The sequence below is a fragment of the Neovison vison genome, chromosome 14 (assembly GCF_020171115.1).
Source record: "Neovison vison isolate M4711 chromosome 14, ASM_NN_V1, whole genome shotgun sequence".
Taxonomy (NCBI): domain Eukaryota; kingdom Metazoa; phylum Chordata; class Mammalia; order Carnivora; family Mustelidae; genus Neogale; species Neogale vison.
This window is the reverse complement of record NC_058104.1, coordinates 8,810,158-8,917,702: the sequence shown is the minus strand read 5'-3', so window position 1 is coordinate 8,917,702 and position 107,545 is coordinate 8,810,158. Positions and strand designations below refer to the sequence as shown.

Genomic DNA, 107,545 nt, shown 5'->3' with positions numbered 1-107,545 from the left:
TAAAGGCATAAGAGGAATTTTCTGAGGATCCTGGCAATGTCTATTTTTTGGCCCGAGTGATGATTACACAGGTGTGTTATCTTTTATTTCGTTGAGCACTTATGATTTATTATTTCCATGCATGTGATAGTTCAACTTTTTTAAAAGGTGGAAAGTTTTGGCTGCTACACCAAAGGAGTCTGGCTCTTTCTTTCTCACAGTGAAAGGTTACTCTGGAAATGAAATCAACTTTCCCTGGACCAGATTGTTAAGGAATTGGGGCTTCCCTGCCAAATTCCTTCATACTTTTAAAATAAAGACCAATCTTGCCAGATCAACCACTTAAATGGAACCAGAAATCCTATTTTCATGTGAAAGCCCCTACTGCTTAACTACCAACAACCCATCCAACTGTTTTAAACGTGAGTTGAAACAGTCCACACGAAATACATCTGTAGCTACAGTAAGCCCCAGAACTTCAGTGTTGACTTATGGACAAACAGGGAAATGCCTTCTCTCAGAGATATCCTTTTCTTTTCTTAAGATTTTATTTACTTATCTGACAGAGAACGACACAATGAGAGAGGGAACACAAGCAGGGGGAGTGGGAGAGGGAGAAGCAGGCTCCCTGCTGAGCAGGGAGCCAATGCAGGGCTCCATCCCAGGACCCTGGATCACGACCTGAGCAGACGCTTAATGACTGAACCACCCAGGCACCCCTCTCAGAGATATTCTTAGCTTCTTGCCATACCCATATTTCCAAAAGACACAGCCAATTACCCACTCTCTTTCCAGACAGGGATTTTTTTTTTTTTCCCTCTGAATCTCTGCCTCTCCCCCACCTTTCCTAAAAAGCAGGACTGGACACCAAAGATTTCAATCTCTTTCTTTTACACTGGGACAGAGAGGAAACACCTTTGAAGGGTGAGGAGAGTGGAGAACCATGGGAATTGCCTTTTTTCCCCCCCTCCATAGGGATTTTCTTTGAACAATCTCTTAGGGATTTGTGTTTTGGATTCCCTAATAGGACCTAATACCCAACCACTCAACCTCGTCCTAAGGACGATGTCCCACCCTGCAGTGACCGCCCTTGGAGTTCCACAGGGACACAGGTAAGGACACTGAGAGCTTCCCTCAGTCCCCTCACCCAGATTAAAGCATTAATCAAGCCAAATCTTAGGCCGCACAGTGAGAGAACACAAGAGTCAATGATGAGAGGCAGCAGAGGCAAGCGTGGTACTCCCCCAAGCCAGAAAGACCAACCCCTCAGTCAGAATCTTGTACCCCGTGAAGGGATCTGTGACAGCCTAGACTTTCTGTCAAATGTCCAGTATAAACCACGGACCCATGTGTAGCATAAAACAATAAAATAAAAGCATAAAATAATAGACCATCCTAACGTTAAGGGTTAACTCTGGCAACTTTCCAAGAAAGGGTGTGGAAACTGGTATGTGGCATATATGTACGTTCTGCCTCATATTACAAACTCTTCCAGGTCTTTCTAAGTCCTAAGTTTCTAATCCACCTTTCTAAGTCCTAGCCCCGCCACCCCACCCCTCTCAACCCCTGGAATCCTTGAGTCTCACTTTCTGTCCTTTGGAACCAATACAGCTCCTATAAGCAGGCAGATTCCATTCTGGGGTGCCAAGAACCCTCCCCCCCACACTCCAGGCCTTTGCATGAAGTCTGGCTTACACATCAGAGGTCTCGCTTTTTTCACAACTGTTTTAGATAATGATCCACCATATCCAAAAGCCAACAGTGAGAGACTTTACCTTTTGTCATTCACTTTAAATTTTCACAAAACATATTTGGTGTTCATCGTAGTTGTTTTATTGATATATTGTGACTCTACTTTACCTTTTGTCATTCACTTTAAATTTTCACAAAACATATTTGGTGTTCATCGTAGTTGTTTTATTGATATATTGTGACTCTAAAATGGGAGGACTTTGGTATGACAAATCCCCACTGTAGGAAAAGGGTATCTATCTGAGAGCGTCCGAGTGGATTATTCCAGAGGACAATGATTAGCAAGAATAGTAGATACAAAGGGAGCTACCACTCTTAGGGCTGAGTTCCAGACTTTTTGGAGAGGACTCAAGTCATGGCCTGCTGAATGGCAGAGAAGTCACTGTGTTGTCACAGCAGCAGAACTTGCTGTAAACCTACCTTCTGGAACCTGCTGGAAATCAGTGCTTGAAAGGGTTAGTGAGAGATGTTCAAGGGGGATACCAGGTAATGCAGAAAACTGCACCCTGCTGAGCCCAGTCACATAGGAATACAGGAAACCCACAGCGCACTCATCTAAGCAATTTCCATCTCCCTCAGCTCCCTGGATGTGTGAGAAGCCACACCCTCCCAGATCGCCCGTTACAGCTTTGTCCCATTTTAGATTTCCTCTTTGGCCACTTGACAATCCTGAAGCTGCAACTTTTACAGTGCCCACTTCTACAAGCAAATGTCAGGTCTTTTTCAGTAGTACTGCTACAACCATTTGTGTATAAGTTTTATGTTTTCAATTCTCCTGATTTATGAATTTTAGAAGTGATTTCCATTTCTGCGAAAAGGCCTTTGGGATTTTGATAAGGATTGCATTGAATCTGTAAATCACTTTGTAGTATGACAGATGTAATATTGTCATCCTAACAATATTAAGTCTTCCAGACCATGAATTTGGATGTATTTCCATTTATTTAGATCTTCCTTAATTTCTTTCAGCAGTTTTTTTTTGTGTGTGTGGTTTTCAGGGTACAAGTATCACACCTCTTTGGTTAACTTTATTTCTAAGTACTTTATTCTTTTTATGCATTCTAAATGGAATTGTTTTTAAAGGTCATTCTTAGATTGCTAATTGTTCATGAATATAAATGCAACTGGTTTTTGTGTGTTTTGTATCCTGCAACTTTGCTGAATTGGTTTATTAGTGCTAATATTGTTTTTGTGGATTCTCTGGAATTTCTCTCTTTCTCTCTCTCTCTATACACACACATGCACACACACACAATCATGTCATCTGCAAATAAACATAGTTTTACTTCTTCATTTCCAATTTAGATGTGTTTTGTTTTTCTTGCTTAGTTGCTCTGGCTAGAACTTCTAATATAATACTGAATAGGTAAAATTAGGCATCATTTTCCTGTTTTAGCATGAAAGAATGTTGGATTTTATCAAGTGACTTTTTTGAATCAATTGAGGTGATTGTGTGGGGATTTTTTTTTCCTTCTCTCTATTACTGTGATGTATTATATCGCTTGACTTCTATAAGCTGAACCGTCTTTGCTTTCCTGGGATAAATCCCCCTTTGCTGTGTGCATAATCTTTTCAATATATTTAGTTCACTAATACTTTAAGATTTTTGCATCTGTGTCCATAAAGAATATTAGTCTGCAGTTTCCCTTCCTTGCAATGTATTTTTCTGACCTTGGTATAAGGACTAATAGAATAAATTAGGAAGTGTTCCTTCCTTTCCAATTTTTTGAAAGAGTTTGAGAAGAATTGGTTCTTTAAATGTTTTGTAGAACTTTTCACTGATAACATCAGTAAAGCCATCTGGGCTTGGACTTTTCCTTTTGGGGATGACTTTGATTACTGATTCAATATCCTAACTTGTTACAGGTCTATTCAGATTTTTTATTTCCTCTTGAGTCAATTTTGGTACATTGTGTGTACCAAATTTAGGAATTTGTCCATTTCATCTAGATTATTTAAGTTATTGGCATGCAACTGTTCAGAATATTCTTTTGATCTTTTTTTTCCTGTAAGGTCAGTAGTAATGTTATCACTTTCTAATTTGAGGCTTCTTTCTTTTTTTTCATAGTCTGGCTAAAGATTTGTCAATTTTGTTGATCTTTTCAAGGAACCAATTTTGGCTTAATGGATTTTCTCTATTATTTTTTTAAGATTTATTTATTTATTTGACAGAGAGAGAGAGAGAGATCACAAGTAGGCAGAGAGGCAGGCAGAGAGAGGGGGAAGCAGGCTCCCCGCCAAGCATAAAGCCTGATGTAGAGCTCGATCCCAGGACCCTGAGATCAGGACCTGAGCCAAAGGCAGAGGCCCAACTCACTGAGCCACCCAGGTGCCCCTCTCTATTATTTTTGTATTCTCTACTTTGGTTATCTCTACTCTAATCTTTATTATTTCCTTCCTTCTTCTCTTTTTAGGTTTAGTTTTCTCTTTTTCTAGTGTGTGTGTGTGTGGGGGGAGGTGCTTTATAAGCCTGACACTAAAGGACAAAATCATAAAAAACCTGACAGCTTAATTACAAGAAAAAAATGTAACTTGTATACATCAAAAAACATACAAGTAAATTAAAAGACAAAAAGCAAACTGGAGAAATATTTAAAACCTGTGTTGGACAAAGGTTAACATTCTAAGAGTTCCTCCAAACAGTACAATGAACATTCTAGCAGAAAAGTAGGCAATAGACAGGCCTAACTAAGAAAAAGAATAAAAGAAAAATGATCCTTATGGTTATTAAACATATACTTAAATTCTCAACCATAATTGTAAATAAAGATAAGAAAAGATATAATATTTCTCTATTAATTTTCTTATTGGGATGAAATTCATGTAACACCAAAATTAATCATTTCTTTTTAAAGATTTTATTTATTTATTTGACAGAGAGAAATCACAAGTAGACGGAGAGGCAGGCAGAGAGAGAGGAGGAAGCAGGCTCCCCGCTGAGCAGAGAGCCCGATGCGGGACTCGATCCCATGATCCAGGGATCACGACCCGAGCCAAAGGCAGTGGCTTAACCCACTGAGCCACCCAGGCACCCCCAAAATTAATCATTTTAAAGTAAGGGATTCTGTGGCATTTAGTATATTCACAGTGTTATAGAACTACCACATCTCTCTAGTTCCAAAAATTTTCATCACCCCAAAAGGAAACCTAGTACCCATTAAGCAGTTACTCCTTACTCCCCCTCCCCTCAGCTACTAGCACCATTGATACTTTTTTTTTCCATCAAAGAGGAAATGAAACAGTGATAATTCATCTATCTGTCCATCAGAATCACCTGGGAAGCCTCAAAAATTTCAATGCCCAAGGTCACATCCCAGACCAATTAAATCAGAATCTTTGGGAGTGGGACCAGTGTGTATCAGTAATTTTTAAGGTTTTCCACATGATTCCAATGTACAGCCAAGGTTGAGCATTACTAATTTAAAAGAATGATCATATCCAACATGAATTCTAGTGACAGTGTATCCTAGCATAGAGTACTCTGTAATTTGTGCAACTTTTTGAAAGAACTGTCTGGCAATAATAATAGCTCACATTTATTGAGCTCTTATCATGTCCAGACTCTAGGCTAGGTGTGTTATTAGTTCTTTTAATCCTCCCAGTGGCCCTACGGAGCAGTGTGCTCACACCCTCATTTACAGATGCACGAACAGAGACACAGAGAAACTAAATGATGTAACTAAATTACATAGCAAATAGTGTTTTGGTTTTTTTAGAGATTTTCTTTATTTATTTGACAGAGAGAGAAAGAGATCACAAGTAGGCAGAGAGGCAGGCAGAGAGAGAGGAGGAAGCAGGCTCCCTGCTGAGCAGAGAACCCGATGTGGGGCTCGATCCCAGGACCCTGAGATCATGACCTGAGCTGAAGGTAGAGGCTTAACCCACTGAGCCACACAGGTGCCCCACAAACAAGTGTTTTTAATCCACGGTTTAGCTACTACTCTACACTGTAGACTGCCATCCTTCATTTTATTTTTATGTTTTTTGAAGATTTATTTATTTATTTGAGAGAGACAGAGAGAGAGAGAGAGCGCATGCAAGAGAGGGGCAAAGGGCAAAGGGAAAGGGGGAAACCGACTCCCTGCTCAGGACCCTGAGATCATGACCTGAGTGAAAGGCGGACGCATAACCGACTGAGCCACCGAGGCACCCCAAATGCCATTCTTTAAAATGCTCCTTCTAGAAAGTTATCCCCAGGAAATCATCCTGGATGTACACAAGAATTTTCAGTGCGTGTTGTTTAAAAATGAAAACTGAAAACAATTTGAGTACCCAGGTATACAAAACAAAATTATTAAAATTACATAAATTATATGATTGAAAATGAGGTAGCTGTTTTAAAGCTTTTATTTATTTGTCAGAAAGAGAGAGAGAACAAGCAGGGGGAGCAGGAGGGAGAAGCAGGCCCCCTGATGAGCAAGGAGCCCGATGTGGGACTTGATTCCAGGACCCTGAGATCATGACCCGAGCCCAAGGCAGATGCTTAACTGACTGAACCACCCAGGCATCCCAGAAGTAGCTATTTTAAATGGGTTGTTGAATATATGTGCGTACACAGTTGAAGGATTCCAAATGCCGATAGTATTTCTGAATGATAGACTGAATGAAAACTATCATTTTCTTCTTTTTGCATATGTGTATTTCCTAATTTTTCTATAATGTTTATGTATTTTTTTGGTTTTTAAAGTAAGTTTAGGGCGCCTGGGTGGTTCAGTTGGTTGAGTGACTGCTTTTGGCTTGGGTCATGGTGCTGGAGTCCCAGGATCGAATCCCGCATCAGGCTCCCAGCTCCATGGGGAGTCTGCTTCTCCCTCTGACCTTCTCCCTTCTCATGCTCTCTCTCAATGTCTCTCTCTCAAATAAATTAAAAAAAAAACCTTTAAAAAAAGAAAAACAAAATAAGTTTAAAGGGGCACCTGACTGGCTCATTTGGTGGACTGTGGGACTCTTGATCTCAGGGTTGTGAGTTCAAGCCCCATGTTTGGTAAAGAGATTACTTAAAAATAAAATCTTTTAAAAAATAAAATAAGTTTGAAATGTGAACTGTCTTCATCAACAAACCTCCCCTATCCCTTGGCCCTTTGGGGATACAGTATGATCTAGAAACCTCACACAAAACCTATAATGCTCTCATCATCCCCTTCCCATTTCTGAAACTTTTGGGTTCCAGACTATACTATCCCAAGCTGTCTCTAGTCCAGATAACAAGAGAATCAGATGTCATTATTTTTCTTAACTCCCAAACTCAATTTGTTTCATTACCCCCTTATACCTCCTAAGCCTCCATGTCTTCAAAACAAACATCAAATCCACCCTCTAGTGATACAAGTTCGAACAAGCTAAATGTGACTGTGGACTTAAAGAGAAAAGCATAGAAATAAAACCTACCCCCCCCTTCTCAAATATTTTTTTTTCCTTTCTTGTTTTTGGTGGCGGTGGTGCAGGAGGAGGAGCTTCTCCTTTTACTTTATCTTTTTTCTCCTTTTCCCTGAAAAGAAATAGATGATGTACCAGCACCACTTCCCTCCCCACAAACACCATCCTGGATTCAGGTCACCCTTACTGTTACCATCAGTTACTCACTACACAGCTCGTAGAACTTGCTTCACCTGTTTCATCTGTAACTAAATTAATCATATCTACCTTATTTGCATTGCAAAGTAGTTGTGTTGATAAATATAACCGTAAATGTTCCGAAGACATAAAATACACTTTATAAATTCTGAAGGAGGCGATTTTTTTTCCTCTCTAATTTCTTCTTTTGTTCTGCCTCCTTTGCTCGTTATTAGATTTTCTTCCTTTTCTGCTCCTTCTCCTTCCCATTTTCTCCCTCCTCACCTCTGTTCATTTGTTCATTCTGCAAACACGGATCCCTGGTTGGATCAGGCACACAGCTAGGGTTCTTTGAAGAGCTCACAGCTAACGTGGGGAACCTGTCTCATACACCAGTAGCTGCAGTATGATGTCTAATACCAGACAGAACAGCACAAAGGATCCTGCGACAAAATCTGGGCACAGGGAGTCTTCCCAGAGGAACTGGTGGTTTGAAGAGGGCCTTGAAGGATGAAATAGTTCACAGATAGGCAGAGGAAGGAGGGAAGAGCATCCCAAATAGAAGGGCCACGTGCACTGAGAAAAACACGGGTAATCCCAGACAGGCAGAGGCAGAAGATGGAAGGTTACAGCCGCATCCGGGATGCTTTTAAACCTGAGAGTTTGAACCTGACAACCCAGCTCAGGGGTTCCTGGTTTTGTTGGGCTGGCAGGATCATTAAGCAGTCTGCCCACCTAGGTGGGGGGGGGAGGGTGAGCAGGTACCAGCTGTGCAGATGGAATTAGCAAGGTCTCATCCCAAGCACTTCCTAACCCTCACTTCCTCCCCCTTTGCTTCTCTCTTCCTTCTTTTTCTCCCTTCCCTCTCCTCCATTCCTCCTCCTGCCCTCTCCTTTCCCTCTGGCCATTTGCCACTCTCAGCTCCTGGTGCATTTGGAACCAGAAAGTTCAATGATAGCGTAGGAATTCTGCGAAAGTGCATGGGTGCCCACGTGGTGGGGGCAAAAGGTGGTGTGGGAGGTGAGTGGGGATCCCCACTGAGGAGGCTCTTGGTCATTTGCTTAACTGTAACACACCCGGTTGGGGGGAAAATGAAATACAGCACAAGGAAACAAAAGTGAGAGCGACAGGCACAGGATTTGTGGCAGGGGGTTTCCAATCAAAGAGGCAAGAGGGGATCCATGTCCATGTTTCTATTCTTTGATGCAAATAAAGTGGGTCTGAAGCATAGACAGTGAGAGAGGGAAATCTCCTTCCCTCCTAGCAGGGTCTGGAGCAGTCTGCCGGAGTAACTCAGGGCCATAGCTTCCCACCAACCCCAAGACCTCCCACAGTCAGGTGGGACCACTTATAACAACCAGGGGCCTGGTGCAACATGGAAACATGGAAACATGGGGCCCCTGGTTCAAAGATTATTACAAATTTCAAAATGGGGACAGCAGAGCATTAAACGCAGCACAGGCCCTTCTGAGCATGGGGCTCTGTGTGGCTGTGCAGAAGTCAGCCCTGACGGAAGGCAATGGTAATACGGACAGGACTGACCCAGTACACAGGAACTGACCCAGGCAGCACAAGAAATGAGGAAGTTGGGTTCCCACAGTGAGGTCTGTGAACTATCTGAAGTATTTAACATATTTAGTAGAAGAGGATACTGAGGGTATCCAATATCCAATGGATAGTGAAAGTAGAAAGGAAGATTTTAATAAATTTGAAACAAAAATGGGGAAACGGTTACATCATAAATGCAACGTTATAAAAAGAGACTAAAAAGGATGTGGTCGGGTGTGGACTAAAAGCATCGTCTTTTGAGATGAAACTGCTGACTTTAGTTTTATCCTCACATGGTAGAGAACAGAGACCAGAAGGAAGCTTCTCCTGTCTCTTCTTACTAATCCCACTCTCGTGACCTAATTACCTCCCAAAGGCCCAACCTACTCCCATCACACTTGGGGTTAGGATTTCAACATATGAATGTGGATGCGGGGAGACAAATATTCAGTCCAGAACAAAGGGGGTCATTGGTGATAAAAAGATGAAGAATCATGAAATAAAATTAAGTCGTAGGTTCACCTTACAATCTAGTCAACTTGGGAGGACTTCCCGCCGCCCCCCTCCCCCCGAGAGAGACAGAGACAGAGACAGAGTGTGCAGATAGCAAGGAGAGGGGGACGAAGGGAGGAGCAGACCCCCAACTGAGCAGGGAGCCTGGCCTCGAGACTCCATCCCAGGACTCTGGGATCATGACCTGAGCTGAAGGCAGACCCTTAACTGACTGAGCCACCCAGGCACCCTTGGGAGGATGTTTTGGGGGGAAAAGCCAAAGTCAGAAAAGAGTCCCATGTCCAACCAAGGAAAGTTCTCCTAGATGGGCCCAACCCCTTCTGTCTCTGAGTTGACTTGGAATTTGGTTAGACCCCTACACTTCAGGGGCGCCTGGGTGGCTCAGTGGGTTAAGCCGCTGCCTTCGGCTCAGGTCATGATCTCAGGGTCCTGGGATCGAGTCCCGCATCGGGCTCTCTGCTCGGCAGGGAGCCTGCTTCCCTCTCTTTCTCTCTGCCTGCCTCTCCATCTACTTGTGATTTCTCTCTGTCAAATAAATAAATAAATAAAATCTTTAAAAAAAAAAAAAAAGACCCCTACACTTCAGCATATACCCCCTGGGTCCACATTACCATCCCGTGCCTATCTTAGCTCCTTCCTGGTCTCCCACACTTCCTCTCTTCACACTATCTGCCAAGACTTGCCCAGGTCATACTTCTTTTGGCAGTGGCTACACTGTCATTTGAGGAAAGCAAAGGGTCACCACATTTGGCTGCCTTACCTCTCATGGGTGGCTTTATGGAAAGGGAGGTGGGGATGAAGAGGAGGGAGGGCTAGCTGGAAAAAAAGATAATATTGGATTTGTGGGCCTGGATTCTATTTGATTTTGTTTTGCCAAATTTTGAGAAAATATGGCCCTAGCTTATGATCTTGGTTTGCAAGGCAAGGGCTAAATTCTAACAGCCCTGAACTGAGGTTTTAGGGGCTTAAGAGAATATAAGGATGAGTCGATATTTTCTTTTTTTTTTTTTTTAAAGATTTTATTTATTTATTTGAGAGAGAGAGAGACAGTGAGAGAGAGCACGAGCGAGGAGAAGGTCAGAGAGCAAAGCAGACTCCCCATGGAGCTGGGAGCCTGATGCGGGACTCCATCCCGGGACTCCAGGATCACGCCCTGAGCCGAAGGCAGTCGTCCAACCAACTGAGCCACCCAGGCGTCCCAGAGTCGATATTTTCAAATACAAGTCATACAGGGTTATCACTCCACAAAACAAGAAACTGTTATTTAACAAGTTCACAGTGGTGTCAACAGGACTCCTGGCGATCAGGCCCTATGGGATCATGTGCACTAGCAGCTCTGAGAATCTACACATCTCATCTCACTATTAGGATCCTTTCAGTACAAATGCCTGCCCCAACCAGTAAACACTCATCCTCTAATGAAAGCATAAGAACCTCTTCTTACTTTAGCTCCCAGTCAACCTTTTCACTTGTTGCTGACTGGCTGCCCCTGGGCCTATGCCACTCCTCTGAGGCCACGTTGCCCGCGCTACCCTGCTGCCCTCCCAGCTCCACTTCCTTGACCAGGAATGGGACTCAAGCTAATAACTGGTCAGGACCTTTCCAATCTCATCACAAGTTGTTCCTGCTATCTGCCAGCTGACATATCCCCCTCCCTCATTTCTAAACAATGTCACCTCCTGGCTTTCCAATTTCTTACCTGTCCTAACACTCAGCAATCTGAAAATCCATGTAGGTGAATCTTTCAACACCATACAGCTTTTCATTTCTGTGAGCGGCTCTCCACTGTTATCCACTGCCTTTCAGTCACTCATTCTGGGCTGACCATTTCATGCCTGGGCCTCTGTCCTCAAACTCCAAATATGCCATCTGTTCCTCTCTCTCAGGCAGTGACTGTGGTTCCCATTGCTGAAAAAATTTCAGACTCCTCCACCTCCATTTTCTATCTAGCTATCAAAATCTGTGTCCATGCCTATCAGCTACCATGGATGAACCATCTATATTTGTATCTAAAGACAATCCTTCACTAAATCCCATCCTTCCTCAGCTTCACAAAGCTATTGCCCCAGAACTTCTCCTTACTCTCTCTTATATCACTATATACATCCTCTTTTCTGAGTTATTCCTATTGGTGTACATCTATTCTCTCATTTTGATATTCTCTCATTTTGATAAAACCCTCCTACCTTGACCTCACTGATGACGGAGGTCTGTTCTGATCATTGATGTATCTGGCCCTTCTACCCAACGACTGCCCCATTTCTTGGATCCCTTTGTAGTTAAAACTCTTTTAACAGTATATGACTTTACTCAATGTCGTTGATTTCTCCACTCCTGGTCTCTCTTAATCTTGATATAACCAGACTTTGCTCTGACCATTCCACTGAAACTGCCCTTCTTGAAGTTATCAATGAGTTTTATAGCACATAATCCAACAATCAATCACCTACTGAAGGTTCTCAGCACCCATCAGCAGTGTTTGCACCAGCTGGATACTCCCTCCTCCCTGATACATGCTCTTTACTTGTTTTTCAGGACACCTCACTTTCCTGGTTTCCTCTGACCTCACTGATTGTTTCTTCTGACTTCTTCACTGATTCCTCCTCTTCTCACAACCTCTTGATGTTGACATGCCCCAGGGATCAGACCCTGATTCTCTTTTCTATTGACACTCACGCCCTTGTTGAGCTCATCCAGTCTTGTGGCTTTAAGGACTATCTATCTACCAACAGCTCCCAAATTTATATTTCTAGCACAGAACTCTTTCTTGAATTCTAGATTCACATCTATCTACTCAAAATCTCCACTTGCAATACATCGCAGATAGATGTGGCAAAAATGAACTTTATTTCCACCACCTCCAAATGCCCTCTAAATAAACTACTCGATCCTTGGCTTTTCCCATCTAATGGATTATAATGCCATCCTTTCAGTGGCTCGGGTCGAAAACAAAATCATTCTTATTGCTTTGTTTTTTTCTCACATCCTACATTTAGTGCATCAGGAAATCCTATTGTTTTTACCTTCAAAATGTGCTTATAATCTGACTACCTCTCAGTACCTCCACTACCACTACCCTGGTCTATGTCACCATAATCTCTTACCTAACTGGTCTTCTTGCTTCCACACTTACGTTCCTACAGTCTTTTCTCAACATAACAGTGAGAATGATCCTTTTAATAGTAAGATTATGTTATTCCTGTTTAAACTCCCTAGTGACTTCCTAGTTCACCCAGTATAGATTCTCAACAGAAGCAATATCCTCTCCAGGGGGATAAAAGTTGTTTCTTAGGGGTCGGGGATAAAAAAAAAATTCTTGGATATTACAATGGTTTGTGGCCCTCTGAAGGCCACAGCACATAGACAAATATAAGTCTATCTATGATATGAAAATTTTATGAGAGGGCACCAATTAGGAAATGAAAGACTCTCCAAAGGAGAATAATGGGGGGAAAAGGTTGGCAACAACTAACTCAGAGGAAAAAACAAATTCCCACACAACAGTACATCATCTGGCATCCATTACCTCCCTGAACTTTTCTCCTACTACTCTCCCCTTGATCATTCAGTTTCAGTCACACTGGCATTTTTGCTGATTCTCAAGTCTATCAGTCACACACATTCCTACACGCACACACTGAGCCTTTGTGATAGTTACCTCTGCCGTGGATACTCTCTCCCAGGTCTCCTCCAGGTTGACCCCCTCACCTCCTTCCAGACTTTGCCTGAGTCTTCTCAAAGTCTCCTCAGAGAGACCTACCATGACCACCCTATTTAATACTATAGCATGTCCCCTCTTCTCCCCATACTCCCCATACTCTCCCCATACTCCCCATTTACTTTGATGATTTTTTCCCCCATACCACTTACCATCTTCTAACATACTTCTTAATTTTCCTCTTATATGTACTGCTTGTTTTCTGTCTCCACTAGAGTATAAGCTCCATGAGGGTAGAGACATTTGTTCTACCCACTACCTCTAGAACAGTGGCTGGCATAGAGTCACAGCTTTCAATAATGAATGAATTAATCCTTTCTGGCCTTAGAGGAAAAACTTAAATCCTAGAAGGAATTATAATTTCAGCAGAGTGTGAATCTATAACTGGAAAAAAATGTATGAGGCCAGGGCTGAGGATATGACTCACGACCACATTATTAATTCTGTCTGGGACCCCCCTCCTTAAGGATATAAAAATAACTAGAAACTCAAGCATGTTAAAGCTGTATCTGGAGACCTGCCCAGGCGGAGAGGGACTTTTTGCCTAGGCTTCACATTCACAAAAGCCTCAAATGTAGATTTTGAACATTCCCTCTAAAGGGGTTTGGTTATTTATTCAGTCAGAGACAGGCCCACAAGGAAGAAAGGAGACTTTTCAGATTACAATTTAGCTGGTGTCTCATTATAGCCTTCTGCCTCACAGATTAACTTTGTAAACCTGGCAATTACTGCAGAACTGTCAAAATCATAAGGCTTTGTAATATCTCTCTGTTAAAAGCATTTATCTGTTAAATGTAACCATTTCAATCATGCCACAATTTTGGAACACTGTTTTTGCTTCTCTTTGGTTTTTCGCATACTATTAAATTTGAATGGAAGCAGCCTGAGATTTGAGAGAGCCTGCATATGTTAGATGGGCTTTGTCGCCTCTTGGCCACAGAGAACCAAGGAAGTGGACTCTCCAACATTATATGGGCTCCCAGTACTCACAAGCCGCCCGGCTCCAGACACTCAAATGCCTCCTCCCCTTCTGGCCCACCAGTGTTTCCCCCAAGATTGTACTTACAAAGCACATTCCTTCCCCTTTGCTCAGTTATCCCATAATACCCCTGGGTGGAGGCAGGGGAAAACCAGTGGGAAAGGTTTTCCTCTCCCACAACTGCAGGCCCAGGTATGAAAGCTGCCACAGAGACCATCACAGCAAAGGGGCACCCACCCTCTTTGGGTTTTGTGGCTGTGATGGTTCACTTTATGTGCTAATTTGGCTAGGCTACGGGACCCAGTGGTTTGGTCAAACAATAGTCTAAATTATATACAACCATCAACAGACTTCCCAACCCCCACTCTGCCTTTCCTGGCTTGTAACCCTGACACATCCATTCAAACAGCACTTTTTGAAGGCTGTGGAGTAATAGTCATTATCTTTGGGAATAAAATGTTGGAAACATCACAGCCCTGACCCCTGCCCAGCTTGTAAGTGAGCCAGGCAGGCAATCAATGAGTAGCAGTGAGATGCAGTAAGTGTTACACGAGAGATACGAGCCCCTTCGATCCAAGTGGGACAAAGTACGTATGTTGGGAGGGGCAAAGTTGGGGGAAAATAAAGGAATATGTAGTTAATGGGCACTTCCCAAAGTCCCAACCTCCAAATATCATCAAAGTAGGGATCAGGGTCAATATATGAATTTGGAGGTGGGGGACACAAGCATAATTCAGACTCTGAACTCTTTGTATCTCTTTCTTTCTTATCCCCCTCGCAATCCCAGAAGTAACCATTACTTCAATTTTTAAAAACCATTCCCTTGACCTTTATCATTTTGAGACAGAAAGGAAGATAGATAATATCTCCAAATCCAAGAAGAGTGTCTGGTACACAGAAGATGCTCAGTAAACACTGGTTGAATGAAAGAATGAGAAACTTAACTCTCTACATGAATATAATTTATAAAAATGAAATACTTCTGATGATGGCTGATGAGCATTGTCCTGTGAAGTGCTCCTCTGTGTCAAGTAAAATAAAAACATGGAATTTCTAAGGTAAAATTAAATGTAACTTTTAAAAAAGTAATAATAGGGGCTCCTGGGTGGCTCAGTGGGTTAAAGCCTCTGCCTTCGGCTCAGGTCATGATCCCAGGGTCCTGGGATGGAGCCCCGCATCGGGCTCTCTGCTCAGCGGGAAGCCTGCTTCCCCCTCTCTCTGCCTGCCTCTCTGCCTGCTTGTGATCTCTGTCTGTCAAATAAATAAATAAAATCTTAAAAAAAAAAAGGTAATAATAACTGTAGTTGGCTGATGGAACAATGGGAAAAGCATCAGACTCGGTGCCAGCAAACTTGGACTGGAATCTGGCTCTGCCACTTGCTAGCTAGTGTGCCTGTGAGCAGGGCTCAACCTCTCTTATTTTTTTTTTTTTTTAAAGATTTTATTTATTTATTTGACAGAGAGAAATCACAAGTAAGCAGAGAGGCAGGCAGAGAGAGGAGGAAGCAGGCTCCCCGCGGAGCAGAGAGCCCAATGCGGGTCTCGATCCCAGGACCCTGGGATCATGACCTGAGCCAAAGACAGAGGCTTTAACCCACTGAGCCACCCAGGCGCCCCTCTCAACCTCTCTTAAATTTGCACTTCCTCATCTGCAAAATGGGGACACTATCACCGTGTGGTTAATGAGAGGGATAGGTGAGTGTTGGGATGAAAAATGCTCCGGAGAGTAAGTTAAAGTAAATGATGCTGTGAAGTGTCACCAATATTTAAGGTCAACGGGTGGCCTTTGCAAATTAAGCATCTCCACATAACTTTGTTTCTATAGCCTCCTCCCAATTTAAATCTTATGTTATAAACATACCTTATTTGGGGCATCTGGGTGGTTCAATTGGTTAGGCATCTGACTCTTGATTTCAGCTCAGATCATTATCTCAGGGTTGTGGGATTGAGCCCCACGAGGGGTTCTGTGCTGAGTGTGGAGCCTCTCTGGGATTCTCTCTCCCTCCCTCTCTGCTCTTCCTCCTCCACTCACGCGTGCACACTCTCTCTCTCTAAAAAATAAATAAATAAGTAAATAAACTTTTTTTTTTAAAGGCATCCATTTTCTCTAATGAACCTTCTCAAGCAACAGTACTTAGTTTTATTTGAGGCATAACTCGCATGCAGTAATATTCACCGTTCTAAAGTGTGCAGTTCAGTGGTTTTACTCCATTTACAGCCTGTGTAACCATCATCACTCTATCACCCCAAAACTTTTGGTGATTTTCATCACCAATTAGGAGTCGCTCCCCCTTTCCCCCTCCCCTCAGCTCCTGGCAACCTCCAATCTGCTTCTTGTTTCTGTGGATTTGCCTAGTCTAGACATCTCGCATAAACAGATTCATACTGCGTGGCCTCCGGTATCTGACTGCTTTCACTTAGCGTAATGTTTTCAAGGTTTATCCATGTTGCAGGACTTATCAGCACGGCATTCTTTTTTACAGCTGGATGAGAATCCATTGTACGGACATGCTGTGTTTTATTTACCTGTTTTTGAGTTTATGGATATTTGGGGGGGTTCACATCCTTGGGCTACTAGGACTAACGCTGCTATGAACATTTGTGTGCAAGTGTTTTGCGTGGACGTGTTTCCAGTTCTCTCGGGAATCCCTCCAGGAGTGGAGCTGCTCTAGTTCAACTTTCTCTCCCAGGAAACGCTGATGGGTTTTCCGCAGCAGCTGCCCCGTTTCACAGCCCCGTCAGCAGTGCACGAAGACGCCAATTTCTCCACACCTTCGCCAAGAAGGGTTTATTATTTCTAGAATCACCCTTCATTTGACCTCACCAACACTTTCTCAGTGACAATGGTATTGCGGGTCTGGAAACCACTTAAATTAAAAAAAAAAAAAAAGATTTCGAGGTGACACTCAGGTATTAATAAAACGACTTCAGGGTACGGTTCCTAATCTTTCCTGGGAGAGAACAGTCAGCTTCGCGGCTGCCTCGCCGGAGGGGAGGAGGCGGGGCGTCCACTCACCGTCACCCTGTGTCCATCAGAATCCCAGAATCCCGGGAGGAAAAGCTATTTTAGGAACAAATCCCTTAGGCATTTGTCTTGAGGGAATAGTTCCCTGGGGTAGAAATAAAAGTAGACTTTGACTAGCTCTTCACGTGCATTTCACGTCATTTCACTTTATACTCGACTGGTAAGCTCACGCATGAGCAGTTTCGCCGAAAGGGAACGTCGGCCCCTCTGTGCGCAGGCGCACACCCTCAGGCCGCCCTCCTCCCTCCGGCCCCGCCCCCCCAGGCTCCACCCTCCCGCCGACACGCCCCCTCCCCTTGAGCACCGGGTCTGAGGGACGGGGAGAGGGCTGTGAAGGAGGGCCTACGACCAATCCGCTTGCGTCTTCGGGAGGCGGCGCTCCGCACTGGCAGATTAAGGCTGATGATGTACTCATGGTCCAATCCGAATTCCGGGGGCGGGGCTAAAGGCAAGAGACGTAGGGCTGGAGGGGACCGCCTGGTGGAAGCACGTGACCTGGGTCTGGAGCCGGAAGCTACCTATCTGATAGGGAGCGCCCCCAGCACCTAAAGCTGCGATGGTGAGTGAGGACGCATGCGCGGGAGTAAGCGCTAGGGGTTCTGCATCCCTGTTCCCCAATCTCTTTGGTTCCCCCGACTTGGGCCTGTACTCAGCCCTTACCTCCTATCCACCCCGGGACGCAGAGAGAATAGGGAGGGAGGGGAGGCGACGTAGAGGGCTGAAGAGGGATCTGTGCGAGGGTGTATGGGCGCCGGGGAGTAGTCTGCGGGGGTGGGGCAGGCCACCCGGGGAATTGGGAGATGGGGCGGGTGGGAGGGAAGGGAACAGCGGAGCTGCGGAGGCCAAGGGAGCCTAGGGTCAGAGGGTGAGAAAGTGGGAAGCTCAGCAAGATGAGTGTTGAAGGCTTTGTAGAGGAGAGGGTCTGGAAGGGCCGTAGCTGGGGAAAGAGAAGGTTTGGGGGGCCTTGTCAAGCGAGACTTGGGTTTGCAAGTGAAGACCATCTAGGGCCATCCCGGCATCCTTTTCACTAATTGCATCTTTACCAACTAGACTTCTGCACTGACCCAGGGGCTGGAGCGAATCCCAGATCAGATTGGCTACCTGGTACTGAGTGAAGGCGCGGTGCTGGCGGTGCGTTCTGGGCAAGGGAGGGGGTCCATCAAGGATACATGGCCCTGTGATCTCTTTTAACATTGCCGGGTTTAGCCTGAGTTCTCTATTCTAGGTCATAGCTATCATGCTTGGCAGAGAGCCAGCTTTCAGTAACTAATCAAATCGCTGGAATCATACTCGAGTAACATCTGAATTGAGAGGTTTAATGACTTTAACAGAGTCAGACAAGAAGTTACAGGATTGTTGATAACTGATATTATCCAAATTCTCTCGAATAGGTCTCTATTTGTTATTTATCTAAGAGGCTATGAATTTTGTTTCATTGTACAATACAGTGTTGAGCTTTCTAGAAGTTTTTAATGGAGCTGGAGAGACAAGGCTTAAGATAAAAGTTGAAAGCAATGCAAGTCGTAAAGACTAGTGAAGGAGACCAGAAAATGAAGGATTCAGCCTTTGTGTTGTAACTTAAATTATAACAAGGAGACTCTTGGAGGAGGTAAGAATTCATCTGGGCTATCGATGGTTGTGAACAGGCAGAAAAGGAGAGTACTCAGAGTTGGAATGGTGGGAAAATTGAAAAGATTTGGAAAGGTTTAGAAGAGGGTATGGTAAGGAAAGGTCTCATTGTGGAGGACTTTCAAAGCTTGGTTGACACATTTAGGTTAATCTTGAGGGTAATGGGAGCTTTGAAAGGTTTTGAACAGAAATGTGAGCTAAAGAAAGAATTGAGCAAGATTGTTCTATCAGGTGTGAAGGTAGAAAGGGTGGGGATTCAGAAGTAGGGGGAGCTGCTGCAAAAATCTAGGTATGAGGCAGGTCTGGTGGCAGCGAGGAGGAACAAGGAGAGAAGAAATTTTTATTTTAAAGATTTTTTTTTTAATGTATTTATTTGACAGAAATCACAAGTAGGCAGAGAGGCAGGCAGAGAAAGAGAGGGAAGCAGGCTCCCCGCCGAGCAGAGAGCCCGATGCGGGACTCGATCCCAGGACCCTGAGACCATGACCCAAGCCGAAGGCAGCGGCTTAACCCACTGAGCCACCCAGGCGCCCCGAGAGGAAATTTTTAGTATATGTGCTGCCGAAGCGAGCACCCGAGAGGAAATTTTTAAAAGAAGAGTCAGTATATCTTGATAATGACTAGAGACAGGTAGTTGGAGGAGATACTTCTCCATCTAGTAAGACTTTGAACCCAAGCCTAGAATGATGGTGCCTTCACAAACAGGAAATTAAGAAAGAAGTTGACTAGGGAGGGGTGAGGTAAGGAGATTTTGATGACTTTAGACATTTTGATGCAGTATGTATTGCCAGGAGCTGTTCTGAGCATCTCACCAATAATATCTCAGTATGATCCTCACAACAAGCCTATGGATAGGAACTTGTCCCAATTTACAGATGAGAAGACGGAGGTACAGAATGTCCCAGAGAGCAGAGGGGACTGAATGTGACCTAGTTGCGAGGTCCTTGTTGAGGAGGTTGGGAGAGGAAACTCCTGAGACAATCACCAAAAGAGGAAGCCTAGGCCACAGTCACATCATTACCCAAGGGTCAGGTACTACGGAAGGGCTCACGGACAAAGAAAATGTTCGTTTATGTTTCAGAATGTGCCGGCAGGGCAACAAGTAAACAGGAAAAGAGGGGGCCTTGAACCTGTCAGTGCTGGGTGGGCACAGATGTTTGAGAATGGTTTTATCAAGTGGGGAGAAGGGGAGAAATCACGTTTCAGCGATTAAGAAAGAATGGTCAGTAAAGAAACAAACGAAGGTCACTACTCACTGGGAGAAGGCCCATACTGTAAGGATGAGAAATAAGATGGCACCAGGAGGGGCAACAGTATCATAAGAGAGTTTCAGGTTTGTTTTTCCAAAAACAGGGGTGATCTTAGGGGTACTGGAAAATGGAGAGGGAGAGGTTACAAATGCTAGAGGCCAAGGTGACTGTTCCTGGAATTCTTTCCCAATTCTGTTCCCTAATTTCTGCCATCCTTCCTCCTCCCTCTGCATGCAGTCATCTGGGGATCTAGAGAATGACGAGCAGGCAGCCAGTGCCATTTCTGAGCTGGTCAGCACAGCCTGTGGTTTCCGGCTGCACCACAGCACAAACATACCCTTCAAGCGCCTGTCAGGTGAGCCTCAGCCCCTGCCCCTGGTGGTGGTGGTGGTGGGGGTTGTTCCCAGAGGCTTCTCTTCTCAGGGGGAAAAAAAAAAAAAAGTCCATCTCCTAACCTCCCACCATCCCCCCTGGGGTCCCTGGTCCCTTTGGGATTCACCCCTGCATCTGAACGATGAGAAAGCACGAGAAGGAAGGGCACATAATGGAGCCCTCGTACCTTGAACCACTGAATGCCTTTGGCTTCTGATCCCACCAGTTCGTGTGACCCTATGGAGGCCATTGTACCCCACTAACTCTGTGCTCCCTTCCCTCTCCCGGGTGGGGGAAGGTGTGCCTCCTCTCCAGTGGTCTTTGGAGAACACACGCTGCTGGTGACCGTGTCGGGACAGAGGGTATTTGTGGTGAAGAGGCAGAACCGAGGCCGGGAGCCTGTTGACGTCTGAGCCTGCCAGAGGGCCAGGGGCTGAGGTGGATTGGGTCCACGGGCCTCTGTGATGAGGAAGACGCAGACCTCCTCCAGCTCTTTCTTGGCTTGCTGCTAGAACTAAGGCTTTCTGCTCACCCACCTCCCCACCCCTATCTGGAAGGGCAGCGGCCTGGGGACTTTGCACTGTGTCAAGGAGAGTGAGGGCAAGGGGTTCTGCCTCTTCCCTCCCTCCCTCCTAATAAACATAAGTCTGATATTCCCAGCCCAGGGATGTGTGTATGAGAGAGTGTGAACCTGCCGGGGGACGGGGGTGGGGAGGGGCGAGGTTATACCCCAAATCTGTCTTCTAGGGAGACAGTTGTGTATGTGGGCCCCGAAGGTGAGGCAAGACACCTTGGCCTGTAAACTGGCAATCAGGGGATAAAATGGTAGGAGGGGAGCCGAGGGGAGCTGTTTGGTGTGCCCCCTGTAGGGAACCCCTCTGAGCCCCTGGGTTCTCTGCTCCTGCCACCAAGAGACAAACGGAAGTCATTCTCCCTCCTGAACAGGCATTTAATAGTCTTATTTCAGTTGGAAGCAGTAGTTGGAGAATAAGTTACAGGAACAGACAAATCCAAAAAAAAAAAAAGAAAGAAAGAAAAGATAACCCCACACAACTTAAAGTGCTTCAGGCTGCAAACGTAAACATGAGGGGCAGGAGGAGGCCACCTGGCTATCTCCCCTTTCCCCTGAGACAGGAGGGTCATTGTCGAGGTCCCTTTACCATCACCACCCTCTAACCTCAGCCCTGCGGGTGGGTGGGAGGGAGGGAATGTCAGAGGCAGGAGAGACAACTTAATAGGAACAAGGAATACACTTTGTAAACTTAGAACCGGGGTGTGGGGCGGGGGGCAGGGAGCTCTTGGAGCCCCTGCCGTGGCCTCGGGGTGGGGCCAGCCCCCCCCAGGGAGTCGGGGAAATACTGTTGGCTTAGTGCTGTAGCCATACCCGCCCATTTCACAGCTTCTTCCCTGTCCCTCATCAGCAGACACAGACAGGCGGCCCTGTTGGGTCTCCTCATCCACGGTGGGAGGCATCCCAGGGGAGGCACAGTCTGGAGTGAGGACCCCCTCCGGGGGCTTGCGGTTTCTGGGAGTGTTAAGAGGGAGGAGCGCCTGCCCGGTGCTACTTGACAGGTTCCACCACCAGGACCTTGCACTCACGCTTGGCAATCTTGTCCAGAGAAAGCACAGCCTTGTCCGGGGGCAGGTAGAGGGGGCGGCCCACAGGGGAGGCCACAGGAGGCGTGATGGCTCTGCGCTCCATCACGCTGCCCGACCTGGGGGAAGGCAGAGGCTGTGGGGCTCCGGTCAGACCCCAGGACCCCTTCCTGCTCCTGCTCCTACCCCAGCCTCTCCCGAGGCCCGTGGCACCCCTCCCACGCTTCCATACCTCATGAGGTGGCTGCGGGAGGGCTGTTGGTGAGAGAAAGACTGGGAGCGGCCCAGGCTGGCCTGGTGTCTCTCCACCAGGTCCCGGACAGCAGGACTGCTGGGGCTGCTCTTCCGAGACAGGGGCCGGGCCTCGGGCGGAGGGTGGGACACACTGGCGGTGAACTGCAGCTTCAGTTTCATGTGCTGGCTCAGCTGGCGCGGGGAGACACAAGTCAGCGCCCCAGCTCAGCCTCCCGGCCCCCGCCTGCCTTTCCAATCAAGTTCCCCACCTGCCCTGCCGGCGGGGGACTGCAAGTCCACCTTCCCTCTGTCCCCACTGTTCCCTACCACCCGAGGCAGGTGGCTCGGACTCCTCCCACCCCGACATTCTGCATAACCCATCTCGCAGTCCAGCCCCCACCCCCGGTCCACCTCGAAGAGCCCCGTCCTCAGAGCCTGGAAGGCCACACTGAAGGTGAGCGCGCTGCCCTTGCGGGAAAAGCCCAGGTTGTTGAGGGGCGTGTGGCAGACAATGGAGTCCAGGGCTGCCTGCATGGCCCGGCGCTCCTCCTCACACAGCTGCTTTCCTGGAAGGGGAGAGACACAGAAACAGCCACCAGTAAACTCATCTGTACGGTCGCAAAGGGCTTTCGCGAGCACAGTCTCATTTGACCCTCAGACTCGCTCTGTGGCCTAAACTGGGTATGTCACTTTTTGCTGACGTTTATAAATAATAACCGCTAATACTTACGGTGTGCTGAGGTCTGTTCTAACCATGTCACTTACGTTTAACCATTAAATCACCGTAACAACCCCATGAGATACTATTTCCCCCATTTGATTTAATTTTAATTTTTTTAAATTTTCATTTATTTCTTTGACACACAGAGAGAGAGCACAAGCCGGGGAGCGGTAGGCGGAGAGAGAGGGAGAAGCCGGCTCCTGGCTGAGCGAGGAGCCGGATGCGGAACTCGATCCCAGGACCCTGAGATCATGACCTGAGCAAAGGCAGACACAACCGGCTGAGCCATCCAGGGGCCCTATTTCCCCCATTTTAGAGAAGAGGAACCTGAGTGAGGCTCAGAGAGATTAAGTAACCTACTTAAGGTCACCCAGCTAGTATATGGGAGAGGCAGAAATCAAAGATACCAGGAAGCCCAGATCCAGGGTCAATGTCCTTAAAATCACTGGTCCACTGCTTCTCTAAGCTTTCCATCGCTGACACTATGGAGACCACCCAGGTACAGAGGTGAACTTGCCTGCCATAAGCCACCCACCTCCATGACTTCCTTTCCCTTCCTCTTTTGGGACAAGGTCCCGGAGTCTGACAGCCCACCTACCAGCCTGTGCATGCTCCGGGGTCCACACAAGCCTCACAGCAAGGAAGTCTTGGAGATTGTTGAGCAGTGTGTAGGTGACCGTGAACCGCTCGTAGGTCCGAACAGGGGACTCACAAGAGGCCGTCATCACAAAGCATGGCCGGTCCAGGCGGATGCTGGGCAGGCTAGAAGCAGTGAGAAAGGGAAGCCGGGCGTGTGGGAAGGCACGTGTTCCAAACAGGTGAACGGGATGGTAACAGCAGGGAGTCCAGCAAACTCACCGGTAGTGGGTGTAGATGCTCTGGGTGAAGGGCAGCTTTGGGGTAGACCACTGAACCACAGCAATCAGGGGAACTTCTAGGCCCTGGGGGAGAGACCAAAGGAAACATCATGTGTATCCGAGGTCCCCTTCCGTCTTTTGTCACCCCCTGGCCTTTCCCTCCCACTGCTTTTTCTTTTCTTTTTTAAGATTTCATTTATTTGACAGAGAGAGATCACAAGTAGGCAGAGAGTCAGGCAGAGAGAGAGAGGGAAACAGGCTCCCTGCTGAGCAGACAGCCCGATGGTGGGGCTCGATCCCAGGACCCTGAGATCATGACCTGAGCCGAAGGCAGAGGCTTGACCCACTGAGCCACCCAGGCGCCCCTCCACTGCTTTTTCTTAATCTTGCTCCTTGAACATACCAGCCTCTTATGCTCACCTCCTTGGCCCCTTGAGGGGGTTGCTCACCCCCTCTCAGCTGAAACAGGAAGTTGTGTTCCTCCAGGGCACTAAGCGGGCAGGGGAAGCAGCCAGAGGTACCAGGGAGCCGGCAGAAGGAGCCCATGGAGACTTCCCCAGATTGGTGACTAGTTCAGCAGAAAGAGGGACAGAGCTTGATCCTTTCATGCCAGAGCTCTTGGCCCTGCCCCAGTCCCTACTTTGCAGCCCAGCCCCCCTCCTCAGGACCTCACCAGACATTGTCCACCAGCAGCACAGAGCCGTCGGGCATGACAGGTAGATAACTAGCATTGAAGTTTGGGAGAATACGGATATCCCAGATGGAAATTTCCTCCTGGGAGGAGCTGTTCAGCACTGTTGGAGGAAACCAGCTCAGCTCAGCTAAGAGTACCGGGACCCCTCAAGTCCTGACTTTACTCCTCCAAAATGGACCGATCCCCACCAGGATGCCCAGAGTAACTGCCACCCAGTCAATGCCCTTGCTGCTACCAAAGACCTGAGCCATAGATCTGCTCACCCTTGAGCACGGTCAAGTGTTTTCCAGCCACAGTGAACTGGCGGCATTTCAGAACCGGAGGGGGCAGCAGAGTCAGCAGGGTGCTCACTGCAAGAGAGGGCCCAGGCAAGAACCGATGAGCTGGGCAGAGACCTCACCTCCAACCCACAGCCCTAATCTTCCTCTGCTCCCGGCATCAGGCACTTGCCAGTATCACCCCTCCACTCTGTCCCCCAGATTCCGGACTCTAGCGTTTCCTCTCTGCATTCTCCCCACCTTGGGCCTTGAAAGCGCTCTGCTCGCCCCGGAAGGTCTCCCCAGGAGATCGGGTCTGCAGCAAGCGCAAGTAGCCTTGATCTCTGACCTCTGGCGCCTCAACCTCCCGTTTCCACACAGTCACTACAATCTGAGCACAGGGGACACAGGAGCTCGGTCAAGAGGAGAGACAGCTAGCCCAGCCTTTGAAAGGGAGTTGAATTAGGACAACAGCCCCACCCCTTGCCTGTCTTACCTTGGCCTTAGGTGTCCCTGGGGGCAGTCTATCCAGTGAAACGGTGAGTGGGAAGATGACCTCATCTGTGGACACAATTGGTTCCTCCACAGGCAGCTGGGGTTTGTGAAAGGGGTTAAGAGGGCAGGAGAGTCAAAGAGGCAGCCTGCGCCGTTCCCTTTAAGATGTGATGTTCTCGGTTCTTCTTGGCCTCTGCTCTCCTCCGTCACCTGCCTCCTTCAGGCCCCCAGCGTCCATCCCCTCCTGTCTCTGGAGCCTAGCAAACCGCCCCTCCGCCCTGTGCCGAGTCACCCCAAGCTCCTCACCGTGGTCGCTCCCCCTGAGGTAGCAGGGCCCGGGCCGTGGGTGAGGAGGGGGCTGCAGCCTCGAAACAGCGCCCCACCGCCAGGATCCCCGCCCCCTGGGGGTTCGGGATCCTGGTCTGCGGAGCCACCGCCCCCGGGCGCCCCACCTCCCGCGCTGACCGAGGCCAGGGCGGCCAGGGCCGTTGCCAGTTCTGCCCAGGCCCCTCGGGAGCCCAAGCCCGCGCCGCCCCCGGCGCCGGACCCCGCGCCCCCCCGGCAGCGCAGCACCAGCAGGAAGCGGACAGTCTCCCCCAGGTAGAGATGGTTGCGCCGGGGCAGCGCCCGGTACCGGCCCGGGTCCCCCGCCAGCTCCGCGCGCGGCGGCAGTGGCACCGCCGGGAAATACATGGAGTAGTCACACTGGGACTCCATGGGGCGGCTAGGACGGCGCGGGCGGGGGGCGAGGGGGCCGCTGGGGCGGGGCCCGGGAGTCCCGACACCCGACCGGTGCTGCGCGCGCCGGGGCCCGGAGCCGGGGCAACGAACCCGGAACCGAGACCCCGCAGGGCCGGAACCGGGCTGCTGGGCCGATTGACTGGCGAGAAACCGGAAGCGGAAAGGAAGGGGCGTGGTCTCTGAGGCCCCGGAATTTGTGGGTGACCTGCCCGCTGGGGAGAGAGGCGGGGTCCGGCTGGGGATAGGCTGCGGTAAGAAGGGTTTAGGAGAGACCACGAGACAGATTTCTTAGAGAAGAACTGTTAAAAGAACCCCCTCCAACTCCGCTTCTCCCAGGAAGATGCTCCATTCTCTCCCCTTTCCGCCCTGTATGAAGCAAGTCAGAGGCTCAAATTATTTATTCATTCAACAAACATTTCACAGTGAAATGAGCATAGTCCAGAACCAAATAGCTTATAGAGAAATGGATGCATTTTTTTTCCTGGCTTACTCCATGATTTGCTCCTCCGGAGGATCTTTGAGAGTGCTCTCAGGACCTGCCAGGGGGTTGGAAAAGGGAAGGGACAAAACGGGCAGGGGGCTGAATGCCTGAATGCCTTGGCACAGGCTGGAAGACTTGGTGCCCACGTCCGTGCAAGGTTTCATTCAACCTCTAGGGCACTAACATGCTTTCAGGGGGGAGCAGAAATGGCATCTGGCTGCCCCATATTCAATTATGTGTGCCCTCGTGGCTTCACTGCTCATCAGCCTAAGACTGGTCTGATGCCTGGGGGGAGAGTATCCTTGGAGTTTTAAGGGGCAGAGAGACTGTTGGGGGAAACTGCTTGGCATCTAGCTTATCCTTGTACTGTAGCTCAGGGGTAGCCAGGCGCTCACACTCCTCCTGGTCTGCAGCGCTGAGTCCACTCCGAAGTACATAGCCCAAAACCTTACCTGACCCAAACTGGAAAGGACGGAACCGTTGGTCAGTGATATATTTGGGGTCTAAAGCCTCGCCCCCCTGTAGACAATGTTTAGCCAGGGCCTCTCGGCGAGCCCGGAGCTCTGCCACAGCACTCTCCAGCCGGCTCTGGCCGTATTGATTTATCCGTGCCCACAGGCTGTGGTTGAAGTGAACGTAGAGAGCCCAGTCCAAGTGGTTCCAGGCTCGGGCCCGTGCAGTCAGCTGCCTATCCTCAGCGGTCAGTCCACCATTGCTAACAGCGCCTCTGCCCTGCTCACCTCCAGCCTGCGCGTTGTGCATGAAGCCCACCACGTCATCTAGACCCCAGCACAGGGCATCTGCCAGCAGAACCAACGACTCATCAAAGTACTCGGCCACCAAGACCAGATCAAAGACAGAGTCCAGCCAGGCCAGACTCCACTGGAGCAAGGATGAAGATCTCAAATCTAAAGAGGCAGGGCTGGATGTCTGGCCGTGACCACCGGCCACTGTGGGAGCAGAATGGAAGACACCTTTGGGATCCAGAGGGTGGTGGGCTCGGGGCCCGGTGCCAGAAGGCAAAACATTCAGCTGTGGGAGGTTGGGGTCTCTAGGCGCATGAGGATTCCCTCTCTCGGTCTTTATCTCGGAGGGGAAGGGGAGTCCAAAGTCAAACCAGAGCAAGTTGCGGGCATAGTGGTCCCCACGGGCCCCAGGTCGGTAGAAGGCTCGAGGATTGGCCAGGAAGGCGGCCAAAGATGGTGCCTTGCGGAAGGCCGATGAAGTGGATTTATAGTAGGAGAAAGCAGAGCGGGCCAGAGCTGCTGGGTCTCGGACAATGGAAAAGAAGAAGCTGTCAGAAGGCATGACCCGAAGGACCTGCAGAGGAGAGAAAACAGGCTTAGTGAGAAAGAACTGGGCCAGGAGGAAACTAAGAGCAAGCCCATTGCCAGGGGATCCCCTAGATGCCTCAAACCTCCTCCTCGAAACTTCTGGGCTCTGCTGGAAACCCCCAGCTTCCTACACAAACATACTTGGGCCAGTTACTTAACATCTCTGAGACTCAATTTGCTGATCTGAAAAATGGGGACAACCATACCTTCCCACTGATTATGAAGGTACACGAGATAAAGGGTATGAAGGGACCTGGAACACGGGAAGCTACTTAAGAACATTAATTTCTTTGGGCCTCTATGTATGGCTTTGGTCACTAAAATCTCTAAGAATCAAACTTCGTCTTCACTTGTCCAACAAAAACCTATTAGGTGCCTACCCTGGGGCTCTTGGTCGTAGCTTCAAGAAAGGAACTGGTCTCTGGCCGCCTCCAGGTAGGGGTGTGGGGTGGGGGAGTGGTCACTGGCAACAAAGAGGGAGGAGAGGGGCCAACCATAATGCTTTCTCAAGTATAAGCATCAGGAAGGCAGGCCAAGCCCAGGATGGCGAAAGGACAGGATACTTCAAGGGCTCCTAGGCATCTTGGAAAGTAAAGGACACCCCCGGATGGGGTACTGGGGAGCTATGGACGCTTGGTAGGGGGATACCCTGAGGCCTGGGACACGTGATTCTATGTCTCAGTAAGAAGGATAGTGGGAATTGGACTGAGCCACACCCTGGGATGGTCACGCAGGCAGATCCACATCAGGACCCAGGTCCTGCGCTCCCCGAAGGGTTTCTGCCTCTGAATATGGCTTGTCACTAAACCTACTGCCCTCACACGATGTCCTCCAATTTGCTCTGCTAATGTGGCCATGCCTGCAGAGCACAGCCTGCAAACCGAGCGTCTCTTTGAAGGCAAGGGAGAACAGTCTGTGCCATCAGATGGATCTGGAATAATTTACCAGTTATGTAACTTCAGGCAAGTTCTTGAACTTCTCAGAGCTGCCGTTCCTCAGTGTATAAATCTGGGTTAACACTTACCTTGACTGTGGAAGTGCATGGAATTGGTAGGTCCTGGGTGAATAGGTGATGACAATGGAAGTCAAAGGTCACAAGCCAGAGAAACCCGACTGAAAGATCATTGTCCTCACCTCACTCCCAGCAGTGACCCTTCACTGCCCTTTAGGTGATATTCATGACCCTCAGCTGCTTTCTCCAGCTCCAGCTCAAGAGAACACACGCGTGCGTGCACGTGCACACACATACACAAACACACACATAATCACCACCACCACCACATCTTTGCTGCTCCCTCTTCTTACTACAAAGTTGCATCCACCTTTCCCTTACAAACCACGACCCCAGAAAGCCCCGCCTCTTTTGGTGAATATTCTCCCTGCGGTTCCAAATAAAAACACACATACCCATGTACATATGCCAGGGACGGCCCTTTGACTTGGGAGCAGATGGGTCTGAGTTCAAATCCTAGCCCTGCCGCTTTCTGTTACGGAGGCCAGTCACTTAGCCTCTCTGAAACTTGACCTTCTCATCTGCGTAACGGAGACACTTATAATGCCTTTCTGGCAAGGCCATGGTAAGGTTAGTATCCAGCAGTCAGTAAGCATTCAATAAAAGTTCCTTCTGTGTATATTTTCGTTGGGACGTTGATTTTATTTGCCCAAGAGCTCTCAGGTTCCTGACTGTGTATGGGTGAGCAGGTGTGTGCGTGCACACACCTTCCCCTTTAGAACTTTAGAGAAGAGGGAGGAGGGGATCTGGGGAGGAGGGGGTCAGGACCAGGCTAGGGCTTGTCATGTAGGCTTGCATGTAGCTGATTCTCCATATCCGGCAGAGGAAGATGGTCAGAAGGGAGTGGCTGAGCAGGGGCCCTGGTAGTTTCAGTAGAAGGGGCCAGGAAGAGCCAAGAAGAAGCATCAGAGGCGAGAGGCTGGGGGGTCAGAGTTATCAGGACACTGACACCAGTGGGGAAAATTGGCCAAGGAAAGGGGTTGGGAAGCTCTAGATGGGAGAAGGCAGGACTTTGGCTCCCAGAAACTACTAGGAAAGGGACAGCTGTGGAGAGGGGAACAGGAAACTGGGGGTCCCATGCCCAATTTCTGGATGAAGGGGTGCCTAGGAATCCCCAGGCCTGGGGGCCCCCCTCCCCTGGTGCTCTTGGACACAAACCTAAGCCCATGTCTCTCCAATTCCACCCATCCCCTCTTATGCCCCTCACCTCTTTCAGGTTGAACCTCATGTGATGACAAAGGATGTGGAAAAGGGGCTTGGCGCCTCCCCCCTGAGGGTGGTAGCCTTTGACCCTAGAAGCCTGGAAAAGCCTCGGGTAGCCGAACTGGTAGCGAGCAGGGAGGGCGAAGCGCAATCCGTGTTGGTCCCCGTAGCGATGAAGCAGGTTCAGCACAGAGCTGCTCCCAGATTTATGCGTCTTCAGGAACACAAGTCGCTGCCGGGGCAGGCAGGATGAAACAGCCGATCCCGATCCCGGGGATGGGGCCAAGGACTGTCGGAGCTGCAGGCCTGGTAGCCTGGGGAGAGATGGGAGGGCAATTTTCCTGTCCCTCACCAGCAGGTGGGTGGGCATCTTGTGGAGCAAGGACAGAGGACACGGAACCTCCTCTGAGTCCCCAAGAGTCACCGACCTAGGTGGCATGGGGCGGAGCAAATGGGGGGCATCAATCAGGCATTGGGACAGGGTGGGAACTCACCTCCTCTGGAAGGGGCCCCCCCAGAGCTGGAGGGCAAATCCGATGGTCATGAAGACTCCCAGAGCCACCCCCAGGCTCCGAGGCCCCCAGAGGCGCATGGTCCTGGTAGGAGACAGAGGGCCCATGTGGCACAGGTAAGGGTGATGCTAGCGAGGGACAGGGCAAGGGCCAGGCACGGAGGCAGGGACAGGCGGAGACAGCAGTGCAGCCGTGGAAGGCGCTGGTTCGAGATCGGGGGGTCATCCCCCAGGCCTGCTTGCAGCCCTGGTTGAGTCTGCCCCCTGAGTTAGCAGATTTTTGCCTCTGTCAGCGTCTAGAAGGGAAATGAGGGGGAAGCAGGGGAGTCTAAGGAGAGGGTAGAGCCTCCTCTCCTGCTGCTATGGCTCATTCCAGAAGCGGGAGCCTGTGGGGAGGGGCAGGTGCTCTCTAACCCAGATCCTCCCGCTGGCCCAGGGCTACTCTGCCAGCTTCCCCGGCCCTCACCTGTAGCTTCTACCCGAGCCTCAGGGAAATAGAAGGGGAGGCGAGAAAGGCAAGACCCTGTGAGAAAGACCAGTCCGCTCAAGGGCCAGTGAAGTGGACATCGGCCGCCCCTGGCTTCCCTGGCTTCCTCATGAGCTCCTCTGCCCGTGACAGATGGGGATGAAGAGCCCCATTCTGAGGCCAGAAGGGGCAGCCATAAGGAGGGAGCGGGGATCAGACAGGGCACAGGCTACTGAACCCAGGGAGGCCAACTCTCATGACTTTATCATGAGTTGGAGTCAAAACTCGGGCATCTCTTCCCCCTCCTGAAGTGCCCTCGGCACTGGGCAGACCCCAGTGTGTGCAGAGCTGGGGGAGACACGGGGTTCCTGATGGAGCTCGGCTCCCCAGACACCCCCCAACTCCCCAGTGCCGGCTTTCCAACTCCCTCTGCACCCAGAGGAGATTAGGAGGGTGGAGCTGGAGAGAGGGAAAAAAACTCTGCGACATAAAGATACTTAAAGATCCAAACAGGGAGCTTCTGAGTTCCTTCCCAGGCCCCAGCTTCCTAATCAGCTGGCACAGCCGCCACCAGGGGCCACAGCCCCTCCAACAAGCCCCGACAGCCCCTTTCTGGGACAAGCCAGGAATGACCCCAGGCAAGGAGCGCCCTCACTTGCTACCTTGAGACCCGCCCCCTCTGGCATCACGCCCCGATTCCCTCCCCCAACGCAGCCCCCCCGTATCCAGTCCCGAACCCAACTCCCTCGTGTATCCAGACTTCTATTCCTTCCATCCATCTCTGTCTCCTCCCATTATCTCCAATCCAGCCCTCTGTCCCCTCCGGCTTTGGTGCTCGCTCAGCTGTCGCCAGCCCTTTGTCGGCCCCCTCCGGAGTCCTAAGAACCCCCCAAGTCTCCTCCCATAAATTCGAGAGCCCCTCCACTGGCCGTGGCCTTGGCTTCACCTGTCCACTCACCAGGCTACCTGAAGAGCAGCAGGGAAATCGGGATCGGGCCCTCCTGCCTGCCCCAGCCACCGCCCGGCTCCGCGCGGTGCTCAACTTTCCCCATAAACTTGCTCCACGCCCAGGCTCCTCCCCCTCCCTCCCTTTGTCCCGCCAGTCCCTGCAGCTGCTTGGGCTTTAATCTCGTCTCTGGGTCTCTCCCTCCCGGCATCTTTCCTCCGTCAGGGCATCGAGCCCGCCCTTGGAAGACAGCACTTCTACCTTCCTTTCACACTTAGGAATCAATTATACCTTTTCCGCTTAGCTTTCGGCAGAACAAAAGACTCATTGAGGCAACAGAAAGAAAGAAGGAAAGACAAAATAACAGAGGAGTTGAAAGCAGACATTGTCAAGAACAGGACAAGGTAGCCCCCAGCTGACACACAGAGAACAGGGGCCCCCCCACCCTGCAGGCAGGAGGCAGCGGTGTGGTCATATTAATGGCACCTCGGATTCAGAAAGAATTTTGCCGGTCCCCACAATTCTCCCCACTTTACAGATGAAGGGGCTCAGACCCAGAGGGTAGACAACTTGCCCAAACGGAATGACAAGGGGCAGGTTCCAAGAAAGGTCTTAAGTCTCTGCCAGGAGCACGGGCTCAGGCAAGGATCCGAAAAGTCCAGAGCCACACACAAGGTCCAATAGGTTAGCTGTTTATTTGCAGAATAAACACTGACTCCAACACTGAAACATGAAGTGTGGAAGCTTGTGAAGGATGTAGATGACAGAGATCATGAGATGAGCCCTTTTTCTTCTTTTTGGCATTTTAGTTTCAGAAATTGATACTGAGAAAACTCCATAGAAACCAGGCCCACAGATTTTTACCCTATTCACATACCCCAGAGTCCCCTGCCCTGTACCCCATCAGCACCCAGGTTTGCCCCCTTTGAGACCAGGTTTCCCACCCCTCCCGACTTCCAGCTTCTTTCAAACCCCACCCCCAATCACAACTCTAAAACTCCTTCCCTTTTTCCTTGTTGGGGCTGACAACGGGCCCAACACAGAGGCTTGGTTGGTGAGTACACCTCCTTCCTAAATAAATACCCCCAGCCTCTTCCTCCCCAGATTGTAAATGAAAAAAATAAATATTGTGAACACCCACCCCCCCTACCCCCAACCCACAATGGTAATCTCCTGGATTTGGGGCCCCAGCCATTCACCCAAAAAGTCCCTTTCTCTACCACTCTGCATCTCCCTTCGACTCCTCCTCAGACCCAGCTGAGGGGAAGAGGGGAAGGGCCATGAACCCTTCTGATGCTAGGGCACCCCTCCCCGGTTATCTTGGTCCTAGCAGGGCCAGGGCTGAGAGGAAGAGAATGAGGATGGGGTGGGTGCGAAAACCAACACATGTCCCCCCAGTCCTGCTCCTGCCCTGGTTGTGGCGGACAAGGACACCTCCTCCTTTGCCCCCACTAACGTCCCTTCGAGGAGGGCGAGGCAGCCTGGCTGGGGGGGCCACCGCTGCTGCCCCAGCCATCCAGTCGTCTGCATAGTGCTGTCCCTCTCCAGAACCACTGGCCTCTTCATCTGTAGGAATGAGAGGATCAGAGACAGGGTTGAGAAAGGGAGTCCGTGGGGGACAGACACAGAAAGAGCAGAAGTGGGGAGAGAGACATGTAAACGGGGAGGAAGAGAATTTAAGATTAAAAACAGAAAGGTAGATGGGGTGCCTGGGTGGCTCAGTTGGGTAAGCGTCTGCCTTTGGCACAGGTCATGATCCCGGGGTCCTGGGATGGAGCCCCACGGCAGGCATCAGCATTGGGCTCCCTCCCCAGTGGGGAGCCTGATTCCCCCTCTCGCTCTCCCTCTACCAACCCTCCCCCATCGTGCTCTCACTCATCCTACTCTCTCTCTCATAAATAAACAAATAAGTAAATATCTTTGAAAAATAAAGACAGAAAGAAGAGAAAGAAGAGAGGGACACAGGGTGAGCGATGGAGATTGGGAAGAGGGAGAAAGCGAGTGACAGGAAGGCAAAGGGAGCGGTCAGAGAGATGTGGGAATGAGAGATAAGAAAAGAGATAATGAGACAGAGGCAGAACAGAGGGATCGGGAGAGAGGACACACAGGAAAAGATAAAACAGACGCACAAAGAAGCAGCAAGCAGACAGAAAGAGGGGTGTTGGAGGAGAAACAAGGCGAGGCAGAGACGGACAAACACTAGAAGAGGAACAACGAACGTCTGTCTGTGCCTTGTTTCTCCGGCAAACTCCACCTTGGGTGCCAGCCCGAAGGCCCACCCACCCAGCTTCCCCACCTCCCCCCCGGGTGGATCGCCCTCCCCAACTCACACCCTTCTCCATCTAACAGGCTTCCCACTGTTCCGTAAGTGTGTTTTCGTGTCTCCCCACTGAGCCGTGAACTCAAGGATGGAGACCCTGTCCCCATCACCATCATCACCCTGTCACCTTTAAGGTGAGCGTTCAGGAAAAGCGGGTTCAAAGGAAGGAAGGAAGGAAGGAGTAACTGAGTAGAGCTGCGAGGGGAGGGTCTCAGAAGGCAGTGGACGGGGCCGGGTCCGATCGCAGAAAGCCCGGAGGGGCGCAGCGCTCGGGGCGCCCGGGGTTCTCACCCCAGTCCTCCAGTTCCAGGTCGCGTCCCAGCGCGGCCAACCTCATCCTGGTCGTGGCCGCCCGGAGCTGCAGCCGCCGCCTCCGCGCCTGGAGGTTGATGTTCGTGTCCTCCTTGTTCAGCTCTGGGTTGTCGAGCTGCTCGGACGGAGAGAGCCCGACCACCGGTGACAAGTACCTGCGGGCAGAGCAGCCCCGAAGGCTCCCGCCCCGCCCTGTCCCGCCCACCCCACCGTCGGGCCCCGCCCACCCGCCGCCACCGGGTCTCACCGGCCCCGCCCAGATCCGGTCCAGCAGGGCGCCGCGTCCTTCGAGGCGTCCGCTGCCATGCGGGGATCCCCGCACACCACCTGGGGCAGCAGGGCCCAGAAGCCCTTCACTCGGCCCAGCCGCTCGCGGAGCTCCCACACCTGGGCGAACAGAGATTGTGGCTGGGCTGGAGCACGCGCCCCCCACTACCCGTCCCTGCCCCCTCACCCCCCCACCCCCGCCTCGCCCCCGCCCCTCACTCACCAGGCGGTTCAGGCTGGTGGACCCGGCCATCGTGGGCCTCTCCTCTGCCCTTGGTGCCCCTGCTACTCCTGCTGCCCCTGCTACTCCTGCTGCCCCTGCCGCCCCTGCAGCCCCTGCCACCCTCGCCGAGGTCCAGAGGCGCCCCGCTTCTTCCCGAGGGGCCGGGGCTCTGCGGGTGCGGCTTTGTGTCCGTTGGGGGTTCCCACATTGTTGAAACACCTTCAGGCACAAGGAAGAGGTCCCCCCCCCTCAGTCATCCTGTGGTGAGAGCCACACAGTGTCCCCATTGCAATACTCCCTGACACCCCACACTGTCCCCCCCACTCCAGACCCTCAGCTCATTTCTCTCCTGCACTCCAACACCCCCACCCCCACTGTCCTCCCCCCTCTTCAGGGTGACTTTCCCACCCTTCTCATGGCCCCCATACCTGGGCTGACACTGCCACACTGTTTTCCTGTAGGTACTTCAGACCTTCTGAGATCCTCACCCCAATGGCCTGGGCTGCCAGCTCAAAAGAAAAAGAGCCCTGGATCTTCTCACCCAGGAACAGGAGACCATCTTGAAGGAGGGGAAGAAAGAGAAAGGGTGTCACCAGGGACCGCGATGTTCCCACAAATCCTGACCTGGGTCATGGAGGGAAGCAACAAAGTGCTGGATAGGAGAAACTCACATGAGAACAGTCTCTCAACTCCCTGAGGTTTATGACTCCCTTCCCCGTCCACCCCAAGACATCCCGAACACAAACAGCCCTCCCAGACCCTCCTGAATCCCCTCACCCAGATAGGCCCCCCAGTCAGGATCCAGTCCCTGGCTGTGGAGACAGCCATTGGCCACATTGAGGCAGAAGCCCCGGCAGGGTGGCACCGAGGGGATGCCCCGACAAAGGGGGCAGCCGGTCAGACGCATCACAGCCCGCCTGCAGCCTTCAGACATGGGCACCTGGGGGCAGATAGCAGGACTTGTCATTCACAAACACAGTGGCTGCGCTCAGCCAAGCTTGGTGCTAGACAGAGGGTCAGAGAATGGGAGGTCATGGATCATGACACAAGGGAGATTTCACTCATGCCCCCCTCCTTCCTGCTTAATCCTGGATACTGAGGCCTCGGGGCTGATATGAGAAGCTTCGTGACTCTTCCTCATAGGACCTTTCTTACTTCTGCCTCACCCTCCCTGGGCCCTGCCCACACTCAGGCCCCTCTAACCTTAAGTGTTTCGCTGACCACGTCTCTTCCGGTCTCCAGGCCCTGGATAAAGGCCCGGGCAGCCACCAGGGCCTGGGTTATCTGGGGTAGGGGAAAGAGGGTGAGAGAAACCATAGGGTCAGTCATGGTTCAGTCAAGACCGGAGCCAAGAGGGTACAAGCAGTGGGGGTTAGGTTTGTGGCATTCTGGTGGGGCTGTTAGAGGAGTGTCAGGTGGTTCAGGGAAGCAGGTTCAAGAGACTCAAAGGAATGATAGTCTAGAAGGCTAAAAAGGGAACTGGGTTTGGGAAGAAATGGAGGGACTGTGTTTTATAGGGCTTGGCCATAGAAGGATGGCATATCAGAACAAACAATGAACTTGAAGCCAGAAGACCTGGATGTAAGATAAACCTCTACCACTTAACCCGCTGTGAAACCTTCACTTCTGGGAGCCTCAGTTTTCTTATCCAAAAAATAGGGATACTACTCTCTGTCTCGAAAAGTTATGGTAACAAACGAGATACTGTAAATGAAAATCCAACGCAACTATTATGTGCCTAATTATGGTTAGTCGAACCACAGGAAGTCAAGATATTAAGATTGGGAAGCAGTTAGCAGAAAGGGGGCTGGAGGTCAAGAGCAGGTAAGGGGGTCAGGGATTTGTATGAAACTAGGGCACAAAATGAGAATAAGGGGGTACCCAATTAAAGGAGACTAAAGAACATGGGGTCAGGCAGAGGCGACTGGGGTTCAAGGTAGGGGTCAGAAATGGCTGCCATGCGGGATGGGGGAGATCACCGGGGCAGGGTGACTGGGGCATGGGAGGGGAGTTGAGGTGAGGGGTTCAGAGGTCAGAGGTTGCTGAAGCTCAGGCTTTGGGCCCTCTCACCTGCAGGTGAAGGCGGTGGGGTGCATCCCCGAAAGGCTTCAGAGAGTCGTCAGCAGAGGAGGCGAGGCGAGTGAGGCAAAACAGGTACTCGGGGGAGAAGATGTACTGTGGATGCAGCAGGGGGAACAATCTCTCCAGGAGCTGCGCCCAGAAATCCACCAAAGCGTCATCTAACCCCTCACCGGACCTCTGATAGTAGTCCCGCAGCCGAGAGAACAGGCCACTGAATACAGGGGCGTGCTGGGAGTACAGGTGGCCGAAGGAGTGGTGGAAAAGCAGGGCCAGAGAGTGCTCAGATGACAAGAGTATCTCCCGAAAAATCTCTGTGGCAAATGTGGAGAGAGGAGTGTGAGGTGGGGTGAGGCCAGAGAAGGATGGAAAGTTGAAAGGGCGGAGGCAAGAAGCGATGGGGATGGGGGACAAGAGAAAAGTGAGTTAGAGCCTCAGGAACGCACGCTGAGACCTAGGAAGACTGGGAAGGGGTGGGGGAGGGACGGATCCTGGAGAGAATCTGGGGGTGGTGGTGAAGGGGGGCTAAGGCAGAATGTTTGCTGGGGTCATGAGCACAGAGAGGAGGTGTGAGGCCAGGTTTGGGGAACCCAAGTCCTCACCATCAAATCTTCTGTGCCGGGCAGCCAGTGTGTGAACCAGGAATGAGCCGCTTTGCTCCACCAGGCCTCGGAAGGTGGTCTCGGTCTCCCAAGTCAGCCTCTGCTCTATCTCACTGGAACAGCAGGTGTACTCCTGGGTACAGATCCGGAGGTGCTCACCTGAACAGAGGAGACATAGAGGAATGGGAGGAGGGGGAGTGCTATCATGAAATTCCTTCTTTCTTCTGTCTGTCTAGGAGGCTCTCCTTTCTCTTCTGTCTGCTTTCTTTTCCATTGTCTCTCCCTCATTCGCACCTGACCCTCCTTATTGTCCCTTCACCCATCTCGAGTCCACTGGCATTAGTCACGGGATCAAATAGTACTGAGCCAAATTAGAGATCAGTGTCCTCAGGTGACCCTCCCCAACATCAAGCACTCCAGGTCTCTAGGGACTTACAGGACCAGCATCTATGGCAAGAATGGGGTTTAGAGGGGTGGGGTTACTAGCTAAGCAATAAAGTACTATCACTGAAGGGGCTCTTAGAAATAGCGATGGGAACAAATTGAGCTGTGAAGAAAGAAACACAGAGTGGGGTGTTAATTACTAGAACGGGATTCCTAGGGCGGGGGTGGAGTAAAAAACCCATTATGTGAACAGGATGCGTATTGTGATCCCGGTGAGTAAGTTCAGGAGAAGAGATATTACTGGCCTGACTACGGCATGAAAAGATTATTATAACGGTCATTCTGAAAGGGAGGAGAGTTATTGTGGATTGGGGAGGAGCCGCCCCCCCCGCCCCCTCCCTCGCCCCCAATTCTCTAGTCTTCCTCTTTCTCCTCACCTGAGATCAGGGCGGGAGGGAGTAGGCTTAAGCTATATCCCCGGGCCCCCAGCACCTGCCGGGTCTCAACGCAACTCCGGGTGACCTTTGCCTCGGTCCCGGGTCCAGGACCAGGACCGGGACACAGAGACAGCAGCAGAAGCAGAAGAGATCGCAGAGCGGACATCGCTGCTGCCTCCCTGGCTCAGCAAACTGTGTCCTAAGAAGGAAAGAACAGCCCGAACTTGGGAAGCCGGCTCTTTGCCGCGGGACTTCTCCGCCCGGCAGAGAAAGAGCGCGACCTCAGAAAACTGAACACCGAACACGATAGCTGGACCAAGCGGCATCTGCGGAGACAATGGGAGCCCGGAGCCGGACAGGGGGCGGGGTGCGAGGCGAGGCCCCGCCAATGATGGCAAGGAGCGGGGCTCAGGGGCGGGGCCAAGGGAGAAATTAAGCCAATGTAGTGGGGAAGCTCTGCAGGGGGGCGGGACTCGGCGGAACTAAAGGAGGCTGGTGGGGGAGGGGCGTGGCCTTTCTTGGGGGCGTGGCTATCTGGTTCGAAAGGCGGGGCCTGGGTGGAACCCGCCTATGGCAGTTGCGAAGCCAGAGTGGAGGGGCTACAACTAGTCTAGTGCGAAGCCCGGCCAATGGAGGGTGAAATTGGGGGCCAAGAGGGCGGGACGTGGGTGGAGAAGGGCTAAAGCTGGCGGTCTGCACGCCCCAGCCCACGTGACGGGGCGGCACGCCGAAAAGCTCGTGCCCTCACGAGGCTGCCCGTGCAGCGTGACTGGAACGTGGTGAGCACGAGATCGCGCACGCCCAAGCCTCGCGACAATTACCAGCAGTGGGACGGGCCGTTGAGCTCGCGCCTGCGCACAACGTGCCTCGTGCCTTCCCGCGTTTTTCTGGCTTCTTCCACCGCCGCAAGGGAAGCAGCCGGCGCCTGTCCTGGAGGTGAGGTGACCGTAGAACCCCCGAGGGACCGGAGGCAGTGATCTTTTCCTCATTCCTGCTCAACCAGACGTCGCTGTTCCCGGCTCAAACAGTGAGGCTCCTTTGGGACCTGGGAATAAGCCCTCCCACCTGCACTCGCAGCCCTGAGAGAGGAATCGCCCTCCTCCATGCCTCCGTGGTTTTCTTCAGAGAGGCCAGGAGCCCCACGCCCCAGCCCCCAAGAGACGGATAGTTTTTTCAACAGTTGGGAAGCTCCTCAGCCCACTTACCCCAGGATCTTGTCAAAGATACCATCTTCTGGGGAAAAAGGGGGAACGCGAGTTTGCGTTTATTCCTTCAGCGTTTCTGGCCCGGTTCTAATGGCGGCTGCGCCCCCAGGGCATTGAGCGCTACCTATTCCCTTCAATGTGGAATCAGGCTCCAGCTTAAAAATGCAGGAGTGGGTCCTTTTTTGTTTTGGGGGTTTTTACTTGCAACGTGAGCAAACCGGTCCCCTTGCACCAGGCCACCGACGCTTGGACTCCTGCAGAGAAGGATTTGCTTTAAGCGGCTCAGGGGTGCGTCTTGCTGCAACCCGAGAACAACTCCCAGCCCGCACCCCTCAGGCCATGGTGTCTTAAGTGCATGACTCTTGTCTTTTTTTTTTTTTTTTTTTTTTTGGTGCATCCACACCCCAACCCCGAGTTGCAGAGCAGTCCCCTTGGAAAGAGACAGTATGTTTGGAGCCGAGGCTGGAGACGTGGTGGATAAAGGCCCTTTTCTCTCTTTCTTCCGCAGCAGGACCAGCATGCCTACCCTGCGGTCCTCCTCTTCCCCAAGCAGTGTGTCCTCGCCGCTGCGGAGAGCAGCAGGAGGTGGACAGAGGGGCTTGTCTGCATCCTCTAGTTCTTCTGTCAGTGTGCCCTATGGTAACAGGGACTCGGGCCAGACCTCACAGGGGTGAGTGGAGTTGGTGAGAACTTGTTGCATTGCCTGGCTTTCTCGGGCAGTGCGGGCAGCTTTCCCCTTTGTATGCCTGTGACTCTCTGAAAACATTAAGAGAAGCTTACTGGTTCAGAACAGCGATGCTTTCCAGCTCCGCTGGCTGGTTTTGTTTTTTTGTTTTTGTTTGTTTTTTGTTTTTTCCTCTTTCCTGCCCTGCATGTTGTAGGCACCAAAAATAATACATCTTCTAAGTCCATTATCCAGCTCATCCAAATCTTTCTCAAATACGTTTGTATATTCGATGTGTTACAGGGATGGGGAGGCGGGGGAAGGAGAAGAGTTCATTGGTTTCTTAACCAGTTGTATATACTTGTTAGTTGGTGTGTGATGTTCCTTTTGGGGGGGGATTTTATAAACAGATTGGTCTATCCTTATCTTTGAGCTTACTTTATGAAGGTTATAATAATTTATCTTTTTTTTAATCTTTCCAGGAAAAAAAATAACCTCATACAAGATGTGATTTATCTCCTGGTTATTTTTCAATTGGCTTCCTCTGACACCTTTCTATCAGTGCTACTGCTGGGAACCAGATTTTATCTATTATAGAAGTTTAACTTTAATCAATAACACTTGTGAACTTGTTTCAAGAGGTGAAATTTAACTGTAGGCACCTGTTAATCTCCAGTTTACATATGATTAATGTGTGACTTCCCAAGGCATGCCAATTTTTCTCCACAGCAGTGATCCCTATCGTTTGACTTTCTTATTCAGAGAGAATTTTAGGAAAGCGTTGTCCTTTACCCACTCCCGTTTTCATTTTTCATCTTCACTGCTTCTTCAAGTGAAAGTTTTCCTTTAAGATTTTGTCTCTACTCCCTGTTAAAGTAAACCTCTTCTTCAAAAAAAAAAAATCTGAATATATTTTTCTCATGGGGAAGGGACTACAGTTACAGACAAAGAAATTATAATACATTTGCCATTTTATACAGAGGGACTGGGGTGGCGTATCTGAGGAGAACCATACTCCCTCATAGGGATAGTGATTCTTTGTCAGCTGATGAAGGCAGTGACTTTGAAGATAGCCTGAGACGCAGCGTGAGGAAGAGAGCAGCCAGACGACCCCTCAAAACAACCCCAGTGAGTCAATCAGTCTGATTTTGCTTTTGGACCTAGTCTGGGAAGCAGCAAAAACAAAAACCTAGAAAAGGCTCAGGTAATGTTTGATGAAAGAGCAAAAATTAGAGTGTTAAGGGACAGAAGTAAGGAGGAAGGCAATTTTGAAGAGAAAGGAATAAAAGAAGGTTATTAAAGATAGAAAGGAAAAAGAATGGTTTAGGGGACTTTTTAAAAGGAGAAAAAGTGGGGCACCTGGGTGGCTCAGTGGGTTGATCCTCTGCCCTTGGCTCAGGACATGATCTCAGGGTCCTGGGATTGAGCCCCATGTCAGGCTCCCTGCTTGGCGGGGAGCCTGCTTCCCCCCCCCTCTCTCTGCCTGTCTCTCTGCCTACTTGTGATCTCTCTCTGTCAAATCTAAAAAAAGAAAAAGCTAGAAATAATAAAGTTTACAATGTAAGAATCCGTTATTTTAGATCAAATTCTGCTGTGAAATCGGCAGCTTAAGCCTACTTGTGTGGCAATAAGACTGTTACTATCACTTTGACTTTTTTAAAAAAAAGATTACTTATTTATTTGACAGACATCACAAGTAGGCAGACAGGCAGGCAGAGAGAGAGGAGGAAGCAGGCTCCCCGTTGAGCAGAGAGCCTGGTGGGGGACTAGATCCCAGGACCCTGGGATCATGACCTGAGCCGAAGGCAGAGGCTTTAACCCACCGAGACACCCAGGCGCCCCTATCACTTCGACTTTTTAAAAATACTTTTGATCTCTTTGTACTTATTAGGTGGCAAAACATCCAAAGAAGGGGTCCCGAATGATACGTGGTCATGGCCAGAAAGACTCAGAGCTACCAGCCAGTCATCTCTTTGATGCTGTGAAAGCTGCCAAAAGTGACATGCAGGTAAAACGGGGTCTCACCTTCTGTTTCTTGTTACCATCTTACCTGTTGTAGAAATACAAGGACAAATGTTTACAAAATTGATTTAATGTGGACGATGTAGGGAGTGTAACCTATATGAGGAAAGAGTGATAAGACCATGGAGTGAATCCTTGGAATGATGTAAGGAAGACCTTGGATGTGAGAGAATGCTGCTTTCCTGAAAGTATCACAGAACAGGATAGATTTTGCTTTTATTAATCAGGATGGAGGAGGCAAGCAGTGGCATTGGATAATCTAGAGAGAAATCATGGGTATGGGTGGCAACTTGTTCACCCTTGTCACTTTTGAGCTCCGCTTTAACAGTTAAACCCAATTTTTTTCTCCTTCCCTGCATTTTCTTCCCGTAATTTTATTGTAATTCTGTTATCATCTAAAAGTGTAGAAGGCTCATATATAGTTTTAAAAAATTTGAATAATCACCCACATCTCTAGTCTCAGCTCGAGAAACATTAATAGTGCCATAGTATATCTTCTCTCCATCCAGCCCAGGCAGCCCCTCACCACCCAGAGATAATCACTAAAGTAGATTTTCTGTTAATCATTCACTTGTCTTTCCTTATACTTTTATCACTAGCGAATATGTTCTTTAAATAAATGAACCATCTTTATATAGTTTTCTGTGACTCACTTCAATTATTTGAGACATAGTCTTATTGATGTATAATGTAGATTTTTATAGTTTCTAGAACAGTTTTAGATTTTCACACATAAGAAGTTTTTCTATTTATATTTTTGTTATTGTTTTCTAACTTGATTACATTATAGTCAGAAAATGTGGTCTTTGAAACATGGAGACTAGCTTTATTATTTTTTTTGAAATATTTATTTATTTGACAGAGAGATCACAAGTAAGCAGAGAGTCCAGTGGCGGGGCGGGGTGGGGGGCAGGAAGCAGGCTCCCTGCTGAGTAGAGAGCCTGATGTGGGGCTCAATCCCAGGACCCTGAGATCATGACCCGAGCTGAAGGCAGAGGCTTAACCCATTGAGCCACCCAGGCACCCGGACACTAGCTTTATGACTTAGCATTCAGTTCATTTCCAAAACTATTTCACATATGCTCAAAGAAGGTGTGTGTTCTCCAGTTGCTGGATAGAATGTTCTCTTGGGTGAGATCAAAAGTGTTAAATGTGATACAGCTTTGATATTTATACAAGGTTTTTGGGTTTTTTGTTTGGTTTTGGTCTGGCATGTCAATTGCAGAGAGATGTATTAAAATCCACAAAGAGGGGGTGCCTGGGTGGTTCAGTGGATTAAAGTGTCTGCCTTCAGCTCGTGTCATGATCCCAGGGCCTGGGATCAAGCCCCGCATTGGGCTCTCTGCTCAGCAGGGAGCCTGCTTGCCCCCACCCCGACTCTCTGCCTACTTGTGATCTCTGTCAAATAAATAAATATCTTTTTTATAAAAAATCCATAAAGAGGGGCGCCTGGGTGGCTCAGTCATTAAGTGTCTGCCTTCGGCTCGGGTCATGATTCCAAGGTCCTGGTATCAAGCCCCGCATCGGACTCCCTGCTCAGCAGGAAGCCTGCTTCTCTCTCTCCCACTCCCCCTGCTTCTGTTCCCTCTCTCGCTGTGTCTCTCTCTGTCAAAAAAATAAATAAAATTTTAAAAAATCCATAAAGATGATCTCTTTAGTTACTACTTTTGTATTCATGCCTATCTTTGCCTTAAGTATTTTGAGCATTTGTTGCCTTAGTAAATTGAACTTTTGTTATATATCACCACTTTTTATATTTTAAGACAAAAAATTGTTGGTGTATTACATCTACATTAGCTTTGTTTTTTAGTTATTGTTTGCCTAATACCTTTTTCTATCCTTTTTTTTCCCTCTAAGACTTTATTTTTAAGTACTTTCTCCACCCCACCTGGGGCTTGAATTCACAACCCTGAGATCAAGAGTCCCATGCTCTACCGAGTGAGTCAGCCAGGTGCCCCTCCTTTTATCTTTTTACCTTCAGTCTTCCTGTGTATGTCTGGAGTCTGTCTTCTGCATGTAGTTTATATCTAGATTCTGTTCTTTAATCCATTCTGTTAATCTCTTCTTTAACAAGAGAGTTTTATTCATTTACATTTATTGTCACTATTGATACATATGAATTTATTTCTACCATTTTATACTTCTACTTCGTATTATCTTTTTTTTAAGACTTTTTTATTTGACAGAGACACAGAGAGAGAAGGAACACAAGCAGGGGGAGTGAGAAAGGGAGAAGCAGGCTTCCCACCCAGCAGGGAGCCCGATGTGGGGCTCAATCCCAGGACCCCAGGATCATGACCTGAGCTGAAGGCAGAGGCTTAATGACTGAGCCACACAGGCACCCCATTACTTTATATTATCTTTTCTGTTTCTTTTTTTTCCTCTTTGCTTGCTTTTGGATTTGTCTTTTTAAAAAAGATTTTATTTATTGAGAAAGAGAGTGAGCAAACATGAGTGGACATGGATGGGCAGAAGGAGAGGGAGAAGCAGAATCCCCACTGAGCAGGGAGCCCGACAGAGGCTCAATCCCAATCCCAGGACCCTGGGACCATGACCTTAGCCAAAGGCAGATACTTAACCAACTGAGACACACAGGTCCCCCTGGATTTCTGTCTTCTGTAAGGACCTAAGAACACTTTAATTCTAATTTCCCTTTCCAGTTTTCATAGTGTTGTAATGTTTTAGTTATATCTATTTTTCTTCTTCCAAAAAATTAGATGTTGCTCTTTTTTAAAACTTTTTTTTAAAAGATTTTATTTATTTACTTGACAGAGAGAAATCACAAGTAGATGGAGAGGCAGGCAGAGAGAGAGGGGGAAGCAGGCTCCCTGATGAGCAGAGAGCCCGACTCGGGACTTGATCCCAGGACCCTGAGATCATGACCTGAGCCGAAGGCAGCGGCTTAACCCACTGAGCCACCCAGGCACCCAGATGTTGCTCTTTTATACAGTGTTTGTATTTACTTACATGTTTATCATTTGGCTTATCATTGCTTCTCAAATCTTACATACAAATTCACTCACTTGTTCAAAGTTTATCCTTTAAAATCTCCTTTAGGTAGAGTTTATTAACAAACTCATTTTTTTGGTTTGCTTGTTATGAAATATCTTTTGTTCTTGAAAGGTTATTAAAAGGTCTTGAAAGGGTAGAGAATTCTAAGGTGACATTTTTCTCTCTCAGCACGTTGAAAAGATTATTCCACTGCCTTCTAACTTCCCTTATTGCTGCTGAAAGTCAGCTGTCAGTCTAAGTTAGCATTAAAACAACATTTTGTAATGATGAAAATGTTATGTATTATCTTTTAGTACAGTAGCCACTAGCCACATGTGGCTATTGAGTACTTCAAAAGTGACTGGTATGATCGAGAACTGGATTTTTAATTTTTATTTGATTTAGTTTTAAGAGCCATATATGACTATGGGCAGATGTATTTGTACAGATATAATTTGTAAATTGTTTTATTTGTGTTACATGCAAATACTTTTTAAGTGATCCCTTTCACCTTGATTGTTTTTGAGACTTTCTTTTGTATCTAACGTCTTATAGAATGCTTAAAGGTGTAAACTTCCTTTTTATTTGTCATGTTTGAAATCTATTGCTTCTAGGCTCTGAAGATTGGTGTCTTTCAATGACTGGAAAATTCTTTTCAGATAGTGCCTCTTTGTCATTCCAGTATCATCCACAATTCAATTAGACATCAAATTAGAACTTCCCACTCTATTCTCCGTGTCTCTTAATAGTTCAATTAGGGGGCACCTGGGTGACTCAGAGGGTTAAGCCTCTGCCTCTGACTCAGGTCAGAGTCTCAGGGTCCTGGGATCGAACCCCGCATTGGGCTCTCTGCTCAGCAGGGAGCCAGCTTCCTTCTCTTTGCCTGCCTCTCTGCCTCCTTGTGATCTCTCTCTTTGTGAAATAAAAGTGGGTTTTTTTTTAAATATTTTATTTACTTATTTATTTGTAGCATGGTTTATAATCTGTAATAATTTTAAATGTTTGAAGTCTGTGAATGTAATTCCATTTTTTCCCTGATAATTCTTATTTTCAGTGCCTTATTTCCTTACTAAGCTTCACTATGAGCTGCTCATTTTTCTTGGAGCTCTATATGTTGGAATTCTTTGGGTCCTGGGTTACAGGTGGGCTTTTAAGGGAAGAATCTGCATTTGCTTCTGTAGTTGCCTGGGAACATTCCAGAATCACTTGGAATTAAATTCTCTGATTGAGAGTATTTTGGTCATATAGATAGTGTGGATCTGGACTACAAATCCAGACCTGAGAGATGGCTTATGGTTATGAGTTCTCAAGGGAGAGTTCCCCCCCCCCACTAGTCATAACAAGCTAATTTTCTTGATGTCCCCTTCTAGCCTGTAGGTTTGTTTCCCATTCCTGCTTCCATGATGTGACTTTTTCTAGCACTTAGCTTTATTACAGAAACCTCTTTTAGGAGCTCTCTTCTTGAAAACCCAAAAGCTCTATCTTTCATGCTCTAGGTTCCATGCAGCTATCTGGACAGAAAGTCAGAATGTCCAGCGTTTAATAGAACCCTCAGAGCAAAAATCGGCTTCCTTATCTCCCAGGATTGCTACCCTCACCTCATTTTTTATCTATGTGGGATTCTACTTTTCATTCCAGTTTAGCAATACCTTTTAGAAGATGTTTATAATATTTTGATCATAAGTTTAGCTGTTTCAGTGGGGACAATCCTATAACATTTTCAGTCTGTCATATTGCCAGAAATAGAAATCATCCATCTTGTTTTCCTAGTCTTTGGTGGATGAATGGCTGGATAGCTACAAGCAAGACCAGGATGCAGGATTCCTGGAGCTCATTAACTTTTTCATCCGATCTTGTGGATGTAAAGGTGAGGAATCTCCTACCCCTTGTACTCCCTAGCCCTTTACTCCTATGTTATGAAACTTTTGCTACATTTAGATGAGTAAGACTAATTGTTTTCTAAATAAAGGGAGAAAGTAAAGCATTAGAAAAGTTTCACTGATCTATGTTGTTGATAGATAAGTAGGTAAGTGATCCAGTTAGGGAACTATGTTGGCTTGGAGCTAAGACCCTTTGGGGAAAAATAACTAATCACACTAACACTATGAAGATGATATTCACAAATATGAAAATAGACCATTAGACATCTTTTAGTCTTCCTTTCTCTAGATGAAATAATCTTTTACTGTTCATTATTTCCTTAGCCATTTCCTTCTGTATTTCGCCACTGAAGCTATGGGCCCCCAGATCCCCAGAGGTCATGACCTAACTTACTGGGGCAAGATAATCTCAGGCAGGTTGCATTTTAAGAATCCAGAATTGGTGTAGCTTTATTGCTTCATTTTGTTGTTGTTGTTGTTTTTCTTTTAAAGTAGGCTCCACACCCAGCGTGGGGCTTGAACTTACTATCCCGAGATCAAGAGTCATGTGCTTTACTGACTGAGCCAACTGGATGCCCCTGTTTGGATTTTTTTTAAACCATAGCTTTCCATTGCTTTCTGTTGTTTGATTCCTTTGGATTTTCTAGAGAGCTTGTTTTATAGCAGATACACAGCTGGCTGGTAACAGATTTATGATGAGGATTCAGGTCTTCTGATTCCCCACCCAAGCTCTTTTCAGTGTATTCCGTAGCTCATCTTAGGTGTATATGCAGATGGTCACAGTGTCCTGTTATTTTTCTCTTAAGTACCTCATTTCCTCCATTCCTCAGGCAATGTGACCCCCGAGATGTTCAAGAAGATGTCCAACTCCGAGATCATCCGGCACCTGACAGAACAGTTTAACGAGGTGGAGGAGGACAACCAAGATCCTCTTGCCACTCTTATTTCAAAATACAAGGCCCATTATTTCCTTTTTTCTGATTTTGGGAAATAGGATAGCTTTTGGAAGGAGTTTAATTTCTTAGGGGCAAAAGGGACCCATAGATGTTATCTGAATATGCATCTAGAGTTGAGAATAGCAGGAAATGAGGTGTACCAGAGATACATTTTTACTCTGCTATTGGGTTTTGACATCCCAAGTCCCTGTGGTTTCATAGACTTGATAATACTTTTCTCATCCTTTCCATAAATCCTGTAGGACTCAGGAGACTATCCGCTGACAGCACCAGGTCCATCCTGGAAGAAGTTCCAGGGCAGCTTCTGTGAATTTGTGAAGACCTTGGTCTTTCAGTGCCAGTATAGCCTTCTCTATGACGGCTTCCCAATGGACAACCTCATTTCCCTGCTCACTGGACTGTCAGACTCCCAGGTCCGTGCCTTCCGTCACACCAGCACCCTGGCAGGTGAGCACTCACTTTTATTCTATAAATGTTCTCTGGGAAATTTCCTCTGTTCTTTGGTCCTGCATCTTCCTTCTTAGCTCTGTCTGAGCTCTTTGCTTAAAGGGCAGGCTTCTTACCTGAACTTCTATCAAGTTTCTCACTAGTGGTATTACAGGAAAGGGTAGATTACAGTGACAATTTTCAGCCTTAACTTGTTTCTCATAGCTCACCTGCTGGGAATATGCTGAGGATTAAAGGAAGCCCAAAAGAGGGAGAAAAAAAGTCCGCTCCAGATGTTAGGGTCACTCTGCTAGCCTTTCATTTTTACTGCCCTTCCTTTTTTTCTTTTTGTTTTTTTTTTTCCCTCTTTTTTTTTTTTTTTAAGGTTTTATTTGTTTATTTGACAGCGAGAGATCACAAGTAGGCAGAGAGGCAGAGAGAGATGGGGAAGCAGGCTCCTTGCTGAGCAGAGAGCCAGATTCAGGGCTTGATCCCAGGACCTTGAGATCATGACCTGAGCCGAAGGCAGAGGCTTAACCCACTGAGCCACCCAGGGCCCTCCTCTTCTTTTCTAATCTTTTTCTTTCTGTTCTGTCTTTTGGTTGCAGTGGTGGCAGCAGCCATGGTAAGTTTCCCCCAACTGCCCCACTTCCCGCTTTCTCCTCCTCTTCCCGCTGAAACCACAAGAAGCTTTTTTTCCTTTCTTTTTTGAACCTATCCTCGCTCCTCTGACCTAAATAATAATTCCCTTTTCTTGTTTTTCCTGGCTCAAAGCCATGAAGCTAATGACCTCCCTGGTAAGAGTTGCCCTTCAGCTGAGTCTGCACAAAGATAATAATCAGCGACAGTATGAGGCTGAACGAAATAAGGGGCCAGGACAGAGAGCACCTGAGCGGCTGGAGAGCCTGCTGGAGAAACGCAAAGAAGTAAGAAGTGTTTCCTGCCTCATCCCTCCCTTTCTCCCAGTTTCCACCCACTGCTGCTGTAGCCCATCTTCGAGGTGCCCAAGCACGCACTTCTCTTGGGTAAGCCAGAGGCATCATGACCTTCCAGGTTTTGAACAGTGGAGTCCAACAGTCATAAAACACCCACCCTGTCAGAGGTCACGGTGTGCTTATCTTGTTTCAGGAATGTGAGCTCAATGAATTATTTCTAATTTAGAGTAAACTTTAGAGTTCTTTATAATTCCACTTTTGCTTAGTTTCCTTTGTCTGCATTCATTATCACAAATGTGTTTAAGTGTTGCACTTGCATCTTACGCAGGGAGTTAATTTTTGACCTAGTCAAGTGTACAGTCTGCAGGTCACCCCAGGAGTACTAAAGGCCAAACACTGACAAGGGAGGTCAGCTGTTGAAGGACTGGAAAGCAATAGGCCTTTCAGTCACTCCTGGATTTCAGTTCTGTTCCAATTAGCTACCTGTTCCATGGCCTTATGTAATCTCTAAGCTTCTGTTTCCTTTTCTTTTCTTTTCTTTTTTTTTTTTTAAAGATTTTATTTGTTTATTTGACAGACAGAGATCACAAGTAGACAGAGAGGCAGGCAGAGAGAGAGAGAGGGAAGCAGGCTCCCTGCTGAACAGAGAGCCCAATGCGGGACTCGATCCCAGGACTCTGAGATCATGACCTGAGCCGAAGGCAGTGGCTTAACCCACTGAGCCACCCAGGCGCCCCTGTTTCCTTTTCTTTAAAAAGGAGATAATTTGGCCATTTTATGAAGATTAAATGAGATGGTGAGTGAGTTGCCTGGGTAGAGTAGCGATTTGCTTTATTCCCTTTCAAACTTAAAGACCACTGGAGGACATAAGCCCTAACAAAATCTTTTATATCAATTAAATCTTCAGACAGCTATATATGTCATGAGACACTGATTTCCGCCCCCTACTCTCTCATAGTGTCTGAAACTCCCCAGGCATGAGGTTGGGAGGACTCCCCATGTTTCACTGCACCAACTGTTTTCCCACCCCTCACCAAGGTCTCTCCCGTGGTAAATCTTTCCTCACTCTCTTTTACTGTTTTCAGTGTCTGTATGATCTTAAACCTTATGTAGGTGACGTTGTCTCAGGCCGGGGTGCCTGGGTGGCTCAGTCATTAAGCGTCTGCCTTGGGCTCAGGTCATGATCCCAGGGTCCTGGATTGAGCCCCACATCCTCAGGCTCCCTGCTCGGCCTCCTCTCCCACCACCCCCACCCCCACTTGAGTTCCGTCTCTCACTGTGTCTCTTTCTCTCCGTCAAATAAATTTAAAAGATCTTTTTTTTTTTTTAAAGATTTTATTTATTTATTTGACAGAGAGAAATCACAAGTAGATGGAGAGGCAGGCAGAGAGAGAGAGGGAAACAGGCTCCCCGCTGAGCAGAGAGCCCGATGCGGAACTCGATCCCAGGACCCTGAGATCATGACCTGAGCCGAAGGCAGCGGCTTAACCCACTGAGCCACCCAGGCGCCCCTAAAAGATCTTTTTTAAAAAGGGGGGGAAGTTTGTCTCAGGCCTTATATTGAGTCTACCACTGTAAATCTTTGATTTGTCTAGGCTCTTGCCTCGTCGGTTATCATTTCTCTTCTGGTTTTTATTTTTTCTCTATTTTTTAAAAGCTTTTAAAAAGATTTTATTTATTTATTTGTAAAGTTATCACTTTCTTTTCTTTTAAAATTTATTTATTTATTTGACAGAGATCACAAGTAGGCAGAGAGGCAGGCAGAGGGAGGGGGGAAGCAGGCTCCCTGCTGAGCAGAGAGCCAGATTCAGGGCTTGATCCCAGGACCCTGAGATCATGACCTGAGCCGAAGGCAGTGGCTTAATCCACTGAGCCACCCAGGCGCCCCTGAAAGATTTTATTTATGTATTTGAGAGGGAGAGGGGGCAAAGTAGGGAAAGGGGCTGAGTAGGGAGTCCAGCCCCCCACCCCGAGATCATGACCTGAGCTGAAGGCAGCTGCCCAACTGACTGAGCCACCCAGGCGCCCTCGGTTTTGGTTTTTAATCTCTCCCTCCCCGCTGTTTTCTGCTCTTCATGTATAACTGTGTGTAGGCCCTTGATCCTTCTTCTTTACGAACTACTCCATCTCTGACCTTCCTTTTTAGCATTTCCTTACTTCCTTCATTTCCATCTGAATCCTTTTTTGCTACCTGGATTTTCTGTGAAATTATTCTCTCTAAACCAGTAACTTCCTAATCCCTGTGCTCAGTGGCCTTTTCCCAATTGCCTTTTTCCAAACTTCTATAGAAATTGGTGCTGATGACACATCTTTCCTCCTTCCCTCTACCCTCTTTTTCCTTTTCTTCATTTTTTACTTTTATTTATTTGTTTTTAACTTTATTTTTTACTTTTTATTAACATACATTATTAGCCCCAGGGGTACAGGTCTGTGAATTGTCAGGCCTACACACCTCACAGCACTCACCATAACACATAACCCTTCCCAAATGTCCATAACCCAACCTTCCTCTTCCTATCCCCTTCCCACCGGCAACCCTCAGTTTGTTTTGTGAGATTGAGTCTCTTATGGTTTGCTATTTATTTGTTTGTTTTTAAAGATTTTATTTATTTGACAGAGTGTGCGAGCAAGTGAGCGCACAAGCAGAAGGAGCAGCGGCAGTGGGAGAGGGAGAAGCAGGTGCCCCACAGAGCAGGGACCCTGATGCGGGGCTGGATCCCAGGATCCTGGGATCACGACCTGAGATGAAGGCAGATACTTAACCGCTTAACTGACTGAGCCAACCAGGTCCTTTTCTTGTTATTTGAGAGAGAGAGTACGTCCTGGAGCAGGGAGGTGGGGGAGCAGAGGGAGAAGGGGAGAGAGAGAATCCTCCAGCAGACTCCCTGCTGAGCACAGAGCCTGACATAGGGCTCTGTCCGAGGACCCTGAGATCCTGACCTGAGCCAAATCAAGAAGTAGCCACTTGCTGACTGAGCCATCCAGGTGCCCCTTCCTTTTCTTTTCAATATGAAAATTTCCAAACGTTCCGAGAAGCGGAGACACTGGTAGAGTGAACACTATACAAATTATGTAGATTTAACAACTAATATTTCTCTGTATTTGTTTCATCTGTTTTTTGGTATAGTAAATTATGGACATACTGGTATTTCCACCTAAAGACTTAAAATATGTACTCTACAAAATATTTTTTTAAAGTCACCTAAAAATTATCCCCACATTATCTCAGTACCATTTTTACATTCAAAAATACTAATAATTATTTTTAATAGTTTTCTAATCCCAGTCCATATTTAAATTTCCTTATGTGTCTGCAAAATGCCTTTTTTAATTGATCATCTCCAACCAGTATTTAATTAAGGATTATGCACCGTATTTTTTGTATTTCTTAAATCTCTTAATCTTACATAGAACTTCTGCCTCCCCCATTTTCCTCCCAGTATGTTGATTTATTGAAGAGGTAGGATCAGCTGTCTTAAAGAATGTTTTCTTATAATTCTGTTTCCTTGTTGTTCTTGTAATTCCCCTTATCATTCTGCTTCCTTGATACCTATCATTCATCTAATCCAGGATTTCTCAACAATGGCACTATTGACACAGGGGTTGTCCTGCCGGATGTTTAACAGCACCCCAGCCTCTATCCGCTAGATGGCAGTAGTACCCCCGCCCAGGAGTAACCACTAAAAGTGTTTTCAGAAGTTGCTAAATGTCCCCCGAGGGGCTCCCAGTTGAAGACCACTGGTCTAATTTCTTCCATCCCTTTTTTTGCTAGTTCTACTTTTTCTGTCAAACTCCATTTATTAAAATTTCATTTTCTCAATTGTTGTTAGTCAAAGATGTGTACAACTACCAGCTAGCGCCTCTAAATAGCCAAAGATAGCCAGAATAACCAGACCCAGAGGAGATACTCATTTTTACAAAACACAAATAAACCTCTGAGACATTAGTTGACTACATACATACTTTCTTCCAGAATTAGAAGGCTTTCAGGGGTTCAGAGTGTGTCCTGTAATAAATAGGAAATGGTGGAAGTCATAGTTTACTCTTGTGGCCTTATGCCAATGGGCACAAGAAAGATTGACCTGTTCCTCCCTGTCCTCTAGCTCCAAGAGCATCAAGAGGAGATTGAGGGGATGATGAATGCCCTCTTCAGGGGTGTCTTTGTGCATCGGTACAGGTGAGTGAATCAGCTCCTCTCTTTGAAGCAGCTGGTCCTTGGTTATAGAATCTGTAAAAGGAACAAGACCCCCATCCTGACCCTGGTTGTTTGGTGAGTCCTGGCGCTAATGCAACAGGAGCAAAAACCCTGACAACAGATGTTTTAAATTAGTAAGGTTTAGTTCATCCCCAACTACAAAGACTCCTAAAAGCTCTTTTGGGAGCGAAAATAGAAGAGTAAGGTATTGTTGATATTCCTCTGCTCCAACTTTGCAGAAGACCTTCCCATCCCCATCTTCCTGGGGCTGGAGACCTGAGAAGACAAGAGCAAAGAGCCAAAAGGCAGAGCTCTCCCGAGGGTGGGCAGCTCGGCACATCTTTCCCAGGGTCCTCTAGCCCAGCCCGCTGTGTCACCGTGCTAAAGGCAGGGGAGTTTTGCACCGTTTAAAAGAACAGGTGGAGTCAAGTTAAAAATAGCATCCATGTTTTTTCCCCTCACTCTTAACTAGATTTCAACCTCTGCCTTTCCAGAACCCTTCAGCGGATTTTAATGCTTTCTTCGAGTGGAAGTTTGGCCAACAGTTATATTCCCAAAATCAGTTTTAAAAGGGCTGAGGAGGATATGCTCAATAATTTTATGCAGTACTACAGAAAGAAAATGTTTAATTTTAATGTACTTCTGTTGGGAGGAGGGGATGAAAGGCATGGGGCAGGGTATTTCAGTGAAGAAAATAGATTCTTCTGCGGCAGGAAGATGTGTGGGAGGACGGGAAGTGAGTCTGGAGAGAAGGTGCTAAGGGGTCAGTTTCCCTTTCTGCGCCTAGGGATGTCCTTCCTGAGATCCGTGCGATCTGCATCGAGGAAATTGGGTCTTGGATGCAAAGCTACAGCACATCTTTCCTCACGGACAGCTATTTGAAATATATTGGCTGGACCCTGCATGATAAGGTGCGTGTTGAAGTCTTTTCTCCCGCTCCCCTCCCCCTCTTCCCTGCCCTAAGATGCTGCAGCTTTTCCTGGTTTCGCCGTTTGAAAGCTTCACTAGTGGTCAGCCCATCAAGGAAGGCCGCGGAGTTCAAAACTGCCCAGTATTGGGGAAGGTAGGATGAGGCAGGAGAGGGAAGGCGGCATCCAGGAGATTGAACACCTCCAGACCGGAGCAGAGAAAGACTTTCCCTCGGAAAAAGCAAGAAAGCTAGGAAAAGCAAGAAATGGATTGGTAAGACGAGTGTAGGGTGGTAGCCCAGGGTCCTCTTCGTTACGATTGTCAGATTCTGCGGTGATCCGTCTGTTTGTTAGCTCGGACTCATCCCAAAGTCCTCAACACGCAGGACACCAAGGCCCAGAAGGAGTCCTCTGCCAGAGGGGGAAGAAGGCCCAGTGGGGGTTGAGTAGAGAATGGTCAGTCCTGGTTCCATTTTCCTCCACAGCATCGAGAAGTCCGCCTGAAGTGCCTGAAGGCTCTGAAAGGGCTGTACAGCTGCGGCGACCTGACGGCCCGCCTGGAGCTCTTCACCAGCCGCTTCAAGGTGCCACTGGGCCGCGCTCGCTTGTGTGCTGGGCTCACTCCCATGGTTCCCGTTGCCCCACCTCCCCTTTCCATTCCTGTCGCTCTTTGTGTCTGTAGCTGTCTGCCTCCGCGCCTTCTCTTTAGGAACCTCAAGTGAGAGCGTGAGCTCTGGGGATGGGTACGGTCCGGTGCCGAGCGCTGTGCTCTCTCCCTACAGGACCGGATGGTTTCCATGGTCATGGACCGGGAGTATGATGTGGCAGTAGAGGCCGTCAAGTTACTAACAATTATCCTGAAGTGAGTCCAGGGGGACGGGGAGCCCTGCGTCTCAGAGTCTGACCTTTCCAACGACAGACAGACCCCGAGTCCTGTCCCTCCGTCTCTCATAAGTTGACACTTCTTTATGTACCGGTTGAAAGCCGGGGGTCATGCCCGAGTTGCGGGATCTCCAGGAACATTTCTTGTTCAACCCCGACCCTCGATGCTCTTTTGTCTTCCACTCGGCGTTGAAAAGCTGTTTGTCAGTTCGGCCTCGTTGCTTTTTTTTTTTCTTTTTGGCTTCTCTTTTGGATTGTTCCCAAATCCTCATTTGCCTCTTTATTTCTAGCCCTAGTTGTGCTAGAGGACAACGCTCATATTCGGCTGTTTTTACTCTTTTGTCTTGGCAGGAACATGGAAGGGGTGCTCACAGATGCGGACTGTGAGGGCATCTACCCTGCTGTGTACGCCTCTCACCGGGCGCTGGCGTCTGCTGCGGGGGAGTTTCTCTACTGGAAGTGAGTGTCTGTTCCTGTGATGCTGTCCTCCGTGTCCGCTCCTGCGTCCGCCGCTGCTGTTCCCAGGGACCACCCACCACAGCCGTTCAAGTTTCTTTGGGTGTTGCCGGCCCCTGCTCAACTCATCGAGGCTTTCCCTGGGTCTTTGCCTCTTTCCCTCACCCCTCTCCCCAGACTCTTTCTTTGCTCCGCTGTGATGAGTCCCCTCCTCATCTGCTCCCGTGCGTGGCCTTTTCCCCACACTCGTTCCACCAGGCTCTTCTACCCTGCGTGCGAGACTGGAACAGACGGCGGGAGACCGCGACGCCGAAGCCCGCGCGCCCAGAGGACTTTTCTCCACCTCCTGCTGTCCTTCTTTGTGGAGAGCGAGGTGACGTATGGGAAGGAGTTACGTGGCTGTGGTGCGTGAGACCTGCTGCTGGCAGAGAAGGGGAGCTGGCGCCGCAGGAAGGAAAGACGCGGTTTAGCAGTATTTACAGGAATTTTCTAACGTGGCTTCAGTAACTTAACATGTACCTTTTTCCAGTGAAATCTTACTTGCCATGATGTGGGTGGAACTGGAAGGTTCTATGCTAACTAAGCAAAGTCAGTCAGCCGGAGAAAGAGGATTCTATGATTTCACTCATATGTGGAATTTAAGAAACAGAACAGAGGCGCATAGGGGGAGGGAGGGAAAATAAAACAAGACGACATCAGAGAGGGAGGCAAACCATGAGAGACTCTTAACCGGAGGAAACAAACTGAGGGTTGCTGGAGGGGAGATGGTTGGGGGGATGGGGTCACTGCGTGATGGGCTTTGAGGAGGGCACGTGAGGTCCTGAGCGTCTGTCCAACTGACGAACCTCTGAGCTCTATCTCTGAAACTACCGATACACTAGATGTTAACTGAATTTAAATAAAATTCTAAAAACGAAAAAAGAAAAAAAGAAACATATACTTTCTTCCACAGCTCCATGACCACGCTGCCTACTTGGTAGACAGCCTGTGGGACTGTGCAGGGGCTCAGCTGAAGGACTGGGAGAGTCTGACAAGCCTGCTGCTGGAGAAGGACCAGAGTGCGTGCCGTGTGACAGCTGGAGGAGGGGGGGCCTGTCACCTCCTAGTAGGAAACCGGGAGTCTTCTAAAGGCAGAGGCGTCCTGGGCAGTGGGGGAGTTGGAGTGACTTGGAGATGGCGGGCGGCTAATTTGTGGTTCTGTCTTTCATCCTCCTGCCAACCCAGACTTGGGCGACGTGCAGGAGAGCACGCTGATAGAAATCCTTGTGTCCAGCGTTCGGCAAGCTTCCGAGGGTCACCCGCCCGTGGGGCGGCTCACCGGGAGGAAGGTATGGCAGGAAGGGTGGGTGGGTTGGTGAGCAAGATTAAAACCAGATAAGCGTTGTCCATCGTTATCCTCCAGTGCTGGGTTTGAGTGCCCCTTTTCTGCCCCTCAAAGATTTCCATTTCTAGAAAAGAGAGAGCTGAAGGAGCTGCCGAATGAATTCTCCCTTCCTGGGCAGATGAGTTCATAGGGAAGAGGATTACACATCCACACTCTCTGGACTCGCTATTTTTCTACATCTTTCCCTCCACCCCTCAAATGTCTAATTCCAGGGCTTAACCCCCAAAGAACGGAAGACCCAAGCCGATGATAAGGTGAAGCTCACCGAGCACCTCATCCCCCTGCTCCCGCAGCTCCTGGCCAAGGTAGCGCCGCCCCACCGCGCAGTATCTGGGAGCGAGCGGTGAAGGGACTGGGAGTGGGGCTCGCAGGTGAGCTAGGAGACAGCGCCCCCTGTCCATCCCTCCAGTTCTCGGCTGACGCGGAGAAGGTTGCCCCCCTGCTCCAGCTTCTCAACTACTTTGACCTCAACATCTACTGTACCAGGCGCTTGGAGAAGGTGAGGAGAGAAGACACTGCCGTTCACAGACTGTGCTGCTTCCTTGCTAGGGCCAGAGGTTCTACCGCCAAGATCGGGTTCTTCTCCAGAACCTGGGTTCCAGAAAAGTCCGTAAGCCTTCCCTTTCACAGGCATCTTATCCTTGAAGTTTAATGCTTTCAGTCGGATTTGTTTTTTAATCGCCCCCAGGGCTCCCCCATCCCGTAAGACTGCCCCCCCCGGCCCCCCACCACGCTACCTTCTCTCACTTCTCTCTCCGTCAGCATCTGGAGCTGTTCCTACAGCAACTCCAGGAAGTGGTGGTGAAGCACGCGGAGCCTGCGGTGCTCGAGGCGGGGGCTCATGCCCTCTATCTGCTCTGTAACCCCGAGTTCACCTTCTTCGGCCGGGTGGACTTTGCCCGCAGCCAGCTGGTGGACCTGCTGACTGACCGCTTCCAGCAGGAACTCGAAGAGCTCCTGCAGGTAGGGCCGGGGGCTGAAAGACGGGACCCCCCCAAATTTGGGTCAGAGAAGGCCACGAGATGGGGAACGTGGGTGCGTGAATTCTTGGCAAAATCCCATCGTGGATCTTCTTACGTCCTCAGTCACCCTTCCTAGACGAGGACGAGGTGTACAGCCTGGCAGCCACTCTGAAGCGCCTCTCCGCCTTCTACAAGTGAGCCGCTCGCCGGTCCCTTCTCCTGTCCCTGCTGCTGCCGTGGCGCTGATGCCAGCAGCACTGTTCCTGTGTAACGCTGCCCCCTCTTCCCCACAGCGCCCATGACCTGAGTCGCTGGGAGCTCTATGAGCCGTGCTACCGGCTCCTCCGGAAGGCTGTGGACACAGGAGAGGTTCCTCACCAGGCAAGTAGACGAGTCCCAGAGGAGCCCAGGGCGAGTCCTTGAGGGCTCTGTGTTCCGGGCGGGCCCAGGCAGCTCCGGCCCGGGGCTGTGGCGTAGACGCGAGACAGAGTCGTGCGCATGTCGTTCCTTCTGTTCCACCCTAGAGGGGGACCTGTACTGTGCAGTGCCTGGAAGCAGCCGCCTCTCTGGTTTCCTGGGAGTAAAGGATAAAGCTGAGGGATTCTGGGAGGCGACAGATAACTAAGGGAGCAGTGGCGTGCTCGTCCAAGACGGAATTCTCTGACAATTGTCCAGAATCCGTGCCTTTACTCCCCAGAGAAGGAACCCGGTGTCCCCTAATCTCATTTTCTCTCTTCGCTGCTTTTGTTTCTCTTCACTTTTTCGGGTGTGTGTTGCCCGTTTGTCCCTCCCTCCCTATCTGCTCCTCACTCTCCTGATCGTCCACTTGGTGATGTTTGGTTGTTACAGGTGATCCTGCCAGCCTTGACTCTTGTCTATTTTTCCATTCTCTGGACACTAACCCACCTTTCTGAATCAGATGCCTCCCAGGTAAGTGTGAGTCTGAGTGGGGGGATGGGAAGCAAGGAGCCTGTGTCTCTGTTCCTCCTCCATAAGCACTGTCTCCACAGAAGCAGCTGCGGAGTTTGAAGGGGAGGGTGGTGGCCTTCTGTGAACTCTGCCAGAGCTGCCTCTCAGATGTGGATTCTGACATCCAGGAGCAGGTACTCGAGGGGGACCAAGGAGGCGTGACTCTCCCCATGGTTTGAGGAAGCCTTGTTCCAAGGGGGAATGAGCTGTGTAAGTTCTGTCTTGATTAATATCCTGTCTTTTCTAAGCATTCTTTTTTCCCCAACAGGCTTTTGTCCTCCTAAGTGATCTACTTCTCGTCTTCAGCCCTCAGATGATCTTAGGGGGTCGTGATTTCCTTAGACCCCTTGTCTTTTTTCCTGAAGCCACTCTCCAGTCTGAGCTAGCCAGCTTTCTTATGGACCACGTCTTCATCCAGCCCGGAGAACTGGGCAGCGGTACAAGGACTCTATACCTGGGGCTCAGAAAGGGGTGTGGGGCTTGGGCCTGGCTCAGGCACTTAAGGGCAAGAGTCCTAAATCTGTGGTTCTGATATCTCCATTCTGCGTTCACTGTGAGCCAGGCCATTCCCAGGAGGACCACGTGCACATAGAGCAGCTGCACCAGCGGCGCCGCCTCCTGGCCGGGTTCTGCAAGCTCTTGCTCTATGGGGTCCTGGAGATGGATGCGGCCTCGGATGTCTTCAAACACTACAACAAGGTGCGGTGGACCGACTTCAGGCTGGGCACGGGGACTTCAGACCCTGGAGCACTCCGGGAAGGAGGATGGGGAAGGTGATGCTGCCAGGCTCGAAGCCAGGCGTGAAGGAGAGTGGGAGGAAGAAGGCAACAAGTGTTTGGAATAAAGGGACGTGGAAGAATCAGTAGTGAATGGGCATGGGAAGAAAGCTGTTTGGATTAAATTTATTGGAAGAAAATCTTATTCTTTATATCCGGAACCCTTTTTCCCCCGTGAATGCAGTCTCCATAAACTGGGGTATAATACAAGAAGGAAAAAAAACAAAACAAAACAAAAAAACCAGGAGCACCTGGGTGGCTCAGTGGGTTAAAGCCTCTGCCTTCAGCTCAGGTCATGATCCCAAGGTCCTGGGATCGAGCCCTGCATCAGGCTCTCTGCTCGGCGGGGAGCCTGCTTCCCCCTTCTCTCTGCCTGCCTTTCCGCCTACTTGTGCTCTCTGTCAAATAAAGTTAAAAAAAAAAAAAAAACTTTAAAAAATAATTGGAAAAAAAAAACACAATGGAAGAGGGATCAATCCTTACAAGATATCTAGCTGTGTACCTCAGTTTCCTTGACTCACCATTGTAAGGATTTCTGCTCGTTTTTCATGTATATTTTGAGTACCTACTCTGGGCCAGATACCATTCCAGGCACTAAGGACACAGCACTGAGCAACGCAGAGTAGAGGAGCTTCTGTTCTAGTGGGGGAGAGGCAAACAGTGAAGGCTTCGGGGCCGCCAAGGGAGCAGACACTGGCGAGCTTATGACGCTTCTTCCCCCAAGATGCAGTCTCCGGGCAGAGTTTCTTCCTTTCTCGTTTTGTCTACACTCTGATGTCTTTGGGCCCCGGCCTGCTGGCTGGAGAGCAGGTCCAGTCCGAGTTGTCTTATACTTCAAACTCCTGTTTCCTGACGTAAAGTACTTCAGGAAGGACACATGATGAGAAGAGATAGAACGGGAAGTCTTGTCTTCTGGTCAAACATGATCGCGTCTCCATTTCCTGTCCCTCAGTTCTACAACGACTACGGTGACATTATCAAGGAAACATTAACCAGAGCAAGGCAGATTGACCGCAGTCACTGTTCCCGAATCCTGCTGCTGAGCCTCAAGCAGGTACGCCTTTCTGCCTGGAGCACCTCAGACCGATGATCCTTGTCCTCCCCGTGGCCCGCCAGCTGTCCGCTTGCCCTCAGCCATGTAGGATGTGCGATCCTTACGAACAGGAACTTCTGATTTACTTTGACTCTGCTTGATAGTCTCCTTCCTCACTAGTAGGTCTGTGGAAAGTACTCGCTGGTGGGCAGTTTCCACCCTAACTCCACAGAAATTCAGCTATTAGGACATAGGAGCACCAAGAGTAAAAGGATAGAAATTCCTAATTTTCTTTTAGTCTGTTGTCTTAGTCCCTTCGGTTACTCCCGACGTTTGTATTGTTACAGAGCAAGGGTGAAGGCGCTCTCTACCGCAGAGGGTTGTGGGAGGAAGGAGTAAAAGTAGCAAATGACATCCCAAGCCCTTTAGAATTTCTGGGCCGAGAAGGGAATGCTGTACTTTTCTATTTCCACTTTGTTGCTTCTTTTCCCAAATGTACCGTGTTTTCCTGGACACAGTTGTACACAGAACTGCTGCAGGAGCAGGGCCCCCAGGGCCTGAATGAGCTTCCGGCCTTCAGTGAGATGCGTGACCTCGCCCGAAGGTTTGCCTTGAGCTTTGGACCCCAGCAGCTACAGAACCGTGACCTGGTGGTCGCACTGCACAAGTAAGGAAGGTTGGAGGTCAGGGTACTTGGATCTTTCTAGGAGGGCTGCGCCAGCGGCCGTGTGCAGGGAGAGCTAGCTACAAGCCCGGTCTGGGAGGGAGGAATAAGAATGTCGAAGGGGAGCCGTCTGGCCCGTGGGGGTCCTCTGGGAAACAAATCGGGGTTCGGGAAGGGGCACTTGGACAGGATGGTTCAGCCCTGGGAGGGAAGGGAAGAGGGACCACCTTCCTAAAATCATTCTGCTCAACCAAGGGAAGGCATCAGATTCTCCTTGTCTGAGCCTCCTCCGGCTGGCTCCTCTGGTCAGCCCCCAAACCTGGCATTCCTGGAGCTCCTCTCCGAGTTTTCCCCCCGACTCTTCCATCAGGACAAGCAGCTGCTGTAAGTTGGCGGGTGGGTGGACGGTGATGGCGGATCAGGGAAGAAGGGACCGATGAGGGCCCGCGAGCTACTCAGCCTGTTCATCCCATCCCTTCCTTAGACTGTCCTACCTGGGAAAGGGTCTGCAGCGTGTGTCCCAGTCCCTTGACTGCCCGTGGGGGCCCGTCACCACCTACTGCCACTCCCTCAGCCCTGTGGAGAGCACGGCAGAGGCCAGCCCTCAGGGCTACCCCCGCTCCAAGAAGAGGCGCACTGAAGGTAAAGTGCCGGGAGCGTGGGTGTCGGGGTCTCGCGCCACTTCCCTCCTCCACCACCGGTTCCTAGATAAGCAGCATGTGGCCTCCTGCCTCCTTCAGACTATTGTCTCGGGTCAAACAAGTCTTTCACTGAGCATCTGCTGTCGTTAAGGGGAACTCATTTCTTCACGGTTTATCTGCCAACTAAAAATAGAAAAGGTTTGTGAAAAATCAGATTGAAGCTGGTGATAAAACCAGAGATACATTTGGGGGCCCTTACTTGCATCTAGTATTCTGTTATTTACGAGATTTAAAGATTTTTATATGACCTTCATGGATTTTTTTTTTTAACTTTCAGATCACTACCTGTCTTATAATCTAAGGGGTTTTTTTGTTAATTTTCTTTTTTTTTTTTTCTTAAGATTTTATTTACTTTAGACAGAGCACGAGAAGGGAGAGGGTCAGAGGGAGAAGCAGACTCCCTCCTGAGCAGGGAGCCCGATGCGGGACGCGATCCCGGGACCCCAAGATCATGCCCTGAGCCAAAGGCAGTCATTTAACCAACTGAGCCACCCAGGCGCCCTAATTTTCTTTTTAAATAGAGTCTCGTTTTAAGTGATAACATTCTAGAAATCACAAGTTTGATGTGTTGTTACGTGTTTTCAAGTGAACACTTTAAAATACCTTCTCTATCGCTCAGCCGTAGGCAGAATCACTCATCTACTTCCTGTCTCTGGATTCGCCTATTCCAGACGTTCATGTAGTGAAATCGCACACTGTGTGACCTCTTGTGGCTGCTTTCATTCACTCAGCACGACGTTTTCAAGGTTCATCCGTGTTTTAGCATATATCAGTATCTCATACCTTTTTCATTTTCTCTAAAATTAGGAAGAGAACATGAGCTGGGCGACGGGTGCGGGGGCAGAGGAAAGGGAAACAGACTCCCCGCTGAGCGGAGAGCCTGACACAGGCTCCATCCCAGGACCCTGGGATCATGACCTGAGCCAAAGGCAGACGCTTAATTGCCTGAGCCACTTGGGCACCCCAGTACCTCATACATTCCCACGACCAAATAATATTCTGTTGTATGGCTCTGCCACATTTTATTTCTCTATTTGCGGCTGATGGATATTTGGGTGGTTTATTTTTTCTCTTGATTGGAGTCTAGTTGACATACAAAGTCCCTTTAGTTTCGTGTGTACCACACAGTGATTCTGTAAGTCTGTATAAAAACTTTATACATCACGCCGTGCTCGCCGTAAGCGTAGTGATCGTCACTCACCACATAATGCTGTCACAGTCCCGCTGCCTGTGTTCCCTGTGCTGTACCTTTCATGCTGTGACTTCCTCACTGCCCAGCTGGAAAGCCTGTACCTCTCTCCCTTGCATCCACGTCGCATGTCCCACCGCCCCTCTGCCGGCTCCCAGTTCTCTGCATTTATGGCTTTGTTTCTGCTTCTTTTGTTCGTTTGTTTTGTTTTTTAAATTCCACATATAAGTAAAATTCTATCATTGTTTGTATTTGCCTGTCCGATATTTCACTTAGCATGATACTCTCTAGGTCCATCTATGTTGTCACAGATGTCTTTAATAAAAGTGGAGTAAGATTCTGTCGTGTGTGTGTACCGTATGCTGTACGTGTACACCGTGGAGTAAGATTCTGTCGTGTGTGTGTACCGTATGCCGTACGTGTACACCGTGGAGTAAGATTCTGTCGTGTGTGTGTACTGTATGCCGTACGTGTACACCGTGGAGTAAGATTCTGTCGTGTGTGTGTACCGTATGCCGTACGTGTACACCGTGTACTTTTACCCATTCACCTACCAGTGGGCACTTAGGTTGCTTCCGTAAGGTGGTTTCTACGTTTTGGCTGCTCTGGACATTCATGTACAAATTTTTCTGTGTACATGTTTTTAATTCTCTTGAGATGTACCCAAGAATGAAATATTTGGGTCATATGGTCCTTCTATGTTTAGTGTTTTGAGAAACTACTAAACTGTTTTCTAAAGTACTTGCCTCATCTGAAGTCCCTGCAGCAGTGTATGAGGGCCCTGGTTTCTCCACATTCTTGACGACACTGGTCATTGTCTTTCTCCTTTTTCCCATCTCCTAGTGGTTATGAGGTAGTATCTCATTGCCTAAATTTGCATTTCCCTCGTAAGTAATGTTGAGCATCTTTTCATGTGCTTGTTGACCATCTGTATCTTCTTTTAAGAAATGTCTATTGAAATCTTTTTGCTCATTTTTACTTATTTTTTTATTGGTTATGTTAGTCACCGTACCACATAGCATTAGTTTTTTTTTTTTTTAAGGTTTTATTTGACAGAGATCACAAGCAGACAGAGAGGCAGGCAGAGAGAGAGGAAGGGAAGCAGGTTCCCTGCAGAGCAGAAAGTCTGATGCAGGGCTCCATCCCAGGATCCTGGGATCATGACCTGAGTCAAAGGCAGAAGCTTTAACCCTCTGAGCCACCCAGGCACCCCATCATTAGTTTTTGATGTAGTGTTCCATGATTCATTGTTTGCGTATAACACCCAGTGCTCCGTGCAGTCCATGCCCTCCTTAATACCCATCACGAGGCTCACCCATCTCCCCATCCCCCTCCCTTCTAAAACTCTCCATTTGTTTCCCAGGGTCCGCAGTCTCTCATGGTTTGTCTCCCCCTCCAATTTCTCCCACTTCATTTTTCCTTCTCCTAAAGTTCTCCATGTTATTCCTTATGTGTCACGAATAAGTGAAACCGTATGATAATTGACTTCCTCTGTTTGACTTATTTCACTCAGTATAATCTCCTCCAGTCCCATCCAAGTTGATGCAAAAGCTGGGGATTCATCTTTTGTGATGGCTGAGTAATCCTCTGTTGTGTTTATGGACCACATTTTCTTTATCCATTCGTCTGCTGAAGGGCAACTCAGCTCTTTCCACCTTTTGGCTATTGTGGCCATTGCGGCTATGAACATTGGGATACAGATGGCCCTTATTTTCACTACATCTGTATCTGGGGTAAATACCTTGTAGTGCAATTGTTGGGTCATGGGGTAGCTCTATTTTTAATTTTTTGAGGAACCTCGATATGGTTTTCCAAAGTGACTGCACCAACTTGCATTTCCACCAACAGTTGTAAGAGGGTTGCCCTTTCTCCACAACTTCTCCAATATTTGTTGCCTTGTCGATTTTTGCCATTCTAACTGGTGTAAGGTGGTATCTCAATGTGGTTTGGGTTTGAATTTCCCTAATGGCCATGATGTTCACTTTTTCATGTGTCTGTTAGCCGTTTGTATGTCTTCTTTGGAAAAGTGTCTGCTCATGTTTTCTGCCCATTTCTTGACTGTTTTTTGGGTGTTGAGTTTGAGTTCTTTATAGATCTTGGTTATCAGCCCTTAGTAGTGTCATTTGCGAATATCTTCTTCCATTCTGTGGGCTGCTTTTTTGTTTTGTTGACTGTTTCCTTTGCTGTGCAGAAGCTTTTGATCTTGATGAAGTCCCAAAAGTTCATTTTCGCTTTTGTTTCCTTTGTCTTTGGAGACCTGTCTTGAAAGAAGTTGCTGTGGCTAATGTTGAAGAGATTACTGCCCATGTTCTCCTCTAGGATTCTGATGGAGTCCTGTCTCACATTGAGGTCTTTCATACATTTCGAGTTTATCTTTGTGTATGGCATAAAAGAATGGTTTAGTTTCATTCTTCTGTATTTAGCTGTTCAATTTTCCCAGCACCGTGTATTGAACAGACTATCTTTTTTCCATTCAGTATTTTTTCCCTGCTTTGTCAAAGGTTTCTATTCTGTCAAAGACTCTGTTCCACTGGTCTATATGTCTGTTTTTGTGCCAGTACCATGCTGTCTCGGTGATCACAGCTTTGTAGTAAAGCATGAAGTCAGGCAACGTGTTGTCCCCAGATTTGCCTTTTTTTTTTTTTTTCCCTTTCAACATTTTCTTGGCAGTTCAGGGTCTTTTCTGGTTCCATACAAATTTTAAGATTGATTGTTCCAGCATTTTGAAAAATGCCATTGGTATTTTGATTGGGATGGTGTTGAAAGTATACATTGCTCTGGGCAGCACAGTGGTTTTAACAATGTTTATTCTTCCAATCCATGAGCATGGAATATTTTCCCATCTTTCTGTGTCTTCGGTTTCTTTCATGAGTGTTTTGTAGATCCTATGTGACGGAGCCTGGACGGGATCGCCCCAAGCGGCACTCGGAGATCTTGGAGGATAGGTTTATTTAACGCTGGCAGGCTTAGAGGACAGTGATCTCCAGAGGTCTGAGCCCTGAGCACAAACAAAGGGGGTAGTTTATAAACTTGTACTTCTGTATCTGTGGTACTTTTGCGCCGGCAGCAGGTGAGGCAGGAGAGAAAACCCAGAATGGCCCTGGGGCCGGGACCGAGATTCCCCTGCGGGATTGGTCAAGCACGTTAGAACGCAGACTTCCCTTATCATTCCCTGCTTTGGTGCCCCTTTAAACCCCTAGATGAGAGGGAATCATCTTTGTTTTCCAAGGGGCGGTGGTGAGTAAGGAGTAAGTGGAGTCTGATCTTGGCAGTGATAAGCCTAATAAAGGCATTAAATATGCAAGGACGGAAGGCTCCTGTGAGGGGGAGCACAAGACGGGGGCGAACCAAGGGACCCACTGTGAGAGGGAATCCCACCAAGTCCGCTGGAGTGCTTCCCTCCGGTGAGTTACTCCATCCTGGGACTGGGTCAGGGTCAGGGTTTCTTGGGCCACCCCCAATCCAGCATAGGAACGACACTCCTCCTGTAAGGAGAGGCAGAGTCCCCCTTGCACAGCCGTGAGCAAGCTGAGCCACGCCTGTTTTGGAGGACCACTGAGGCCAGCGAATCGAGTTGGCGCTACAGGGCCAGGCCTGACTGAGTAAGGGTGGAAAAACCCGCTGTGAGTTGTTGAGCCAGCCCCGGGTACAGAACCTGTGACATCCCGACACCGGTGGCACCGAGGACAGCTCCTGACGCGGCCAGCAGGCTCACGAGCAGGGGAATGGTGGCCGGGGGGGCATCAGGGGCCCCGAGGAGGTCTCCAGGTAGTGGAGCGTCGCTCCCCAGAAGGACTGAAAGATTAGGTAAGAGACGGGCGTGTGTCTGACTGTGCGGGGGGGACGCGGGCGTATACACCTTGATCACAAGCCAGGAATTGTGTCCTCAGGCGCACAGACCTGACTAGGGCCTGTGACAGGAGAGGAAGAGTTTCCACACAGCGGTACGAGGGCCAGAAAGGGATAGTATGAGGTTCCTGGAGCCGAGGTGGGAAGTGACACGGTGAACTGGTTGAGGATGACACCAGGTACTGGACGGGACTGGGCTTCGTACGGATCCGGCGGTCAGACGCTGGGGGTGGATCTGAGTGGTTAACCGCTTGGTAGGCGGCGTTAATCATACCTACCAGCGGTGCTGCCGATGTTTGCTGGGTGTGAATGGGGGACCCGGGGATGTGCCAGGGCGAGTTATTTTTTGTCTCCCTCTGGGGTTTGACTTCAAGGCTCGGGGTGAACATGGACTTAATTATCAAGAAGATGGTGGCCCATTAAGTGGAGGTCAGCCTTTGGTGTGTGTCCATCCCAGGTGGAAGAAGAAGTCAGTGGGGGCACTGGCGCAGGATTGAGGGGGATAAGCCGGAAAGTCCATTCGCTGGGAACAGTGATGCGAGCTTCTGCCCCCTCCTCCTGCCAGGCTGGGCAAGCTAAGGGCAGGGAGGGGGAGCAGCACACCAGGTAGCGGAAGAGCAGGGCTGACTGGGGTCAGGCAAACCATAGTGACATGCGGTTGGGAGTAGACAGCTGAGGGCTGATAAAAGTGGGGTCCATGACCTTAGAGGGAGCCACTGTGGCTAGCCCGACAGCAGGTAAAGCCTGTGGGCAAATAAGTGCAGTAATGAACCCTAGGATCACCCAGTAAACAACAATAGCAAGTCTCTGGGAAGAAGTCCAGTCAGAATGGGAACATTGCAGAGGCCGACTCCGAGGGTGAGGGCTGTCCCGCCGATGAGAGCGAGGGAGCGCGGCGAGCAGGTGTCCATCAGCGGGTGGGGTCTTGCCGAAGCCGAAGCGGGGGCGAGTCTGTGGGGGCTGGCAGGACTTGCCGCTGGCGTGGCTCCTCGTCCAGGCCATGGGCGCTTTTTACTCGGGAGTGGTGGACCCGTTAGTGACGTATGAGACCGTAAGGGCAGGAGGGGTGGTTAGAACAACAGAGTGAGGCCCTATCCACTGTGGTTTGAGGGGGTCCCTTTTCCAGTCTTTGACCCAGACTGAGTCTCCCGCTTGGAAGGAGTGTACCCAGGACCCTAAAGAGATTGGGCCCTTTCAATGGTGTATCTTTGTAATTTATTTAGGGTGGCCCCCAGGGCCTGAAGTTGTCTGGTTTTTATCCCCAACCTGATACAAGTTTCCTGGGGGAAGCCGTCCACACACTAACTTGAAAGGGGAGAAACCGGGGCGCCTGGGTGGCTCAGTGGGTTAAGCCGCTGCCTTCAGCTCAGGTCATGATCTCGAGGTCCTGGGATCGAGTCCCGCATCGGGCTCTCTGCTCAGCAGGGAGCCTGCTTCCTCCTCTCTCTCTCTGCCTGCCTCTCTGCCTACTTGTAATCTCTCTCTCTCTCTGTCAAATAAATAAATAAATAAAAATCTTAAAAAAAAAAAGAAAAAGGGGAGAAACCTAGCATCCTGGGTGTGCAGCGGGCACACAGGAGGGCCAGGGGTAGCCGATCTGGCCGTGGGAGGTTAGTCTCCTGACAGAACTTCGCTGCGGTTCCCTTGAGGCTGCGATTCATTTACTTTCCCTGAGCTTTGGGGCCGGTGAGAAGTGCGGAGTCTCCCGGTGACGCGGAGGGACGTGGTTAGGACCTGTACAGTGTCTGCTGCAAACGCGGGCTCGTCGGCACTGTGGGCGGTGCGGGCCGAACTGGGGCCCGGTCTCCCGCCACCGGACTCGGGCTGTTTCTCGGCTTCCTTCTGTCCTGCTAGGGACGGCTTCGGCCCACGCAGGAGTATACGCACACGATCACTAGTTGATACCTGAACCCCCTGCTCAGCTGCACGGCTGTGAGGTCTATTTCTGGGTCTTCCAAAGGGCTTACTCCCGTCCTCTGGACGCCTGGCGGGCGCCGCGGTGCAGGCCAAGCATTATTTTTAGCTCATGTCGTGCATTGCTCGCTGGTGGCTCGGCGCAGGGCCGGCGGCTCGCTGATGCCATCGTGCTTCTGGAGGAGCCTCTAATGCAGGTTCCTTTTTAGATGGGTGAGTTGGTGCTACTCCTCGACCGGATGCCCTCGTGTTGTGTTGGAATGAAGACGCGCCCGTCTGGCATCACCCAGCATCCGTTTTTAGTCAGGGTGGCCTCCGACTTTACACTGACGAGCCTGGCCAAAGGGCTGTTGTATTGCCCACGTCCCAGTGGCCCCAAGGATGGTCGGTGATTCTTTTGTTGAAAGGGGTCACTGGCGAGGTGACAGCAGAGCGCTCGGCCCCAGTATCAACCCTAAAAGTCACTGGTTGACCCCCTATTTCTATTCTGACCACGGGCTCCTGGGGGCCAAGGAGGAGAGAGCTCGGTCCTCCTCAGTCTGAGTGTTTCTGCCGGGCCTATGAGGTCGTCCTCTTGGGGTTTTTTGGTAGCGGCTGGGCTTTTGAGCCTTCCCCCGGCTGGGACATTCATTTTTTCAATGTCCCCTTTCCCTGCAATAGGTACGTTGATCCTTTGCTAAGGGGGTTCTGGGTCTCCTCCTTGTTGGTGGTCAGGGCCTCCCTGTTTTTGTGTCCTTTTTCCTCAGGGCAGTGGGGAGACTGGCTTTTATTTTGGCTTCCCTTTCGGCTGTGACCTCCCTGTTCATGTAGACGTTACTGGCAACCTCTCTCAGCAGGGTGATGTCTATCCCGGTGGAACCCTCTAGTTTCTGAAGTTGTTTTTTTGTCTGGGGTGGCCTGAGCCACGAAGGAGGTGTTTCGCATCTGTTGGCTTTCCTGTGCCTCGGGGTCAAACGGAGGGTCTGTTTCTTAGCTCCTGCTCGGATTCCCTGGAGGAAGGCCTCCTGGGATCGGTGGATGCAGGCCTGTCCCTGTCCCTCATCTGTGGTGAAGTCCCGTGGGGGGCACTTCTTGGGTGCAGCTGTGCTAGCCCAAGCCGTAGGGTCCGGGACTCCCGCCGGTGCGTGCTCCTCTGGGTTCCGCTCCGCTCCTCTGGCTGTCGCCCTCCTTTTCCGTGTGGAGCAGGGTGCGGAGTCACCGTTGGCAGCCTTCCCGGGTTGGCTGGTGAGTCACGAAGAGGGATTCCATGAGGTGTGCCGTAGCCTGTGGTTTCTCAGCGTGGGATGGGGTGTTATGTTTCCAGCTAAGGAGGTGGGCGGTGGAGAATGCCTCGTAAGACCTCCAGGAAGGACTGTCCCGTCCTCATCCTGCCTCTCAGGTTCTCGCATCTCTCATGCTGGCTTTTGGAGGGCGCCTGTGCCCGGCCTGGGGCGCAGCCTGGCTGCTGGTCCTGGAGAAAGTGGATCCTTTGGGCCTGGGGTACCGGGGAGACTGATGGTGCTGGAGTGTCCGGAACCGTGGGGGGACCAGGTGTAGACGGCCTTGGGGGAGCAGGATTGGGTCATCCTCAGGATCTCCGGCTAGGATCTGTGGAGGCCGGGGCTTCTGTCGGGCTTCTCTGGGCTGCTCGGATGAGGCATTTAAGACCCTGGCCTGTCCCTGCCTATTGTAGGTGAATCGCACCCCAGTGGGGGAGGGTCTGGGCAATTCCTAGGCAGGAGTCAGTGCACAGAAACTGGTCAGGGTGTCCTGATTCCTCTAACCGTTCACCACACCCACCAAACCACTGGGACATCCAGTGTCCCTTCCGAAGGCCATCCGACATCAAACGTGGGCCTTTCTTTTTTTTTTTTTTTTTTTTTAAAGATTTTATTTATTTATTTGAGAGAGAGAGACAGAGAGAGCATGAGCGAGGAGAAGGTCAGAGAGCGAAGCAGACTCCCCATGGAGCTGGGAGCCTGATGTGGGACTCGATCCCGGGACTCCAGGATCACGCCCTGAGCCGGAGGCAGTCGTCCAACCAACTGCGCCACCCAGGCGTCCCAAACGTGGGCCTTTCTAACTCACATCGTGTTCTTAACTGGCCAGGATATGTCTGAACTCCACAGTCTCCTGAAAACCCCTCCTTGAAATTTTTGATCATGGTCTCGAGGACCAAAGGTTTACTCTGCCCCGATCCTGTAGTGATGTTCCCGCGTGCGGTGGCGCAGAGACAAAGGGTGGGTGCCCTTCCAGAGGAGAGACCAACCAGACGCCCACCTGTCTGCCCTCCTGGAGGAGAGTTGGGGGCCTCTTAGCCATAGCGAGTCCGTATAAACTCCAGACTGGCGCCCTGAAGGGCCCGCCCTAGACTCTGTGAGGTCACCACAGAAACAGGTTGGGACCCACTCAGACTCCGTAACCCCAAGACCGTGGAGCCACAAACACAAACAGGCTGTTCGTTCATTCCTGCACTCACACCGAAGTTACTACAGTTCCTCCCTGGTGGGAGGCCCTGACCTGGGGAATTCCTTTCAGAAATCCCTTTCTGTCCCCCCTTTCAGGAGGTTCCTGACCTGAGAGACCCACCTTCCCCCCCGTGCCCAGGAGTCCCTACCGGTGAGACCTCTAAGAGGTCTCTGGGCGGTGATCAGGCTCCCCTTCCACCCTACGGGAGGGCCTGTCTGGTCCTGGGGCCCCAGGCCTTACCGTAATCCGACACTGGGACCCAGTCCTCACCTGTCAAGTCTCCCTGAGTGTGACAGGTGAATGTGGCAGGCCTGGTCCGAGGCAACCAGGTGGGAGACTGCCGAAAAGTAGGCAGGGCGCGCCTTCTCTGTTACAAACCGTGTTCTGTCACCGCCCCGCCGTTGTCCCCAAACCAGTGGCCACACAATGGGCCAGTGTGTTTGGGTTTCGTGGTCAGGGAACCTGGGCTGGGTCGCCTGACGGAAGAACCAAGCGGCACTCGGAGATCTTGGAGGACAGGAGGTTTATTTAACGCCACTAGCTCAGTGATCTCCAAAGATCTGAGCTCAAACAAAGGTCTTGAGCACAAAGGAGGTAGTTTATACACTTTTATTTTTGTATATGTGGCACTTTTTTGTGCCTGCTGCCCGCTCTGCAGGAGGGAAAACCTGGAATGGGACCGGGACCAGGACTGGGATTCCCTGACTGGGTTGGTCAGCCACCTTAGAAAACAGATTCCCCTTATCACCTAGAGTACAGGTCCTTTACCTCTTGGTTAGGTTTATTCCAAGGTATCTTACGGGTTTTGGTGCTATTGTAAATGGAATTGACTCTCTAATTTCTCTTACTGCAGCTTCATTGTTAGCATATAAGAAAGCAGCTGATTTCTGTGCATTGATTTTGTATCCTGTCATATTGCTGTATGAGTTCTTACTCATATTATATTATATTTAAGGGTGGAGACTTTGGGGTTTTCCACACAGAGTATCGTGTTATCTGTGAAGAAAGAGTTTGACGATGGTTTTGCCAATCCGAATACCTTTTATTTCTTTTTGCTTTCTGATTGCTAGTACCAGGGCTTATAGTACTACGTTGAACAACAGTGGCGAGCGTGGGCATCCTTGTCGTGTTCCTGATCTCAGTGGGAAGGCGGTCAGCTTTTCCCCACTGAGAATGATATTCGCTATGGGTTTTTCTCTTGCTCATTTTTAAATTGGGTTGTCTTTTTGTTGAGTTGTCAGAGTTCTTTATATACTCCAGATACAAGAGGCAAAAATTTTCTCCCACTTTGTGTGGTGTTTTTCATTTCCTTGAAAGAAAAAGAGAAGTTTCCTAATTTTGAAGAAATCCCAATTATTTTGTTTCTCTCTTGTTGTTTGTACTTTGGTGTCATAGCTTGAAAGGTCATTGCCTAATCTAAGATCCCGAAGATTTTACACCTGTGTTTTCTTCTAAAAGTTTTCTAGTCTTAGCTCTTAGACTTTGGCCTGTCATCCATTCTGGGTAAATTTTTGTATATGATGTGAACTAGAGCGAGGTAGAGCGTTAATATTTTTATGTCTTTTGTGTACCACTTGAAAGTTTTTTTTTTTAAGATTTTATTTATTATTTATTTATTTATTTGAGAGAAGTCACAAGTAGGCAGAGAGGCAGGCGGGGTGGGGGGGGGGAGAAGCAGGCTCCCTGCCGAGCAGAGAGCCTGATGTGGGGCTCGATTCCAGGACCCTGAGATCATGACCCAAGCTAAAGGCAGAGGCTTAACCCACTGAACCACCCAGGCTCCACAAAAGTATTTTTCTATCACCAGGAAACTCCTTTGATCGGTGAACTAATAATTGTTAAGGACCTAGTCTGTGCATGATACTGTGTTAGGTGTTTCACACGCTGGGAAGGATCCTCAAGCAGCCGTTTAATAGAGAAAATACATTTATAGAAAATATAAATAATGAATAGTCCCCTGTGAACGATAACTTTCGGAGGGTTTTGAGAATCGACAGATGCTCGTTATAGAATTCAGGGAAGGAAGGGATCCCGTTGAGTTTAGTTGATCTGAAGCTGATGAAGGCTTCCCCAAGAAGATGAGATTGAAACTGGAGCTTGAGAAACGGCTGAGACTTACGTGAGCTGCACGGAGGAAGGAGCAGCCGAGCAGCTGGCGGAGGGCCCGAGGGGGACACGGGAAGGCTTGAGCAGATGTATGGATCGGGTTGTCTGAAAGAGCGCGTTTGTAGAGGCAGGAGAAAACGGAAAAGACGGGTTCCGTTGTTCATTCAGCAGATCCAGATTAAGTGCCGTGTGCTGGGCACAGGGCAGTGCACAAAAAGACAAATCTCTCCTTGAGAGAAGTGGCGGGTTGTGCTGTGTGCTGTGGTGGGAGGCAGGAAGGGGGTGAGCAGACAGCGGGGAGGCAGGAGTGCCCTCCTGAGACTCGGCGTGTGCCTGGCATGTTCTGAGCACAGCCAGAGAGGATGTGCGACATCAGACCAGAGAGACTGGAGGAGCCCAGAGCGCAGGAGGCCGAGTCAAGACTCTGGCTTTTACCAGAGGAGTGACAGGACCTGCTTTCTATTGTTAAAGGATCCTTCTGGCTGCTGGGTTGAGAAACTGGCCAGAGAGGGGCAAGGGCAGAAGCCACCAGCAAGGAAGCGGTGGAGGGGGCCGACTGGGGGGCGTGGTGGAGGTGGGCAGAAGTGGCCGGATCCCGAATACACTTCCGGGGAATCACCGATGGGATGTCCTGACAGACCGGATGTGGCCTCTGAGATAGGAGTGGAGGGTGGACTTGGCCGGTAGAAAGGATTTTGACCCAACAACTGGTACTGAGGGGGCACGGCTGCCGGCGGAGATGGGGAATGCGGGGCCTGAGCAGACCAGGGCCTGAGCACCAGCGCGTCGTTGCCGGTGAAGATGCTGGACAGACAGCTGGGCACGGGGGTCTGGCACTCAGGGGAGAGGCAGACACCTGAGATAAATCTGGAAGCTCGTGTTTAAAAATGTGAACCTGCCCACGCGGTTAAGGAAGCCGGTGCAGACGGAGGACGGGGGAGGCCGAAGGGCTGAGCCGTGGGCATCGCACCACGACGAGGCTGGGGAGAGGGGGAAGATCCGCCTGGTCCTCCCCGGGGAGGCAGAGTCATGCGTGTGGCTTATTTTTATGTTCAATTTGGCTTTTTTTTTTTTTTTTTAAGGATTTATTTTCTGAGATAAACTTGGATTCTTCCTCCGCTTCTGCCTTCTCAGGTCTCTGCAGGAGAGACTAACATCGTGAGCCCCGGGGTTCCCTTTCAGATCAGCACGCCGCACGGCGGTCACCTCGCTGTTCCTGGCTTTTAGAACATCTAGTGTCCCGTTTTTCTGTTCTCGCTAGCCCTGCTGCTCCCGTCCTCGTGGCTCTGGTCCCCAGACTCTACAGCCATTTTAAGCCTTTTTTTGTTGTTTTTGTTTTCCTTGAACAAGTCCTAGATACCATGTTGTAAGCCTTTTGAGAACGCAGGGTTATACCCCTTTTCAGTCCAACGTCACCAGGCCATAGAGGTTTTCCATTCTCTTCTTTCTCAACTTTCACGAACCAGACCGTCGGCAGGTCTTGAAAACGTAGGAAGCCATCTGTGGCAGTACCTGGTCGGCTGTGAATATGCTCACCTGTTTTTTTTTTTAAGGTTTTATTTATTTATTTGACAGAGATCACAAGTAGGCAGAGAGACAGCTGGCGGGGAAGCAGGTTCCCTGCTGAGCAGAGAGCCCGATGCTGCGGGCTCCATCCCAGGACCCTGAGATCATGACCTGAGCCAAAGGCAGAGGCTTTAACCCACTGAGCCACCCAGGCGCCCCCCCCACCTTTTCTTTTTTTTAAGAGACGCACACCTGTTTCTCGGCAGGCCCCTCCAGGCAGCAGAGGGAGGATGTCCGTCCGTCCCAGGAAGAGAGCCTCCAGCTGACCAGCATCCCCCCCTCACCCACCCTCACCTCCACAGCCGTGAAGAGGGGGCAGCCTCTGAGGGGGTTGGGAGAGGCAGAGGAAGAGGGCAGCTCAGAACCGGAGCACAGCACCCAAGGGTGAGGGCCGAGGGCGGCAGCATCGGGCATCTGGTCTCGGTGTCTGGCTGCCTCCATGCTGCCGTTTCTGTTCTCTCCACCACCAACCTCGCCCCCGAGGCACTCCGTCCTTCTGGGTCCGTCCCTGTGCCTTTCCCATTGTCTTAGCTTGAGATTTTCTTTCTCCCTCGTAACACCCCCCGCCGCCCCCTCCTGATGCCCATCCCGGATCCTACTTCATTCCCCACAGCCGGCCCCTCTCAGGTAACCAGAGGCCAAGGTTCTCGAGTCCACGGCGTTTCCGGACTCTGCTCCACCCTCCACGTCCCGGTTTGAGCCCCCGGCTGACCCGGTGAGCGTCTCATCCCGTGCCATCCCCCCTTCGCATTTGGCGGTCCCCGTGAGGGGTTCTCCCCTACCCCGCTGCTTCTGTGCCCCTGCTTTTTGGACGTGTTGGAATCACAGACCCCTTCCTTCCCGGGAGTGTGTGTCCCCGGCGTGCGGCACTGACCGGAGGAGAGCTGCTCCGGCGCAAGCAGCGGGCGGGACCCCGGAGCCCTTTCCCTGCACCCCTACCCCTGCTGCCCGCCCCCCCTCCCCCGGTGCCTCCCAGAGAATCTCCGGGCTTGGGCTCCTGTGTGAACAGCAGCGTGAACCGCCCCCCCCTTCGCTGCGGTCCTCAGACTCAGCCTGATGGAAGAGGACGAGGATGAGCTGGAAGTTCACAACGAGCTCAGCGAAGAATGGCAAGACGCAGACAAGGTGAGCGGCCCGGCCTGCCTCCTCCTCCTAGAACTGGAGGCCGCCGTGACCGAGGAGCCAGAACGGCTTTCCTCTGCTGCCCTGACACTGCCCTTTCTCTGAAAGCTGGTCAGGATTTTTTTTTTTTAAAGAATCACAGCGTAAAGGAGGGAGATTTGTAAGTTGCTTTGTACTCTGCTTGGACTTTTATTAAAGGGAGGGAGGGAAGAACAATTAAAAATACCAAAAAGGACTCAAATAACACTCGCCCCGCCCTTAATCTCCGTCTAAGAGATGATGGCAGGACCCTGACCCCACCGGTCCTCCCCTCACTCCCCCCGCCCTTGCAACCTGCTTCCCCAGCAGCGAGCGGCTCCCGCAGGCGCACAAGGAAGCTGTGAGGTGATGTGAGTCCTTGGCCGCACCACCTTGTCAAGCTGTGTCTCTTTATTTTTTTTAAGATTTTATCTTTTGGCAGAGAGAGGGGGAACACAAGCAGGGGGAGTGGGAGAGGGAAAAGCAGGCTCCCCGCTGAGCAGGGGCTCCATGCCAGGCCCCTGGGACCATGACCCGAGCAGAAGGCAGACACTTACCACTGACCGAGCCTCCCAGGCGCCCCAAGTTAGCTTCTCTTACCTCCTCGGCCTCTGCATCTTTCAAAGGGAGCTTGTGACCTGGCAATTCACAGACCTGTACCCCTGGGGATAAAAATACATTATATGTTTATTAAAAAAAAAAAAAGAAAAAACTACAAATAAAAATCAGGGAGAATGTGTAGAAGAATGTTGACAAAAAGGGAGCTTGTGAACTGGGGAGGATTCTGGGTCTGCTGCTGTTGCTCTCCCTTCTCTGTTCTTTCTGGAGGAAAAAAAGGCAGAATAGAACAGTTCAGGGGAATGGAGGGTTTTGTACTGGGTAGTGGGGGACAATGATGTCTTCAAACAGAGATTGGGGAGCAAAAAGCCTCTATTAAAATGGTCTTTCCTAAAGATCCCTCAGGGAAAATGCCAGTCTGTGGTTCCAAACTGAACAAATGTAAGGGACTCAGTTAAACCAGGAGAGGCGGCACGGTGGGGTCTGAGCCTCCTGCCCACGGTCCCTTTCTACCCCCCTCCCCCCGCGGGTGCAGGGACCCACTGTGGTTATTGTTTGCGGTGGGACGGAAGGGCCCGTCTGACTTGCGCCCCGTCCCCGCAGTACTCCTCCCCCAGCGAGCACGGGCTGGACCTCTTAGATTCCACAGAGCTGAACCTTGAGGTGAGTGTCCCCCTGTGGAAGGCGGGGTACGAGGCGCCGCGTGTCTTTGGGAGGTGCTGGCGGGTAACCCGTGTGCCGGGGCAGTAGGTGGCGAGAGAGGCCACAGGCCGTGGCCTGCCCTCTCTGCTGCTCTAGGAAGCTCAGGAGTAGCTGTGGGGGGAGGGTAGGAGGAGAACTAGAAGGGTCGCCGGGAAGAGCTTGTCGTCACCTCTTTGCCCTTTGGGCTGTTTTTTCTGTTTTCATCTTTCTTGTTACAGGATTTCTGACAGGATCCTGGGCCCCTCCCCACCTCCACTCCCCACCTCACCTTGGAAAAGGCGCACGGGAGAACACAGCAGAAGGCACCATTACTTCCACGGGAGAACACAGCAGAAGGCACCATTACTTCCAGGCCCCACCCCGGTCCTTGGGAAGGAGAGGTGGGCTGCGCCTTCCTAACCTAACCCTTTCCTCTGATGACGCTGGCATGGAGAAGCCTTGGGCGTCCTGTCCTTCCTAACGCTCCCTGGCTCTGTCCCTGTGTTGAGGACGGGGCCTTTTTCTGCTGTGTCTGGGGGGGTGGGGGCTTCACCTCAGTCCTGGAGAGGCTCTGCCTCCCTGTGCTGAGTGGAAAGAGCCCAGTAGTCTTCTGTATTTTTGGAACAGCTTTCCCGGCTGCCTTTGTGCCCCAGTGACTACCTCAATAAACCTGTTTCAAGCAGCTGGTTCCCAGGGTGTGGCTTGAGATTGTTAAACTGATCACATCGGGTTCTTTGCTGGTGTCTTAAGCAGCTCTGCCTCACTGCCCCATGGCCTGGTGTACAGATGGACGGACGCTGGCCCTGGACGTGCCCCCAGGTGCCTTCCTGGTGAGGACAGCGCACACCGAGGGGGGTGGACAGAACCCCGATCGGCTGAAGGTGGCCCGTTTCACCTACACGGTGAACAGGCCGTACACCGTGGCAGCCTCCATCCAGGGAAATTCATGACTTCAGCCCCAAGACACCTATCATAACTTGAAATTGTATAGAATCTGTGTCTGAGTTAGAAGGAAACTTGGGAAAGGGCCTCTGCATGTCCAACCCCCAAACCCAAGACTTCGACGCTGCCTTTTCCTTTGACCTTGTCTGCCTCAGCTAGTCCCTCACCAAGTCCTGTCAAGTCATTCCGCAAAACCTCATCCACCACGCTCTCCGCTCATGGCCGCCATCATCTCTTACTCGGGCCGCCTCCGGAAACCGCCTCCTTGAAACGCCCTTGTTCCTGTTCTCCTGGGAGGGCACAGCACCTCTGCTTTCTCTTTGCCCCCCGACAAGCACCCAGATACGTGCAGACACTCTCGTCGCTTTCTACTTGGACTGTTTAAGCCTTTCAGCCTCCGTTTACAGGTGATTTCCATTTTTTACCGTCCTGGGCATCTGCTTTAACTTCGGGTCTTCCCCCTGGTGTCCCAGGCTGGATACAGCCAGTCGCCGGTGATCTGTGCAAAAGGAACCCTGACTTCCTGTGATCTGGTCGCTCAGCCGAACCCGTTTCTTCTTCCTCTTCCCTTCCTCCCCAGCACCGTCTCCCCCAGACAGACGCTGAAGCTGGGTTTAAGAGTCTGTCTGGAAAGGCAGCTGACCCGTTCGGAGGACTTTGATCTGTATTCAGGGGGAACAGGTCCAGGGAGAGGAGCCCTTCCCAAGGGATCTGCGAACAGAGGGGAAAACGAAGGTGAGGATACGGAGGTCACTAAGGATCCAGGAGGAGAAAGAGTCCCAAGTTATCTAAATACCAGCCAAGCTGAGGTCACTTCCGAGATGGAGAAAGAAGCTCAGCAGCTCGGTAAACGTGGTCTTTCTGCACCCAGATAGTGCAGGGGGGCGAACGGAGCCTCCGTCTTCAATAACAGGCAAGTTCCGCATCACGCTCCCAAACTGTGACACTCTTAGCTGAGGGCCGGGTCTAGGTCCTCTCCCCGGGAATGCGAGCTCCGTGATCGCTTGACTGAGAGCACGTGTTGGCGATGCTCTGCCGGGCCCTGAGCCCAGAATTAAACCAGCAGCTTCCAACGTCCCGTTTCCTGACACTCGGGGAGTGTCCCATTGTGGGACAGTCCGAAGCAGCCACATGGAAAGACCATGGTTGGGGGCCCAGCCAGCGGCCCTCGCTGAAGTCCGCGCACGTCCAGTATCAGCCCCCAGACGAGCTTCGCGTGTGAGGCAGACCGTAACGCCCGGCTTCTGAGTCGTCCAGCCTCAGCGGTTCTGAGCCTCTGCCAAATTCCTGACCCCGGAGTCTGAGCACTAGAGAGTGTTCACACTAGATGTGGGGCGGTTCGTGATGGCGCGCTAGTAACTAAACCAGAACTTCGGAGTCCTAAGACTCCAAAAGTTTGGGCATGTCTGTCAGGTGAAAGAATTATATAAACATTTACCAGTAGTTTTTATTTTTTAAAAGATTTTGACAAGACACAGCAAGAGCAGCAAGACCAGCAGTGGCAGAGGGAGAAGCAGGCTTTCCACTGAGCAGAGAGCCCGATGCAGGTTTCGATCCCAGGACCCTGAGATCATGACCTGAGCTGAAGGCAGAGGCTTAACCCACTGAGCCACCCAGGTGCCCCGAATAGTAGCTTTTAATTATTTTAAATATTGCTCAATTAAGACTCTTTTCTTATTAATCTTTGTTGAGACCAGGAGCTCTGCCAGAAGGGGAGTTGGTGGTATCCTCTCCTAAATCATAAAGCGGAGAGATTTTTTTCAGATTGCGGAGAAAAGTCTCGGGCTAACAGGTAAGTCATCCTGCGTTTTGAATTCCAGCAAGCACTGCCTGGGGATGTTGGAAGATGAAAGGTGCGTCTGTTGTTCTGCGGTGGCCGGAGAGGACAAGGGAGCAGGATTGGGGAAGGTTTATTTTCTCAGGAGACATTTTGAAGTCTTCCTTGACCTCTGTAGGTGCTTGCCTGGGGCAGGGCGGCACACAAGTTCTGGAAAGGACCCACAAGAGTCTTTCTCGAGCAGAGATTCCCTGTGAGGCACCGGTGTGGAGCTGGCCTGGCCCGAGACGCAGGTCCCGAAGGGTGAGGGTCAGCCGGGAGGGGAGCCCAGAAGAGGGGCCGACCAGCCGGAGGGAGCCTGGGACACCAGAGAAGACCCCTGGGCTGCTGAGGAGCCCTGAATCCTGGGGAACCTGAAGGAGCGTGCATGGGCTTGACCGCGGTAGGGGAGAGCCCGCCAAGGGGCTGCGTGGGGGAGCAGCGGCGGGAGGAAGAGAGCATCTGTCCCGGAGAAGCAGCGCGCGTCGGGGATGGGGCAAGCCCGGCCGTGCGCCTGAGTGCAGGTTCTCACGGATGCAGCAGAGACCACTCGATTTTGATCAAAACCTTGTCAGTTAACATTTTTCAATGTGGGGGAGGCCGTTGGGCACAGTTGTAACAGTGTGGGTCCCGGGGCTAAAACTTTTGTCCAATCCCGGCTTCACCGGGTACCAGCCTTGCGCCCAGGGCGCGTCACTTCCTCAGGCGGTCACGGCGAGTGTGGCGCTGCTCTGCGGGACCTGCTCAGAGCACCCTTAGCCCGTGGTGCACACCCTGGCGCTGCGCTCATGGCTCCCTTGACAGGGGCACACAGATGGCCTTTCCACAACACTTAAAATACTTGTGAGAAGGATCAGTTAACGAGCCTCACTCTGCAGACTCAGGTGGGGAGGGTCTCCTAGGATGACTGTCACCAGGGACGCCTGGCTGGCTCCGTCCGTGGAGCCGCGACTCCGGATCTCGGGGCTGTGAGCAGGAGCGCCGCGTGGGGGGTGCAGGTTACTTAAAAATAAGATCGTAAAGAAAAAAAAAACCTGGTCTGCAGCATTCCCGGAGGGCTGGAGCCAGCCTGGGAGGCAGAGTGTAACCCGCGAGGCGAGGCGGCTCGGTCCGAGCTTGCAGAACTAGGAAGCTGCGGCACCAGTCCAAGCCCCGCGGGCCCAGTTCCGGAGGCTGATGGGGCGGTTATTACCGCAGCGGGACGGGAGCGGTGTGTGGCTGCAGGAACCTCACCGAGAAAGCCCGAGCTGCCGGCGGCCATGATCAGACCCGTGTCCGCGGACGTGTGCCTCTGGGTCCAAAAGGGAACAGGCCCAGCAAACGCGGGCCCGATGATAACGGGCTTCTGGTGGCAGCTGTAATGACCCATGTCTCTGGAGCTCAAAATTCTGGAAACCATTCAGGAATAGCCAAGAGAGTTTTGAGGAAGGACAAGGGTCATCACATCAAAACAAAAGCGTTCTACTCGGGCCGCTACGGAAGTGAAACAGAACTTAGCAGATGCATCGACGGGTCAGGAAAGAGGATCCAGAAGTAGGTCATTTGTAAGCATTTATGGTCAAGGTGGCCCTTCAGAACAGCGGCCCCTTACCCGAAAGGTCACCCTGTCTTCCACCGTCCCCAGATTAAATTCTTCAGGGGCTAAAAGGAAGCCCTTCGTAGAGTTTGGGATAAAAGCAAAACTCAGAATGTTATTTTTATAATTTGATCTTCCTGAGTCATGCACAAAATCCAGAAACGATCAAATATGGACAGTCTGAACCTCATGAGAACATGGGGGAGGGGAATGGGAAGGAGTGGGAAAGTAACTACTCCATGTTGTTTTAAATCGCCTACAGTGAGAGTTTACTGAGGCACAGTGTGGCTTACAAGACAAAACGGAAGATGTGGGGGAGTAGTTGTGCCGCTTTTTGTCCCACCTGCCAGGCTGTGCTCTGCCCTCCCATGCTCGGGCTCTCAAAGACCGTTGTCCCCCCAGGGCTTAGCGTCAGCCCAGCAGCACGTCCCCAGGCAGCCACAGCCCAGGGCCCACCACCGGTCAGGGGTTGTTCGAGAAGGAAATGTTCACTCGGGGAAGGCTTCCTGGAGGTGGTGGGATTTGGGCCTTGCAACGTGGGGAGGGTTTCAGGGCGGCGGAGGCCGAGGTTGCGAACGTCCCTGAGCTCCGCATCCGCCCCGAGCTGGGCACCCGCCCTGTGAGGGCAATGGCAGCAGAGGAAGTGGCGCCAGCGGGAATGGGTCAGGTTTGGAGATGGGTCCGTGGGATCCGAGCGAAGGTCACGGGGTTGACAGGGTGTTCATTGGGCCGGAGCAGGGAAGGGATTGACCCGGAGGCCCTGCTTCCCTGAGTTTTCGGTCGTGGGTGGGAAAACCGTCTGTCCAAGAGCCGTTTTGGGGTCTGCCTCACATGGGATCGAACGCACTGGAACGGGCACGCAGGCAAGTGTGGCCTCACAGGACCGTGGTTCTGGGGCCGGGCCACATCTCGGTTCTGACCACACCTTAGCCCAAAAAAGTCCTCGGCCCAGGCCCTCAGCTCTAACCTGGTTCACCAAAGTCCCCTCAAGCTTGGCACAGGCCAGGACAAGAGGCAAAGCGTCCCGCTCGCAGCAGCATCCCGGCGCGTGTCTGGTCTGTGAACTTACAGAAGCGGGAGCGGGTTCGGAGCGATGCTTTGTGGAAAGAGACGGCTTGAGTCAGGGAAGCGACAGGAGGAGCGGAGGTGGTCAGAGGGGAAGCCCTTAGGGTTTCGGGACAGGCTGGAGCTGCAAGAAGAGCCCCAGGGGACTGTGCCTCCGGCCCAAGCCACCGGAAGCCCCTTACCCTCCACTGCCAGGTTGGGGCGGGGGGAGGCTGCAGAGGGGGCAGAGGGCAGTTTGGGGTGGGTTCGTGACGGGCATCCAAGAGGGGACACTAGGTGGACAGATGGACGTGATGAAGCCGCAGGCGGGAAAGAGGCCTGAGCTAGAGTCAGCAGAGGCTGCGGGCTGCAGGCTCTCACCTTCGCACCCCTGCTGGCTTCCCCCAGACTCCTGCACCTTCTCCCACCCCTTAGCTGGGAGGAGGGGACCAGAAGCTTCTTCTGTAAGGACCTATTTTACTGTCCCCGCTCCCCTCCCCCAGGGGACTTAAAAACAAGACCCAGAAACCAGCTCCAGGTGCGGAGGCCGAGAAAAACAAGGCTGTACCCACCTCGAGTCTAGCCCTGACCTAAGTACAGCCATCGTGGCAAAGCAAAAGCCGGCACCTTGCACTGTTAAGAGTGGGTTAGCATCAGAATGGCCATCCTGAAGGCCGGGAAGCCATTTTACTGAGCGTCCCTAACCAGCCCACACGCCCACATAACTGGAGATAAGAGAAAGTAGCTAAAACCTGGAAAAACAACTTAATCCTATACCACCAGGGCGGTTAGGCCGAGGGTGCCACAGGGACCAGATGTTAAAGGAAAACGAGTAGTTCACTTGCAGAGATCACAGTCCTGCAAGACAGGAGTCTCCCTTGGTTTGCAAATGTCCTGGTGATTTACAACAAAAAGGGCTGTCTCTTCAATGGCCCAATTTCCAGAGACAAATGGCTCAGTTTCACAAGGCCTAAGGTCGCACCATAAAACTGAAGGAGGCTGAGGCAGAAGGAAATGTAAATAAAGTTAAATTTCTTCTAAACCTAAATCTCACTTAACCCACCAGGATGGCTCCAGGGTGACGCCGGGGTGGCAAAAGGTTAAACAAAGTTAAACTGTCCAAGTGGGGCACAAGATGTGTATGTAGCTATGAAGAAGTGCCTTGAAAATGCTACATAAACCCTTGGCTTTGAGTGCTCGGGGTCCTTGTTGAAACCCGCTGCGCTGGGCAGATACTTGGACCCCAGCGAGCTGGAAATAAACCTCGCTCTGTGACTGGCATTATCGAGAGTGTTCTCTGTCTCATTGAGGGGTGGGCGATTCCGTACCCTAACACTTCCTAAGGAGAGACCAGAGACCCCTGGATCTTCCCTCTCCCGCCCCCCGGGCTTCCAGGGCCTGCCCAGGTGGCTGCCGAGACACAGTGCTGGGGAAGGACCCTGAGCCGCGGCCCCCGCTCACGGGCAGCACAGTTTCTGGCGCGGGGAGGACCTTGTCGCCGTGGCTTTGTCACACAAGGAAAGGGGGTCCATTGCCCTGTGTTGGCCAAGCCGGGGCAGACAGAAGAGGAAGTGGGGCAGGGGTGTGGAGAACACCGAGCCCAGCGGCTCCCCGGGCCACTCACCCATGAAAACTTCCTGCCATGAGAACGGAAGCCCCAGTGCTGCCCCCGCCGCGACAGCTGCCGAAGCGGGGGCCGGAGGGAAGCCATGGACCGGCCCCGGGCCCCAGCCCTGCTGTCGGTGCTGCTGACGTTCTGCATCACTGCTGGTGAGTTGGGGGCAAGGAGAGAAGCAGAGGACGGGGCGGTAGGGGGGAGGCCTGGCCCTGGGCCCTGCCATGTCTGTACCCGCAGGGACTCCTGAGGTGTGGGTGCAGGTTCACATGGAGGCCGCTGCGCCCCCGTCCTTCATCGTCCGCTGCGGATTCCTGGGCTCCGGCTCCATCTCCCTGGTGACCGTGAGCTCGGGGGGGCCTGATGGTGCCGGAGGGACCAGGCTGGCCGTTTTGCATCCAGAATTCGGCATCCAGCAGTGGTCCCCGGTCCGCCGGGCCCACTGGGAGACCAAAACCAGCATCTCCCTCGCTGTGGAAGAAGGATCTGAGGGGAGAAGCTCGGGCGCTAACACCACCTTCTGCTGCAAGTTTGTTTCCTTTCCTGAGGGCTCCCAGGAGGCCTGCGGGAGCCTCTTCCTCAGCACAGACCAAGGTGGGGCGGAGGAGAGGGGCTGGGGGGGCCCGGGAGGGACGCCGGGGCTCCAGCCACCGGTCTGGTACGCCCCTTTGTCTGTACCCAGGGCTCCCTGCCCCGACGCCAGCTCCCATGCTGCGGGCCGACCTGGCCGGGATCTTTGGGGTGTCGGGGGTCCTCCTCTTTGGCTGTGTCTACCTCCTCCACCTCCTGCATCGGCAGAGGCACTGGTGAGACCCAACCCCCGCCGGGCCCGGTCTAAACCCCCCGCAGCGGCAGGCCCGCCCCCTGCTCCGCCGCTAACCCGCTCACTCTGCCAGGTCTGTCAGCAAGGCCCAGACGCCCCTCGCCAGCCCCCAACCCCAGGCGCGAGCAAGGGTGAGGACTGGGGAGCAGAGAGGCCGCAGCCGGGGGAGGGCAGGATCTGGGAAGCAAAGCCTGACTTGGGCCTCCTTCCCCGGCATCCCTGCAGGCGGCCGGTCAAGTCCCCCTGGTCTCTCTGCGCGCGCCCTGCACGGCCGTCCCCGCCGGCCGCTACTGCCCGGCCCCTCTGGACCTGGTGCTCCCGCCCCAGCCGCTGGCCCGCTGGGCGCCCCTGCCCGCCTCGACCCGCAACAGCTTCGTCTCCGTGGAGAACGGACTTTATGCTCCGGCCGGAGAGAGGCCTTTCCAAGCTGGCCCCAACCTCGTCCCCTTCCCGGACTCTCTGGGGCACAGGGCCGCGGAGGGGCATTTAGGAGTTCGATGAGAGGGACCCCCAAGCCCGCTTGGGCCTCCTCTCCTCTCCGACCCCTGGGACCCCCTTCTGGGGTCTGCGTCCCGGGGGCGTATTGTCTTTGCACATCTGGTTTTAGTCTCAGGCCTGCAGAAGTGTCTCCACACGCGCCCGGCCCAGGCCCCCTCGCTGCGGATGTGGTCAGCACGTTGCACGTCTGGGTACGTGTGGGCACATGTGTATCTACGTGAGGTGACAAAATCCCATCCCGGGTCGTTTCCTGTTTTCAAGTCCCCAGCCCTCACAGGTGAGGAGGATAACTAAGTGAGAAAAAAAAAAAGTGTTTCTGACTGGGGCCGCGCGATGGGACCTTTTCTTGTTTTAGGGGTGGAGAAGTTAGAGACGGTTTTGACCCCTGGGGGCAGGGGCCGGGTGTGACTTCAATGGCGACAGGGCCTCAGGATGTGAGCTCTCACCTGCCCGCCGCGCCCCCCGCCACCCCAGCCGGGGTGTTCCTGGCCAGGGGGAGTCCTGACCCTGCAGACCTTGTGAGGGACACGGGGGCCTGAGGGCGGCAGGAGGATCCCTACTCAAATCTGGCCACGTGCTAGAGCAGCAAGGGCTCCTGGGTCTTCAACCCAGGAAGAGCAGCCCTGTGGCCCCACGTCCGGCGCTGGGAGACGGTCCGCGGACGGGGTCCTGACGCCGGCCTCCCACAGAATTCTCGGGTGGGCGACTGCCCTCGTTCCACGCACAGTAGCCTCCTCCGGCTCCTCTGTTACTAGGGCACCAGCACTACTCCCCGCGGGCTGCTCGGGGGCTGGGTAGAGGCCGGGTCCACACAGCGACTGCACACACACACCCCCCACGCCTCATCGCACCTTCGCCCCAGGAGAATGTGGGGACAGCGGTGCAAGCGGCAAGCCCCCATGGGAACGTGGCAGATTCCGGGGCAGGGGGTGCAGAATGGTCCTGGAGCCAGGCTCAGAGAGCACCCCAATCACGATGAGCGCTCGCGTGGGGGAGGGGACGCCTGTCACTCCATGCCTTCTCTGGTTCTGCTTGTGGGACATCCCGGCCAGTGCCACCTGCCAAGCCAGGAAGAAGCCTCCTCTGCCTGGGTGAGGAAGGGGCTGCCCGGAGCCTGGGCCCAACCGCAGAACCTTTCAGGGAACTCAGCTCGCCCTTCCAGGCTGTGCTAATGCGGCCTTCCCAAGACCCAGCCCCGCCGGGCCTGCAGCTCTGCCCCTGCCCGCACTGGGGAGAGGGTGGGCCCGGCTTCCTCCTCGAGGGATCATCCTCCGCCTCTCAGAAGCACTCAGCACCCGCCTAATCAGCTCGGTGGCCCCTGCAGAGCTGGGGGCTCCAGAGAGAGGTGGGGGTTTGCAGAGCTCCCTGGGGAGGGTCAGGGAGACCTGAGGCAGGGAATAGATCAGGGCCCGGTTGCTGTAGGACCCTGTCAGGACCAGGGACAGGGGGGGTACAGAGGGGCTTGCAGGGACTTGGGGGGCTCCCGGGGAACCCTGCTTCTCTAGGAGGGGAATGTTTGTAAGACAAAGCAGGGAGCGGATCCCTGGCCTGAACCCCACTCCACCCCGGGGCCCCCTGCCCACCTTGGGGTCAGGGAGCGCTCCCCCGGACGCGATCCGGTCTCCCACAAGCTCAGAGCCGCTGCCAGCCTGGTCCCTGTGGTACGTGAAACCGGGGAGCCAGAAGGGTCCACGCCGGCCTGCCCCACACTGGCCAGCCCCTCACCCCAGAACCGGCAGCGGCACTGAGGGCCCAGCCAGGCGAGCGGAGTTGCAGACCCGCAGCCACCCTTCGTGATTCGAGTCTGCTCTGCTCCTTCCACGCATGTGCCAGTTGAGGCCCGAGAGAGGGCACTCGCTCGCTGCGGAGGGGCCCGGCCGCGCGGTGCACCGTGAACGGTTTCCAGGGTCCCTCTGCAGCGGATACCAGACCCTCCCGAGGGAACAGCATCTTCGCAGTCTATCCAGAACAGACGTTTCGGCGGGGCGGGGCGGGGCGGGGCGGGGCGGGGCGGGGCGGGGCGGGGCGGGGCGGGGCGGGGCGGGGCGGGGCGGGGGGAGGATAGAGCGACCCCCACCCCTCCGCACCGGGTCCCCCAGCACTGCAGCTGGCCCAACCCACCACCCCGGACACCAGCTGGCTCCTCCCCGCGTGGCCCTCAGGATGGCCCCGCCCCGCGGCGACCTCTGTCCAGGTCAGTTGCTGCTGCGTGACTCCGCCCCACCCCAAAGCGGTGTGTGACCTCAGGATACGTGGTAACAGCTTTTTTCAAACATGGCCCATGAGTTTACAGGTGAAGGATCAAGGTTTTACTGGACGGTAGAGAATCACCTTAAGGAAAGCAAGCCGCTCGAGGTCCGGTTAACCTTGCTTCCAAATTCCTTAGAGACCTACGCTATCTCCAGCCCCCGCTGAGGAAGAAGTTCGCAGTCGGTCACTCACAATCCCGAGGGCACCTCTTTCTGCCCACAGGTCCTGTCCCAGGGCTATAATAAAAACTTATTTGCACCAAAAACATCGCGAATTCTTTCTTGACCGTTCGCCTGGCAGCCGCACGTCACTGGTACCCCTACCCTCTGTGCGGCCCACTGTCCACACAGACGGTCCCTGCCTCTCTCAGCTCTGCACCCTCAGCAACCCCCTTTCTGGACTGGCCCCAGGCCTGGGGTGCCAAGGTGCCTGGCAGGTGCTTCCCTTCTAGAACCAGTGGGAAGAGTGGAGCGCCCAGAAGGCATGCTGGGACCTGCACACCAGCTGCCTCAGGAAGACTTGAACGCTTGGGGGGTTCGCTGCAGGGCGCTGAAGGACATGGCCTCGCCCCAGCCGAGTCGGGGTGTCCGTCCTGCTCACGCGGACTTCCACAGTGCCTGGTGGGGGCCTGGGACCTTGAGAGCAGAAACAGGGCTGAGGCGCATCTGAGGGCTCAGCCAGTGGGACAAGTGACAGGCCCTGGCCTGTTTTCTGGGCCTCTCCCAGGCGCCATGGGAGAGTAACTCCTCAACGAGAAGCCGCAGGCTGTGATCCGGCTCCCAGCACGGGGACACACGAATGCACGGGGCACTAGGTGTGCTGGCCCAGCCAAGGGCAGGGGGAGGTTCTCCCACTTCAGGTTCTGGGCAAACCCTGCTAAAGGGAACTAGTGACATCTGGAGTGTCCACAACAGGGCCCTCAAACTGCCTCATTTCAACACCTGTGAAATGAATCTGAAATCTGGGCTGTTTGGAGAAAAAGTAAACAGACAACACTACAAATATTCAAAGAAAAAGATCAGAGTGGTGTGAGAAGGCATGGTGGGGCCTCTGAGTCCCTGACACTTAGACCCTAAAGCTGTGTGGGAGCAAGGACCATGCAGAGACCACGCCAGGCAGGCCGGGAGAGATGTGTCCCACAGCCCAGGTTAAAAGGAGCCTGGCATTGCAAGGGCCCCAAGCAGGTCAGTGCATCTGAAACAGGGCGAGGGAGGGAGTAGGCATAGCTCCTGGAAAGAGTGTGGGTTTTATCAGAAGGGCAGTAGTCAGATCAGATCCGACAGACATCCTTACAAAGGGAGCCTGTGGGGAGGGGGAGAGAAAACTTGTGAAGAAGTCGGGAGAACTGGTGAGCTACTGCAACGGTCCAGGTGGGAGGTGGGCCGTCCCGGGCATGGATGGCGGAATGGAGATGGAAAGCAGCAGGGGATTCAAAATGTATTCTGGAGGCAGAGTTGTTCCTGGCTGTGGGGAGAGGGGTTGAGGATGGTCTCAGGGGTTATGGCCAGTTTTCTTGCGTGAGCCACTAGGTAGGAGAAATGCCATTTGTTTCAGTGGAAGACCGGAAGGAGCATTTCCAGGGAAAGGGTGACGAGGGGCCAAGAAGAGATAGCTTGGGTTGAGATGCCGGACACATAAGTGAGGTACATACAGCTGACTGATGCCTCAGGCCCAGGCAGCGTCTCGGGAAGGGGCCAGAGCTGTGTCCAAAATCTCGATGAGAGAAAGCCAAGTCCCAAGTAAACGGAGCCATAGACAATGTGTATAAATCAAAAGCCTCCTTGTGAAAAGGTCTATTCTCCCCCAAATGATCTATAGAATCAGATTTTATTTATTAATTTGACAGAGAGAAATCACAAGTAGACAGAGAGGCAGGCAGAGAGAGAGAGAGGGAAGCAGGCTCCCTGCCGAGCAGAGAGCCCGATATGGGACTCGATCCCAGGACCCTGAGATCATGACCTGAGCCGAAGGCAGCGGCTTAACCCACTAAGCCACCCAGGCGCCCCGAATCAGAGCTTTCTTAATCGAAATTCCCCAGGTTTCTCTGTAGACACGGACCAGCTGATTTTAAAATTTTTGCGGAAAAACTAAATTACCCAGAAAAGCCAAAACAATTTTGGAAAAAGAACAAAGTTGGAGGATTCACGCTACTGGATTCAAACTTAAGTAAACCTAAAGAAATCAGGAGAGCGAGGTAGGAGGGAAAGGATAAACAGAGCAGGGGAGTAGAATCCAGTCCAGAAATAGACGCCCGCCTACCTACCGTACTTTCTAGTCCACCGGGTCTTAACAAAGGTGCCAAGGAAATTCACCAGGGGAACAAGAGTCTGTAACAGCTGGTGCTGAAACAACTGGATATCCACTGGCAAAAAAATAAAAATGAACCTCGACCCATACTTTCCATTGTGTGTTCTAAAACTTAAACGAGATCGTGGACCCAATGTTAAACATAAGACTATAAAACTTCCAGAAGAAAAAACAGGGGGAAACCTTTGGGACTGTAAGTTGGGCAAAAATCTGTAAGATTCAACACCAAAGCCATGATCCATAAGAGAAAACATTGGTAAACCAGCTTCAACAGAATTAACTTCTGCTCTTTGAAAGATACTACTAAGAAAATAAAATATAAAAGCTACAGGCTGGAACAAAATGCTTTGCCAAACATACATCTGATGAGGGACATGTTACCACAACATATAAAGAACTCACCAGGGGCGCCTGAGTGGCTCAGTGCGTTAAGCTCCTGCCTTCGGCTCAGGATATGATCCCAGGGTCCTGGGATCGAGCCCCACATCGAGCCCCACATCGAGCCCCACATCGAGCCCCACATCGAGCCCCACATCGAGCCCCACATCGAGCCCCACATCGAGCCCCACATCGAGCCCCACATCGAGCCCCACATCGAGCCCCACATCGAGCCCCACATCGAGCCCCACATCGAGCCCCACATCGAGCCCCACATCGAGCCCCACATCGAGCCCCACATCGAGCCCCACATCGAGCCCCACATCGAGCCCCACATCGAGCCCCACATCGAGCCCCACATCGAGCCCCACATCGAGCCCCACATCGAGCCCCACATCGAGCCCCACATCGAGCCCCACATCGAGCCCCACATCGGGCTCTCTGCTCAGCAGGGAGTCTGCTTCCCCCCTCTCTCTCTGCCTGCCTCTCTGCCTACTTGGGATCTCTGTCTGTCAAATAAATAAAATCTTAAAAAAAAAAAAAGTCAAAGTGATACAGTCTTATTGCCACACAAGTAGGCTTAAGCTGCCAATTTCACAGCAGAATTTGATCTAAAATAACAGATTCTTACATTGTGAACTTTCTTATTTCTAACTTGCTTTTTCTTTTTTTAGATTTTATTTATTTGACAGACAGAGGTCACAAGTAGGCAGAGAGGCAGGCAGAGAGAGAGGGGGAAGCAGGCTCCCCGCTGAGCAGAGAGCCCGATGTGGGGCTTGATCCCAGGACCTTGAGATCATGACCCGAGCCGAAGGCAGCGGCCCAACCCACTGAGCCACCCAGACGCCCCAAAATAAATAAAATCTTAAAAAAAAAAAAAAAAAGCTCACCATACTCAATACTCAGTAACCAAAATCTCAACTTTTAAAAACTGGACAAAAGATTTGTAGAGATACTTCATCAAAGAAGAAATACAGGGCCGCCTGGGTGGCTCAGTCGTTAAGCATCTGCCTTTGGTTCAGGTCGTGATCCCTAGGTCCTGGGATCCAGCCCCGGCATCAGGCTCCCTGCTCAGTGGGAAGCCTGCTTCTCCCTCTCCCACTCCCCCTGCTTGTGTTCCCTCTCTTGCTGTGTGTCTATCAAATAATAGAATCTTTTAATTTTTTTTAAGAAATTTTACTTATTTGACAGAGAGAGATCCCAAGTAGGCAGAGAGGAGGAAACAGGCTCCCTGCTGAGCAGAGAGCCTGATGCAGGGCTCGACCCCAGGACCCTGAGATCATGACCTGAGCCGAAGGCAGAGGCTTTAACCCACTGAGCCACCCAGCTGCCCCTAATAAATAGAATCTTTAAAAAAAAAAAAAACAAAAAAAACAAAAACAAAACAAAAAAACACCACGAGAGATACAGGTACCAAATAATCAATCACGGGAAAGGAACTTCAACATCGTTAGTCATGAGGGAAATGCAGATTAAAACCACAGCAAGACACAACACCAAGAGCCAGTGACCACGTGGAGCAAATGAAACTCCTGAACTTTGCCCGCAGGGATTCAAGATGGCAGAAACGTAAATTAGAGCCAGAACATTCCAGAGGCTCTCAGGCCCCAGGTGCTGTAGGTTGTGGACTCCGTGCCGCCCCGAACCAAACAACAACAACAAAAGGTACAACGGCTTTGGAAAAACATTTTGGCAGCTTCTTGGAAATGTTAATTCATACTCACATTTGGCCCAACAGTCCCTCGTGTGCGTATTTACCCCACAGAAACGAAAACTTGGTCTCACACAAACCGCACTAATGTTCACAGCAGCTTTATGCGTAATCGCCCAAAACCGTGGGGGAAAAACCAATCGTCCACCAACCAACCAACTTATGATGGGACAGACACGCTGTGATACGTCCACGTAACGCACCCAGACCAGCGGTAAAAAGGAATCGGCCACCGGCACACGTGATGATGCAAATACATCTCACACGTATTTTGCTCAGTGGAAGAAACCAAACCCCAAAGGCCAGGATTCCATTTACAGGACCGTGAAAATTAACCGAGGGTAATTTCACCAAAATAAAATGGGGAGGTTGGGAAGGGGAGCGCTCCCGTGCCTTACCTTGAGCTGGGCGGCGGCGGTGGCAGCGTGTCCCACGGCAAACCCAGCGGGAAGAGTTAGGGTTAGGCGACTTTTATACCCCAGCAGCTGGAGGAGAGCCTTCCATCGCCTCCCCTCAGGACAACCCAGCCAATGAGAGAGAGAGACCGCGGCTGCCGGAACCCCCAGGTGACTCCAATAGACTTGTTTGTGACAGCCCTGCCCGCGGCTCCCTTTCCTCTATTAAAAAAAAAAAAAAAGAAGAAGAAGAAGAAAAAAGTGCTCCTCTCTTTTTGTTTGGTGAACTTAACACTAATTTAGCTACAGCTGATTTGTCACGGTTTATAATCCTCAGCTGTTCCCGAACAAACCCATTTTGCTGGTGAAATAACTGGCAGTTTTATTTGGAAGGTTAACACAACATTCTAGAAAAGGAGAAATGATAGAGACAGAACGCAGAGCGTGGACTGCCAGGGTGTGGAGCCGGGGAAGGGGACTGACTCCAAAGGGGCGTTAAGCGGCTCTGGAGGTAGCGGAAAGTCTGTATCAGGATTGTGTCCCAGCCATACAACCTTATATCTCTTCCTTTCCTCCCTTCCTTCCTTCCTTTTAGGTAGGCTGCAAGCCCAGTGTAGAGCCCTGTGCGGGGCTTGAACTCACGACACTGAGATCAAAACCTGAGCCAAAATCGGGAGTGCGGCGCTTAACTGACTGGGACACCCGGGCCCCCCCTTTACCTTTTAAAAACCCATTGCACTACAGTACCTGAAAAGGACACTGTACGTAAACTAGACCTCACTCTTAGACCAGACTGAATTTTTAAAAAGACACAATTATCTAAAACAACAAGCAATAAGGTAATAGAAAAAAATAAATAAATTGAACAAAACATACATAAGATCTTTTTGGAAAAAGAATATAAAACTATCGAGGGATGCCTGGGTAGCTCAGTCAGTTAAGCAACGGACTCCTGATTTCAGCTGAGGTCATGATCTCAGGGTCCTGAGACCAAGCCCTACATTGGGCTCCAGGTGGACCCTATTTGGGATTCTCTCTCTCTCTCTCCTTCTGCCTCTCCCCACACCACGCACAAGTGCTCTAAAAATCAGTCAATCAATCAATCTGTCTATTGAAATTCACTTAGTTATAGATCACGGCCATGGATAAGAGACTCAGTATTATAAATACGTCAACTCTCCTCAAATTAGTCCATAAATTCATACCATTCCAGCAAAAATCCCAACAGGTTTCCTCGCGGAAATGTGCAAGCAATACTAAAATGCAAATGGAAGGGCAAAACGCCTAGAATAAGATTTTGAAGATCCAAAATGAGATGAGGGTCTCACATACCAGACATGGGTACTAATTTCAAAGGTACTGAAATTCAGACAATATGGCTTTGGCACAAATAGAGCAATAATAACAGAAAGCCTGGAAATCAATGCTTGCACGTGTGGAACTTTTATTTTATTTTAAAGGTTTTATTTATTTGACATGGAGATAAGAGAGCACAAGTAGGCAGAGAGGCAGGCAGAGGGAGAGAGAGAAGCAGGCTCCCTGCTGAACAGGGAGCCTGATGGACTCGATCCCAAAACCCTGGGATTATGACCTGAACTGAAGGCAGCCGCTTAACCGACTGAGCCACCCAGGCGCCCCCATGTGGAACTTTTAAATATTACAGAGGTAGCCTTACAGTTCTCTGGGGAAGGATGGGTAGCGCAATTGGCTGGAAACCATAAATTCTAACTTCATGCCTTATACAAAAGCCAGTTCCAATTGGATGAAAAACCAAAAATGAAAAGCAAATATGTAGTGTTCAGCAGAAAATACAGGAAGCTATCTTTAATGACGTTAGGAGTAGAACAGGATTTCTTAAATAAGGCATACAAAGAAAAGATTGATGAATCTGAGAAGATCCGATTTAAATTTCCATAGTTCTGGGGCACCTCGGTGGCTCAGTCAGTTAAGCATCTGACTCTTGACTTTGGCTCAGGTTATGATCTCGGGGTCCTGGGATCGAGCAGGGCGTCTGGCTCCCCACTCAGCAGGGCGTCTGCCTGTCTCCCTCACCCTCTGTCTTTGTCTCTCTCCCAAATGAATAAATCGTTTAAAAAAATTTCTATAATTTAAAGGTACAATAAAATGAAATAATAAGCCATAAACAGAAAGACAGCATTTGCAACATATATAATTGAGAAGGAATCAGATACCAAAAGATCTATTCAATGGCAAATCGATTTAAAAATAGATAAATGTTGGGGCGCCTGGTTGGCTCAGTGGGTTAAGCCTCTGCCTTCAGCTCAGATTATGATCTCAGGGTCCTGGAATTGAGCCCCACATCGGGCTCTCTGCTCAGTGGGGAGCCTGCTTCCCCTTCTCTCTCTCTGCCTGCTGCTCTGCCTACTTGTGATCTCTGTCAAATAAATGAATAAAAATCTTTTAAAAAATCGATAAATGTAGAAAAATAATAAATACAAAGAGGCAATTCACGGAAGAGAAAATCAAAATGGCCCAAAGCCTAAGAAATGTTTCCCGCGGCACCTGGCTGGCTCAGTCAGCAGAGTGCGCGACTCTTGATCTGAAGGTGGTAAGTTCGAGCCCCATGTTGGGTGTAGAGCCCACTTAAAAGAAAAAAGAGGAAAAAAAAAAAGAACAGAAATGCTCTTCTCCCTAGCAGTCAAGGACATGCTGATAAAAAATAACCATTTTAGACCCATCACATTGGTAAAAATTAAAACAGCGGACTCACGTAATCCTGGAGGTTATATGAACAGTGGTGGGAGTGTGTCTTGGTTTTCCTTGGAGAGCAATTAGATATAATCTCAAAAAATTCAAATGTGCATACCCCAGGATCCATAAACGCTACTTTTAGGTATATGCACTGGAGAAACTCTAGTGTATCCACATGTACCCAAAGAAACATGTAAAAAATATTTATTGTAGCATTATTTACAATAGTCAAAAATTTAGAATAACTTAAATGTCCATCAATAGAGAATAGGTAAATTGTGGCAAATATTTATAATGAAATATTGATCAGTATTTCTTTGTATTTCATTTATTTGACAGAGAGAGAGAGAGCGAGCCCAAGCAAGGAGAGTGGCAGGCAGAGGGAGAGGGAGAAGCAGGCTCCCCGCTGAGCAGAGAGCCCGATTCCGGTCTTGATGCCAGGATGCTGGGATCATGACCTGAGCCGAACCCACTGAGCCATCCAGGTGCCCCTTGACCAGTATTTAAAATAAATGATCTAAAATTCACCTATCAAAATAGATAAGCATCTCAAAGTCACATGCAGAGTTAAAAAGAGTTCTGATCCCAATTCTAGTGTGTGTGCGGATTTCTCCAACACCACCAAGCAACGCTCTGACTGCGGCTGAGTGTCCTACAACTCAACTTGATTCTGACATATCTACCTGGAGATAGTATCAGATCCCACAGGCTTAAGAGCTCAGTCCGACAAAACTGCTCACTCCCCCTAATTCAGAAGTCACCAGGCTACTGACTGGAGGTTCCCACAACCCCTCTTTGGGTTCCACTAATTTGCTAGAGTGGTTCCCAAAACTTGGAGAAACATTTTACTTACTGGATCCCTGGTTTCTTATAAAAGCATCTAACTCAGGAACAGCAGAATGGAAGAGACGCCTGAGGCAAGTTATGCGGGAGGGGAGTAGAGCTTCATACTCTCTCTGAACCAACTCCTCTCCCTACATCTCTGCATGTTTACCAACCCAGAAGCTCTCTGAACCCCATCCTTTTGGGATTTTATGGAGGCTTCACAACCTAGGCATGACTGATTAAGTCATTGGCCGTTGGTGATTGATTCAATCTCTAACCCTTCTGACCCCGCCCCCCGGAAATTAAGGGATGCTTCATGTATGGTTCCCCTGAAGACCAGCTCCCATTCTCGGGTTTCCAAAAGTCACCTCATTAACATAAAGCCAGTTGTGGCAAAGAGGGGCTTGCTACAAATAACAAGATGTCACTTCAAGATACCACTTCCTTTTTCTTCTTTTTAACCTCCACTCCCACTGTGGAGCCCAACATGGGGCTTGAACTCATGACCCTGAGATCAAGACCTGTGCAGAGATGAAGAGTTGGACACTTAATTGACCAAGCCACCTAAATGCCCCAAGATCCCACTGCATTTTGACCCTGATGGGTAACACACCTGCACCTGGTCAATATCAACCCGCCCCCTCTGGAGGAAGGCACTTACACTTGGGCTTCAAAGCTTCCTACCCATGAAGTCTCAAGTAAGATGAAGTAGCAATAAAAAAAAATCATCATCATCATTGGATGCCACCTGGGTGGCTCAGTGGGTTAAGCCGCTGCCTTCAGCTCAGGGTCCTAGGATTGAGTCCCACATGGGGGGGAGGGTCTCTGCTCAGCAGGGAGCCTGCTTCCCCACCCCTCTGCCTACTTGTGATATCTGTCTGTCAAATAAATAAATAAAATCTTAAAAAAAAAAAACAAGCACAACAAAATAAGTGATCATAAGCAAGAGGTGTGCACAATTATCTCTGGGATCAGATGTCAAAAACTGCTGATACTGGAATTATTCGACACATCATAAGATAATATAGTTAAAGAAAGAAAAGAAGATATTGAAAGTATGACAAAACAAAGGAATATAAAAGGAACCAGGCAGTTTGGGGAAGTGGGTGAGGGGCTTGGGAGGGAGAAACCACAGACAGAGACTCTAGAAATACAAACTATAAAAATTAGGAAAAAAAGGAAGTAGATAAATTAAATAGCAAATTAGATACAGCAAGAGATAAAATTACTGGATGGGCCTAAGACAGATCCAGAGATATGATGAGAATGCAGAATGGAAACACAGAGATGAAAAATTTGAAGAAAAAAATCAAACATAAAAAAGACACTAAGGGGGCGCCTGGGTGGCTCAGTGGGTTAAGCCTCTGCCTTCGGCTCAGATTATGATCTCAGGGTCCTGGGATCAAGTCCCACATCGGGCTTTCTGCTCAGCAGGGAGCCTGCTTCCCTCTCTCTCTGCCTGCCTCTCTACCTACTTGTGATCTCTGTCTCTCCATCAAATAAATATATAAAATCTTAAAAAAACAAAAAAAAGGAAAGAAACCAGGAGACAGAGCAAAAAGCCCTCTGCCTAACAGAAACTGGCAAAGGGAAAATGTAGGGGGAATCCCCTTGTTTTTTTTCTCTTCCTTTTCTCTCACTGCTTTCCCTGAAGGCAGAAGCAGTCACAGGAAGTATATGACGAGTCATTCAAGAGGAAACTAAAACCTTGGCCTTCTGTTTTTAAGAGGAGGAAGTTAAAAAAAGCTGCTGGGTAGAAGCCCCAAGCCCATCTCCAAGACAATGGCATGGGAACCACGGCCTACAGAAGGTGCCTTGGAACTTGCCTTTGTTATGAGTTTTCATGTCTGTCCGAGAGACCACCAAGGAGCCAAGCACTTGATGCAATCACATGAGGGTTTATTTGACAAGCTTAAGCTTGGGCCCAAGTATATGCGACACAGCGGAGCAGGGACTCGGACCCCGAGCCAGATTACAGTCAGAGTTTTTATTTTTTTTATTTTTATTTTTTTTAAAGATTTTATTTATTTATTTGACAGAGAGAAATCACAAGTAGATGGAGAGGCAGGCAGAGAGAGAGAGAGGGAAGCAGGCTCCCCGCTGAGCAGAGAGCCCGATGCGGGACTCGATCCCAGGACCCTGAGATCATGACCTGAGCCGAAGGCAGCGGCCTAACCCACTGAACCACCCAGGTGCCTACAGTCAGAGTTTTTAAAGGCAGAGTAGGGGTGGACTCCGCAGTGGGTGAGGACAAAGGGGATTATGGATGATGTAAGTCTCTAAGGAATTTTGGAAGCGAGGTCTCCAGGATCTTGAGGGGCTAGCTATTGTCTGGGGAAAAGGTTATTCATTCCCAATAATAAAAATCTTCTTGTGAGACCCTTCAGATGTATATCAGTGGGTCACGTGCTTGGGAATGATCACTGACACTATCTTGGAGGTTTAGAGATAAAGTTTCACACTTCTATCAAGTGTCCTTGTTAGTGAGATTTGGGTTTTGAAGAAATTTAACTTTATTTATATTTCCTTCTATCTCAGCCTCCTTCAGTTTTATGGAGGGGGACGTTAGGGCTTGAGGAACTGAGTTATTTGCCTCTGGAAATTGTGCTATTGATAAGGTAACTTCTTTGTTATAAATCTCTAGGACGTTTGTTAATCAAGGGAGACTCCTGTCTTGCAGGATTGTGAGCTCTGCAAGTTAACTATTTGTTTTTCTTTTAGGGCAGCCAGGGTTGGCTGAGGAAAGTCACACATACTACCGAGGGGAGGGGAGTGGGTGGAGAGGGGGTGCAAGGTGCCAGCCTCCGCTTTGCCAGGATGGCTGTACTTATGTCAGGGCTGGACTCGAGGTGCGTACAGTCTTATTTTTCTTGGCTTCCACAGCCTTGTCTGCCAAAACAGAGAAATCAACATTCTCCATAGAATTTTAATAGGACCCAATACTGCACAGAATAATAGTACTTATAATACTTAATACTTAAAATTACAATTATAATTATAATATTTAATAGTATAATACTAATAATACTTTAAAAGTTCAGGATATAATCCAAAATTAGTTGACATACAGGGAAACAGGAAAATCTCGATAGTCCGTATATGAAAGACCCTAACCCAAGATGGTGGGATTATTAGACAAAGACTTTCATGTAGTTAGCTATTTAATCAGCATGCCCCATGAAATAAGGCAAACGATCTGGAAATGAATGGAAAGACAGACATTCTCAGCAGAAAATAAAAGCCATAAAAAAAGTCAAAGGGAAATTTTAAAGCTGATGAATATAATAACTGAAACAAAAAGTTAATTGGAAGTCTGCCAATAACAGAATAGAGGTGAGAGAGGAAAGAATCAGGAAAGTTAAAAACAGATCAAAAGGATACCTGGGTGGCTCAGTCCGTTAAGCCGATGCCAGCTCAGGTCATGTTCCCAGGGTCCTGGGATCAAGTTCCGCATTGGGCTCCTTGCTTGGCCGGGAGCCTGCTTCTCTCTCTCTGCCTCTGCCTGCTTGTGTTCTCTCTCTCTCTCTCTCTGACAAATAAATAAATAATCTAAAAACAAAAAACAACAGATCAAAAGAAATAATCCAACCTGAACAGCCAGGGAAAATAACATTGAAAGAAAAAAAATGAAGAGAGTCTTAAAATCCCGTGGTACTCTAAAAAAGAATGAATATATATGTCATTGGAATTCTGGAGGAAGACGAGACAGAGATCAATGCAGACAGGAACCTTTGAACAAACAATGGCTGAAAACTTCTCAAATGCAGTGAAAAACATACATTTAAAGATTTAAGAATGGGGCGTCTGGGTGACTCAGTGGGTTAAGCCTCTGCCTTCAGCTCAGGTCATGAGCTCTCTGCTCAGCAGGGAGCTGGCTTCCTCCTCTCTCTGCTTCCCTCTCTGCCTACTTGTGATCTCTCTCTATCAAATAAATAAAATATTAAAAAAAAAAGATTTAAGAAGACCCATATATGTCTGACAGGATCAACTCAAAGACAACTGTGTCCAGACACATCATAACCGAACTATTGAAAACCAAAAATAAAGAAATAAACCCTTCAGAGAAAGAAATAAACCTTTCAGCAGCCAGAGAATAACAAAGCATTGTATTCAGGAGAACGATCATTCAAACAATTGCAGATTCCTCATCAGAAATCACGGAGGCCAGAAGATACCAGAACTGTGTTTCAAGTGTTCAGAGAAAGAGCCATCAACCCAGAATTCTCTATCCAGCAGAAACATCCGCTAGAAGTGAAGGCCACAGAAAGATATTCTCTGATGAAGGAAAACTTCTGGCCAGCACATCTGCGGTGAAAGAAATCCCCAAGGAAGTTTCCTAGGGAAGAGAAATGGCATCGCAGGGAAGCTTGGAACTTCTGGAAAACCGAATGAGCAACAGAAATGGTGATTTTCCAAGAGAACGGGAGGGATTATGTTTCTCCTCTTACATGCTTTAAAATAAACATGACTATCAAAAGCAAAAATTACAACAGTATCTAGTGGCAGGATTTTCCACAATTGTAAAAAGGGACCTCTGTGGTTATAAGCTTTCTTCATTTCATGTGAATGGTTAAAAATATTAATTTTAACTAGACTGTGAAAAGTTAAGTATATAGTTGTACTCCCTATAGTAACTACCAAAAAGTACACAAGTTCTCTTCAAGAAATGTTGTCGGGGGCACCTCGGTGGCTCATTCATTAAGCGGCTGCCTTCGGCTCAGGTCATGACCCCAGGGTCTTGGGATCGAGCCCCACATCAGGCTCCATGCTCATGCTTGGAGGGAAGCCTGCTTCTCCCTCTGCCACTCCCCCTGCTTGTGTTCCCTCTCTCACTGTGACTCTCTGTCCAATAAATAAACAAAATCTTTAAAAAAAGAAAGAAAGAAAGAAATGTTGCTGGGACAATTGGATGTCTACATGCAACAGAAAGTTTTTATCTGGAGGAATGACAGAATTTTACACATAGATCGTGGTGATGATTATACAACATTATGTGGGTAAGTAACGCCATTGCATTCCACTCTAAAAAGTGTTTAAAATGGAAAATTTTATATTATGGATATGTTGCCATTATTTTTAGAAATAACGTCATATACCAAGAACCACTGAACTGTACGCTTTGTTTTGTTTTGTTTTGTTTGTTTGTTTAAGGAGGCTCTATGCCCAGTGTGGAGCCCAGGGTTGAACTCACAACCCTGAGACCAGGACCTGAGCTGAGATCAAAAGTTGGATGCTTGACCGACTGAGAACTGAGCCACCCGCCACCAGGCACCCCAAATTGTATGCTTTAAATGAGTGAATTGTATGGTGTGTGAATCATGGCTTCTAGAACTTCTCTTTTTTTAATGGGACAAAAAGTATTAGTTATATGTTCTTGGAAAGGAAGGCACACACTCTTAAGTAACTCTTGGATTAAAAAAAAAAAAAATTAGGGTGCCTGGGTGGCTCAGTGGGTTAAGCCGCTGCCTTCGGCTCTGGTCATGATCTCAGGATCCTGAGATCGAGTCCCGCATCAGGCTCTCTGCTCAGCGGGGAGCCTGCTTCCTCTTCACTCTCTCTGCCTGCCTCTCTGCCTACTTGTGATCTCTCTCTGTCAAATAAATCAATAAAATATTTTAAAAAAAAAATTAAAAGGGAAGTAACAAATGACTAGGCAACAAGAAGGAAAACACTGTCACCATTGTTGATACCAACACCTTTGGACACAAGAAAAGCTGTATGCAGAGAAGTGTCCATTCTTAAAGGCATTTGGTATTAAAGAAGAAAAATGAAAAAAAAATGGAACAAAGAATGAAAAATAAAATTTGAGGATTGAGATTGTTGTATGTTCCTTAAAACTTAGATCCTTTTCCTATGGGACACACAAAAAGTGGGCCTCTATGTATGTTTCATGTGTTTTTAATGGTTAATTCCTTTTTTAAAAAAATACTTTATTTATTTGAAAGAGAGAGAGAGATCATGAGCAGGGGGAGGGGCAGAGGGAGAATCAGACTCCCCACTGAGCAGGGAGCCTGACTCAGGGCTTGATCCCAGGACCCTGAGATCATGATCTGAACCAAAGGCAGACATTTAACCCACTGAGCTCTCAGGTGCCCCTTAATGGTTAATTCTTTTTTTTTTTTTTTTTTAAGATTTCATTTATTTATTTGGCAGACAGAGATCACAAGTAGGCAGAGAGGCAGGCAGGGGGCAGGGGGTAAGCAGGCTCCCCAACGAGCAGACAGCCTGATGCAGGGCTCGATCTCAGGACCCCAAGATCATGACCCAAGCCGAAGGCAGTGGCTGAACCCACTGAACCACCCAGGCGCCCCTTAATGGTTAATTCTTAACAGAACACTAAAGAGTTGAAAAAAAAATTGAAACATTAAAAAGTGCGTCATTAAAACTCTGAAAACTATTTTAAGTTTAAATATTTCATTCATACCCCAAACAGAATTAGTTATAATTTTACCTTCCTCAGTTTAGGGGAAGCAAACTCACCAATAATAACTTCCAAACTCTACTGGGTTTCTTGGGAGTCCTGTTCAGGCTCTGATCTGAGGCGAAAGCCTCACCTGCCTTACCCTAATCCCGGTCCCACACCTAAACACATTTCCCAGCCTCTCTCCCAGACATGTGAGGATCAGACAACCAATCTCTGGCCTGTGCAACGTGGGAAAAAGGATGTATATTACCCCCCAGAGGAAGTGATGCAAAACTCGGTCGTGCAATTTTCCACGCTGTTTCCCCATTTGCCAGGTGAGTGGAGAGGACCCCACGGCACTAGAGCAAGTGAAACTGCACATACAGGAGAGCCAGAGGAGCTGCCCCCTGAGAGCCCTGGGCCAGGACCGTCCCACTGGGATGTTGCACAATCCGGGACTGACGTTCATTGTCTCGGACACCCACGAGTGTCCGAGGCTTGCTTGTGTCTTGGCAGTAGTGGGATTTACTTTGTCTGGTGGATCTCAGGTCCAGGAATGAAAAAAAGTTCTTCCAGTCTACATTTTCCAACCTACTCAGCCGTGCCCGCTGAGCATCTCACCCCTTGTGTCTGCCGCATATTTCCCGGTGAATTCACACTCTGCGTGCCTCTGTCCCCTCATGAAGCCAGCGGCCCTGACAGGAAACAGATGACTCTCTCAGGTGAAGGCAGTGGAGGAGAGCTTAGGAAAGGAATCCTGACAGAGGACAGAGCAGGCCGAGGATAGGAACACACTACTGAGACCGAGTGCGGGCCCAAGGTCACGCCAGCAAGTCAGCAGCTGTATCTCCGGGCCCGAGAGAGCCCCTAAGTCACCAGAATTCAGAGAGAGGAGGGGAGATATCTGTGCAGAAAGGGGCTGTGACCAACACCATGCCCAGAGTTAGGGATCCCAACCTGGCCTCAGGCTCTAGAACCTCTTGAACCTCAACACACAAGTGAATTTATAAAAAGACACACAAACACCTGGGACTCCATCACCTAGGACTGGCCCAGTGCAACCTGGAGCCTGTAAAGGGGGATCCCTAGATTATCACCCTTCTGGCCCCCAGATTGCCCTGCCCCCTCACACAGCGGGGACCGAGCCCAGGCCAGAGGGGATGGGGTGTTGTGGCCTTGTTGAGACAGAAGACTCTCTTTCCATGGGCCTGTATGAAGGAAAGGAGCAGACAAGTAAGTAACAAAAAGGGGAAGGAACTTGTTACATTTTTCCCTCAGGTAACTTGCAGGTAATAGATTTTTGTGTAATTGCCTGTCTCCTCCTTGTGTCAAACATCCACTCTCTTCATGTTCCATTTCCTAGTTCTAGAGATACAGGGTAGCCTGCTCTAACCGTTGCAAAAGTCAACTGCAGGGTGCCTGGGTGGCTCAGTGGGTTAAGCCACTGCCTTCGGCTCGGGTCATGATCTCAGGGTCCTGGGATCGAGTCCAGCATCAGGCTCTCTGCTCAGCAGGGAGCCTGTTCCCTCTCTCTCTCTCTGCCTGCCTCTCCGTCTACTTGTGATTTCTCTCTGTCAAATAAATAAATAAAATCTTTAAAAAAAAAAAAAGTCAACTGCAGAACCTTAAACAATTCTTATTACCTTGCTTTATCTGCATATATGTTATGTGCATGTATACATGTTAAATATATGCACGTATATGTAATATATATGTGAATTTGACATATCAGGCATGAAGCAAGCTACCAGACTTTCTTTAAAATATGGTTAAAATCAGGATGGAAGTGGTCACAATTTAGATCATAAAATTAAAATATTTTGTAATATTTTCTGTAACAAGGATAACTTGTGATATGTGACCCCCACCACCGCAGGTTGGGTAAAATGCATGACATTTCCAGATCTAAGTATTACTTTCAGAAATGTACTGATTGCTGCCTCAACGGACATTAATCCCACATCAGGTGGGATTAATAAAACAAAACTACCTCAGAACTGCGATGATTCAAGAAAAGTTGTCTAACTTGGCATTATTATCCATACAAAACAAATGATATGAGAACGGTTATAACATATTTAGTGATTTTATGGGGAGAAGTTAAAAACCATTTTACAACATAAATACATAATACTTGAAATGCCACATGTCTTTAAACGTCCTGCAAATATCGCCAACCCGAAACAGAGCATCCAGGCTCCTGTAATAATAATCACTAAAGTTGTCTTTGTTTTGCTAACTTTTATTTGTGTAAAAACACATTTCTCAACTTTGTGTTATTAGGAAGGTAGACTCCTCAGGGCAGAGAGATCTTCTTTGGCAGATTATGATAACTTAAATATTCGCCCTAAGGCATGGGGCTGTGGTTGTGCTCTGACCCGGGTCTCACACAGCTGATAGGCGCAAACCCACCATCCAGAAGGAAGGTGACCCGGCGCACGGGGAACCTGACCACAGCCGGTCCTGCATCAGGCAGCGCCCCACCCCGCCAGCGGAGATGCGCCCCCTCTCCGCCTTCAGAAACGACTTTCTCCGGTTTGTACCGAGACACACTGCCTTTGGCTCGGACCGAATAATTCCTTTTCTCCAGAGACCGCAAGTTCATCAAGTCCCGTGACAGACCGTGTGCTGGGGACAGAGTGCGGGCGGGGTGGTGTCAGCTGCCGGCGGACTCTGTAGAAGCCCCTTCCCCCTGGCGTCCTGGAGGCGGTCGCCGCCCCCATGCACCCCTGTCAGATGCGAGCTCCCCCTCTCTGGGTCCTCCTGGTCTCACCCGCAGCACACGCTTGTGTTGTGTAAACGTTTGTAAACCACTTCCTCACAGGATCTCACCGTCTGGCGACCGCCCCCAACCCTGACACACTCCGCGTCTGACCTGGGAGTACGGGGACACCCGTCTCCCTGCTGAAAGGCAGACGCGGGAGGCAGAGACTGCGCGGGGCCAACCGCCAAGGACCCCGGAGACCCCTGGGAGCTCCAGAAGCTGGCAGAGGCGGGAAGGACCCTCCCCAGAGCCTTCAGAGGGGCCACGACCCCGCTGACACCTTGAGTTTGGACCTCTGGCCTCCAGAATGGTGAGGGAACGCCCGTCTGCTGTTGCAAACCCAAACCGCATAAACACGGCCGGCGGGGACCTCAGCGACAGGAAGTTCTGGGGCTGACGGGGACTGCAGCCCCCACCTCAGCTCAGATCCATTGGCCGGTTCCCTTGCCAGCCCATGCTCAGCTCGGATTCCTAAAACCCTTTTACAAATAAAGGAAGGGAAAAAAGACGAAGAGGACTCACGTGTCCACCATAATTCATGTTCAGTTAGAATTCTGTGAAATGCACAGAAACAGAATCATGTCATGGCTTTTTCTCCTAAATTCCCTGATGACCACCCGGAAGCCCACAGAGAGAAGCGTCCTGGAGCTGACTGGGACATTCTGGGGAATGTTGTGCGGCCCTTATGGAACACAGGCATTACTAAAAATTAAGTGTGTGCACAACACTGTAAATGAGCTTAATGCCACTGAGCTGTCTACTTAAAAATGGTTCAAATGGTAAAATTTTTTTGCTAGGTATGTATTATCACCACAAAAATGATAATCAAAAAAATTAAATACAAACTCACAAATAAATTATGTTTAAAAAGAAGGAAGCTCATCCCTCCCTGCTAACTTCTTTCCTCCCTACTTATTCTACCACATACTACTCCGGTCTACGCTCTTGAGGTCATTCATGCTCTTGTGTCTGTACAGCAAGAATGAGGTAGAAACACCTGCTGTTCAGTGACTTCACCCTGGGACGGGGAGTCGTCCGCTCGGGCTGCCAAAATGAGATGCTACAGACCTGGCGGCTTACGTATCAGGAATTTCTCTCGATTCTGGAGTCCAGGAAGTCCAAGATCAAGATGCTGGCAAGGTAGGCTGCATTCTGAGGTCATGGCCTGTGGCGTGTAGGCGGTGCCGTCTTGCTCTGTGTTCACGAGGCCTTCCCGCAGACTGTGCACTTGGAGAGAGAAAGAGAGAATGAGAAAGGAGCACTCCGCTGTCACCTTCTATGAGGACCCTGAGCCCATCCCCATGATTCCTTTAACCTTCATTATGTCCTCAGGGGCGCCCTCTCTGAATGCAGCCACACTGTGGGGCTAGGGCTTCGACACATACATTTGGGGAATACAAATCTTCCATCCACATGGTAGTAGTTAACTCGGTACTGTAGTTTTGACACCATGAAATTGGCAAATGCTACGAATCCGGGCTTCTTTTCTGGACGGCAGTTTGTTCAACATGTACCGCCCTCCACGGCTCTGAGGGG

General features: G+C 50.1%; 6 protein-coding genes across 9 annotated transcripts; 3 read left to right on the top strand and 3 right to left on the bottom strand.

The window, feature by feature from the left end:
- The first annotated feature begins 17,539 nt into the window (after positions 1–17,539).
- LAMTOR4 (late endosomal/lysosomal adaptor, MAPK and MTOR activator 4) lies at positions 17,540–20,977 on the top strand. Of its 3 annotated transcripts, none has more exons than XM_044233022.1 (4): positions 17,540–17,626; positions 18,118–18,198; positions 20,184–20,301; positions 20,634–20,977. In XM_044233022.1, the coding sequence occupies exons 1-4, from the start codon at positions 17,624–17,626 to the stop codon at positions 20,729–20,731; spliced, it is 300 nt and encodes a 99-aa protein (XP_044088957.1). In that variant the 5' UTR covers positions 17,540–17,623; the 3' UTR covers positions 20,732–20,977. The 3 variants fall into 3 exon arrangements, with proteins under 3 accessions (XP_044088957.1, XP_044088958.1, XP_044088959.1); XM_044233023.1 differs by having other exon boundaries at positions 20,617–20,977; XM_044233024.1 differs by lacking the exon at positions 18,118–18,198 and having other exon boundaries at positions 17,547–17,626.
- Positions 20,978–21,249: 272 nt separating this feature from the next.
- TRAPPC14 (trafficking protein particle complex subunit 14) lies at positions 21,250–26,011 on the bottom strand. The gene is made up of 11 exons (XM_044233021.1): positions 25,479–26,011; positions 25,174–25,269; positions 24,939–25,068; positions 24,684–24,770; positions 24,400–24,520; positions 24,147–24,294; positions 23,728–23,810; positions 23,468–23,631; positions 22,560–22,714; positions 22,147–22,340; positions 21,250–22,033 (listed from the first exon to the last, which is right to left on the bottom strand). The coding sequence occupies exons 1-11, from the start codon at positions 25,887–25,889 to the stop codon at positions 21,880–21,882; spliced, it is 1,743 nt and encodes a 580-aa protein (XP_044088956.1). The 5' UTR covers positions 25,890–26,011; the 3' UTR covers positions 21,250–21,879.
- Positions 26,012–26,293: 282 nt separating this feature from the next.
- On the bottom strand, positions 26,294–31,968 carry GAL3ST4 (galactose-3-O-sulfotransferase 4). 2 transcript variants are annotated; one of them, XM_044233436.1, is made up of 4 exons: positions 31,879–31,968; positions 30,438–30,539; positions 29,948–30,257; positions 26,294–27,714 (listed from the first exon to the last, which is right to left on the bottom strand). In XM_044233436.1, the coding sequence occupies exons 2-4, from the start codon at positions 30,533–30,535 to the stop codon at positions 26,662–26,664; spliced, it is 1,461 nt and encodes a 486-aa protein (XP_044089371.1). In that variant the 5' UTR covers positions 30,536–30,539; positions 31,879–31,968; the 3' UTR covers positions 26,294–26,661. The 2 variants fall into 2 exon arrangements, with proteins under 2 accessions (XP_044089371.1, XP_044089372.1); XM_044233437.1 differs by lacking the exon at positions 31,879–31,968 and having other exon boundaries at positions 30,438–30,663.
- Positions 31,969–32,542: 574 nt separating this feature from the next.
- GPC2 (glypican 2) lies at positions 32,543–38,787 on the bottom strand. The gene is made up of 10 exons (XM_044232689.1): positions 38,491–38,787; positions 37,670–37,828; positions 37,059–37,381; positions 36,192–36,272; positions 35,766–35,928; positions 35,417–35,547; positions 34,989–35,207; positions 34,746–34,885; positions 34,478–34,653; positions 32,543–33,432 (listed from the first exon to the last, which is right to left on the bottom strand). Exons 1-10 carry the CDS (start codon positions 38,654–38,656, stop codon positions 33,182–33,184), a joined length of 1,809 nt encoding a protein of 602 aa, XP_044088624.1. The 5' UTR covers positions 38,657–38,787; the 3' UTR covers positions 32,543–33,181.
- A 1,426-nt stretch (positions 38,788–40,213) lies between these two features.
- On the top strand, positions 40,214–78,611 carry STAG3 (stromal antigen 3). The gene is given in 34 exon segments (XM_044233291.1): positions 40,214–40,365; positions 41,385–41,487; positions 42,251–42,367; positions 47,143–47,239; positions 48,083–48,159; positions 48,451–48,655; positions 49,409–49,560; positions 53,673–53,746; positions 54,552–54,675; positions 55,158–55,256; positions 55,455–55,534; positions 55,906–56,013; positions 56,269–56,383; positions 56,963–57,094; positions 57,097–57,115; positions 57,235–57,338; positions 57,607–57,699; positions 57,804–57,893; positions 58,157–58,357; positions 58,480–58,550; positions 58,650–58,737; positions 59,206–59,286; positions 59,367–59,459; positions 59,594–59,762; positions 59,888–60,024; positions 61,054–61,155; positions 61,653–61,801; positions 62,054–62,182; positions 62,283–62,440; positions 75,778–75,955; positions 76,185–76,286; positions 76,618–76,696; positions 77,873–77,932; positions 78,190–78,611. Coding segments are annotated over 34 exon segments (3,747 nt in total). The 3' UTR covers positions 78,199–78,611.
- A 6,379-nt stretch (positions 78,612–84,990) lies between these two features.
- On the top strand, positions 84,991–86,589 carry PVRIG (PVR related immunoglobulin domain containing). Its single transcript, XM_044233185.1, is given in 5 exon segments — positions 84,991–85,139; positions 85,141–85,537; positions 85,626–85,749; positions 85,840–85,897; positions 85,992–86,589. Coding segments are annotated over 5 exon segments (957 nt in total). The 5' UTR covers positions 84,991–85,037; the 3' UTR covers positions 86,268–86,589.
- The last annotated feature ends 20,956 nt before the right edge of the window (positions 86,590–107,545 follow it).

Coding starts and splice junctions, on each gene's coding strand:
- LAMTOR4 (XM_044233022.1), top strand. Junction 18,199..20,183: donor GTGAAGGCGCGGTGCTGGCG/GTGCGTTCTGGG, acceptor CTCTGCATGCAG/TCATCTGGGGATCTAGAGAA. Junction 20,302..20,633: donor ACCCTTCAAGCGCCTGTCAG/GTGAGCCTCAGC, acceptor CCTCCTCTCCAG/TGGTCTTTGGAGAACACACG.
- TRAPPC14 (XM_044233021.1), bottom strand. CDS start 25,889: ATGGAGTCCCAGTGTGACTACTCCATGTATTTCCCGGCGGTGCCACTG. Junction 25,270..25,478: donor CCTCAGGGGGAGCGACCACG/GTGAGGAGCTTG, acceptor CACAAACCCCAG/CTGCCTGTGGAGGAACCAAT. Junction 22,341..22,559: donor TGAGGACGGGGCTCTTCGAG/GTGGACCGGGGG, acceptor TCCCCGCGCCAG/CTGAGCCAGCACATGAAACT.
- GAL3ST4 (XM_044233437.1), bottom strand. CDS start 30,562: ATGGGCCCTCTGTCTCCTACCAGGACCATGCGCCTCTGGGGGCCTCGG. Junction 30,258..30,437: donor GGGGGCCCCTTCCAGAGGAG/GTGAGTTCCCAC, acceptor ATCTCTCCCCAG/GCTACCAGGCCTGCAGCTCC. Junction 27,715..29,947: donor TGAGGTTCAACCTGAAAGAG/GTGAGGGGCATA, acceptor TCTCCTCTGCAG/GTCCTTCGGGTCATGCCTTC.
- GPC2 (XM_044232689.1), bottom strand. CDS start 38,656: ATGTCCGCTCTGCGATCTCTTCTGCTTCTGCTGCTGTCTCTGTGTCCC. Junction 37,829..38,490: donor CCCTCCCGCCCTGATCTCAG/GTGAGGAGAAAG, acceptor TCCTCTGTTCAG/GTGAGCACCTCCGGATCTGT. Junction 35,929..36,191: donor TGGTCAGCGAAACACTTAAG/GTTAGAGGGGCC, acceptor ATCTGCCCCCAG/GTGCCCATGTCTGAAGGCTG.